Source organism: Larimichthys crocea, chromosome VI (genome assembly GCF_000972845.2).
Source record: "Larimichthys crocea isolate SSNF chromosome VI, L_crocea_2.0, whole genome shotgun sequence".
Classification (NCBI taxonomy): Eukaryota; Metazoa; Chordata; class Actinopteri; family Sciaenidae; genus Larimichthys; species Larimichthys crocea.
In genome coordinates, this window is record NC_040016.1 from 4,035,252 (window position 1) to 4,179,430 (window position 144,179).

The window sequence follows — 144,179 nt, forward strand, 5'->3', positions numbered from 1 at the left end:
GCCATTCCACTCCACAGTAGTCCCAAGAGTGCAAGTATCCATCTAATTACCTCTCCTTCAAATGACCTTGATATTTATGACTTTAAATATTACTTGAGCTACAGTCGCATTCTTAAAATGCGCTGAATGGGCTTATCAAATTTGTGTTTTGATAATTTCATCAAAGCAAGTAGCAAATGTATAAAAATTGGATTAGTGGCGCCATGGTAGCTTTTATAAAAACAGCCTAAAAGGCCATTTGGTGTCCTGCTGAGTGCACTTCCAATGTACAAACTAAAATATTGAAGATAATTGTTTCCAAATGCCACATTGTTTCTTTTCTGCTACTTAGGTCTGAGTCACAAACAAAAGGTCCAGTCACAAACAAAGGATAAGACTGATTTTGACTCCTGAGAAGGAAGAGCGCTCTCTCGGCATGGTTCCACCTTCTCCACTTTGACGGTTGGCTTATACAAACCAAGGCTGCTGCAGTATTGTAGCTTTGGGCAAATGTGCTGTGTTTGTGAGATAAAAGGCAACATGTGGAAGCCACAACACTCCACAACACTCCACCTCCTTTGTTACCTAGTCAAACTCTCGGGCTGCTCTGGATCAGCTTTCTGGCTGAGGTGAATGGAGACACAAGGGGTGGGACAACTGTTGAGAACTGTTCCCAGCAGCCCTCGGCCACTGCGGCTTATCACAGCCTCAAGTGTGTAATATCTCTGCTGCTCTCATCACGCCCAAGGATCTACTGAGAAGTACAAAGAAAAACCTTCCGCACAGTGATTACCTCAGAGTTCAACCGAGATGTGTCACATGGTTGTCTCTTAAGAAAATGCATGAGCTAGGTTTCAGTTATGGCAACATTGTCAGGGGTGGCTAATGAAAAGAGACACGTTAAACTGCTTAAAATGCAAATGTCCTTTGCATTTTCTCAAATGCTTTTAAATGGCTTTTCCCAGTGCTTATAAGTGCTTTGAGATGTTACATGTGGACAGTTTGAATCCAATTTATAGACATATTGACCCATGAAAATCACATGCAAATGGGTTAACTCATGCCCAGGTTAAGTGAGCGATCTTGGCAGTTGGTAAGAACTTTACAGCTCACAAATAGCAAATGGATGGCTGGACGAGGTCCTCTTGCTTCCCTCTTTCTCTCTCTCACTTACTCTTCTTCCTCAGTAACTCAGCCCCAGCATGAATATAAATGGAGATCAGTGAAGAGCAGGGACCGGGTGCCAGTGAATGGCTTTCTGCTCGGCCTCCGACAGCAGTGCTCCCCTAATGGGTTCAGCCTGACTGGATTCAATCATGTCCCCTGATACCCTCTGGAGAGGATGCAAATTGTCAATCAGACCTCTCTACCCACCCCTCATGCTTCCCCATCTCTTGCCGCTGTCTTCACTGCGTTCTCCGTGATCATCTTGCCATCATTCACCTTGCTCTTACTTCCCATTTTCTCTTCTTACAGCCTTTTAGAGACTAGCCCCACCTTCAGCTTTCATATTAGGTCTGTCTCGATCTGCCCTGAAGATATTGACATGAATTGCATCCAGGTGGAATAAAATAATGAGTGCAGAGAAGGTCATGTACATGCAAAATTCAAGGAAAATATTGCTTGACTTGGATGCATTTTTTGGGTGTTAATGCTGCATGTAAGTGTCAGTGGCATTTTAAATTGAAGAAATACCCTTCCTCTCTTGGGGATGGGGAGATAAACAGAAGAGTTTACACATTTCTATTCAACAGAGAGGAGTAACAGGTCCACTGACTCAATAAACACTGGACAGCCCAGTAAAAATGAAAAAAAGATAATTATGTTTTTGTTTAATTCAACCAGTTTTAGGCAAACAACAACAGCAAGGAGGAGATGACATATTTTGATTAGCAAAGGTTAATGCATTTTTTGCATTGCCTCATAATGCAATCGTATTTCATTAGCTTCATGTAAAAGCAATCCGACTGTGAAAGCTCTTGCTGGGGGGCAGGCATAACGAGGAGACAAATAAACATATTTCCACAATGACAACCTAATCCGCCCTGTGGGCTACAGGTGCGCAAGCTTCCCTTTGAAAAAGAGGGGCCTCTTCATGAGTCTCATTAATTTGCGCCACACAATAATCGAGCCACAAAACACAACGTAAAAGCATGCTGTGGTGTCTTTGTGGCCTAAAGGAATACCACCATTCCAGCTAGGACCAACAAGCTGTCATGCCTAAAGAACAAAACAAGTAATTTTCCACCCCAAAACATGCATCCCGAAAGGTGTGTTAAGGAAAAAAAGCAAAACAGATTTTAGATGTGGCAAAACTGCAAAGTCGATGGGAAAAGATGAGTGGGTGCGAACATATGCAAATCTGCTTGTGGTGTAGCAAAGTGAGACAAAACATATCCATGCTGGTTGAAAATGTTCCAACTAAGGAGTGAAAAAAAATTGGCTTTCTGCATTTCTACTTCATTAACAAACAGATGTAGAGGGAAAGGAGAAAGACCGGACAAAACATATCAAAACTACAGCTCCTGGTAAGTTCTGAGACAAGTAAAAAAGAGTTGTTACACAAACACACATCTCTTGTGTACATTACTTGCTAGCTACAGCAAAGTCTAACAACAGTCATTTCACATACTGGATGAATAAACACAAACCGTCAAAATTCAACTTAGTGGTACTAAAAAAAATGTCCCACTTCTCTCACCTCTAGCAGTACCATACCATTGTTCTGATGGCCCATTATTTCAAAACCCCAATAGTCAGAAAAATGTCCCATTGGACCGAAAGCACATTTGTCCGACAGCCTGTTATCCCCAAAACAAAGGCCCATTGCTTTCGAAGGCCCATTCCTCTGAAAATACACATCTTACTGCAGTTGTTAGTTCAGTGACTGCTGGCCCTATACGCAGTGCTAAATCTGCAGGGGGTTTGCCCTTAATAAGCCATCTTTCTGGCCTTACACTAAGCTTCCATCCAACTACCTTAAAGTCAACATTGACTGTTCTATGGAAGTAGTTATTTTAAACCAAACCGTGATCTTTTCCGAAAAACCAAACAAGTAGTTGTGATGTCTAAACCTAAACAAACTGCAACCATCAGATGAAATGTTTCTCAGCAAGCTTTATTTTGAATGTCTAACCAGAGGTGATATTGTTATTGCTAAGTTGACCACACTAGAGGATACTGTGTTAGTGATTTCTACTATCTATAAAATAAAATAATTGTTTGATATGCTGAGTCATTACTCCTGTGATTGGTTTAGTTTGATATGATTTAGTTTGACTTTGTCAGTTTAAAAACCAACCGTTGTATTTGTCAGATTTTTATGTTTCATAGCTAATGGGGTTCAGGCTGACGAAAGCTAACCTGCTCAACTCACTTTCTGCCATTTCACAGCTCACACTGTCAAAAACATTCACTACCTTTCCTGTGGCATTTAAAACAATGCTGAAATAGAACAAGATGGTGCTGACATGATTGATGACAGGGGTGATACGCTGCAATTAGCTGTGATGAATTGCAAGACTCCTTAAGATACTCTGTAAATAATTAATTTTAAAAAGAAACATCAGATGTAGGCATTCCAAAACTACAAGCATCAGTGTCAGTAGGTGATGTATGGAAACCCAGTTAAGAGCCCATTTCCCTCACATTCCACTGGGAGACGAGAGGCCGCAGTAAATAACCACTACATTGCCAGAGGGGGAAAGGGAGAGAATGGAGAGAAGAAAATCCCCTGGACTCTCACTACCTTTCTTTCTCTCTCTGCTTCCTGCTTATACTTGTCCATGCATTCATTTTCGTCTGCTCTCCCCCCCATCCCCAACCCTCCTCGCATCTCTCCTCTGTACGTCTCAATCTCCTTTGCTTTCTTGCCCTCTCAATCCTGCTTCTTTCATTCCTGTGTGCCTGGCGGACGACTGCTGAAAGGAAGGTGGAATTGGATGCCTCCCTCGCAGAGCTTTCCTTTGAGACTTGTACAAGATTTTGTTTTGCTGGAGTGAGGTGTTACAGCTCGGTGGCTCATCGTCATCCAAAACATCAACTGTCTGTCTGTGACGGTCAGCTATGGCCCTTAAGAGAGTTCAAAAGCATTCAGGACAACAAACATTCTTCTATCACTACACATAGCACATACACTCGAGATATAACACATGGTGATTTATCTATGACTATAGACATTTTCCTTGATGTTTTTTAACTCCTGTTCTGACTGAAAAATTGCGGTCATTATAATCTAGATTTGGTGAGTCACTCTAACAGATGTGTGCTCTATAATGTTGTTTCAAGTATGGCTGAGTCATCCCTCGCACCTCTCAATAAAGAGTTGGAGTTGGAAGTCCCTCTTCAACTCCAATGAATCGTATTGGAAAATGCAATCTTTCGTGGGTGGAACTCTAAGTGTTTGGCATTCAGCAGCAGCTGAATTTTTCCTCAGGGCCTCACTGCCACTTTTGACAGATCATAATTGTCAGCAGAGGGAAAATGTTGAACACCCTTGTCTCATGGCTGATGAAAAAGGTCACTTCAGTTCCTCCATATTACACTGACCTGCTGAGTCACTGGTAGACGTGGCAGTAGTGGCTACGGCAGCTGACAATTTAGTTGCCACCCGCCTGTTCCTTTTCCTCTCCGTCTCTCCACAGCAAAGAAACAGAGGGTTTAATCCCTTCCCACAGGTTGAAACCGTCTCCTCTCTTATCTCCTTCTCTTTGAGTGATGGACAGGCAGCTTGAGCCGTTATGGAAGGCAGGCAGACAGGTCAAAGGTGACTGAGCGGAATAATCCCTTTATGAAACCCTCCTTCCCCGCTGAAGTAAAGCTGGCGTGAGGAAGGTCAGCATGTAGCTCTGTCCCTCCTCAGCATCAGCCAAAGATTGTACCGCTCTATTCACTCTCTTACCTTGAGAAGCACACAGCTGGCTTATCTTTTTGGAATTGGGTGTGCAGCATGAATGCAGCAGAAGAGAGAAGCCAGATGAATGTTTGAATGGGACTCGAGTGTGAATGCCTTACCTCTTTCACTCTATCTAACACCAGCTTCTGTCTACCCTCTTTCTCTTGTTTCTCTCTCTTACTTGTATCTCAATCTATTTTACCGTACATTCTCTGAGTCTATGTGCAGGGAATTGTATCCATCTCCTGTCTGTGATCTGTGTTTTTAGGATGACACAACTGAAGAGTGAGTCTTGCTGAAAGGGATCAGGCCCATGTCAGTTTAGGATCAGGCTGTTCTATAAAAATTAGTTGGGAAAATTTCTAAATGCAGGTCCTAATAAAGTGTCAGATAGAAATAAAGACATAATGACACACAACTCTGCAGCTCTACAGAGAGTTTCAGCATCTTTCAACTCAATGTTTTAGTTGTAGGGACCTCAAATTGTACTGTTTTGCTTCACTCTCACTGCTCTCATTAACTATTTTTTCTAGTAGCAGGCAGCAATTTTCAATCAAAAAGAAAAACCCTCTGATAAATCCACAGTACAATACAACACAAAATGAAATACAGACAAGTTAGGGAGTAGGTGGTGGATATAGTAGAATATTTACCGGCTAAAGAGGTCGTGGTGTCAGGATTGTCAGTACTAACATGTTATATTGCTTGTTATTTGACAATGCTGACCAAAGGTTGAGTTCAGTTTATTAAAAACAACATTGGTTAAGAGTGTAGTCCATAGCTTTTTCAGTGAAGGTTAGGTCACTGAAAAGTAAAGTTTTTCTCATGGCTAAATAAGAAAACTTGAGGATTAAAATCTACACTTGAAAATGTGTTGTGCTGTGTTGAACGGTGCTCGGATACTGTCAAGTCAAATCTAGTCATATCTCTTTCATGAAACCTTTTGTGGTGAGATACATTTCTTCTACTTTTCACAACTTTTCACCACAACTTTGCTGCTTTGGTCCCTCTCACTTCACTCGTCAGCGTCACTTCCAGACACAGCAGGCAACTTATTTTTTAGTAGAAACGCTCTGATAAACCCACTATACCGGTACCCAGAACCAAACATCACACAAAGAGACTGACTATCTGCTAAGGAGCCAGATATTTCCTACAGGAGACAAAAACACATCTAAACAGGGAGTCTTCAAATGAAGGTAATGCTGGTTCATGTCTGGCTCTTTGCTAACATATCAACTTTATGAGGCGGTAATATGCTGATGTCTGTGTTTACAGCTTGTTGTAATCCCCCCTCAAAATATTCATTCATTCACAAAATATTTTTCAATGCAAATATTAAGACTTGTAAAAATGTAAAATGCATTTTTTGCTGGGTGACAGCTGAGAGAAATCTCTGTTTATCATTTCATTCTTAAGGTTTGAATTCAAGTGCTCATGGTAGATTTAAATCACAGTGTTGTCACCACACAGTCCCAACCTCTATTATCAAGCAGTCAAATAAATCACTCACACTGACTCCCTGATTCATTTCTAATATCACTTAAGTAGTGTTGAAAGACATTGACAGCTGTCATTCTGAGGAAGCCTTGAGCAATTCCGTATCTGCTCCTTTTCCAATTCGCAAAGTGAAAAGCAGTAGTTGTGGGTTTTGTGTGTGTGTGTGTGTGTGTGTGTGTGTGTGTGTCTCCTTGTTCTCATCAGCATCACTCTCTTTATCACACTTTTTCTCTTAGCTAGTCCCCTGTCTCATCAGTTTAATAGTGGTGTATTGAGCAAAGCATTTCCACAGGTGGTCTCCTCGGGCCAGAACCCAACCCCACTGTCCCTGGTCCAATTACAGCAAGAAGGAGAGGACATTTTTATTGGTCTGTGAGGGGACATTTCCATGGCTGCCACCGTCTCCAGGAGTAGAGTCATCTAGTGCTCAATTACTCCTCCATTCTGAACCGGCAAGGGAAAGAAAACGTCCCCTGCTGAGACCTAGTGAGTCCCAGCGCATTACCAGCACAGAATTTCTGACCTACTTCAAACACAAAAACTCCACAACTTATTTTCACTGCTACCTACAGTATATGATTGAATATGTGGTGAGTAATATTCCCTTGGCGTTTAGTAGAGAAGCGGCAGCACACAGACTCTTTAATAACATACTTTCCCATACAACGCATAACAAAAGCATTTAAAGCAATTTCAATACGCTTGAGTGCAAAGTTGCCATAAGTAATAAATGATCTGAAAGGTATACATTAATAAATCAGTGGAAGGCAATTTAATAACAATAATAACTACAATTTGTATAGCACAAAACAAAGTAGCCTACAAATGTGATTTATATTCAAGGAAAGAAAGAAATCCATGCTAGACTGCATTTGTTGTATGCAGATGATTTAAGTGTATGTCCTCCCTGCAGTGCTATTTCTCAACAATAGTATTTTAGTGGTAAAGGGAAATTTGACAATGGCCTATTTCTGCCAAATAGTAGCATAGAAACCCCAAATTATAGACCTAGGTCAAGACCAAGAGGAGCTCCACAACGGGTATGTTGATTATACAGCGCATTCAAGTGCCCCTTCGAGGGATACAGAATCAACCACTTGAGAGTGGTGTCTGAGACCCCAAGACCAAAATGCTGTTATTAACCATAAAAGCAGAACTTGGGTCAAGTAGAAATAAAACAGCATCAGTAGAAAGGATGAGATCATTTGTGAAAAACACAAGGCAAATGAGGTCATTTTGACTCATCTAATCATAGAGAGACAGACATTATTTAGTCCAGGAGGAGACGTGAGCAGGTATGAGACATCAGGCACCACTGGTGTAGTAGGCATACGGAAGCAGGGAGCATGGACTAGGTGGGAAAGAGCGCTAGTGCTCTTATGGTTTATTATACAGCAGCCACAACTTCAGCAAGGCCAGGAGTGAGGCACCGATGTGTCCTCAATCAAGAAACCTTGGAGCATTTCCTGAGCAGCTGCCCAAAGGCCTTCATAGAGGACCACTGACGCTGGCACCTTGACCCATTGCCCTGCCAGGCCCAAATATCGAAGATGACCAAATACAAATAGTTGTTAGAGCAATGTCAAAGAAATTTCTGGATAATGGTTAAAGAGATGCAGCAACATTTCTCACCAGATTTTTATGAAAATGGTTGAATGAGTAAGGTACATACTGCAACCAGGGGGCAATTATAACAACCAGTAGATGGAAACAAAAAGCAGATTCAAGAAACAGAGTAGGTGTAGAAAAAACAATCCTTAGCTTGTCGAGAGGCAGGCTTACAGTTGGCAGTGTGAAGGCAGTCAGGACAGGCAAACAAATCAAAAAGGGCTAAAGCAGGCAAGCAGGTCATAACAACAGGGACAGGCAAGTAAGACTTGAATGCCAAGACAAAATACAGGATTTGGCAGAGAATGACCATTGATATATATGCTCTACACTACTACAGTGATAAGGATAAGCTGTACAGACAGATGACAATTTACCAGAAAGATACACAGATACACATTTCCTCCTTCCTAACACTTTATACTGTAGTATCATGTCACACTACTTCCACCAACACAAACAAATTAAAAATAGTCCAATTATAGAGAAGCATGTCAATGACTAACTGACTTGAATTTACCTTGTGATGAAAATGAGAAAGCAATTAGGGAGATGGCAGCAGAAATTATTTGTTTATGGCTGTGAAATAACAATTAGCTTTGCTGTGTCACCTCTTTTGAGTTGATACAAACATGTTAGCATTTATTCACCTGAGATCTGCTTATTGAAGAAAAAACCCGTAGGTTTATTTGTGATGTATATCCACTAACCTTGCCTTTTACATTACAAATTCCACTGTCACTAATCCACAGTATCCTCAAAACCAGGTTCCCTCAGTAATGAACACCTGTGAGCCAAAGCTGAAAAAGGACAGTCTGATAGACGTGAAATAAATTATTTCTACAGATCAGGCTCCTTCTTTTCATTAATCATCTTCTTCCCTTCGCCAAGTGAGCAACAGTCGTTGCATGAATGTTCTCTCCCTGCCTTAATCTTTACTTCTTTCTTGCTATTTTCTTTCTCTCCTCCTGTCTCTGCGTCCCAGTGTCACTCTACCTTTCCCTTTGATAGAATGTTTTATGGAGCGGGAGTCTATAGAGAGTAGATTTACTAACACAACAACTCCCCTCATCAGATGAAGAAATGCTTGGTTTGCTCAGGTGAGAACTCTTGAGAAATATGTAGAAATAATAGTGGACAAGGGCTTATTTTCTAAAGCAAAGCAGAAATCTACCAGGGGGAGGGGGGTTAAAATAGTATTTTAGTATTGCCGGTGGGTGCATATTAAAGCTTGTTGGCGGCACTGGAAGGAAGAATCTTATTAGCTAGAGGGAGAAACAGAAAAAAGGGAAATGACAGAATGAGAAAGAAAGACAGAGAGCAAGAGAGTGATATTGGCAAACGCTGCTGTTTAACAGGGCTGCCCAGATCCAAACACAGAGTTGGCCAGTGATTGGTCGGTTGTGGTTAGGTCCTTGGCACAGGCTACAGCGACAGCTGTTTGGAAATGATGGAAGCCCCTGAGAAGGGAGACAGGAAAGAGCGGGACCGCGACAACAATCCAGAATTACTGTGAAATTCTGTTTTCCCAGTCCATTCTCCCAGCACAGCTCAGACTGACGCAGAATGAAAAATAGGAGGCCGCAACAAATCAACAAAAGGAAACAAATTAAGATACAAATGGGAGACCTGCGTTGGTGCTGCACATTGCTGAAAGGAACATGTAGTAATTGGATGCCTTCAATCTTAAGTTCTCCTCTGAGGCTTGTTTGTGGGCCTGTTTCATTTCACGCCTTCATCTCAGTCCAATGGGACAGATCATAAAAACATGAAGCGCTGAAGACAAAATTAAATTTAAGCATGCATGCTATTAATGCCCCACACAAAAGAAAACATCAACAACTATGCACAAATACAAATAAGCCTGTTTACTGGTAATCAAGCCTTTTTGTACAAATATAGCTTGACAGTGCACAAGCACTAGTCAATGCGGTAATTACTCTCCAGTTCCCACTTAATGTGAATCTGGTCACTTAACATGTGGTGTGCTTTACCCAACAGAGATTCAGATGGCAGCTTCCCTCTTCAAAAGTGCTTCGCAATTCGATTATTACAGTGTGTATACAATGTACACTATGTGAATGAAAAGGACAGAGTCATAGCATAGCATCCAGGAATAACCACCACACCACTCTTATGTATGTATTTGGCCAGTTTTCAGCCAGAGAGGAGTTGTCTGTTAACAGCTATTTTACTCACTCGAGTACCCACATCACATTTTGAGTAACCCAACAGAGGGAATAATAAATCCCAACCCCCCCACATTGCTTCCTCCTTTTTATCACAGTGTTTTTCTACATTCAGCCCCTCGCTCCCCTGCAGATTGTATCTCTGTTGGGCTGTGCACATCTGGCTGTCAAATCACACTATGGCTTGTAAAGACCAAGCAGAGGTGAAGGCAGCAAGAGAGATAGTGCAGGATGCTCTGTGGTAAGGCACAGTGACCAGCGAATTAAGGGCTCGTTAGCCATCTCCAGAATCCCACTTAACTGGACGACAGCAGCCAATCAGGAAGCTGATCATTTGCACCATGAGCTCTTTGAGACAAATGAACTGTATTCATGCAAATCAAAAGAGGTGCAGCTACAGTTCTGAGACAAAGTTTATCCGAATATTCATCATCAAGTTCATCTGTCTGCACTCCCCCACAGTACCAACAGCATCCTCATTGTCTGCCAGCTTATTTAGCCCCTCAGCTGTGTATTGTTGTGAGTAGCACAGGGTTCATTTTCTGTGAAATGTCAGACTGTGAGTGAGTCAGCCGTGGCAGGTGCGTGGGATTGGCATATACTGTAAATCTCTGGTTAACAGTATAATGAGTTAAAGGGGAGCTCTTCCATAAGGAAATGTGTTGGAGGAAAACATACTCCACACAAACAAGACCGGTTGCTTTCACCTGGCTGCATGGCTCAGGCGCAGTGGAAACACACACCCACATAAACACACACACAAATATACAAAAGAAATGGATGTCTTTCCTTCAGCGCCAGCACAGATTCAGTTTGCGAGAAAGTGACAGGATGCTCACAGGCTCTTTCAGGCTGGTGCAGGTTTATGTCAGTGGTGGGAAACATCCAAAAGGGGCAGGCAGTAACAACAAATCCTCGCTTATCAACCCAAAAAAACAGGTAGAGAGAGCACAGCCAGCTCATAATAGACAATATGGTGATTGCAGAGCTCTGATGAGGCACTCTGTCTTCTATTAAAAGTGCCGCACTTGGAGAATATTTCACTTTCACCTCTCAAACGCTGGAAGGCGATGACTAAAAGAGGCACATTCAGTCATCCCTCTCTCCACACCCTCTCCAACTCACACAAACGTGCACATGGATACACTCAGACGCATTCAAAGTAAGCTGAGGGCTATTCTCACGCATGTCTCCTAACGTTGTGGATGGGAGGTTGGGATGTATAGAGGGGTGGGTTAATAAAAAATGCTTCATTTGCTGATGAAGTCTTGATGCAGAAGTGGGCAGTCTTGCTTTAAGACATGTGATCTGACTCTCTCTCAGCTCTATCTCTCTCTCTTTCCAGCTGGGCTACATTGTAATACACACACACACACACACACACACACTCACGCACGTTCACTCACACACTCGCTCTGCCTCTCTGACACAGACTCTCTACTTAGTGCGTTGGAGAGAGGACTGAGGCTCACACTATCAGCACAGCTTCTCAATGGGGGGACGCAGCCAAGAGCAGACAGAGCAGTCATTCCACTGGAGCCTTCCGCTGCATGCGTGAGAAGGAGACGACAAGTAAGGGGGGCTAAATTAGCTCCCTGTCATCACAACACAGGAGTTCTACTGACGGGAGAAGAGACACAGACTGAAGAAAGGAGAGAACAAGAGATCTGCTCGTATGTGGCTGATACAGCAGTGACATGATCAGCCTCTCATCCCTCAAATCCTGGCCAGTTTGTGACTTAGACCCCATGGTGTTTTGCTTTTCGTGACTGTTTATGTTGCCACGGATTTCAAAAAAAGAACTGAGCAGCAAGGGGGGAGTCCTGAGGAGAGAATACTGAGGCAGAAGAACTGCATTTTAGTCCCTTTTGCGCTGTGTTTCGTCTTTTCTGATACTGGAATTTCAGGCGGGAATCCTTGGCTTCAAAGTATGGATGGATTTAAGACAGAGGAGTGAGTCTGCTGGGCAGGCAGAGGCAGTGATTCTGACTGAGCTCCTTTCCTCCTGAACACACTGCTCAGGTAAGGGTGTGGGACTTTCGAGGAATACCTCTGGTGTTTGGGGTGGGGTGGAAAGGGGGTTTATTTAGTAGGGCAACTGCGTCTCAGGATAAAAATGCAGATTGTTGAAAAATGTTGAGTAAAGATGGCATATCTGGACTACAAGTAGTGAAATATGAGAAACAGCTTCCATTAAAAACATAATAAATATTCTTTTTGATCAGTGTGTTATATAAGTTTGTTTAAATGGGGCACATATGTTGCATTCAGCATGTAAAAGAAAATACCAAGTGTGCACTGGAACACTTTATGCATGATATTTAAAAAAAATCATTCGAGTTGAGATGCGTTCTGTGTCATCTCGACCATCCTGAGTTGTTTTACTCTTCTTCCACTCTGTGACAGTCAGACACGAATGTTTTGGGGAGTCGTCAGTGAAGTTGCAAGAAACAAAATGTGCACAATTATTTTAAATCAACGTTGCACGCAGGTGCATCAGTAGGTTAGCGCCTGCAGGTGTGTCTGCTGTTTCTGTTCCTCGACCGCATTTACTATCTTACGCTGGACTTTACAATTACGCATAAAGGAGCTGTCGGATGTCGTTTTATTTAAACTGAGAGTAAACTGATTTTTTTTGTGGCGTGGAAAACAAGATGGATATTGATATACGAGAGATCTCATGTGCTGAGAAAACGAAGCTACAGCGGCGATTATAAGAGTTTGCTTTATTTCCCTCTGAAGTTCCTTTAAAACGATGCCATGCTTGTTCGATATACTTACAAGTCTGCCATGCGTCCTCACCTTTGGTAAAACGCTGCTGGTAAGAACTACCCTTTTTTCATTATTATTATTATTATTTTTAATTTTCAGCAAGAATGACTCCCGATAACCGGGAGGAGCTCAGAGTCTCTGTGCAATATGCAGTTAACCATGCGAGCGCAACGATGCTTTGGAATATGCAGCCAGTTTGGCGAACAGAAATACTGTGTAGTTTAAAAAAAATAATAATAATAGGAGGAAGAGGAACACATAACCATGGGACCAGTTCACATTTCCACAAAACCGCGGATTATGTCGGATTTAGTGCAGGGGAGGGGATTTACAATGTGCTGTTCATAATTATATGCTTAATTTTCGCTGAATATTAAGTAGTCTCAATGTCACCGAGGGCGCACAACACACTGGGAAAATTTAGTAGCCTAATGGCTTTAATCTCAAATGCACATCAGAACACAAAGTGGTCTCATTGGAGCAAACAAGCAAACAGTGACTTTGGTGCTTTTTTGGGAAAAGATCTTGCTTGGATCAGGCCTGCTTTAATGGCACTTTCTCCAGACATTTAAATCTATGCACACTTCTTTTTTAGATGTAGAATTTCCTTGGTTTGAAGTGTATTTTGAAGAGACTTCCTGAGGCTCTTGTCTGCATTATATTCTCTTGTGTATTAAGATTTGGCAGAGGCAAACATTAAAGGACTATTAGATTCACACTGTTACATTAGAACATCAAATTCACTCAGAGAGTCCTCACCTCAGTGGAAAAATGACAAATGTAAAACAAATGCAGTCAGTGCCTGAGATACAGGGTGTGATTTGTGTGAAATATGTTTTCCAGTCTGAGAATTATTCATTTTTACAAATAGTCTTGCTAAATAGAAGTCAGCAGGGAGCCTAAACACACCAAGCCACAGTTTGGTTTAGGGGAGGTGGGATGATGCTTTTAAATTTCCCACTGTGGGGTCCTGAATGGAGAAAATGGCTATAATAACACCTGGAAAGGAGGAGAGCCTCATTATTCAAAGAGGGGCTAAGGCGTGTCTCCATATGCTGGCCCTCAGCAGACATTAGGCAGTCGTTGAACAAATCTGCAAGAAGCCTGTTCGTGCTCAGAAACGCAGTCTTTTCTCAACTTTTAAATATTCAAAGCTTCAGTGTTGCTGCTGTAACAAGGTGATATGGCTCATTATACAATTAGTACAATCTGACAAAGAGTTTGCAGCAGGTTCTTTTTTCTGCATTTTATTTTTAATTTTTGTGCGAATCCATTCAGACTAGACTGGTACTGACAATATTAAGATTTATGCATGATCATTTCTTTGAGTCTTTTGTCTGCTGATTTTTTTTCTTCTGTGAAACCTTGATCTCCTCATTTTCTTCTCACTCCTGATATTATTATGGAAAAAAAACCCTCTTACACGTACCTTTTTGAATGAATCATTCGAGTGGACATCTGAGTTGATATCTGAGTATATCAGGAGATATCAAAATACTTTTTTGTTTCTCTTGTTTGGCATGTTACAATAAAATAAACACAATGTGTGTGTTGCAAATATGTATGGAGACATGCTGTAATAAAACTGTTTCTGTTTTCCTGTTGTTTCTCCCCCGCTGTGTGCCATCCTGCAGACTCGGCCTTACCATGTCCTGGTTGTTGGCCATGTGGATTAGCCTCGGTTTCCTGCTGTTGTGCCAGGCCACACTCTACCAGACCATCCAGCAGCACCATGTGGCTCGGCCCGGTCGCACTGACATTCTCACCCTGGGTACGTGTACCTTTTTGTTAGCCTTCAGCTTCACAGCACAGCGCTACAGTGCGAGATGTGCGAGGAGCTTTGGCTGTTTTAAAAGCGACACCAAGTGACTGCTGCAGTATGTCAGAATGATTTGCCACGGCACTGTACTGTAACATGATGATTCACCATGCTCCTAGTCATACAGGATGAGCAAAGGAGAAGACTACTAATTGTGCTTCTAATTGCAGGTTACGCATTTATATTTAGTCATACTCAAATCTATCTCCCTTTTAATGGAAAAAAATAGACTTTATGTATTGTTAGACTGGCTGAGCTGCACGCTTCTGTTTAAATCCGAACATGGTAACCCTGTTACACAAAGAGCATCTTCAAAAACAGAGAGTTTTTCTGGTAGGGATGTGTGATGTGTGTGTGCGGCGATGAATTCTTGACTACTACACCCTGAATCTTGCTGGCAGAATATTACGAGCAGGACAAGCTGTAGGCAGAAATCCCTACTACTGTGCTGGTAGCCAAGGGAGCTTTGATCACTGTGGCTTAGATGGAAATGACAATTATGTTTTCTTCTTTTGCACTGGAAATGTTTGGCAATTAAATCCGTCGCCTTCTGCACCGCAGGGGCAAAAGGGGAGGTTAGACGACGAGGCGGATCTAATTCTCTGATTATGAAAAAACTTGCACTTGCAAACTAGCATCGCCTATGGTGTATGTGGGAGTGTTACAGGGGAGGCAAAGGTTTTCTAGAGCAAAGAAGAGGCTCTCTTTAAGCTTCTAACAATGAGTGCGACTCCCATGCTGAACCCTCATACAGAGTGTGGCTCTTTCCAGAAGCCAAGCGGCTGTTAAACATTGATGCTATCTTCAGCTTGGTTCCCTTTGTGTGTGTTGCATTGCCAGGCAAAAAGGCAGTAACTGTGGCACAGCAAGAGCAAAAAAAAAATTCAAGCATTGAATTCTCCATGCTTGTGTTGAACATCGGTGACTTTAAGCAGCATGATGGAGAACAAGCTTACTTTTAGTGCTGACACATAAAAATCCCAGTTATGTTAGATAGAAAGTTCTCAAAGTATTCGGGTCCCATTAATTGGAACAAGAGGGTGAGGGATGAGCGACAGAGAGCTCTGAATGAATTTTTAAAGGCTGGCTTCCAGTTTTTCTGTTGTTGTTTTTTTTTTTTTCTTTTCTTTTCTTTTTGACTGGTTGGCAAGTCGAGCTTGGTGCCAAAGATGTACAAGGAAGTGCAAGGCTCAGTAAGTGTCTCTTGAATAATGCAGTGGTCCCAAAGGGGGGGAAAAAATAAGAGTATACCCCCTCCCCTCGAACCACAACCCCTGGCGTAGATCTAGTAGCATCATCCAGGCAAAGGATAGTTATGGCTGAGAGTTCTCTGGAAGGCTTCCTGTCAGACAGATCAGCTCACACACTTACTACACTTAGGGAACGGACATGTACATGCTTGCACATTTACACATAATTTTCTCACCAAGGGCATTGTGGTGTGGCATTCATGGGTCCTCTAGGGATACTGAAGCTGTATTCAGGACACGTCAGAGAGTGTGTAAGTTTACATTGTAGAGATGGGATGATAAACGCACACATTTTGTTGATTTGATCTTTGTACATCTCAGTATTTCTTTTAAGCTGATTTAGGCTGAGACACCCAATTTTGAAAAACGTCACAGAAAGGTAATCAAACAAATGATATTTTACTGTATATACCAGCGTTGAAACTGCAGCCTGTTACAATGCTATTTTAACACTCCAGAAAACTTTTAAAATCAAACAAACTGTGATGGATGACAGCCATAATTGGTGCTGACAGTACTTAATCTAAGGGTATGTTATGATATTTTACTCTCCTAATCAGCAGGCTTCCCAGGGATAATGGTCTATCACAACTGCGTGCTCAGAGAAGACACATCTATTTTTTTTTCTTTTCCTTTTTTTCCCTGCTGCTCGGCAACTGTACAATTTACTGTATATCATGTTTTTTTAAGAGGATTAAGCTGACATCAATCTTACTCAGCCGTGGAGTGGCGTTAACCGATCTAACCAGAACTGCTCTCTCGGAATTGAAATGCTATGATGAATATTTGAATTAGAATTGATTTTATAATTTGAGAAGCTCTCTGGTTTCATTGAGGCCAGAACCCTCAGATATAAATAGATATGGCTATGTAGGACGTAGCAAACAGAGATGTTTCGCCTTGAAGAATCCATTGGCTTTTGTGCTATGCTGTTTTCTGTAATCAAATGATGTTTCTGTGTTTCTCATGGATGATGGAAAGATGTGTAATATACTGTCTGCCAAACGGAAAATTAAGTTGTGAATGGTCTTGTTAAACAAGCATGAGAATTAGAGGATCTGAAATCTTTGTGCTGATATATAGGTTAATAGAATTTTTATTTATAAATTATCTTTAAAATTGCTCAATGATGAGATAGACTTTGCAGTGTGGCATGCTTTTCTACTGCATTGTCTGCTGGACAGTCACAAACCAAGTGATGTGAAATAGTGGGTTGGTTTTTTGTAAGAAACCATATCCTGAAATAAATTTCTGTGGATCTTGGCATGCAGCCTGGCCGACTGTCTGAGAGGCTGAGTGGTACAAAAACTTACAAACCATCCCACATAGACAAAGATACACAGACAAGGGGGCTGTGTGGGTATCTAAGGAGGAGAAGTGAAGGTCATGTTGAGCTAGGTACAGATGTAATCCTTCAGTCTGTTGAAGCATCTTACAATGTTTGAGAAATCAGCTTACATGCCATCTGCAACAGCTGACAGTGCACCCGAAAAAAAGTGAGTACCGAGAGAAAGTTTCAAGATTCCATTTATTTATTTTTCACGAATGCTTCTGTGACAAATCGGCGTAGTCACCACTGAGGTGGAGATTGAGTAACGAGTTGCCTGACTGCTTCGTCACCTGCTCAGGAAGCGTTGCCGCTCTCTTTCCCATGAGCCTCTGCTCCACCCAGCCTCCCTTGCGTCCTGCTAGTGTACCTGAAGATTGATGGCGGCCTGATTCTGGGCAGCCAATTCTGGTCTCTCAAGAAATAATCCACTACATTGACAGATGAGCTGAATGTGACATGACACACACAAGCCCAGCTCTGCACTCTCCCCACCTGCCAACACAGCGAGCACGAGTGCTCACTGCCAAGACTGCTGCTGCACAAACCAGGCCACTCTTGACAGCGCATAGTATTGGGCTCCATCACAAGTCAGTAAAAGTAAAACCAATTTACATTGTTGAGGCATTGCTGGCAGAAGTTACCATAGATGTGGTGGTTAAAATGGAATTGTCCTCTAATGTGGGTCATCAAGTTACGCTAAGTAGGAACTGTATTTATTTACCCTTATTCAGCTGAAGTATGCATACAGCAGCCATGTGCATGTAATGTATCAATACCCAGAGGGGCAGTCTGAATATAACAACACTTAAGCTTCTGCTTTGTTTCACTATGACTCTGACAGGGCAGTTTAAGAGAGTCTCAGATCTAATAGAACAACATGATTCTTGTTCCAGGTGCAGCTGTAAAACTTACACTAGCCCGTTACGCTCTGAAAGCAGCCTGCTGCTGATGTTTTGTTCGACCATTTTGTTGTCAGTCACGATGACAAGGTAGTATGGTGTATATTGCACTGTTAAAGAATTGTACTTCACATGTTATCAAACCCCTTATTATGCAAGTTCTCTGCTGTTTATTTGAAAGAATTTATTGAAAGGCTAAAATGAAAAGTGATTCAACTATGCAAGAGGCAGCTGCATGCATGCTGCTTTTACATGCATGAGTCCATTTTGTATAGATGGCTGCACAATATAGCTAAGGCTAAAGGCCGATAACTAGTGGAGTGGTGCTGATATTATGTTTTCATCCACTGATTTGAAATGTCTTGTAAAGTCTAATCACAGATGATTGGAAAGCGGTTTAATGAGCTCATTGTTTAATGTGCCATTATGCTCCCACTGTGTAGAAAACTCTTTGAGGTGGAAGAAAACAGGCAATTACTTTGATAAGCCAAGATGCATCATGTGGTCCAACAGGAGAAACAACGTGTAGAAGAAAGGATGTGTTTCATAAAAAATGCATCTATGGCTGGAAGAACGCAACCTGTCAAAATACTGGAATTCGCTACTTTAGCTTTATGTATCTATTGAAGCCCGAGTTAAAAACTGAAGATCTAAGGATTGGGGTTTTCTGGGGAGAGGAAAATCTGACAAGATACAGGGTGTTGAAATAAACCTTGAACTTGATTTAGGATACCTGTCTTTTGGTAAATGAGGATGGGGTAGAAGTCTCGAAGCTGTACATACACAGTATGAATTGAATTTTTTTCCCCCTTTCTTTCCATTGCTGAATGGATGGCTGATTCAGAAGATTGATCATTTTTCAAGCAGTGTTAAGAAATTAGCTTGAGTGACTCACAAACTGACTGCGCACACCGTTTTTTCAAGTTAGAACTCATTTCCATAGTTGTCAGACTCTTCAGTGCAATAGCTCAGCGTTAGCAGCGGAAACACAGAAGTAAACATGCGTTTTTTTTTTTTTGTTTTTTTTTTTACACAGTCATCTTCAAAGTGGTGATCTTGCTGCTTCGCTTCTCCTGTGGAGGTGTCAAGGATTTTATGAATGGCAGATCCCTCCATACAGGAACAGCTTTCCATATGGGCTCTCGGTGCTTTTGTTTTTCCATTAAATCAGCTTTATTTACATCCCCATTAAACTGTGGAGACTAATTAGAGTGAGAAGTGATGGTGAAAGAAAATTCAATTAAATTACAGTCACTTGAATGGATGACGCCTGACTCATATAAGTGGATGAAAAGGAATTGTTTGATCTTGCAGTGTTGACTCATATGCAACATATATATACAGTACATAATTATGTACACACACACATACATACACCTACACACACATATCCGAGTCATAACTGTCCTTACTGTTGTGGAATAGCCTTTATGTGGCCTCAATATTGCATTTTAGTTTGACTAAATATTCACGTGTGTGTGTGCACGCATCATGTCAAACCACCTATTTAAAAGCCAAATGAAACTGCAGGGGCGATGAAAGTCCTAAATTATTTATGCCACAAATTTAATTACAAAGGTTTTTTTTTTTTTAACATAGCATCTAGAAATCCTCCCTTTTGCCAACAGACGAACTAAAACCCTATAATGTACCTCCACATGGGATTATAATTGCTTTGAAAACTGTGGGCTTAGGTAGAGAGCTCATCAGCGCTATGTGATCCCACTTTCTATCACACAGCATGCCCTTCGAGGTAATGAAAGCAACCTTTCTAAAAACTAGGCAATAACTGCCTGATCATTCAGGTGCCGAGCAGCACTCTCTCCGTGCCTGGCCCTCCATCCTCTTGTCTCCCACACCCTCCTCCACCTCCCTCCCTCCTCTCCATCTCCTCGTCTCTATCGGCCCCTCAGACGATTTGTCATGGATCAGATGAGACAATTTGTCATGGATTAGTGCACTTAAATGTCTGTGTGATAGTGGAAGCAGTCACTGGAAAAGCTTAGGAATCCTATTACACTGCGTTTTATGGCCGGTGAGAGGGGAGGGAGGAGCGGTGGTTGAACAGGCACTTTCTATGGTCTGTGTGCCATTTCTTGACTTTTTCCTACACACATATCAGATATTCACTTAAAGGTGAAAAGCTCCACTGATGTATCTAAACTCGGAAAGAAAAGCAGAATTATCTGTATATCTGTCTTGGTTCGCCACTTGCCATTTAAGAGCGTTCATCCTTGCAGAGCTCATAAGCAGTTTACAATGATAACACTGAACCTGTACCACTCAAGATTCCTCGTAATTTTTGACAGAATAAAATTGAAAGCATTATTCATATTTATAGCCGACTATCTTGCATTTTGCATTTTGGCCTAAAAAGCCAAATTTGGTTAAAATTCAAAATTATTTGTTTTAAAACAAGAACCATATCAAGTGTTCCTAAATATGCCAAGGGTTCTTAAATATTCTGTTGTTACACTAAATACGTTACTGTAATCCTGCAATATTCAACTACTGACATGCCACTTGCCTTTGAATATAAAGCAACCTGGCTACTGTTAGTTGGCATGTTAACGCTTGCTGTTTATGTTTGAGCAGACTAACACACAGTTCAATCCATTCCTTATACTTTTTTTTTTCTTTTTGGTTTTGTTAAGGCTTAAAAAACACACCAGTGTCCAGACTCTTTAGACATGGAGTACAGCTTTTATTAGAGCCTGCTTCTTTGAATCTTATCTTATGTAGAGAAACTTAAATTTCGACAGGCCTGTCCTGCCTAGTTAAAGTTACTCAGCTGTGATTGAGGGCGGGTTTTAGCACACAGTCAATTAGGATGTAATTTGCCATTTCAAGATCACAACAGTACAAACTTCCCCCCTACTGTACCTACTCACTTCACCACAATACTGATACATTGTAGCTAAATGTGAAGAGTCTGTACTTGGAGAAGCACTTACAGCTGTGAATGAATCAGTGCGAGGTAATCTATGTCTCTCTCACTGTTTCATATTCTGAATCTCTAAACAGATTCTGATTCACCTGTGGCAATATTGCTGTGTCATTAGTATTTATTTGCTCAGCGGTCTTTCTCATTTCCAGCCTTTAACTGCTTGTACTCTGGTGCATTCTCTCCCGCCTTGAGTGAGATTAGATGAGAGTAGACTGGATCCTATTCTTCTCTGATGTCAAATGATTGTCTCAAGACAGAGTGTACAGGTGCTGGTAAACACAGGTGGCTCATTCCCCCAATTATTTCCAATAAATGGAAGAATATGAAGATAGACAAACCACACACGCAGCGTAAAATGTGTTCAAGCAACCAATCTGTCTAGCAACACCTTGGGATGTGTGTCTGAGTCTCAGAGTAAGTCTATTTTCAGCTGTCTATTTTAAATAGTCCTCTATGTGTACTTTTTTTTTTCTGTCAGGTTGTATTCATTCCAGGCCCTTTAAGCACATCTATTTTATTTATACTAAAGAGACCAACAGAAAGTTTCTGTATCATAGATCATTACCATCTTTATTCATTCAATATCTTATGCAGCTTCTCTATCACCTCTAGGCCCCTCAAGCCCTTTAGTAGCATCTCGCTGAAGTGAAATGACTTGCTTATGTTAATGGAGCAGAGACACACTGCCAGGTAATTGTGATGCAGCAGAGCTACTTCGTGGCATCATTTAGAACCACTGCGGGGGACAAATGTTACTCATTGAGTGTTTTGTTTGCAGAGGACTCACTTTGCCCCAGCAACTCATTTACCCAGTGGCAGTCAAATTAGATTTTCTTAACCATACTACTAATTTACTTTACAAATCGTTTCACCTTTAACGCTGCCGTTTACAACCGACACACTTTGGTGACATATTAAGATATTTAAGATGTGACAGACTGCAGAATCCAAAGATATCTTGCATGATGACACACATTTTCTCTGCCTTATAGCTGTTAATGAGTGCCAGAAACAAGTGAATATTTTTTTTTCTACTTTGGCGTCACCTCTGTTGTGTATAAACACAGATTGAATCAATGATTTCTGAATTTCAGCTTTTCCTCTGAACAGATCAATTTTTTTCACTGACATTTTAGGCTCTAAAATACAGTTACAAATATGTATTTCAACTTAAAAGTGGCTTTAATAAATATTTCTATATGAATGTATATAATGGATCATATTGCTACTTGAAGCCAGTGATGGAAATGCCCTATACACCCTCTTATCATGTGTCTCATGTTCATGGTGTGTGTTGTGTCTTCTCACGTTGCTCAACTGAATAGCATGTAAACAACTGTGAGATTAGCGTAATGAGAAAGCTGTGAGTGCTTGAACTAGTGCAAGTTAAATTTGTAGCTGCTGTAATGAAGAGTAGAACAAAATGATACAACGCGACAGTTTACTGCAGCATGTCAGAGTCACATCTTTTGCTCGGATTGACATTGCATTAATTACACTAAATATGTTTTTAAAAAAAAAGCCACCAATGTTTGAGGTAATGAGAAAAAATATCAACACAATCAGTTTCTTGAGAGCTTGCCAACTTTTGGTACCTGGCTGGAGTGAGATTTTGATGCTCTTGGGTTAATCAGGTGTACACACCTCCATATGAATATAATTGGACCCATTTGCTTTTTAAGCATAAAGCCTGGCTGATGGAAAAGGAAAAATCAAAAGCAATAGGGAAAAGACTGGCATTTATCTGAGGAATCGGGCAGCGTGACAGCGTTATACTGAAGGTGATTTGTGGTGGGCAAGAACGATAAATCATAATTTTTTTTATGAATGAGGTTCAGGAACAGTGTTGTATATAAGCCATTTCCCCCTATAAAACATATTGAATAGATTTTCAAAATCTATGCAGAGACGTTGTTCCCTTCTGACTTTTACTCCCCGAACAGAATTCCTGTGCATTTCCTCCCATTTCCGCCGCTGTTAGTCCATATGAAAAGGCATCGCTCATCGTAGCAGACCCACAGACAATTATCATCCCACTTATTACATTTTTCAGCAGTTACTGTTTTGGTTTAGTGTCAGGTCTCTCATGCCTTAGTCTTTCAGGCAGCTTCTTTCAGCAAAAGGTTCTGATGAACCCACTGTACACTGCCAGCACTAAACAGTTAGTGTCTAGCTAATGAACATTGTGGAGTAGAGAGTGGCTAATGAGCCATATATTTCCTTCAGGAGTTGGAGAAAACAAAGAGCTACGAGGAGAGAATATTTAACTTACATTCATCAGGTGGACACAGAATGCTAATGTTGCCCCACCCAGCTACCTGCTGGATGTAAATAGGAAACTTGCTGACCTCAGAGGTCATGATGAAGTTCATGTCTTTTTTTTTTCTCCCATCATGTTACCCCACTAAATGTACACAAAACTTCACTTACAGTCAGTCATATAATGCATGGAAACCACTTCGTCTTTGCACCGTCTGTATTTTAGAATTGTTTTCACACTCCTAATAACATGAAATTTGAGATGCATATATTCAATTTGTTGCCAAGGTGACTTGCTTTCTCAGTTCGGTCCAGTGAATCATTCATTTGAGCCCTGACAGGGGACAAAAATTGATTATGGGGTTTGGAATTATGGAAACACAAATCCTCTTGCTTGAATATGTTCCCAGTTGTCAAACGAATGATTGAAAGTCTGTCTAAATTTTCCACCCCGAGTGCTCTGTCAGCATTAGCTGAGGTCTATTTGTCTTGTCTGATGTGTCTGGGTGAATCTATGCGGCTGCTGTGCCAAGGCAGCAACGTATTGTCTTATCACGGCTTTATCTGACAGCAGGCGTCTAATAATGGAACTTAGGTTGAGATGTCACAGTAAACTGTTCATCACAGCTATACAGAATACAGAATACACGAGATGGACACAGCCAAATACCTGAATAAATAGACAGAATATCTTGCTTTTTTCACACTATTGTGTATCTTGTATTAAATGTGCCAGTCACTTGAACTGTACACAGCGAAAATGGTGACAGACTGTTGGAAATGTAGGGGGACAATTAGTATCCCTTGGCCCTGCAATGTATCTTCATTTGCCACAGTATCTTCAGCACATGTCAGGTTCACTGAACATGGCTCAATGCCCTCATACCTTCCTGCTCGGCGCCTGTTGGCCAGGAGAGTGAGAGAATGAAGGATGAGGTGGCACCTGCATGTGTCTGTCTGTAGCCTAATGACCCAGAGGAGCTTTCTCTCTCACACACTGTCTCTTGCCTCACTTTTATGCTCTTTATCTTTGTCATTCTCCGGACATCTCGTCTGCCTATTAGCTTCACAGCTCATCTGCCTTGGGTCTTATTCCAATCTTATTCTTGTACTCACAATTTCCTGTATACGTCGCTTTCCTCTGTAGAATTGGCAAAAAAGACACGTTTAACTTCAATTATCTTGGGAAACTGAGCTAAGCTGGGAGTGTGTATTTGCAACAAAATATTATTTAAAACCTCAGGCAGCCAGGCAGCCTGTGTAGGATTTTCTCTTCCTCATCTCACGTCCCAGGGGTTTAAGTGGTAGGAACTGAGCTTTTCCAACAAAAAAGACCTTTTGACCTGGTTTCTATACGTTATGTGAGTTGAGTTTAAATGAGGATTAATGCCTGCTCTAAGGAACTTGTTCAACCTGTTTCCTGAAGGTATCAACTTAAATATGAGGATGGCATACATGTATACACAATAAGAGTGTTATTGGAACTGAGCTGATAAAGCTGAATACCTTTCCACATGCTGTGTTTGATCATAACATCGTTTCCTTGTCCTTGTGGATTTTAGTCGTCTCCTCCTAGGCATAAACTGCGAGGCCCACATGCATGCTAAATAAAGAGGAACTCACCTCATCTTTTATCATAATATTGTTTTTTCTGTCCTTGTGGAGTTGAATCTGCATCAACGCCTGTGAGCTTAAGCTCCTCCATGAAAGACAAGTAAAAATATCAATTTTTATAATCTTGCCGCTGAGCTTTTACATTTGCAGGACATTCAGGCTAAGTCGCTGTGCCAAGTTATTTCATCCCTGGCATCCACAAAGAGGAAATATGAGGAGCTGCAATAGCACGTACCAAACATTAGGCCTAAAAGGAAGCTGCAGATTAATGTATACCACAGCAAATGTATAAACTGGAAAATCAATACACTGGACATTCATATTTAATCTCCAGATGCTGTTTAATATTTTACCCACTGCATGCTGTAAAAAAAATAATTTCCTTAAACAAGCTAAATGCTGCTTTTTCCCATTTTCTTGAAAGCCATTTTTCCTCATTGATGGCCTCTGTTCCTGTAAATGTGTGTGACTTGGTGTAAGCGTGTAATGAAAAGTCTCCATCGAGCCGAGCCAATGTTCTCTGCTCTCGTCAGGATCAAGGGCTTTAGTTTCGCTCTCAGCATATGCGAAGAAGCACAGTAACGGTGTGATGTTCTGCTTAAGAGAGAAGTACCACCTCTGGCTCACTTACTGTATATTAGCTTTCAGTATTACATTCCACCTTTTCCCCTGTTTTGCTGAGTACAAGCCTAGCATCGAGCTACGCTCACATCTCGACACAACTCCCGCTCTTCTCTTGCAAGGTGCAATCAAAGCGGAAGTCTTTGATTTAACTATGAATAAAGTACAGAAAGGTTTTGTGATACGTGCAGTCTTGCCTGTGTGCTACACTTCTACTCTTTTTCAGAATGCACGTCAGGCAGAGATCTGGCAGAGAGAGAGAGAGAGACAGACAGAGACAGAGAGAGAGAAGATGGCTCTGTCTTTGCATTCCTACATTATCAGTCTCAGTCAACAGTATTATTCATTCACTATTTCAGTCACCTATATCATACTGTACTTCCACACCTTTATCTTCTGTCTGATTGCAGGATGGATATGCGTACATGGCGTTAGCGTGCTCATGATTCCTGATATATGATGAAGCATCACCTGAACATGAAATATGACTTTAGTAGGAGTTGTTTGGATACAGAGGAGCTGTGCGTATCCTGTCAGGGCAGTCACACCATACCGGGTCTCTGTGCAGCAGCATGTTGCTGTAGTGATGTTATTACAGTTTTGGATGATTCACATGAGAGGGCAGGCAGGCAGACAGCATCACAGTTTGTTTTTTTTTCCTTGGCTCTTCAGCAAATGAGAAATGTCACCCACAGCTGCAGCTGAGGAAGGCTTGAGGGGGTACATATTCAAAGAGCTTTCACTATTTGTTCCATTGGTGTAATGCGGTTGGAGATATATACTAGGGGGGGGGGTACACACTAAGAAGGGTGGTGTTAAAGGCAATACTTAACTAGTGGAGAGGAAGAGGGAAGGCAGGAGTGATGAAGAAGATGGTATCTCCTGAAAAGGGCTCATTAGAGGCTGGAAATATGAGTTTTCTGTTTCTGACAGGTTGCTCTGACATTGTGACATCCACCCCGCCAAAATTTAGAAAGCTGTGTGTGTCGTGTATATGTACGTAACATTTTGTGAATGACAACACTGTGTCTTAGGTTGAGATGTGCAAATAGAAATAGTCATCATTTACACTGAAGTACCTACTGCGGCGCAATAGTGTTATCACATTGTACCTCAGCCTTTTGATAATTTGGTGTTAGATGGTTGTCCTACAACTCAACAAAATTCGGTCAGACATTCTTCCTTTCGTTGACTTTTCTGTTCAAGTGTAATTTTCACTAACATCCACTTTTTCCTCCATTTGTGTCCAGTTTATATTACAGTACACATCACATTTTTACCTAATGCTGTGTGCCATTATTTTTTTATTTACTTATCTTAAATTGCTTTTACAGGACAAACTTTACAATGTCAAATCAATCTTGAAATTAACTGCTGTTCTGGCTCACAACGACGCTTCAAATAAAGATGAAGGGATGTGGGAATAAAGTTTATGGCAGCATGTTTGAGAAGGGTTATTGCTTGTGGAGGCCATGTTCTCCTATGAGAGACTGAAAGGACAGTCTCAGTTACCAAACATGTCAACAGTCAGTGTATAGTTTGGCCTGATCTAATTTATCTGAATTCTGGTCAAATTGTATTTTGTCTTATTTGGGTTTTTGGGGGTTTTTTTTATTTGACTTGTACCAATTAATCAGAGCAGTGCAGCGACTAAATTACAGTTTTAACTTTGTTATTCAAGTATAACTTATTTCTAATCAAGTTTTAAGTCATTAACATGCTGCAGTGGTTGAAGTCCAGGTCTGGTGAAAACTAAATCAAAATTGGCTTTGATCAAAATTCTACCTGAAATTATGTCTGGTGCAGAACCTTTTGACAAATTAAGGGTTTCACATTTTTTAACCAGACTGCAAACCTCACCAGGAATATGATGTTAATGTAGATGATGTCAAGAGTGGGGCAAAAGTTTGGCTGAAACCATTTGTCAGTGGTTATTTTATATTATTTAATTATTCATCAGCAAATATTTGATATTCAATCAATTGTTTTGATAATTAAAATTTAAAATTTAAAAGAAATGAGATACATGTGGTGTGTTCTTGCTGCTACTAATGATCATTAGTTAATAATCATTAGTTGCAATTGGCTTACACACAGAAGTAACTGTTTTAACAGTTAACATTAAATGTTCAACTCAATTTCATCTTCTTTTTGCGCTGAGTGAGTAAAGAATCTCAAACAAAACGTCAATGTCCAAATGGTGATCAATGAACCTAAATGGTGGGAACCATCCTCTCGCCATCAAAGTCAAGAGTTTTTGTGATAAATGTTTCACGTACCACTGCGAGAACAGGAGGAAGACACCTGGAATTAACATGAGTGCTGAATCAGTGAGGGTAGATTTTCAGCAGCCTGAGGAGATGAAAGCCCCACAGTTGTGCCTGGCAGATGTTATCCAACACCAGCGCTGGATACAAGGGACTATGTTTCTCACTCTCTGGCCAGAGGTGTGGTGTGCTAATGTTAGTCGTATTGGTGATATTGGAAGGTGAATACGAGCCCCTCGTAAGGTCTTACAGGCTCTCGTGAACATGCCATCTCATCCTGAGGTGAATTGGATGAGGAGAGAGTACAGATCTCGTAATTCCCCTCTAGGAATCACAGCTCTCTCTGCAAGGGCACTCGTAATAGGTGTCTTACACATGGGACAGCAGCGATAAAACTCCTCATATTACTTTTCATGAGGAAAAGGGGATTATGTAGTCTTAAAGGAGGAATGTGACTCTCGTGCTGTGCGTGTGAAAAATACAAACAGGTTTGTAATTGTGGGTTTAACATTAGTGTAATGAGAACCATAAGGTAATGGCTAATCTTGCCAGTCTCATATTGTTAGCCAAACAGGATGCTTGTGATATGTGGCTGAATATGAGAGTGAAGACAATTAGATTCATGTTTTTTTTTGTGGATGTGTGGATCCTGTTCAGACCTCACTGCCAGCTGGAGGAACAGAGAGAAAATTTGGCTGATCAATCTCATGTCCCCTGTCCAGCGACTAGGCTACCATCGATCATCGTTTACCCGTTACATCTCATTCCCAGCAAGATGCTAGTTGCCATCTTGTAACAGTTTCTTCCAGACGTTTGCATGTCTGGCTGGATGCACATGTTTGTGTGCGCCTGTGTGTTTGTGAGAACGAGGGGGGAAGAGTGAGCGAGCTTATGTGTATGCAAAAGAACAAGATAGGATGTATCTGTCTGAGCAAGCCAACCAGCTTGCTGCGGTGCTGTCGCTGAAACCCGGCCAGACAGATGGCATCCATTTGAGCAGGGAGATGTTGTACTGGTGGGCCAGGAGCTGTTATTGCGTCTTCATGAGCAGGTCATACTTCAGTATGCTAAAACTTTTTAAATATTACCTTCTTTTCCCCCCATTGCTCCAGTGATGTGTAGGCTGATGTGTCAGATTCTTTATCACGGCATGAATTTAAACTAATTTGTAGCCACAACCAGATGTGGGTTGTGGTTCCGTGCCAGGACGTGTTCCAAATGTAGTCTAAAAGTCTACAGCCATGCAAGCAGCTCTCCCTTACATACTCACAATAAGATTTGCACATGCAGATGTATTTACCAAGTCTTTGTGTGGCATGTTAACAAAATAATAAGCTGATGTTTTCTAAAAAGTCGCAGGACACAAGGTAGAGCTGAGGCTGATGGGAATGTCATTGGTTTTTCAGGTCATAAAGTACTGTAAAAATACGGATCTGATGATGGAGCTAGAATAAACTTTTAACAAGCTCACTAAGAACATAAAATGTTCAAATCAAAATTTGATGTAAACCATTTATTAGTTCAGGAGATATTTCACCTAAAACCAAAAATGTCAAGCTTGTGCTAGAAAAGTCAGAATATCACCAAAGCTATTAATAGTCATCGTCTGGCAATGTTGGATATCTGTACCAAAGGAGTCCATTGAATAATACTGTATACTGAGAAACTTTAAACTAAAATTTCTACATCATGGTTGGTGCTTCATCCTCTGGAGACCACGATTTATTCAGTATTGTTTAAGATTAACTGATATAGCAATTCTGAGAACTACAGCACTAGTATGGCTAAAAAATATTAAAAGAATAACCATACTTTTAGACTGGATGAAGTCCCTGTGATTGTGATTTCTGGAGACTTTCTCCGCCATCATTAAGTACGCTGAAAACGTAGTTTTGTGTTTATACTGCTAAACAAGAATAAATTATGTGTACTCATTGTAATAAAGAAATAGTTATTCAACATTATGGCTTTTGTTGTCCTAATAGGTCCTTACCATGTCAAACGATAATGTTGTTTGGCATGGTAACATGGGCTTAATTAGACTGTATCAGAGTGGTACAAACAATGCATATTAGTGGGTGTATTTGTTTATATTTGTTTTGGTCTTTTTCTGAAATCTGTCGACAATAGTAAGAAGATAAGATAACTCTAGGCTTAACCTTTAAATGTGGGAATAGTAGACTGTATGTGGTAGAACAGGGAGCTCATGGTAATCAGATCTATTTCTATGATTTAACAAGAACAATATTTTTTTCTGTAAAAGTGAGATAACAGCTATGATGCTGTGTGATAACATCACCCAAACAAGCTGCTTTTCACTGTTTTTCAGTACCACCATTTATTGCTTTTAATGCGAACAGCTTTGTTCTGCATTGTCAAAATAGTTTGCTTTACTTCAGCCCAACATAGAACATAATGTGCTAGGACACAGAGTGCTAATTTTCCTTTCCTTCTTTACACACATTTGATATGAGATGAAAGGCAACATCTTAAACTCACATTAGGGTTAATTTTACTATGAACACTGTGATTGTCTCCCCATCCTTTCCCCTTGGTTACTTGTCACGGATCGGAGGCATTTTCAGGATCACATTCAACCCTTATCTCGTCACACTTGCAAATCCATTTTTTAAAAGGTTAGACATTAATGGCAAGAATCCCCTCCTCCTTTTTGGTCCTCACCCTCCCACTCCTTAGATACGAGATTACACATTTCACCCTGAGCAACAGACAGAAACTAATCCGTGGTCTATGTGAGATATTAGGCCTATGCTCGCTGTGCGGCTGACAGCTCTGCAGGGCCAAGTTTTGATATTGAGCATTTAACAGGCCGCTGTAAAAATCCAACTTCAGTTAGACACTTAACCACACACACAGAAGCACACCACCACGCTTGTTTTGCACCATCTATGTGTTGAAATGAAGACAGAAAAATACAAAAATTTGCAAACACATGCTTGAGCACCCACAGCAGATGTTTCATCCTAGTGTTGATTAAAATCTGTGCAGCGTGATTTCGAGTATAGCAAATGTTAAATAGCAAGATAAGCATTGGGCCTATCAGAGTAAGTGTGATAAGTATCCCATTAAGTGCCCCATGCCTTCCACTTTCTCTCTGAATCAGTGGATCCTAAGTGGAGAAATTAATATTTAATGTCTCGGGTAGAGTGCTACAGACACTTCCTGGGTGATTGCATCAAACTTGCAGTAGGATTGACAGTATCAAAGCCACTTTTTGATTCAACTGACTTATCTACAACTTTAGACCATTTATAACTAACATTCCCTTGGTGCTGCACCGATTTTGGAGCACATTTATATTCATTCAGTCTATGACTGCAAAAGTTTACCTACAATGCACTTTATACATTATTCACACTTGCGTGTCTGTCAGTCATCATTTATATGAGAGCCATGCTCCTAAACGTGCACACTTTTGTGACGTGCATTGTTGTCCAAATTTGTCCAGAAAACAAACACTGAAGTGCTTGCTTTCAATAGCACTACGTTCAGCAGTACTCACAGTTTCAGATGTAATGACTAAAAGAAAGGTCATGCTGATAGGAAATGTTCCCACTGAACCAGAGCAGAAAGATTTATGAAAACTGCTTAAAACAAGAATTAATTTCAGTTAATTGTAATATGTATTCATGAAACTGTGTAGAAAACCGCATACAATGTTTTTTCAATTCTTCCATTGTCTTCTCTTCTTAAAACACTAATAGTGACAGCAGGATCAAACACACCCTCTGTGTTTAAATGTGAGTAACTACTGTTCACTCGGTTTAAATGAAAGACGGGCTGGACTGCAGTTCTAAGAGCTAGGGAGGAATTTACTCAGCATTCATCATGCATATCCAATTCATCCAATTCATTAGCATCGAGCAGTTTATAAGGGTATCATACATATCAGATCTGAATTTTAACATCAGTAACTTAGCCTTATTAATAAATTACCACCACATGATTTGGATTAGTCTGAACCAAAGTTTGTTTGGTTTGAATAAATCAATGCAGAGTTCTGAAACATAGCACGTCATTATGTTGGCTCAGAACATGAACACTATTATGACATACATGTGGGTGTGTGGTGTTTGTGGTAAACCACCAGACAGGCTCTGATGTTCAGTTATTCATTCATTTATACATTTTCTGTCGTTATTTTAGTTTGACTTGGGAGTAAACGAGGCCTTGGACTATTAAACAGGAACAGCAAAAAAGTGAAATTTAAGCATGTTTATTTTTTTTTTCCTCTCACCATCTTTTTCCCTGATCCCTTGCCATACTAAAATTTAGAGCAGCATGTGCAACTTGCACATCAAAAGCAGCAAAGTGCCAAACTCTTCTTCACTCCTGAGCTTGGATTAAAAGCTAAATGTACAAGATCATATTAGCAACATGACGCGTGTTTTGACATTTGAGGACATGTTTCTTTGAGACCCCGTCATACAGTACCACGTTGATGAGATTAAAGTGTCTTTTGTCACTGAAAGGACAGCACGCTCCCTGCAGAGCCAAATGTACAGCACAGCATAGATGCCAGTTGATCAGCAGACCTGTTTTCTATTGTGTTTCTATTGTGAATACAGCTGTGAGCTCTGGACCACGTTTACTGTACAGTATGTGTGTTTGAGACATGTGCAGACAGACTTAGACCCTCCATTCACACCAATCCACGGGTTTAAATCCAATTTATCAGCCCTTAATGGACTGCACAAATTGTCTGTCTAGGATCTTAACTCGAGGAGTGGATGGACTAAGCAGGAATAGACTGGAAGCATATGGTGCGTAGTGTTGAGCACAGTATAAAGGGTTAGGACTGCAGAATTAGTCATTAACATGTAAAGACATCAAAGTATTTGGATCCATAATTCAATTTAATTTGATTTTTTTTTTCCAGAAAGAAAGGAGGCAGCTCAGAAGAATTATTGGCTTAAAAATCCAACATTCACTCTGTCGCTCTTTAAATTCACACTGAGCTAAATGCACAAAATCAGTTGGCATCAGTTAATTTTCCAAATTGACATTTTTGTAAAGTGCTAAAAGTCTCAAGATAGGTGTGTCTGCGTTGTGCAAATATCCCACGTTTCATTGCAATCACAGTTCAGGAGAGCTAAACATGCAATGTGGTTGAGTAGCTGAGTGTCACTGCACGCATTTCCAGTGTACATGCACCTGCAACTAAAATTACAGATGGCATGTTTCAACGGCGATGAGCATCTGTCACAGGGCGATGTTCATTGGCCGGTGGATTCAGCTGTGAGCGGTGTGGTGGAGATGTGAGAGCTATCCTCTCCCTCCATTTTCCTGCATTTGAACATGATCACACAGCTCACAGGGCTCAACAGCAACAACAACAACACTAGTAAATTGTCAGTCATTTACTCAGGAGCAGCAACACTTACTGGGCACTCTGTTCAATTCCATCATGTCTTTGATCCCATTTGTGAATAGTGTGTATTTATGTTTGTGAGTATCATACACATCAGGAAAAAAAGTATTGTAAGAGTCCAGGATTGTCCTAAAAATGTGCAGGGCTTTTAGGCAGGAGCATCTACTGTAGAATTTTTATTGCAAACACACCTTTAACTCTTCGCCCCCTCAGTTTCTCTTTTTTGTTCCTCAGCTTAGCTTGTCTACAATCTCTCCAGCTGTTGAATTGCCACCTCACTGACTTGTTTCACTATACTTGATTACTCAGTACAATCTGGAAAGCGGAGTAACGGGTGATCTCTTTTACTTCCCTTTCTGTGTTTCAAAAAAAAGAGATTGCACTCATCTGCAACAAAATGATTCATCAGACTGTAGTTTATAACACCCCTAACAATCTAGCAGTGCAGACTGCAGCTATAGTACTCATGCTGTTTTACTCCTGTTGGAGTAAAATCTAGACTGGACCCCCTGTCAACATATAGGCCTAGTATGGAAGCTTTTTCCTCCCTTGAGAAAATGACTCCGCTAAATTGGAAAATGTGAAGCTGAACTCTTGACTCCTTAGAACAATCTATTATTTTGACCTTGTCATTAGGTGTAATCATTATTTTTTTTTATTGTTCTGAACTTCCATCTACTGTATTATGAGAATCAGTCTAGGATCAGTGAATTTTTATATTGAATAAGATAGAGCTTCCCCTTCTATCCTCCTCTCCGCTCTTCCTTCTCCCCTTTCTGCACTCTTGCATGCAGTTCTTCTGACCTTACTTCACGCTCCACTTGGCAGGAACACTTCAAGATTTCCCTAAGTTCTTTCTCCCTTTCTCACATTCTCATTCTCCCCAGCCTTGACATAACCAAGGGGATTGACTCTTCATGATTTTTTAAACATTTCCCACATCTTGTGACTCTCTTGCCGAGGTAAGAGTATTTTGTGTGATCAGTGTTTTCCAGATTCTAAATCTTGTTTTAATCAGGATATCATCTCACTGCTCGGGACTGTTGAGACAGGTTCATCCTCTCCTTTTTGGTTTTTCTCTGTCACCTTTTGTCTTGCACTTTTCCAACCACCTCTTTCTTTCCCTGAGGTGTGAGTATGTTGTTTAGGTCGTCCCTGTGAGGGGACTTGCGAAAAGAAGGAGAGCTTTGACAAAGCGGTCAGTTACATGATGCAGAGTGGAGGGTAAGACCAGTGCAATAGACTAAGCCAAGCAAATTCTTTCTGGAAAAATAAATCATTGCCATATCACAACTTTTTAACCCGGTGAATTTGTCATTCCAATTCCCTAAAGGAGACTTTGACACCTGTGACAAAAGGCTTGCGGTTTAGGATACTAAAATAAAAGACACGTGTGTGAGGTTTTAGTTTATGTTCACACCACGCTACTTTAACACCTCACTTAGAGGTGCAAGGCTGTCATATTAGCTTTGTGCCAACAATTCAGAGCTGTAGAAAACAAACAAACATTCGTTCCAAGTCATATTCCAAAGCATGGTGTTGCAGTGACAGCTCAAGCTAAAACTCTTTTATAGATTTTCGTTTCTTCCTTTTTCCTGCAATTATAGCTCAGATTTTTGCTTTTTGTGGATTCACTTTGACGTAAATATTGTCATGTTAGGGATCAGAGTGGCAAACCGTGTACTGTATAGTCTATCAGAGTCTTTTTACTTCCCCGGTCTCTTAGCGCTTTTGTGTGGGTTGGATCAAAAGCGCTCATCAGATCAGACGGATGCCAGAGCAGGCCTGAACCCACACTGCAAAGGTCACGGTTCACTCCATTATTCATCAGGTTCCCATGCTAAAGCCCGGGGAGTGTTAAGAAAGTAAAAAAAAAAAGAGAGATAGAAAGAGATGGAGAGACTGATTTAGAGAGGCGTCTCCCTTTCTATACCTGTCCTCCCACAGAGACCCCTGCCAATATTCTTCCTTTGCTATTCCAAAAGCCCCAGCTCTCCTGTGGAACAAAGGAACAAAGGGTGGAGGCAAAACAAATGAAGGGGCAGCAGAAAGGCAGAAGAGGGAGGGAGCTATCTCAAAGACCCCTGCACTTGATTTAACCATCTCACCTTTCTCCCACCACTACCACCCCTTTGAGGTAGGATACCACAACAGAAAGATGCCCTCTCCTCAAATATGACACCTACATTGGGCAGCTTGATGTAAGCAGCTCCCAGCACCATTTCACTCCAAGACCCTTGACCACTGGCCAAGATGAGTAGAGTTGCCAAAAACAGATAGAATTTTCATTTGGTAGGTTTTCCTGAAATGCTCCAGCTTTCCCCCATCACCAGCAGCAGCAGCAGCAGCAGCTCGGCATCCAACAATCATCATGTCATCTCACCCCTTTCAGCAAAATGCATACCTGTTATTCTCCCTAAGGATAAAAAAAGAGCTGAAAACACAAAGCCGGAGATGGGGTCACAAAAAAAAAAACACAAACACACACACTTTCCCTGTAAAATCTAAATACATCTGGGACCCTTGTTGTACATTCTGTTCAACTACTGTATTCCCCACGGAGCATATGCTGTAACTGTTCCGGGTTTGTTTTATTTATTTATTTATTTACACGTGGTGGCACAGGTTTAGTCATGTCCATCAGCAAAGCTCTCTGTAAACAGTGACCACCCACAATACAGCCCCTCTAGAAATCCTGACATCCTCGCTACCCAGGGGAATGTTTCAGGAAAGGAGCATGAGAGGTGAGATCTATAACTGAACACATATCGCTTTCTTCTCCCCATCCGCCCCCGCAATCTCACCTATCCCGACAACACACACGCGCGCACCACCTCCGCAGAACAATGAGAGAATTCTGTGATCCCCTGTTGTGCAAAAAAAAAAAAAAACCTTACTCCCCCACTCAACTCCTTTTTTTTTTTTTAATAGCAGCATACAGTATCAGCAGAATTACTGCGGCTCGGCTTCGACGCTGCAGCAGCCTTGCTAGAGTGTGTCAAGCCCAGAGGGGTTTATGGCTTTGATCTAACGCACAATACCCAGTGTGTGAGGTAGAAAAGTGTGCATACGTGCACACACACACATACCCGTACGCAAATGCTCGCATAAGCGCATACACCTCTACAGATACACACAACACGCACACATCCCCCTTTGATATAGTTCCAGGCTTTTAGTGGGTGATTAGGAGAGGCGACCCAGCTAAGGTCTGGAGTGATAGGAGGAAGCAGGAGCCTGCTGCTCTTTAGTTAGAGGAAACCAATACTCTGTCTGTAGATAGAGGAGTAATTATGCTCAAGGGTTGAGAGGAGAGAGCATTTTAGAGTAGAAGCCAATGAGGGGAGGAGGATTAGGGTGAGGGTGAGAGTGAGCAAGACTGTGCTCGGAGGTTGATTTTAGATTCCCCACTGTGTCAACCCCACAGACAGCAATTAGAATTCCTCCAGTGGGATTTCTGTATGTGTTTATTCCGTGTGTGTGTGTGTGTGTGTGTGTGTGTGTGTGTGTGTGTGTGAGGCTAAGAATATGTGTATTTACAATATGGTGCAGGGTGCGTTTGCAGCACTGAATCCATCCAATGCTGCATGAATGCAGTCGAGGCTACCACTGCGGTGCATGCCCACATGTGTGAGAGCGTACTCACATCTGTTTACTAAAATCCACTCCAACACTTGTTGGTGGTCTGAGGGCTATGAAATATTAATGCCCTTCTCTCTCTTAATGATTCATAAATTGTATTCCGATACTTGCCACTCTGCTGCTCCTCGCAACTTTCCACTCCCTATAATTGGACCGTTGGCTTGGTTAAAAAAAGAAAGAGATGAGTGCGGAGCATGAGATGAAAATCAAGTTTTCCTCCATCCTCATACATTTCAGCAAGCCACATGGCATGCAAGTGCTGAGGGATCATAATGTCAGTAAATAGTATTCATGAACAAATGCTCTCCCAGGAAATGTGTTTTTTAGCATTCACACCAACACTGAACCATGTTGCTGCCAGTGACACCTTACAAAATATCAGCTTTAGCAGATAGGAAACGAGGGAATGCCTTATTTATTGTAATAAACCTTCCATTATCAGGAGAATGTTCAGAGATCTCTCCCCCTCCACACACACACCCTCTCCCCTCACATTAAGATATGGCAAGGCTTCAGTCTAATGTGTGCTAATCTAAAAGAAGCAGATTCACATTATGTTTGTTTTATTTATTTATTACTCACCATCGATCGGCGCAGCGAAATCACCACTCAGAACTAAATGAAAAGAAAATAAGCTTCTCACTATATAGCTTCTTTATCTGCTGTTTTTCTTGGTACCATAGCCTTCATTTTTTCTCTTTTTGATTCAATAACACTTTGTAGGATGAGCAAGTTAACATTAGGACAGGAGAAAATCTCCATCGGGAAGAGGTTTGCTGTACCTTACTGTGTTTCTCATGCACACATCTAATCACGTATACAGGGGCATAACTGGCTCATCTGCAGGACCAGCTGGATGTCTGTACAATAATAACTGAAGTAATAAAGCGTAGAGCTCTACTCATTTGCCTGTCTCATTGTAACACAGAGAGGTGATTGGCTACCAATGCTGACATGTCTTACACTGTGAGAGCATACATTTGTACTTTAGATGAGCTTCAAAGTAATCTCCCTCATTACACACACACACACACACACACACACACACACACACACACACAAGTAATAAGGGATAAGCTGTTAAGGATTTTGTCGCAGGTGGGTTGTCATTGTAGAAGTAGAGGAATCAAACAAACATGGAGTCCGCATGTAGAAGACTGAAAGATGACTGACTTGCAAACCTTCTTGTAGATAAGATGCAAGGACACATACATATACACATATATGCTCAGTCACGTTCATCTGCATTAAAAGAATTATCAGTACAGCCGTAATTCCCTCTGATATGGCTCTCATGAATAGACAATGTGGTGAATATTACTGATCATCAATCATTTACACACAGAATGGAAGTGGGTCTTATCATCCATATCTCTAATATATAGAAGATACAGTTGCATCTAATTCTCTATTCATTCATTTATTTATTTATTTTTTACAAAAAGAGAGCAACTGAACAATCAGCCCGAACATTTAATAAGAAGCACTCAATAAACCAGGGCCTCGTGGCCCCTCAATCACCCCCCCAAACCCTACTGACTACAGCAAAGGTCAGTTCCTCTGAGGATCTATCGAAAAGACCAGTCCTAGATATCTTTGCTAGTGACAGGAGCCTCTTTTTTTCCTCTGCCTGAACCCACACTGACCAATGACTAATGAAGATTGATTCTGTAGATTATCAATATAACAACTTGCAGGAGCTAATAAATCCTGCCAGTGCTGTTGTGCAGACAGACAGATGGGCAGACAGACAGGTACGAACAAGTGTGTAGGAAAAGAGAGATAGGGTAGGGTTGCTGATGCTCCTTTTTTCCCCCTCAAGGTGCAGATGTTTTTCTTTGGGTTAGCATGGAGCTCTGTGGATCAGCCGCCAGGACTAGTGGTAGTGTGTGATGTAAACTCATGATAGTACTCCTTGCAAGGTTGGAAATGTAATACATTTCACAATGTAAAAATCTAACGCAAAGGAATATTGACATGGTCTGACATGCAGTTATGATATCCACACACATGATCGCTATAATGAGTGTATCAGTCCGTCATCACACTACACACGTCAGTGCAGAGTAGCCTCCCACTTGTTCAGTGTTTTCATGATAATATCACCCACGCACAACAGAGACAAGTTGCCGTGGCTGCCATGGGAGGAACATGGAATTACATCCTCTGTGCATAGGGGAGCTGAATAGGGTAGTTAAGACAGGACTGTGGACGCGTGCATGCGCTGGCAAATCCATCCTCTTCTTTTAATTTAAGTATTGTCTTCTTTTGTTTATTTCTTTAGAATTAGAATTCTTTTTAATGAGGCTAACAGATCAGAGTCTGGTGAGAATATATAGCTAGCAGGGAAAGCTTTTTATCATTGGGACAAAAGTAAAGGTTGGCTGGCCACCAGCATGATGCAACGTAGTGACATTTTTATCATTACATAGGCTGTTCCTGAATACTGTAGATACAGTGCTGGTTCTATTGAGATAACTCACCAAACATATGCTTTTTTTGCACTCTCATGGGTGCAACACAGATAACACATAGATCATTAACTGCCCCCACATTTCCCATTTTTTCCTCCCAAAATGACACACAATACACTCTAAGGCGTGCAACCATCTCCCTTCTTTTCCATCCAAGTGATGTATTCAAGCCAACAGTCCCACCCCCACTCTGGGGGCATGTTGTGATGGGTGGAGATATGCAGCGCACAAGGCCCCCAGGCCCTTCCACATCTGGAGTCTGCCACTATTGCTTTGTTCCAACACGCTTGTGCTCTGCTACGATGACCACCACAGGCCACCCCTCATCCCATATCCCTGTCACTGCCATCTCCTCTGAGTGGGTCAGGGTTCACTTCTGTCATCTGATATGGCTGCTGTGTCTGTTTATGTATGTGTTGATTGTAATAACTTCATTTATGTGCCACTGTAGAGAGTGGTAGACCACAATAATGTGACTTGCCTTGCACTCTGACTTGTCTGTCTGCTACATTTCTGTACTGCCAACACAGGCTTTGACTGAGCATTGTCTGAGCATTGTCTGTTTATTTACCCGCCTCAGGGTGTTCCAGCACAAGCTGCTGCATAGATTGTAAATGCCTTCCTTAATGCTCCTTGTCGCTGCCTCCCACCTCCACCCATGTCAATATGTCATATTTATAGTATGTACCGCAAAGCATAATATCAAGTGCTAGCTTTTGATTAGGCTGATGTCACGGTAATCCACTTTGATGCTATGTATAAAGGGCCAGTCGTCTACCAAGACGTCCTTCAGCACACACTTAGTCTGCACTACTGTTTAAGGTAGCAGAAGAGAGGGAAGGAGAAGGAAGCAGAGAGGAGTGGAAATCCTCCTATATAATAGTGAGGGATAGTTCTGTGACGCAGCCCTACAGAGAGAGATAGCCCTCCATCTCACTTATATCCTGTTTGCTCAATTTCCTCTGTGTACGACAGTGCACCTGGGGTCTGGCTGCAGCCTCCCAATGCTGCTCAGTGGAAGCCCCCATGAGATAATAGCCAATCCTGCTCTCCCCACTCCCAAATCAGACAGGACCAAAAGACCTTGTGCTTTGTTTAAGATTTCCAATGAACAGACCCATGTCCCGGTGGCAGAAAGCCATTACAAAACCAGACAGACTTATATCAGACTCCTTTTTTCTCAGCTAATAGCGCAAAGAAAAAGAAAAAAGAAAAAAGAAAGCTCTTTGCTCCCAGACTGAGGTCATGTCAACTAAAAGGGGCCATTTGGCTATTGTGGGCTACAGCATGATTACTGCATGGATGATAAAGAAAAGTATTCCACTATGATTACCTTCAAGTCAGTAATCCACAGAGTCACTTCAAATCAGAGCATTACTTACAGTATGATTGTCTGGTAATGGGAATGGATTGTGTGAGCGACACAATGTGCTGATAACAGCAGCAAAGCATTCAGTATACAAAGTTAGAGAACCGCCACTAATGCTTTGATGTCCTCTACCATTATCTCCCCACTAGACACCTTGTCGTCTTTGTGTTTTGTTGAAGGAGTCAGATGCAATTATCAGACGCTTGAGGCTGTGTCAATCAGTCCCCCGTCTCGCAGATACCTAATTCCACTTTTAACGTCATGTCTGTCATTATTAAAGCACAACAGTTGCCTTTTAATGAAAGGTAGTCATACTTCTCAGTTTAAGTCTTTCAAATTCACAAGAGTGCTGACGACCTCTACGTTTGCAAAAGGCTAAAGAAAATTGTTGGATATTTTTTGAAACATTTATATCTGGGACATTTTTGAACCACTGAAATGATTGCCACTGTGTGTTCTGAATGTTTTATTTTTTTTTTAATTCTAGGACTCTTCAGAAACCAGTTTCTTCATATTTTATCTGCATTTGCAACACTAGCGTGGATCTTTTTATTGGTGTAAAACGCTGATGACTGTTGTGCCTGTTGGCTTTCCTGTGGGGTACCAGGCTGATACTGTGCGTAGACAGATCTGTATTTGACAGTGTCTGGGAGTGTCTCAGTCTCACTGCAGTAGAGATAGGCCACACAGATATAGCATACAATAACATCCCAAGGGTACGCTCTTTCTGGTCAAAGAGGAAAAGAACCGCAGGTGAATCGTTAGGAAATCCAAACCCTCAAAAACCCAAGCACAAATCAATGAGCAGAGCTGCCTGTAAGGAGCGTGCAAACCAAACAGCCTTCGACTTCCCGATTGCCGCACTATCAACATTTCATGTTGATGTGACGGGATCAGCAGCACACTGGGAAAACCACTTGGGCCCCGTCCGTCATGGTTGAGACATTTGAGCTGCTAAGGCCCCTTAGAGATGAAAACACAGACCTCACCTACATGTACTCAAACTCCACGTTTATATATACAGTCATGCTCGCTCACACGTAATAGACGCAAGAGAATTATCAGAGCTTGTAAATTGCAAATCCATTCGATACGAGAAATCTGAACAGAACACCAGGATAGTCAGAACCCTGATACGCAGGTCCTCTTTCACTGCTCTACAGTACTTCCACATTTTCTTCCCTTGCTTCTTCGTTGTCTACAATAAACCTCACTCTAAAGGAATCCAATCTTAATATGTAGCACACTTGTGAGGGCTTTTAATGTCTCCTGTTTCTGCACTCTGAAATGCCAAATCATTGCTAACCTACTTAACCCAGAACCTCCGGAAAGGATGAGAGATTACAGCAGACTTTTATCCTTCTAGTGAAGACCATGCTTGCTAGGGAGAGGATCGGGAGGGGTGGTTCTTTCTTAATAGGCCCCTCTCTAACTAATGCTCTTAAATGATAGATTAAACAAGGAGACACTTGGTGGTACAGAGAGTAGTGGGGAGATCCAAGAGATCCGTGATTGAAATCAGAATTAGACACACATGATGTGAGGGAGTGGGTGAGAGATAAAGGCAGCAGTAGGAAATGCAGTCAGTTGGAGTTTAGTCTCAACCCAGCATGTCACTCAACACACACATTTTAAATCACGCAGGTCTAGACACACAAATCCTTTATGATAACTGAAATGCTTTACCACATGCCGCTGTCTTGCTAATCAATTACAGCTTATAGGATGAACCAACAAGCCAGGTTGGGTATAATGGGAGACAGTTTATGTTACAGGCGGTTCTTAAAGAGTTGGTTTCAGAGTTGTCTCTGGAGAGCTGCCATTAAGGAAGCGAACAGAGGTAGTAAGTTAGACACAATCAAACCCAGGATCATAAAGAAACAGATGGTGCTTGGCTGCCTGTTTACACTACTAGTCTTAACTGCTGGGACATTAAACACACCCACACTGGTATACTCACAATCACTCACATTAGCATGACTCAGACAAGAGAATTGGGCAATGTCAAGAGAAAGTCAAGAATGCTTGTTAGCATTAATGGAATGTCTGGCGCCATTGTAAAACACAGCAACATATCATTTAATGTTTTTTTTCCTGCCATTGTTCAGACACAGCTCAGAGATAGACGCTGCAGTCTCTGCTTTTGTCTCTTTACGACAGCCAGGAGGTGTAAGTTAACTTTCCCGTTGCAGAGAGGCACTTAACATTGATATGTGCATGCTGAGATATTTGTTGGTTCATTTACTTGCGAGTGGACATGCTGTGTTGTCTCTCGTGTGGTGCTGCACGTGTGCGTCTGTGTGTGCCTGTGCACACATTTTGTATTCATGTTAAATTCAAGTTTTTGCATGCTGATGCATGCATGCTTTGTAAGTTCAATGTTTCAGTGCAGGATGCTGGTTAGAAACACTTTCCTTCTCACCCCAATCTTCTAAAGCTTGTTGTCATTCAGTCTGCGATACTCTGTTTGTCTGCACCCCCCCAGCTTATTAAATGTGCTGGTCTACTGCTTCACAAGTACTGTTATCTAAGAGATGAGCAAACACACAAATAATGACTCATCTATCTGTAATTATGTCAGATTATTGTCATATTACAGTCATTGAATTTGATCGCCAGGCTCCTAGTTATCATATGTAATCTATGCAAAACCCCATTAGCTGTCCTCCTGCTTTTACTTCTAGGCTTGTGCTTTGACATAGTGCTATATAGATTTAGATATAATTAGTGAAGACCTTCTCCTCAGCCTGATGATTACTTATTAAGATATATTTCTCTTACAATGCCCGGCCACTGTGCCTGAATGTCAAAATGTATTAGTCAGTCTAGTAGTCACACTATCCTCATATTCAAAAACGCACAAGTAACTCTTGATTATTCAGAGAGGTTACCATAAATGTTCTGATTCCATTATGCTGAAAGGAATCCTGTCAAAGACGAGCAAGCTCATTTGATTTTTTAGAATGAGTGTCCAGGGCAAATTATAAGAGAGAAATATTATTGGATATCATGGTGATACAGAAATTTGCTGTTGTAGGGAAAGGCAGGAAAAATAAAGAGTGCAGAGACAAGACAGTGTAGTCTATAAATGTTTCCGAACAACTGATACTGATATTGATCAAATGTTTCCTTGCCTATGTCAGATAAAAGTCAGCAAAAGGATTTCAGTTTAAACATGAATCATCCTGTTTGTGCCACCTTTTCCCACCAACATTATGAATGATCAACAGCTGAAGTTAACTTGTATGATGGGTCAAGAGGTAACAATATGTCAGCTTTTATACTTCACAAAAAAGTATAAAAATACCTCAATTTTATTCAGCTTGTGCTTTAATGGGCTCAGTTAAAAATAATACTCTGGCAAACAAAAGTGTGATTAATACCTACTGTTGTTTTTAAAAGGACATATGTGCCTCAAAGGGCAGACTGCAGCTTTTGTGATAGTTAAATGCTAAAATCTATTAGACAGCCAGGCCTTGAAAGTGTAATTAGGCAGCTACCTGGCAAAATTCTCTCTGATGCCAAAGTTTTCAAAGCCCACCATGCTTCAAAGCAAAGGACCCCTGAAGAAAGGAATCAATTAATTCATTATTTATTATTTACTGACTATATACACCGGAATAAACAAAATCTTTTTTAAGCACCTAGTGCAACCTCTAAGCAAGGCTCCTCAGAGAGTAAACAATGGCTGACTTTAGCCATAGATTTCTGCACCCAGTCTCTGCATTTCCTTTCCATTGTGTTTGCTCCTCACTGCACTCTCTAAGCTCGAAATGTTCAAAACATACTGTGCATGTTGCAAAGCAAAGGACATTGTCTCCTCACTTGCAATAATAATATTCTTATTTATATGAATATGAGTGGAAGAAAGATATTGGAAGAAAATAGATGGAGCATAATAGAGACAAGTGACTGAGACTTGGCACCATTGTAACAAATGGCAGCTTTGTCTGGGCCTGGTGGACATTGGGTGATGCTGATGCTGAGTGACAAGGCAGCCCATTGGCTAATGCGAGCTAAACAAAGCGTCCCTTTCGCACGCCGGGTGACCAGACTGAAACCCAAATCTTCCCTTCTCACCATGCGCTCTTTATTTATAATTTCATAGAGAATCTCATTTTAGTGTATTGTAACACATCACAGCTTAGCAACAAATTAGTTTCTGTCTTAATGTTTTTAAACCTATCCGGCCATAAATGTGACTGTAGAGATGTTTGCTTCAGTATGTGCAAATAATGAGGTTGTTTAATGTGATTATTGTGATATCAACATGATAAATGTGTTTTTGTTTAAGTTTTGAAATATTAGATGTTCCACTGGCTATCTTAAGTGTTTGTGGTATTATATTAGAACACAGTGGACTATAACAATATGGTAAATAACAAGACAAAAACACAAAATGTAAAAATTAAACAGCAGCAAAGCCAATTAGTGTCTTTCGGGGTGAAACAAACTTTGGCTTCTGACTTTGCAATAAGTAAAAGCGAAGTGTTTTGACTCAATCAGCCCTCTCTCAGCACACATTTCGAAGTCTGTTTGAAGATTCAGCTGAATGAAGTCATATGCAACGAGCGGTAAGAAGATGTAAAAGGTACATACACAATACCCAGGCCTTCGCTTATCACTTTACATTCAGAAAGGATATGAATGCACGAGAGATTTGCACATTTGAGTGCATGTCTGAGGGGAACTCCTTTCATTTCACACTGTAATTTAATGATTCATTGCACATGGAAATGGCATGAGTGCTATAGAGAGTATGAACATGTCTTCTCAAATATGTGTGTTTGAAAGCCAGCAGGATTTGACATGATTGCTATCAGCACTCACTGTAGAGAAGCTGCAGCAGCAGACACTGAGGAGTAAATCACTTCACATAGATGATTCACAAATGATAGATTAAGTATTCAACATCTCAGGGAGAGTGCTGTTATTGTAAATAATGACCCTATCAACCTCCCGCATTATGCGCAAAACCTGTTCTTCAAACATTACAGCGCATCCAATGTTGTTATTCACCGTCAGCAGTGCTGTCACACTGCGTTGAAGTAAAGCCTCCTCTGACAGCCGTGCCCTTATCGCCTAACACTTAATTAGCTGGAATCTTTTGTCTGCCATCTAATTTCAGCATCTATTGAGCAATGTTTTTTTTCACGAGGGCATCCTTGGGCTTATGCAAACATAATGTCTCCAAGGGGTCTTCATCTAGGAATTGCCAAGACAGAAATGAAGCAAGGTCCAGTGACACACAAGTTCAAATGTTAACAATGGAAATAACTCTATATAGGTTTGATCCTGAATATCAATCAAAATCTCATTTGTACATAATCAGTTGTTATGGAAGTGGGTTATAATTGTTGCCCTTCGATGCAGAGAACCATGCAATGTTATGCAGTGCCTCCGATTCTATGCACAAGGGTTGAGGGTTGCCATGGAGACAGATATCTGGACTACCTAAGTTATGTATTATCAAAACACCCTCAGGTATGTAGCCTAGATACTTAAGGCTCTCAGAGGAAGATACTCAGCTACACAAAGCGTCTGGTCAGTCAGGAATGCATTGTGTGTCTGTCACCAACACAATGGCAGTTTAAGGGAATCAAAATGACGTCTACATCCTGTGGACTGTGCAACTTGCCATGTTCTTGACGTGTATATTCTGCTAAACTGGCTGTTATGCCAACGGTGTGAAGTCAGAGCAATAATAGGAGCAAAATCAGTCACGACTTTAGGAGTTTGAGTTGGCTCAGGAGGTGTAACCCAAGTGAACTGGAATCATTATGACCTCTTGGACCTGGCTCTGCAGAAATAAAGCTACATTCTCAGACCTGAGGGAAAGGAGGTCAGGGGCCAAATGGTGGCTGGGGAACGGGTCAGTGATTACAGTAAGAGGCCCGGTCGCTCATCGATCCCTCGGCTCAGGCTAAAGCGGGTGAATGACTGGAGCTCTCACAGACACTCTGAGACAAAAATGGAGCTGATGCAAGGAAACAGGAAGAGATGGGGGCCAAGGAGAGGCCAGGGACACTGAGACGCAGAGGCATGCACTATGACGACTTTCCAAATGAGAGTAGGAAGGGCCATGTCGGCTGGTGTTGTGTAGAGACAACAAGAAATGTGTGAAGTGAACCTGAACTGAGCACCCCTGGAGAAATGCTCTGGTCTAGTGGTAAACTAAAAAAATAACTTAAATTCAGTGAATTCACTTTGCTTCTTGGAGTATTTATGTACAGACACACAATCTATAAATATGAGCTCTACCTTGACATGAAAAATACTTGTGGCTGCACCAAAACTTATTACTTTTAAACATGGCCATGATTATCTAGCTTGCAACTATTTCTTACTGAGAATCACAGACTAATGTAGTCCAGTAATCACAGTGAGTAGGGCTTATTGAAAAGCTAATTGCCTATTAGGCTCAACTTGTTGCCTTGGATTTTTCTAGCCCGGTTATGAGGCTGAGAACTAAAAGGGCTTGAGAAAAATGCGACGATGTTTTCAAACTTCAGAGAGAAGCTGTCAAGCTGTAATGGAAAATGCCATGTTCTGCAAAGATGGTTTTACACAGCCAGAGCAACAGAAAATATTTATAAAGTTCGAGTCATTCCATCATCTGTGCCTGTGTGAAAAAACTGTTCACAAAAGAACAAAAGCACTTTTCTCTAAAATGCGTGCACTAAAATAAACCTGAATTCACAGATGTGTGAAAAAATGAGCAATCTGAAATATGCTGCTTGAAAACAATTTGTTGTATTTAAGATATTTTTTGTTTTCAAGTGACTCTTTTTGGCTCTTTCTGCAAGACAACCAAGGCTTATACCATCGACACACACTAAAACAAAGAGTATAGTTCAACTCACCCACGTATACACACAAAATGGACAATCTGATCAAATTGTCCACCCACCCCCCTAGCCAGTCCCACTTCTTCTCTGCAGTTTTTTTTTTTCCTTTCTGAGCCCTGTTCAACCCAGACACCATGCAGTCTCACAGTCATTTTACCCCCACGGAGTTAATCAGAGGTGGAGGCTAGAGCAGTATGCCTGCAAGTATACACTATAATCTGCCTAAAGGAACACATGCCACACAAACACACACACACACACACACACACACACACACACACACACAGCACCGGTACTTGTATAGGTCATAATCAGACTGCTTGGGTCTCTCTCCTGGTGTGAGTAGAAGAGAGGGCTGGACCTGTGAGCTTTGATGATGGCCTTAGTGGTAATCACTACCTGATGGTACTATAGGGGTCTCTTCAGGCCTCAGCTGATGCCCACTACACCCCAGTGTCATATTAGTGATACTCAGTGATACATATTACACCCTCAACCACATCTATTATAAAAATGCGAATTATATTTGGTGCTTTATATACCTCCTTTTTTTTATTGTACACCATGATATATTTTTGCTTTTTGTTTTGGTGTCACTTAAGGACAAGAAAGCAAATTGTAGATTACCATACCTGTCGAATGTGTTTAAAAACAGCAAATACCAATGTTTCATCCCAGTGCTCACAGAAAGCACCACAAGTTTGAGCCAGAGCCACCCCCCCCCAAACTAATGCTCGTGGGGACGCTAAATATAGAAGCCATTTTCCATATTTTTTTTCCATCAACACCAGGGCCATTGCCCAGCCTATCATTTTCTCATCATGCAAATTGGCAGAAACTTGTACCATTTGCGTTGTTCATCTATTTGGCAGAGACAGCCTGTTCACTTGATGCGACAGCATCACAAAGCTAACTCCAGATTTTTGCTTGTTTATTTGACTTCGATGCATTGTAGTGGAAAGTGAAATATGTAAAAGTGAGAGACACGACTGAAAGAAGTTTGGAAGTGCGATTTGATCTGCTGATGCATATTTATGAACCTAATGGTGCAATGACATGTGAAGAGTGGAAGGAAATACAACTTCTTGAGTCTAAATTAAAATGGTAATAACATGTCCTACCGGTTTAAAAACTGCCTTTGTGATGAGAATATGAACAAAAACGGCAAAAGATCATACTTGTAAGCCAAATAAGTCTGCTGCCACTCATTTCTTCTGGGTGAGGGATACTCTAACTAAGCTGTAAATAATTTATCTTTCAGCTTCAACAATATCCAAAATACTCATTTTCGGGAAAGAAGACAAACTACAGCCAAACTGCCAGAGGCAGTGAAAAGTGTTTTTATAGTCTGGTTGGTGTTGAGAAAATATAAATAAAGAAGTAGCTGATGAAAATAGTGTCATAGGGATGAAAATTCAACTGGAGGAGGAGTGTGTGATATTGGCAGGATCTGGCATAGTGCAGTAGGGTAGAAAAAGGGGGTGAGGTGGTAGAAATAAAGAGGTATAGGAACCCTTTAGATTTGTAATGGATCAGACCTACTACCACTGGCTTCATCTGTGCTGGCACCATCACTTGTCTTTAAACCCATAAGGAGGGAATATGTAGCCAAGAAATCTGACTGATAAGCCCTACAGAAGTTTAGCTGCTTATTTAAAGCTTTGAAGTTGTATTTATTGAGCACTCTGTAGGTAGCAAATTAACTATAAAGAAATGTGCAATATGTATTAAGAGAAAAGGCAAAGGTATCATTAAAATGTGTCCTTTTTCTGGCCTTTTTCTGCTGCTGCAGCAGTGCTCTCACAATAATTCAGTCAGTTCAAACCTGGGTCATGTACTATAGTGCATATACTGTAGGGAACAGCACGATTACCTGCTGAACATTCAGAATTTGTGGTTTTAATGAAGGCTTTGCTGCATTTCTCATTTTCATGCATGCATTTCGACTAGATGTGTTGATATTGGCCAAGCAGTGGTGTTTGAGAATGTTTTCTTCAAACAAAAGTAGCAATAACACAGTTAAAAATACTTGTTACAAATACAACTCACATTTAAAATATAACAAAAGTAAAAGTAATTAAGTAAGGACACCCTCTTCCCTTGGTGCTACAGTGTGTCAGCTGTAGTATTATGCTGCAGATCGGCAAAGTAAAGCTGTGAGAATATGCTCACTATAGTGTACGCTGAAACAGATTTTTTTATGTAGGCTTTTTTCCTAACAATTTTCTGCTGACCCTGTCCACAGCAGTATTTTGCTCTACTTCTGTGCTGGGACTTCTTCTCCAAACTGAGAGTGCGCTACATATGCTGTCTACTGTAGGTAACAGACTATATGATTATGCAGAAATAGCTCCACTTCAAAAAACCCAAACTGTCCCTTAAAGCTTCATGATGATCAATTCTGAATCAGATTGTGTTCTCCATGTGTCCATTGATTGAAATGCTAACGGTCTTTCAACTTGCTGCTAGTTAATTTGTAGGATTAACAAGATACACGCTTAATCGTGTCTTTGTTTTGATAGGATGTACCAGAAGGATGTGGTGAACAGGTGAATATGTCTATATCAGGTGTGTTGTAAGTTGAAAGTACAGAAAAAGAGTAGATGTCTTGATTCCTTTTTATCAAAAATCCAGATATTTTGCATAATTAACACAAGCATTTGCAGTTTTCATTTGCAAGTTTTCTGTAACTTTTTCAGTAGGGTACCCTATGTAGCAGGGGGTTTTGATATCCAAAGATGTCAATAGCATACATAGTAAAAGCCCCAAGAACAAAATTTCATTCAGACTCACGTCTTGGACTATATTGCTATTCCCTACTGCAGAACATACTTTTTACAAATGCCAGAGTTTCAAAAAATGTTGGATCAAAATCTTAAGTGAGATTTTTTTTCTCCAGCAAGTACTTTCTTTTTCAGTCTCTCTTTTTTTTTTTTTTTTTTTTTTTTGGACACAGGTAGAGTTGCCAGAAACATCCAGACTTTCAGCACAGAACAGTACTTATGTGCGCTCAAGGGGGAGAAAAAATGTCTCCAGGCATGTTTTGTGAGGTGAACGATAAAATGATGCCCACGGGAAACAATATAGTTGCATAGTGAGCAGAAATTGCACTTAAATTCAACAAAACTTATGTTTTTCTTCCTGTGGTGCTTGTCTGACACTTAATCCACAGTGATGTGTGTGTGTTTGTGCGGGTTTGTGTGTCTCCTCTATGGCTCTGATCACCAACCGCTAAAAGACTTGTGGGCATTTTTTGATATACAAGGAGAACAGCACTTCCTTCTCCATGTCTCCACTCTTAATTACTTGTGATCACTCATCTCATTTCTGAAAGCATCTCTTCACAGCACCACAGCTTGACAGAGACAACAACAGAGATGATGCTCTTATTGCAGGGATGGAGGAGTGAGGGAGGAGTGTGAGCGTGTATGTGGTATGTCAAGTCAAATTGTTTTTACATTTCATCTTGTTGGCTCCTTATCTATTCAACTGTTTATCTGCATCTCTGCTGGGGTATGCGCAAGCTCCTGGCGTGTGTCTCTGTGTATGTTTGTGTGCAGCAACTGCCAAAGTAAGGAGGCAGACGGCTTGCTGTGTCAAGGGCTGTAGGGGGAATGTTCAAACCCCCAGTCAGCGGGGGATTGTGTGTGAAATACAGATGTTAGAAATGGCTCGACTGTTTGCCTATTGTTATCACTGCTCTTTGGCTAAGAGAAGAACAGTCTTGGGTTTTGACTTGACAAGGGAGAAACAGAATGATAAATTGTCCCACCAGCTTTCATCCAACCCACCGCCTCCCCTGCACTTCCCCCTCTCACCGCCGCCCCACCCTGCTGTAGATATCATGAAAAGAACAACAGATTACAAAGTAATACACAGACAGCGACACAATGAGGAGACAAGATAGGAGAGGAGTCCCCACCCTCTTGTCTCACCAGCTGCCACAGGGAAAACAGGCCATGTGTTAATAAGGCTAAGGCTTTTTTTTTTTTTTTTTAAATGAGAAATTTCTAAGGGCTGGATGGGAGACAGTAGAGAGACTGACAGTTATAAACAAAGAAACCTCAGCACAGTCATGTGTGCATAGAAGTCTGTGTGTGTCATGATGAAATTAAGACGTTAGAGTCTGTTTAAAATAATCATGAATTCCGAGATCTTCGTGATAATGATTTTTCTTGTTTTTCACTAGCGTTACATATACATACTAATTAGCCAGAAGAAAAAAAGAAGTCAACTCTCTGATCTTTCCCGCTGAATGCTGACGATGGGCAGTTTGGCTAATGCAGTAATTAAGTCTGGTTGCTCAGCAAAGTAACATGTGATGTTCCACTGTAAAATAAAGTCTGTTTGAGACACAAACAACACACATTATGGTTTCAGACAGATATTTAGAATACGCATCGCCGTTTGAACCGTTTGTATGGCCTCTTTGCAGGCTGACACTGCGTAAAAGAGGAGATGGCAAAACAAAACAAAAATGTTCCATGCAGTAAAAATAGCATTGAACAGAAAGCCTCTTGGCTAATTAAAGGACTGGCACATAACAAGAACAAAGTTAGGTGGTAGTCTGAAGGTGGGGGTGTCTATGCACTAATTAATCTGCAGAGACCAGGACAGTGTTGCTAATAAGTCCATGCATTTTCAGGCAAACCTATATTAACATAAGCACAATGCTCTTATAGTCTGCCAAAATTTAAGAACAAAGTAGGTATTAATACATTTGTGTGAAAATAGATATATAATATTGAGATATTCCAGGCTCATAATATACCATATAACCATATGATTCTCAATCTAGGGGGTGGGCCCCACGGGGGGTAATGGAGTCACTGCAGGGGGTTGTGGCTGGCTAGAAGAAGATGAAGAGAAACAAAGTTGAATGAATATGATTTAAAGAAAGAAACATGCTGACCCTTATTTCACTAAAATTCAACTTTTTTAGTAGCTGCATTAACCATGATTAATGAAATGATGGCGTGCCTTGTTAAGGAGGGCATGCCAAAAAAGGTTTGAAAACGACACAGAGAACAATCCTGGCCATTACCATCCTACACACACACACACACACACACACACACACACACACACACACACACACACACACAAACAAACACATACCTCTCAACCTACCATCCACCTACCCAAAGGAAAAGTAAAGGATCTAAATTTCTCCACCCTGAGCTGTAGGAGCACTCTGGCTGATTTGTAACATTAATTTCTCATGATGTCAGTCAGATTTTATCAGCATTAAAGTTTAGCCTCCCCATGAGATGACCGTCCAGGACAGATGTGGGAAGACACCAGAGGGGCTATACAAGAAGATGATTGTCCCCTCCGCTCCGGTGGTGGAACACCCACCCCACGCTGAACTGCTGTCACACACATACACAAAAAAGGTGAAACGTATACATTTTAATATCTTCTACCTGGATGCCTTTCCATAGCTGTGTGGTCATGTTTCCTAGAATGCTTTCACTGCCTTTCCAATTACAGTAGAGAACAAAACAGGAGATGGGAACAAAAGTATGTAATGGAAACACACACACACACACACACACACACACACACACACACACACACACATATATAGACACACACTGCCATGGTGTGTGTGGTTGAATGAGTTGGTGTAGGTGTGTGTCTTGGCTGCAGGATTTGTGCTATATCTAGACTTCTTTCACTGATATTCAGGTGCAGAATTGAGATACATTGTTATATAAAACAGTGATATAAAGCCTTATGTAAATCCTACCAGTGAGAGTTGATTGTGATCTTTATTTTAAACTAAAACTCTGTGTCTTTACACTATGTGTAGATTGGATTAACAGTTGTAAACATGTATATTCTGTCTCAGAGTTTTAAGTTAATCAGTGTTATGTTAGCACATTGAGGCTTTGGCACACTGCTTTTCGCGATGAGCAAGACTGTGAAAAAGGTATATGTCTGAATATTCAACAGATGTTCTGTGTGTGCGTGATGAAGTCTGACTCTCATTATGCAGTGAGAACACTCTCTTCTGGGTTCAAACATCACAGGTTTTATTCCTGTGAAAAAGAGTTGAAGCAACAGTGACAGAGAATTTGACCTCGTGCTGTAGGTAGCCGATAGCTCCCGCAGGAACGGAGCAAAGAATCGTTCGCCAATAGATGGGACTTAAGATGCTGTCTGCAGAGCTTAGCAGCATCCTCTCCTCACAGTGTTCAGCCTTTGTGAGCAGAGCAGCATTTCCATCCATCATGCATCACCTTTCCATGATAGCATAGCTTCCACAGCCAGCTGGTTTTACATAATGTTTTGTGAGCCAAGTTGTCTTATGCAGGCCTAATGCCACTAAAGGAACAGCCAGCGCCTCTCTTACTAAAAGGATTTTTTCCCCTGTCTGTCTCACTTGTTTGCCTTTTTGCATTTCTATAAAGAGGAAGAAGCTTTTAATGTAGCACAGGCTCTCACTACACAGAAAAAGACCTTCACTTTTCTAGTTTATCATTGGTTCAACTAATCCAATTGGCTATGGCTAGACAGGAGGAGAAACATGATTCTGTGTTATCTAACTCTGAACTTCAATGATATTTCTTTTAGGGTTGTGTGGGTGAGTGCTTTCATGTAACCCAGTGATAGTATTGGTAGACCTTTGGTAAAAGCCTTAAATAATCCTTGAAATCAGTCCCTAAAGCTCTGTCTCCAAAAACTGTGAGGAATGTTTTTTGTTTTTTTAAATCTAAAAACAATTTCAGATGGTGGATTTTGTGATTTTGTGAAAACAACCATTGAGCAATACATGGTGGGGAAAAACTTTGTTTGTTTCAGGCTGCTATCAAAGAAGTCTTTGCTGTGGCACAGAGGAAAAGAATATCACCGCACAATGTTTGAATGGATGACTCAGTAAGACGTAGTTTAACACGTATAAATATTCAGTCAGCGTGCACTCTCCATAGGGATCTATGTGGACTATCAATATGATGGATTAGTCTTTGCCTACTGGAGAAAAAAAATAATTACTCAAAGCAATAATTACACCAGGCCCATGCTGAATTGCACAACACTCAGGCCAGTAGATAAGATTTTGTTGTCAAAGTGCTGAAGTGGATAACATGCAACTTGAAGGACAAGTCGAGATCAACAAACTTCACAGGTCATGTGTATGGATCATCTGCCTCTTTGATTTCTTAAATATATGGCTGCTTAATGGAGTTAATATGGCCCACAGTTCTTACCTGATTGTGGAAACTTACTAATTCCAGAGCTATTCCGAGCCACATGTTCACCCTAGCCTCCAGTTTTCCCATCTCCCTGTTGAAGTGGATGTTTCCCTGGCTGGGCAGGGCCAAATATTACAAGTACAAATCATATATCTAGTTTTAAAAGCTGGATCTTGTATGGCAACTGTTAATTTGGTCAAAGATGTTAAGAGGCGGTAATGCCTGTTAGATAATTGAGTAAAAATGTGAGTGATTTCTGATTGCCGTGCCACATCATTACAGGCTCTAACAGTAAATTCCTCTGGTGAGTTGTTGGACTTCTGTGCTTATTAATAGTCACCTCACTTGTTTTGTGCAGTACACACACAAACACACACAGGGTTCTGTTGTTGATATGTTCATTATTAAACCACTGAAGTCAACACCACTAGCAGTTTAATAAGTCCTTTAAAGGGAGAGAAAACAATTTGATTATGAATTTCCAGTGGGGGTTGTGGTGCTCACATATGCATGCATGCAGGTTTAGAGACTTGAGTTGATTTATCTAGAAGTCCAGGGCATGTGCACTTATCTGTGTGTGTTTCTCTGTCTTCTTGTTTCATTTTGGCTGACATGCATGTGTGTGTGTTTATACATAATGCAGTCACTACAGTTTCTGCCTGCTGTGTGTTTATTTATATTCGTAGACTTTGGAGTCTTCCTAAAGTTGTTTCAGCGTGAGTGAGAAGATCCATCAAGCCAGTGCAGAAAAAACCCCGCAGAGGAGCAGAGGTCAATTGAGAGCACAGTGCATATCAGAGGAAACAATGGTTGCTGAATTATTGAGTCCTTCCTGTCCCATCAGCCATTTGTCCCAGGCCTAATGGGTTGTTTTTTTCTCTAAAAGGCAGTGTGAGACAAAGGAACGACTTTACTTTCTTTGAGGTAAAAAAACAAAACAAGGCTTTCCTCCTTAAGACTCAGTTTGTTAAAAACAAGCTGCATTAAAAATTAACATTTTCATTTTCACTTTAGGTTATCACATTGCTTCAAATTAATTACATTTACATTTTGGCAATGCCTGACCTGGTCTGAAACACTGAGATTACACCCCCACGGTGCGGAGAGGAAGGAGAAGGTGTTCTCAATACACACTCACCTACACACAGATATGTATTGAAAAAGAGGCATTGACTGACCAGCTGTCTGACTGCTGCTGTCTGCAGCCGTAGTGGAACCTGTCTGTCAGCTTCTTCGATTAATCCACACTTCCCCAGGCTGCTTAGATTTAACTCCTTATAAGTCGATATGAACTCAGCGCACACAAACATACACACGTTTGCACACACACATCAGAAATGTGTCCAGTGGCACACACAGTTGGTGGATACACAGTCACACGCACACACACACACAGCTTTCACACCTTTCCAGAGGATGTGTGCGCTCCTGTGGGTTTTATTGGGTGCGCCGCCATCCAGCCATGAGTTCAGGAATCTGGTCTGTCAGCTGGCAGTCAGTACTCGGCAGGTGTCTCCTCAGCACAAAAGCGAAGTCAAGGGCCAATAAACAGCCACAGCAGGAGAACTGTGGGCCGAATCAATAGCAAGACCATGTATTTCTCTCTGCTCTAGCAGCAAGATCTTCCTAATCACATGAAAACTTGTCTGCTTCTCGCTCATGGCGGGACATTCACACGCACCTCCGCCTCTGCGACATGGAAGTGACATGCCGTGGGCTGCAAGTGTCTTCTCTGGAAGCTGCGCCGTCAGTCGGTACGCTCACCCAAAACTACAGCTGTTGTCTCCCAGTGTCTGTTTTGGCATGATTTGCTGTCAGGTCATTCAAATCAACACATGAAAAAAAAAAAGCAGCCCATTTTTATCCTGCACTTCATTTCTCACAGTATTAGCTGTTCATCTAGCTCACTGAACCGGTAATATTTTATCTGGTAGCATACAGTGTTCTCAAATGGAAAGGAAGTGTTGACGTCTTGTGGGTTGAATGCCAACTTGTGAAATCTGCATCTAAATATGTTGGGGAGTCAGTTTGCTGGATGAAGTTTGACTGAGTTTTGAGTGACTCACAGTGAACTCAAATGCACTCAGGCATGTGTTTACTATGCTGATGTTGTTGGAAACAACTCTTTTAGCTCTCTGCATGTTCATGTGGAATATAAAGTGTGGCTAGTAGCAATGGATTTAGCACCTAAGAGGACAAGATATCAAATAAATCATACAGTACAATGGCTTTTAAATAAGCCATGGGAATAGTTATATAACTCTCTCTCATAGTACTATCTCATAGTCATCCAGCAATTAGAGGATTAACTAGGTTTTACACCACAGTATAGTTCAGAAATATAAAATTAAAATCAGGGTGTACAGTGTGCATCCAGTGTGTACTGTGTGTGTAGTGTAGATCTGCTGATGGACTCCATTTTCAGTGGTTTATTTCTACACAACAAGACTGATTTTGTTTCATACAGTAGCATAAACATTACACAAATTCATTAAAGCTGTTCTTAACTTAATAGCCAGGATATAACAGCACATCTCCCTTTTCCCCAGGTTGCACCCTGGAAAAATGATTTTACAGCCTTTTATTAAGATTATTTCCCTTCAACAGAGTTTTTAAATCTCACGCATTAGTTGGTTTTACCACAGCTTTCCTTTTTTTTTTTTTTTTTTTTACTTTTCCTGCTTGTTTCTTTATTTACTCAAGGGGTACGCGCATTCAAATATTGATACCTATGCATGTTACACATACACCATCAGACTTCAAAGATGCATTCTGTCAGCAGCAATCAGCTGACCAGAAGAAGTCAACCAAGTATAGGGCTCCCCTTAGAGAAAAAGCTGCTTGGGGTTGTAGCACTGCAGAGGCTTTAATTTTTAGTGTGTAAGGTTTATGGGGCTCTATTAACAGAATATGTCAGAAATGGAATAGATTATTCATAAGAAGGGCTGTTATGATAGCCGCGTGACTGCAATGCCGCAGTCATGTGATGCCTACCACAGGGTTGAGCTTATCATCACAACAGATGTCTTTGTGAGATCAATCTCATGTTATTCATGTTATATATGTGTTCCATTTCAATGTGCTTAAGATCTGTCACACACCCATTATTTTTCCCCCATGGATGTAATGTGAAGACCCTGCCCTATTCTGCCTCTGAATGGGCAACAAGGTGGAAACAGAGCCTCTGATTGGTTTCGGACTCAAGAAAAGGCATCATACAATTGACAGTGGCTGGCTAACAACATGCTACAAACACAATTACCCTTTTCAACACAGAAAATTGAGAAATGATCAGAGAAGACATCCAGTGTTGGATTTATCATTATAGATTTATTTACCTAAAGAGAAACTGCAGTTAAAGGCTGGATTACAAAGCTTCTGATACAGGATACAGTTGCACCAGAGTCGGAATGGCACAACAGTAACGTTAGCCTTTCCTGCACAGCTTCCAGACAGCAATGGGTCTCACTGGTACAATAGCCTTGATGCTCATATGCCAAATTTGGCTCTCCAACACAAATATTTGGCCTCCACATGAGAAGAGGCTTGCAAACTGCAACTAGAGTTCCAGGCATTTTCAAAAGTGCATAGCACTAAATGATGTGTAATAAATACACTAGAAGTATAACAGTAACAATAACAAATTTATTTCAGTGAAAAAAGGTACTCCTCGAATTAAATCACAGTCTTCATTCTGCAGCTTTAACCCCTTTAACAAAAACAGTTCTTTTAATCAATCAATGATATGAATTTGTCATATGTGGAGAATATCAATTACATCTGCAGAGCAATGCAGAAAATACGTACTGTCATGTTTTTTTTTATGAACAAGCTGATGTAACTCTGTTAGTCCAAATGTATTAATAGATGAAATGACATCTGTCTCCACTGTGACTCTCGGCCTCCTAATGAGAAATGCTGGAAAAAAATGACCCTGGGTTTGACCTTATTACTGACCCCTGATGTTATATCCAGTGTTGATAGTCAGTTAATTACACTTTAATTCATCACTCTCATACAAGCAGGGGACTGCAATACACATTTTCAAATCACTGCCATTTAAGTTTCATATAGAACTTTTGGTAGACTAAAAACATTAGTGTAGGACACAGTAAGGACTAGATAATAGTGCCCCCTTTTTCTATCAGTCAAGTGAAGAATCAATTTTGAGCCGAGAATCAACTGTAAATCAAATCGTGACACCAAGAAAGAGTAACGAATCAACTCTGAGATTGTCAAAGATTTCTACCTTTACTGATTATCCAACTTGCTACTTGCCTGAACTATCAAAGCCTTATAGGAATATAAGGCTTCATTGTGTCATTTACATTATTAGAGACATTATTAGATTATTAAATTAGAGAAATTGCTGAAGTCAAAGGTCAATGGTGAGGTCAGGAGGGAAGAAAATGTTCAGGAGCCTTTGATATCTTATGCTGTAAAATTGATTGATGCTTGATCAAGGAGAATTAGAGACACTCTCAAAGTTCATCAGAAGTGCCTGAGTCGGTCTCACATTCTGGTGAACTCATGCTGGTGGATAAACTTTAAACCCAAAGATAACACCACAAATACTATACGCCCAGAATTAGTCAAAAAGAATGTCTTTACCCACTGAGGTGTTATTGTCAACACATTCTAGTCTGGAGACACAGATGTCTGTTTATGCAGATTGGAACGTCAACGGCAAGCTATCTATTATGTCTAGAAAGGCAGCAATAGGTCTCTTCGACTCTGGCCACCACAGTGTAAACTGGCAGCCAGTCAAAGCCAAACAATTAATACTGCCGAGGACCTCAAGGCCCACATGTGATATTTCATATACAGTATTTATAGGTGAGAATGCGTTGTGGATCTGATCCAAGAACTTGTAAGGTGGCTCTTGCTGGAACATAGAGGGATAAAAACCAGGCGATCCCTGTGTGGGGTTTGTTTAACACATCATTTAACTGAGAAATTGTGTTTTCAACGTATCTCAGCAGCCATTAGTGAGGATTTGCCAGCGCTTGCAAGAAGTTTTGGTATGCCGGCATTACAGCCTCATAGCTAAGTGCTGTTATCAGGACTTGGGATCCACCAGAGCCCGAACAATTACAAGAGCCCGTGTTCTTGTGAATATGTGTCACATTAAATTTGCTCTGACAGGAAGGAAGGAGGAAAGTGAGGACAGAAATGCTGTAGGGATTAATGTTGAGCTCGGAAGCCCATTTCTTCAAGGCATTAGCTGCCTGGTGGAGCGCTGAGGGCCTGACAGGGAACTATGACACAGTGCGTTGAGCCATTTGGGACTGTTACAGCTGAACACACACACATTTTCTTGGGCCCCAAGTGTGTGAGTGTAAGCTACCGCACAGATCACACACCTAACCCTTGTACCTCAGAGAGAACAGGTAGCACGGAAGTACTCCGAGGACTGCTGTGGCGACACACATGACCGGTTTCAGTAGCACTAGCATGTAGGACACACCTTCAAAAGTTGAATTTTCGATCTCAAAAATATGCAACAAGTTAATTATCATAAGAGAGTATGAATTTTTTATAAATGAGACATATTGTCAACGGGACCCCGGGCCACCAAACAGAGGAAAAATAGAGGTTGATAAATGATGCAGAAATGCTCCTACCATCTACCCACACCAGTCTGAGTTGTATGTAAATAAGTTTGGCCTAAAGGTTTGCTCTATTTGAAGGGACAGAGCTCTAAAAACAGGCCAGAGGATTTGAGATTGGTGTTTTAACGGTGTGACCTTTGAGTGAGTTGAATACATGCAGACAGCAGTGTGGAGCCTGATGAATAGCTTGGGTCTTTTCCCAGCTGGGAGAGCAGATGCTGAGAGGAGAAACAGAACATGTTTCTCTATCCTCCTGCACTCTCTTTTTCTTCGTGCTTCTAATCTCATACAGTATAAGAGATGTGGGGAAGGGATGGGTGGTTAGTTGAAAGGGGGGTGGGGGGTTGGGGGGGGGGCTCAGGAGATGACACACTATTAACTCTCCTGGCGTTAATCTTAATGCCTCATGCTAGAGGACTATACACAATCCATTTTAATGCAATTAGCTCTTGCCAGGAAGGATGAGTTATTCAATGGGGGCATAATTGCATCCTCAAGTTTTTACACTGGTTCATTCCAGGGATGTAATTACTTTCATACATGGTTTAACACATTACGCCACTGACACGTGGAGTATGTACACACTGAGGCACTCATGCGGACACATACACAGACATATGAAATTAAGTTGACATGCAATATATCAAACAATTTTACCTGATTATTCAAAGTAGAACAGTAGAATCGGCCAGCATCAGGTTTCATCAGTGTTGCCGTTCACATAGAATTCCCAAGTAGCAGACCCAGACACACTGTGTGTGGAGATTGATTGGCTGGCGTTGGATGTGTCACCCTGAGGGGGACAACTGAGTCTTCCTGCTGTCCTACAAAGCCATCTAGCTTCTTTGTATTAAAATCAGGATGACAAAAGCTCCAAACATTACCTTTCTGTATTTCAGAGGAAGATAAAGTAGGATGCACAATACACATGCTGGCATTTTTCTTCCTCAGTCTGTTTACTCCTTCCTCTCTCTTGCCATCATCACTCTTTTTGGCTTTAAAAGTCTGCTTTCTTTAAAGTATTTTCATGGGAGTTGGCAACACCATCTTCAACACATCCCCCCACCCCACCCAGCTGATCTACCAATGAGTCTTCTGTAACACACACACACACACACACACACACACACACCTGCCAACCCACCCAAAAAGTTTGTTATAGTTAATGATTAGGTTTTTGAAAGTGTTTCAAATGAAACTGTAGCACAATTAGTTCAGGTCTGGAGTTGCTTTTTCAGTTGATTTCGCTCTGCCTTAAGGATGATAGACTTTGAAAACATAAGGCCATTGCAAGATGATGACATCTAGTTGAGAGCTATTGCATGGATACAAAGCACAACGAGTGGTTTCTCAAAACGTAATCAATTCTCTTGCTACTCACGGTGAATAGTATAAACACTAAGTTCCAGTCCCCTTTCCCTCATGTTGTATTGTATTACACAAAAGGCAAAGATGGAAGGCTTATAGCATTGTCCCTGCAAGACCAGTGCTTAACCAGTGATGTCTGTGTAAATAAAGGGGGGAGGGTTGCAGCAGAAGCAGAGACATATGCCCAATGAGCTGCCACAAGGGAGATCATTCCTTTGCTCTAAGTCTATAAATAATGGAGATGAAGGAAACCAGGCCTTGAAATGATGTCGAGTGGCCGTAGGCAGCCCACGGGCCCCTGTCAAAGCCAGGGGGAAGCAGGCCCTCTATCCACCCACAACTCCAGTCCCAAGGCTCCAGTTAAATTTGGCAAGACAGCAATCCTCAGCCATTTACAATGAGGGGGTTGATCAATTGTTATGCAACTGTTTCACTTCTCCTACAATTGCATTTTATTGAGCTAATACATGACTGGAAAGAGACCAGAAAATTATACTTACAGTGCTAGTGGTTTTAGAGCTAGTGGCATTTTTTTTGGCATCCAGAATCCACGTTTAGCCTGAAATGTTAACAATTATGTATGCTAATTAAGTAAATCTTAATTATACTACCACTAAAAAAAAAAACGCCTTCTTCAGACAGCCTTGAAATAGTCAGTTCCTTCCAGCTCCTGGAAAGGCTGTTTGCACTCAAATTGTCTGACATTGCTGTTGAAGGTTGAGCCCACAGTGCTCATGTGATGAACCATGTGCCCTTCATGATGGCCCCCTCCCATGTCCTCCGGCATTCAGCCGCAGCAGCAGGAGTAACATGACCAGATGCACTGACCCCTCCTCTGTTTTGCAAAGCGCTGACAAGACGCTTAGTTTTTGGCAAACTCAACATATTTCCCAGTGTTGCCTGAGACCCTCAGAGGTCCATGCCGATCCCCCATCCCCTGCAGCACACATGACCTTGACTGCAGAAACTGGAAGCTCTCCGGTATACAGACAGATGTCAGAGCTGTCATGGCAGAACTGTGGGCAGAGGTCACTCATGATGGGGGATGCACAGCAAAACCCCTAAGCATGTGAGGCACAGACTGACACCTGCACACCTTCAACCTTCAGGTGGCTGGATCTGCCATCCCACACATAGACATGCCCTTTCCTGCTGTGCACCATACACATTTCATCCAGGTAGGCAATTATGTTTTGGCAATGGAGCATCAGACTGTTGGGTTCCTACAACCTACAGTGGACCACACATACAATACTGTATATCAATGTGTACTTGCATACACACACAGTAAGCCTCAGCTATCCAACATTGCCTCAATGCCTTTATCCTAGTCTCGAATAAGCCATTATACTGTCTTTCTTACTGACCTGCTCTTACATCCATGTTGCCTTTTTCACCATTTCTCCTCTCCAGTAACTGCCAGGATTATTCAAATATGTTTTACTTCTAAGCGTGAGTACATGCACATGCAGTAAGTGTGTGCTAATATGTGCATGTGAGCATAGCCAATTATTTCTCCAGCTGCTGTTGCATCTCACGCTGAAAATTGGCACTGACGCCCAACTCGAGGAGAAAAATTTACATGGCTGCTAGTGTGATTCTACATAATAACCCTCACCGTAACCCAGTTCACTGGAGAAAACTGACGCCCAGCCAGAACTAGTGCGTCTATTATCATGCACACGCCGTGCTCAGGAACGTTCCGTGATGCAGACGTCCCGCCAACTCATTTATAAATGATCTGAGAGTATGATACAGCCCTAGGAAAAAAAAATAGAAAAACGTGTAGCTGTCCAAGTGAATTTCACTGACATGGTGCTTTATATAGAGGAGACTGGACTTCAGAGTGGCGAGAACGAGAGAGTGAATTCCGTTTGGTGTTGAACTCCACTGTTGTACCTTCAGGCTACAGCTGTGGACACAGAAGGTCCCACTGTGACATCCATTTCATTGACTTGGTGCTGCAGTATTTGCCTTTCTTTTCCAGCACATTATATAAAACACATGTTTCTCCAGTCATTTTCTCCATTACCGATCCTGCAACATATGGAGCATTTTCCGAAGATGACGAAAGCGCATTTTTGGGTGTTAACTTTTATTTTCTTATAAATCTTTCATTGTAGTTGCTGCGTTCAGTTATAGCAACACATGTCTGGATAATGATAATGCTGTTAGCACCAGCCATCTCTAGAGAAACTATCTGGAAGTGGAATGCTCTACTTGTGTTTTTCTCTTCATGTCCCAGAGTGGCATGCTGGGAATGTGATAGTGGCATCGCTTGTAAAACTGCTAACCCACAGCTCCAGCTTCTGTATTAACAAACAAGCTGATACACGCATTAGCAGATTAACAGTACCAGAATAAAACAGAATGACAAAGAGATGAGCATGCAAGTGGAAACAAGGAAAGCAACACTGATGAAAATATCTTGGTTAGGCATGACAAAACTCTAGAACCACATACTTTTCTATCATCATTGAAATAAACTAGCATTGTTTCTTCACGTCTCCAAATCTCCTGAAAACCTCATCTGCTCTCTTGAGATAATCCCTGGTGAACTAATGTGTCAATGATACAAGTAGTCCCAGCATTCTCTTAATTAAGAGCTAATAACTGGTCCCTTTCATGTATTCTGTAAACATACAGTTGTAAAGATGCACATTGTCCCTGACAAAAACAGCAGAAACCACAACCAGCCAATATTATCTGTTGTCTGAACCACAGTGACAGGGGATAAGACCTAAAGTTTTCGACATACCGATCAAGTTCTGTTGGCCATCTAGCACCAGCAGCAACAGCAAGTTGCAGAGTTTCGAGCTGCTGTTGCAGGCATGCTGACCTGTGCCATCTACAGACAAGCAAAGTTATGCCTGCTGCAAATTTGATACCACCTTGAGGTACAGTGTTACGATTGTCTTCTTTTAATCGCGGTTTGTCTTGTCATTCTGCATGCATGCTGTGTGAATAAGACTTATTACTTATTCATAGTAAATTTTGAAAAAAAAACATCCCTTTTGTCTGTCAGCTTGTGCTCTGCAATGCTATCTCATCTAAACCTACTCTAAAGTCTGAAAGAGATAAGTGACATTGCAAAAAATTTAATTTTGTCTGAAAGTCTGATTATCATGGAGCTGCCATCTGGAGCGAAGGTCTTCCCATAGTAGAGCTGACATGACTGGTCGATAAAAGCTGTATTGAAATTGAAAAAGGCAATTGAGAGAATTTGCTAAATTTAAAAAGGTGCTGTTATAAATTTGCAAGTTTTATCATTGATAGGTCTGTGATATATAGATCTCTAATTGAATCAAACCAGTTTCACTGTTAAATTAAACACACAGAAAGTGTCTTTTTATGGTGCCTACAGTCTTTCTACCTGCATGTCAGAGTGGAGACTGTCCTCCGATAGTAACAGATTTGGAAAGCACTGACAAATGATGCACTGCCAATAGGGGCTTCAGATCAGAAAATGCTTCTATGTGTGTCAATCTAAAGGCATGGACAGCTGAGGTATTTTGTAGTTTAATTTGGAGGACTAGTTGCAGTGTGTCATTCGGAGTAAAACGACTCTACCATGAAATTAACTACAATGAAATTGTGCAGAATGAGAAAGTTTCAGTGGCTTTGTGATGATGCATGCATGTCAGCAGAGAGGAGGGAACCTACACTGGCACCAAAGCATATTTGAGCCATTTACAATTAGGGTCATTCTAAATTTGTACACCTCTCTATAACCTGCTTGCTTTGCAGTTCAATCAAGCTGTCCTCTGTTCATTTTTGACAAGGCGATGTACCCTATGGTAAAGCCAGGCACATTAACCTTGCCCATCCACCTGGAGCATCTGCTGCAGGGTACCTTCCGTGAATGCTACACTTCCACCAGAGGTACGACAGGTCCTCTGTCACAGCTTTGTGCTGAAGATGGATGTGTGTGAGTCCCAGTGCCCAGGCGAACTACAGTGGGCCCTCTTTGCCATGGTGCTGCTAGCTGCCAGCCCACCAGCTGACCTCACTGGAGCTGACAGCTACCTGGCCCAAGCACAAAGCTGGATTAGGCAGCTGAGAGATGCCAGCACCCTTATGTTAGTAGGACCACAAGCCTTGCAATAATTACTCAGCATGTCTGGCCCAGAGTAAAATTAAGTCCACCTACAGTATCTATTCACAATGTAAACTTGAGCAGACTGGCATACTATATGTTTGTGTAAACAGATACTTTAAATATCCAAGGTGACCTCAAGGTGGTGCCCCACTGACTACTGTTGTCTGAGTGGAAATGCTGGATAATGAGCGAGCATGATTGATCAGACGTTGTCAAAGCACATCGGCTGGAGTCTTTCCAGTAATTCACACCAATCAGCATGGGACTAACATCAGAGGGCAGTTGTGTTCGGACACAAGCTGCAGGGATGTCTACATCAGACCTCCAGAGCAAGATGAGCAAATCAAACTGTTACTGTTTCTCTTTGTTTTTCTTGGTTTGTTTTCAAAGGCCAGTCTATGTTCCATTGTCGCAATATGTTTAGATACCTTACTGGTGGTGTCTATGTTGTGGCAGTGTATTGTGGTGTGGTGTTTACCTTTTTGCTGAATAACTTTATGAAGTGGTAATTGGATAGAGCCACAGATAATAACAGCTGTGGAGATGTTAGAGTGGAGACACATTTTTCTTTGTTTTCTTTGTCAGCTCTTTGCTGCCTTCTTTTTGCGACATTTTGTTTTTCCCCCTGATGTTTTCACACTTTTCTTGTGTGCGTCTCTCAGGAGTCTGTGTTCATAGGCACAGTAAGATTGCCTCTAAACGGACCGCTGGTCTCTCTTGGTAGGAGATAGAGTAGCCATTATTCAGGCCTTGGCCTGCTCCCAACTTGCCTGGTCACCCATCCCCAGCTGGGTGACAATGAGGCTGGGCAGCAGAGAAGGCTCAGGGAGACGAATATGACAGGGAGCAGGCGGCTGTGAATATGGATGGAGAGGCTGCTGGGGAGGTGTAGATGGTGTTTGGTATGAGAGGAGGAGGAGTGGAGCCATGGAAGCCTGGATCCAGGGACCATTGCTTGCCTGTCAGTGAGGTGGCAGAGCGAACAGACTGCCTCTGTGCTGAGCTCTCCCCAGTCAAGAGCACAGTAACGCTTGAACACTGTGGAACATCCAAAAGCGTTACCGCTCAGTGACTGCTCAGCACAGGACTATACATCTGAGACGCGACTTGGCTCACAGGCTCAGCAGAGTGAAGTGTGACTAATATCGGAGATAATAAATATATGCGGCCAGTCCACCAGCAAAGTTTTTAAAATTCAAGCTACTGTTAAAATGGATGCCTTTGTTAAAAAATAATCACCCTTGCTTTCACATTGAATATTTAGTTTTTTTTTCTCATAAAAATGACTGACCTGCAGGTTACAGTTAGTGCTGTCACACAGCTTGCTAATGATTCATTTCTCTTTTTGAAAACTGATAATACACTGCATCCAGTCATATGGATGAAAAGGCTTCATGGTTGATGATGTGGGTTTTAACAACAGCAGACTTACAATTCATGTCTCACTCTCCTGGCTTTTGTTACAGTCGTTGTGGATATTGTGGGGAAATTCGGCTGTTATTAGAGCTTTATTCTGTGTTGGGCAAATTGAGGATATATAGTATCTGCGATCTGTAGTTGATCTGAGCTCCCAAGAATCCACTGGAAAATCAGCAATTATTGCCACAAGTGAGGAGTCCTTGCTCTGAGGAAAACACAGTGAGTGAGCTCAATTCACAGGGAGCTGATACTGTATACCAGGTGTGTGAGTGCATCCATGGGTTCACTGAGGGGTTTCTATGCTTCTTTTTTCTGTATGATTCTTTTCTTCTTAAAGGTTAATTGAATCTGTTGACCGTAGAAATACTTCTTTTTTACATTCAGGAAAAAAAACATATTAGTCTTACTTCCAGCAAAGAGCAAAACAGACAAACTCAAAGCAATATACCAACATTTTCTTCTAGCGTGGCATTTAGCATTGCATTGTTTGTAAAACCCGGCATTTATATTTTTATTTATAAGACACCAAGGTATTAAGTTTTAATTAATCCCATCCCAAAATAAATGCACAAAGTCTTCTGCATGTAACTCTGAACAGCAGGTAGAAAGATTTCTATGGGAACGTTGGGTTTCCCTGAATTACGCTCCACTCATCCCTACCATCGATCAGCACCTCTGTGTGACGGCAGGAAATCACATCATATTACTAGCCCTTCGCTAATGTCGTTAGCGGATATTGTTCTGAGACAAAGTGTGGACTTTCCCAATGTGATTAGGCCCTATGATGAATTTGCCCTGTTGTTTGGAGACCGTTAACTGACTAGAATGATTGACCTGAACCAAGAGCCTTCTGGGCATTTATTGATGTTCCCCGAGTGTTATTCCTTTAATGACTGCACTCTGATCATTGCCAGTTTTATGGCTTGAGGGGAGCCAAGTTGAGTTAGCAAAGTTAGACTAAATAGAGTTTTAGAGGTTCATGGTGGCAAAGCTGGGTTACTGTGCATGCATGTGGTAGTGTGTACTATAGCTGTGAGTGTTTATCCCCTGGATTGCTGTTTTTAGTAAATGTTTGTGATAACTGTAGGGGCTTTCAGAGAAGTAAAGGAGAGCCAAATGCCTGGAGGGCTCGGTTTTTGTACATCTGAGTATGTTAGGTGTCTCCTGAGGAGAGGCCTGGCAGTTTTAGCTAAGACAGAGTGGTCATGGTACACCATATGTCCTCTAGGTTTATTTTCAGCAGCCTCAAGAGGTACAAGAAAGGGGAGATGTCAGAGGGTTGAGAATTACCCAGAGTTTCTGAGATTTGTCAGTGAAAAGGATCATTTTTGCCAGCAACTGTCCTTTCTCCTTACCTTTTTCCACAGAAAATCTTCCAGTATATGACGTTATGTTTATGTGTGTGTGTGTGCACACGCATGTAACGGGGTGTATACACTCTTGGAATAGCCTATGCCCTGCGTAGGTTGGAGTGTAGTCTGTCAATCAGTGAGTTATCTGTGCACTCAAGCAGTCCCAAGAGTCAGACCCTTACCTGTTAAATTGACTCCCCCAGGCCATTTTGGCAGAGAGTTAGGGAATGTGAAGAAACATACAGCAGAACTGTAACAACACTTCCCAAACAGAAGATGGGTAGCGTATCACCTGCTCACTTTGCCCAGCCAAGGGTGGTTCAACAAAAGGGTGCATGGCAAAATTACATCAGGTTTTAGTTGGAAAAAAGCAGATAATAATAACTTTTCTTTTTTTTCAGCAATTGCTCTGGTTTCTTGCTGGTCATTCTACGAGTCTGGCCAGGGAAATTTGTTTTATGTCTTCATGTATTTGTATTTGTCTCTTTCCCCCTTAATCTATCTAATATGCTTTAAAAATGTGCTATCATCTGTAATCTATTTTTTTTCTGTTAGAAATAATGTCATCTGATAAGTTTTTTTGTTTGTTTTTTGCCAACAGTGATAACTAATTGCTGGAGTAATTTACACCTACAAGGCACTGTTTGATTTCTCTCCTTTACACATACAACGGATATTGTTCCTTTTCAGTGAGCGCAACACTTCCACTGCTTTCTGCCATAGACAGCACATCACATGTTTCTCATACCTCGTTTATTTCAGTGCTAAAACACTTGCTTGTTCACAGGATAGATGAAGAGGGAAAGGAAATGGCCTGAGGGGGGGAAAAGGAGAGGGTGGGGGAGGTGGGTTAAGTCATTGTTAGCTGAAATTTTAGCTTAACTCATTCAGAAGGACACTACAGTACAATATTTTGGCAATCATCTCTTGTGCTGCAAGTAGCAACAGACCCTGTGCCCCGGTCTTTCTGTACCTACGCAACAGGGAAAAAAAAATACACTCATAGCACAGAGCATCAAACAGTGTTTTTGTTCTGTCAATATTAGGCCGTATACTTTTGAAGCCATCCTCATTTTCTATGATCTGCAGCCCTGCAACAAAGACCTATAACCCTCCTCATTAGAGTTATTGTGGAGCTCATGCTTAACAATGGTCATATCCTGTCATTAGCTCACTCTATTGAAAGGTTTACTGCATGTACAACCATATATTTTCTTTCAAATTATGTGGTGTATTTCAATGTTAATATCACACATACATAGGAAATATGATAGAGGGTGTTATATCAGATAATGTTTAATGTTACCCACAGTATAGATTATATTCCTGTCTAAAAACTGATGTTAGAGATTATTTATTGAAAAACCCTTTTACTGCCATACATATTCACAGTTTACACAAACTCCATACAACAGTGAGTGTGGTGGGTAACAGCCCTCATGTATCAAGCTGTTGCAGTCCATATGCTTGTAAATTTCTCACGTAGCCAACTCCTTTGTGTGAGAACACTGCCCACGTGCCTACAAGAGTGTGCCTGGTCCACTGGTTCCATGTAAACCAGCTATCATGTCCATGTGGTCATGGTGACCTCAAATCCCTTCCTCCCCTCCAGCCCTTCACACACATACCCTGATCACAACCAGCACACAACATCCCAGATGTGAGGTTGCCCACCAGCGGGAAACAGAAGGTTGATCGTGCTGCATGTTGATTTGAAAACAGCCACTCGCCATGTGCTGACTGCCCACACTGTGCAGTAAGCTCCTGCCTGCAGGTATACACACGTTTAAGCGCTCAGGGGCCTCTTTCATGCCATCAGGCTTCACAACACCACAGCAACCAGTACCTCCTACCTCAACTGATCAAAACTCAAAACACACACAGTTAAATAGTCATAACCACAGATAGTGCACATGTACTTTATATAATTTGTTTTATTATTATTCCTACTTTTCCGATTGTATGTTATCGTTCGATTGTAATTTATCTTTATTTTTGTACAATTCCTTTTGCACTTTACTCCCTTCAGCTGCTGTATCTAATTGAACTTCCCATACGGGGGATCAATAAAGATACATCTTATTTATCTTATTTGCACTGTCTTAGGACAGAACATTGTTACACTACAGTGGGAAAAGGAAACAAGCATAGTGTACATGGGTCTGTATATTATATTCATTATACTGTATATTATAGCACTTTTGTACAGAAAACACCATGTGAGTTTAGTGAATAAGCTTAAACAGTTAAACTGTGTTGGCAGCCAGCAGCATAAAATGAGAAAACTGAATACAAGTCATCACAGTGCAACAAATTATTATTTATTACTTGTATCCTCAGTGTTTAAATGTGCATTAGTAAACACTGTCCAGCTCGAGACTATTGTTGCAAAAATCATTGAATAGGACATTTGTTCAATATTCATGAATATATTACACGAATGATGAATGTATGTGTGCGTAATGATGTTGTTTAATTACACTGTATCATAGATGCTGTCATTTTGCTTCTATCCCATGTTCCATAAAATCTGAATCTTTAGACTTACATGCAGAGTGTTTTTGCATTTTGCTCTTTTCAATTGTTGCACACACAGCAGGAAGATTATGGCTACTTTAACAATGTAGGGATTGGAGAATCCATGAATACTAAAGTGTCTGGTAAAATGATGTAATGGTGATGTAAGCCACTGAAAGCCATTAGTCAGAACAGTTAAACCTGAACCATTTCTTCTGCTCCATTTCACCTTTTGGTAGTATCTTTATGGTCTCCTTTGTGCTTCTATGATGCCTGTACACGCAATATAGTGACTGTGTGTCTGAACGTGTGCTTGTCTGTGTTTGTGTCAGGAATACCTAAGTGCTTTAGCATTGTAATTAATGCAAACTGGCTCATTCTATGTGATGGACCAGGACAAGGGCCTTTGGTATTCACTTTGAATGTCTGGTCAACAGTGATGTCAGCCTTTCAACTGTACGAATAAAATACTATAGATCCTTCTCACAGTAGCCCTGAGCACCACCATATGTTTGCATACAAGGATCTGAGCCTTAGTGATGCTGACAATATCGCTTCATGACTCACTGTACACACAGTGGCAATCCTTTGATCCAGATCACAGTTGGACGTTGGAGCTGGATGTGAGACATATATACACATTGGGAGGCATTTGGCCCCACCACTAAGTACATTTACTCAAGTATTGTACTTACGTACAGTTTTGAGGTACTTGTACATAACTTCAGTATTTAAATGTTCTACTACTTTATACTTATACTGTTGGTGGTTACAGAAGCAAGCATTGTATATTTTAAGTAATATGAAAAAAAGAAAAAGGAGATGACTGGTTGCTCCAAAATATTGTCAATGCAACAGGATAGACAGGAAGAGAATCAAGACACTTCAAAATATGTAAAAATAACAATGATGAGGAGATATAAAGAATGACTAAACCATTTAAAAAAGAGGGCTGTCTATCCTGTTAGTTTCTTTGCACATTTGAATTCATACACAATATAATCACCAAATAAATTCTGATTTAGAAATAAGGTTTAAGACAAAACTTAAATGATCCAAGGGGAGAAATTCACATGCTACCCGGCAATATATCAAATAATAAAAAATTAACCCCACCAGCTGATCTGATAATTTATATTTTTCTGAACTGGGCCATTCTGCATAATGAGTACTTCTACCATGGTAGTTTAAGTATATTTTGATCCTAATATTTTTGTATTTTACTTAAGTAGTGTTTTTAAATACAGGACTTTTAGTATATACTACACTGTGGTTACTTTTACTTATTTAATAGATTTGACTACTTCTTCCAGGACCGCTCAATAGAGCCAATTAGAACAGGAAGCATTTAGTGATTCATGCAACATTTGACACATCCCAGGGGATCCCCCTCCTTCCCATCCTCTCTCTCTTCTCTTCTCTCTCTCTCTCTCTCTCTCTCTCTCTCTGTTCTTTCAATCAGTCCCTCTGTGTATGTGAATGTCTCTTACAGGCAGACAAGATTGAGACTCCTCCATCCTGTTCAACTCCATTAAGCAGCTAGTGTGCCTCAGTTCACCACAAATCATAATCTGTTCATGGTGGGAGGAACTATTCAGCATGTATGGGACTTGACACCAGAGTCACATTGAGTTTAAGTGAGGGAATGTGTGTGTATTGTGAATTATTTGCATGTCACACACACATCATGCCTACAATAACATATCACTCTCACCATCTCGCTCCAGATGTGACATTTCTTGGCACATGATGGCTACTTTTTTCAATCTTTACCACTTCTAATATCCAACGTGGTGTGTGTTGGGGATTTCTTGTCACCTCAGCAGGGGATGGGCAGTCATATCATGACCTACCCTTGTGCAGACTTCACAGTGGGAGAGAGTAAGACTTGTCAGACACCACTGCAGTATGTATATTGATGAATTCTGATATAGCAGACCACTGTGTCACTGCAGCAAAATTGCTATTCCCTACATCTCCCAAAACAAGAAGATGGATCTATTGTTTTAGTCAAAAGTGTTCATGTATTTTGTCTGTTTTCGGAAGCTTATCACATAATAATTGAGAGTGATTAAAAGAGAGGGTAAAATGTACAGAAAAAAATGGGTTGAAGGAAAAACAGAAGCCGAATAAGTGATGTTATGGATGCTGCCTGTTTTCTGTTTAGCTTTTTTCCATCTTTCACCCTCTCTAAGGCCATTATTAGCATGCATGAGTCTTCAGTTACTCAGTGCTCTTGGGGAGGCTCTCACCCGGCCAGTTCATATTTAGTCTCCTGAATGAAACATTCATAACTCAGGTATGTGGTCTTAAAAACAATGAGTGCTGCTGCTTCCAAAAAGGCCTGCATCAATCACAAGCCCGGAGAAGCCAAGCATGAGATAAAAACAAGCGCCCTTGTCAAAGCAATTTGGGCTCACCTCGGGGGTGGCGTATGGGTCACGGGCACAGGGGTTCCACAGTGGGATTCTCAGGAACTAACAACATCATTTGCATTTTCAGGGACCACCCATGTCTCAGTGGGATTGTGATTTTTGCCTTTCAACTCCTCATATCTTCTACAGCCATACTGTAGTGCAGCTTCATGTTAGCTCTGCCTGGTTTATTTTCAGACTTCAGCCTCCTTTGGTTGTATAACCTACCTCTCATCCCCCGCTATTTTTCTAAACACATTAGTGCTGAATTATGGGTATGCTTCATGTAATTATTGAAGAAATGCCCACAGAAAGGGCTTTCCCAAGAGACACAACTATTGTTATTGTTATTATTATGATCATTAGTGCTATCAGCTTGACTGCAGAATAAATATTCCGGCTTTCAATTGTAGGACAATTGCTGATTAATCCAATACAAACAAGGCCTCGCAATTTGTGCCTCAAGAACAAGCACAACAAGTTCCTTTTCTCAGAATCTATCGGCCATTCTCCCACTTTGCTGTTGAATCTCTAATTAAACCACTAACAGGAGAGAAAGGGAACACCCTGAGATGCTCTGACCCATCCAGCACGAAACCACCATGGGAAACTAACAAGAACACCCCCCCACACACACCTACCTCCTCCCTTTGCTCACATTTGCAGTTGGACTCCAACTATTTGCTTTGATTATATTAAATAGTGCAATTCCAATTTGCAGTCCAATTGAGACCCTGTCAGACCCCCTACCTCTTTAAATTTCACACCCCTGCAGCTTTTCTTGCATGAGTAGGAAGAAGCTACACACAGGAAACATTCAGAGTGGATACATGCTGATACTGATGCTTTCAGTAAGTAGTGCGCAGTAGCCTACATCTCACTCACTGTATGCCTTTTCTCTATTCCTTACACTCTCTGGTTCACTTTTGAAACATCACAGACAGCTGCCACATATTTTAGCATGTGGTCCAGGTGCTGTTTGCTTGTCTAAAGGCTCCCCAGTGCCACAAAGACGGCAGAGCCTCAAGGTCTCCTCTGCCAATAAAGACAGGGAACAGGTGAAAACAGAAAAGAGGAAATTAGTAACAGTCTGCTCAGTCATACACATGTGTTGGCAATTTCCATGTCTCAGAAGAATACACACACTCTTCATACTGTTTGGCCTAAAAACACATTGTTGAGCAAAGTGATGCAAAACAGGGGCTATATTGTATGTTCTTGAAATTATTTGGTAAAGGGCCAGCTCGTGGATGTGGCAGAGCTCTTCTTCCTCTGTGTTCCAAATGAGAGCTGCTGCACAGCTTCAATCAGAACTCATTGGAAGGACTTTGTAAAAATAGTGTTAGCAGTCAGCGAAATTCACTCAAATGTGGATATCAGGTTTGGGTTCAAGTCTTAATATAACCGCATGTCCTGTAAATTGAAGGAGTAATTGGATGCTGTAATTATTCCACTTCTCCATACGGGACATGCAATGATCCCTCCCTATTGCCACCAGTTATCTTTCAAAAGCACTTCCAAACAGCCTTATATTAGCTCTAGCTAAACCTTAGAAAGCATTTTTATGGTCAGTGTTGGATTTTGTCCCTTATTTCTTATTCTGGAGGTCATGTCTGCCTTTACTTGATAGTGGTAGTAGAGATCGTACAGGAAATGTGGGGAGTGCGAGTGGCTGACATGCAACAAAGGTTTCCCACCTGAGAGTCGAACTGTGGACGTTACATATGAGCCTACACATCCAGCAGACATGGAGCAGCATTGGCATTCATTGAGAGTCGTGTTTCTGGCCACCTGGTGAATGTAGTACATCAGAAATTCCCTTTCTTTTTAGCTCAGTTTTTGGTCTCCATTAAATCCTGAGGGAAATATCTGACTCTTGAATGCCTGATGAATGCTTCACTCACTAGCTACGTAGAGTACTTTGTCTGCCTTCCATTTGGTGCTGGACAGGTATTTTTCACAAAAAAACAGCTGCCTGCTGAGATAGAAAAAAAGAGCAGAATTATATGCCTGAAAGAGTAAAGAATTCTTTAAAACATGGTTTGGGCCATCATGTAGGAATATAAAATTTACAGAAAATATTAATGAAATAGTTAAATGAATCAATATAATAAAAATAAAATATTTTTCTGGTATAAAGTCAGACAGTCTTTGAGGGATGTTTGACACACTTCTAAAATCCCAGCTACAGAAATGTTTATAGTGTAGTTTGTAGGAGAAATCATTGCATCATTTTATATAGTACATTTGAGATGAGAGAATTAAGATGAAAATATTTGAAGCTTTTGTTTAAGGCAGATGAATTATGTATTATTTTTACCAAAGAAAATCATAAATATGCATGTTTTCATACATTATGTCGTAAATAAATGCACCCACCTTGTGTCGGTTGTTATTTTCGGAGCCTGAAAATACTAAATCTTAGTCAACATCATTGACCATTGTTATTTTCCTGTCTCTGTGCGGGTTGCATTTATGATGCAGGCAGATGTCACCTTAGAACGAGTGTAGGTGTTTGAGTGTGGGAGTTATTGAAAGAGCAAAGAGAGAGAAACAGATTGTGTCCAGTTGTGACAAAAGTGAGTCAGGCAATGAAATGGGTCTTTCTTTCTTTCTTTCTTTCTTTCTTTCTTTCTTTCTTTCTTTCTTTCTTTCTCCCTCCCTCCTCCTCTTCTTCCACCCTCTGTATCTCTGTGGGGATTTAGTTATTGTATTTTTTCTCCTGTTTGGCAGGTAGTTTTGCCTGATAAATGAGGAGCAATTGAATCGAACAAAGAGGAGAGGAAATTGCAATCAACAGTAAAAAAGTTTCCATATCCTTTTTCCCAGCCTCACTCTCTTATTTTTCTTCTTTTTTTTTTGCTTCTTCTTTGGCAGTAACAGTCGATCAGGATAGGCAACAGTTTTTGGTGGTGCTGCAAGAGAAAAAAGAATGTAGGGGGGCATCTTTATGTCTGGCAAAATGGAAATGTTGAGAACTGGCACTCACATACTGTACCTGCTCTCAATAGAAGAAAGCTGTAAAATCCTTGTTGCTACTAACGCCAGCAGCGGGCTCATTTTCTCAGTGAGATGAAGAAAAAAGAAATGTCTTTCAACCTGCATCCGCTCATCTATACCGAGAACAAGGGAAGCTTTCAGTTTAAGTGGAGTGTTTAAGAGAGAGCAAGTGAGAGAGGAACAGACAAGAAGGAAGAGGGAAAGTGAACGAGGCAGTGAGCTTGGTTTTGGGAGCCATTTCATCACTCATTGTGTTGTGAGACTGTCCCCCTGCTTGGACTCAGCGATGCCAACTGCTTGGAGGAAAGCATCCTGCCGAGTGCTGTCTATTGGCTGCCACTCTGAGAAGATTTCAGGCAACATAAAATGGGCAATTTTGCATAATGCTAGCCTCATTTTTTCTGGAGAAATTTTCTAAACATCACAGCTCTATATTGAAGTCAAAACCTCAAGACAGAGTGCCACTTTTCAGCCTTTTGGACGTTAATGTTTCTGCTAATGGTGGTTCGTAGCCCCTGGACTGAGGTGAAATTAAAGATGCATTGTCAAACCTGCCACTTGGTAGTTTTTTCAATTCCTTTGATTTCAATTAAATCATGAAACATTATAATTGAATATCAGTTTCACCACTACAGGTGACCTCCTATGGTGAAAATTATGTTTTGAATAATGACTCAAACAAAAGTCACTCCCACTGTGTCGTGACCCTGTTTCTTTTATGCTGTGTGTCAGCACTTCTTGCTCCAAAATCTTTATTTTTTCTGTTCACCACTCAGTTTTCTGCATGGAGTAGTCACATATGACGTGGTCTTACTAAAAACAAGCATTTTTGTCTCTCTAACAAACATGTTTGTGTCAAGGAAGCACCTGTGTGTAACTGTGTGTGCTAATTGCCCCGGTGCACAGACCGATTTCTTTGCAGCTAGAGCTTATCCCTGCAACATGACCCCTAAGTCAGAACTAAAAAGGGTCACCAGCACAAGACCTTTATTATGCCACAGTGCAATGCAAATCAACCACACAGACAAACTCCCAGTGTTTCAAAAAAAATGAAAACCATCTCTGAAAAGGTTAGAAGGCGGCCTCATCCGCCTGTCTCTGAGTCGTCCTTTTTCAAGGTTAGCTCCCCAGCGCCATCATAATTGAAAATTAAGTGTTTGCTGCGGTATAATTAAATGGTGACTTTTGAACTCAAATGAGACCTCAGACGCATATTAAGAGATTAAGGGGCTTGGATCCATTCGCACACACATGCTCACACATGCAGACATGCACAGTCAAACACGCACACATACAATGACAAGGTAACAAACGGTGACAGCTTCTTAATTATCACCCTGCCTAAGTCGTTAAAGCACAGCCTTCTACATCACCTTTCGATTTCTACAGCCCATAAGTTCAGAGAATATCTCATTTATTTTTAATTAATTATCAGATAGCACCATTAAGATGGTGATAATGACGAGGTGGAGGGCTAGACGCCTCTTCGGGGGCTAATTTGGGGGCACTTATGTGGTCGTGAGTGAGTATTTTCTATGTGAACTTTGAGTTCTGGGTAAGGAGGAATCAAAAAAGTTGTTACTTTTATGAAAGAGATGTCTATTTAAAACAGTATTTTTAGCAACATGCAGACAAGACTGCAGCATGGGTTGTTTGGTATGCTTTCATCTGATAGACGTGCACAAAGGATCCTTGTATAACAGCTTAACTGAAATAGATTTGTCAGGGTTAGGTTTCCAGACCATCTTTTCAAAGTGCCACTCACTGTGTAATCTTATTTTCATTTACTGACTGCGTGTTACCAAATGTCTCAATTCCAATTATCACACTCTGCAGAAAAGTGTGAAAAAATGACTTTTGCTATTATAGATTCCACAGAACAATGCCAAGAGCCTTTTCCTATTTCAACAAATGGAAACATCAATAGAGTTTGGTTAATAGAAATCTTTTAGCAGTGTTAATGTAAATATAATGGATGATTATGGATATAGGCATTTTTATCCTTTCAGAATTATCCATTAGTTGGTAGACTCACTTTAATTCTCGTCATTTCAATTCCCTTATTTGAATTTGATTTTATTTTTTTTATTTGCAAATATCACTTCAATGTATAGAAAATGAATTCTCTAGTTTAAAAAAAGTAAGAAACATAAAGTAAAACTGATGCTCACTTATTTGCTCTGCTGTTGATGGATTTAAAGTTGTGTGGGTCAATTGACAGGTGGACATCACTCTAGTAATAGCATCACTTAAGAGGGATCAGCACAAAACCATAACACCCACATCAATTCCTCTACACAAACTGGGAGGGGATTGTTATGTGTGATGCTTTGAGCTCAGAAGTGGTTTAAATTGATTAGCACGCAGCGTCTCCTGCTTAGCCAGAGAGGAGGGCTGCATTTAAAAAAAAAAAATCACAACAGCTCTTAATCTTGGCCCTGAACAAGGGCAGAGCATAGGCAATCAATAGCATTAGAATGTAGTTCTTACTCCCACTTATCCTGGTCTTATTCTGTAATATAAGGAGTAGAGAGAACAGGAGCCTTGAAAAGGCTCAGTGCATAATTCAAGCCAAATGTCAGAGAGCGATATGGTGTTGTCCGGAAATGTGGTTCAGCCCACAGCAGCTCAAAGAAACCTTCGTGCAACATAAGACCAACTGGCTTCAACCACAGTTTGGGTGAAACCTTTTTGGTATCGACTGGATTTTGGACTTAAGCTTTTCTCCTGCGGCTCAGCCTTATTCACTGACTGCATGGGAAATATTTCAATGACATATTACGCTTCATTTTGTATCTCTCGCTTCTGTCCACTGCTGTATATATCCGCCTGCGCACCAGGGATAAATCACTTCCCAGCCAGCTTATTACATGAAATGAAGGAATTCATCATGGTGACAGTAGGCCGTTGTGAGGCGTTCACTGTGATTTATCTAGGAGAAATTGATTGATTCATTAACACTGAATGAACAGTGCTTTGCTGTGGGGGCAGCAGCGTGGCACACCTCATACCGCATGCTGCTGCGCGTGTTGAAGGAACTCGTCTCCAGTATGGAGGTCTTTGCTGGGTGTCCCCGGTAGCAGCATACAGGGGCTCCTATGTCACTAGCTCGGCTCATTACCTGGCTTTTGTAGTCAGTGGCCCAGAGCAGAGAGCCAGCCCTTTGTGGCAAAGAACAGAGCATTCCTAATTAGCTCATCCATATGCCTTCCAACATAATGGAGAATGCCTTATAATATGACAAGGCATTCTGATTTAACAGAGCTCTTGCTCAGAGACACTGCAAAGTAAATTGCACGGGACTGCATAACTTCGAGAGGCATAGCTGATGCAAGACCTACACTGAGCACTGAGTCATATATGACTGTTACGAATGCACAGTACAATACATTACAGTATATGCACTCATCAATAGTTTCAAGCCTTGGTTGGCTGAGTTGAGAAATTTCTGTGTGGTTAACTTTCCAAGTGTCCTTCAAGAGCTGTGTATCCACTTCGATGAGGAAACTTTGTCATTTCCAAGGCTGCAGTGTTCCTAAAGTGCATGACAAGACTGATGTGTTTAAAGGTGTTTAAGGAGAGAGCTGACAGGTGACTTTATGAATCTCTGGGTTTTTCATGCCTCCCTGTTGTCTCTCCTCATTATGTCAGTGTTGCGGGAAGCACAAGTCCTGCCTTCTGTTTAATTGCACTTGTATGAAAAATCTAATGGTTTCCCTAAAGTTTTGATCTGGGGTAGTGATAATGATTAAAGAGATTTTCAAGGGGCCTCTTTGCAGCCAGATTGTGCATCAATAGTTGTGCAATTGAAAGTCTTCAGGTGTTGCAGCAGGGCTGACCCATATTCCTGTTTATTCTCTGAAAAGAGGAGCAAATAAATACCGTGGAAAAGTTTTGTTAAACTGTGTCCTCTAAGAAAAGTTTTAGTTAAATCTTGTGACAAGGTCAGTGAGAGACCTAGTCTTGATGAAGAAAGGAGAAAAAAGGGGATGTGGCTTGTGATGAGTTATACGAGGAGACAACAGTACGGTGAGCTTGCTGGCTGGCAACCTGTTCCATCTGTCTTTTTATCTGACTTCCTGTTCCTCCATGTCTTTTCATCCTTTTCATCTGCTGCTCTCATAGGGCTGCATTTGAGGATTATTTCCATCAAAGATTAATCTCTTGATTACTTTTAGGACTAATGAATCACTTAACCGATTAAATGTTTATACAATAGTCAATAATTATGACAAATTGATCCAGACACCAAATTCAGACACCAAATTCCAGTTCAAAGTTGTATCCTTATTTAAGGATTCCGTATTTGTCTAACTTAACTGAAAAACAGAAAACCAGCATCTTCACATGCAAACTGCTGCAACCTGCAAATGCTTCAGCCATGCTAACAGTGCTGTCAGTTGGTTCACCACTTTTGGTTCAACTTTATCTATTGGTTGTATTTCCTACTTCCATGAACATCACTTTGGTGAATCCAAAGTCATTTCATGTGGCACCATGATCAGGCCAATATTTAAATTTGTCCAGCCCTTTAGCTTATGACCACATGAAAGCAAAATGGGTGGATTTGCCCTCAGCTGTACTTTGTTTATCATGCTACAGTGCTAATTAGAAAACTCTCAGCCAGTCACATCACTGGTTTCTGAAACAGCTGTGCCAATCACAGGAAAGCATGACAACAATAACAATCAACAATCAAAAAATGAAGAGACAATTCTTTGGGAAATCATATTGTTTTCTGGATGTGAACACACAGGATTACAAATCTGCAGCCAGAAGCAGATGGTGTATTGTGTTTTTTTGTTTTTTTACAATGATTATAGAAGTAAGTAAGAAAAATGTTGATGAAGCTGATGTCCTTGAACACACTCATTGTTTATTTTTTCGTACTGATTTAAAGGCATCTATTTGTTGTTTGTTTGCTGTTTGGAGAGGGATTCATTTATATACATTTTAAACATTTTGGCCATCTTTGCTGCCCATTTGGTAAGCAGGAGAAAAGCCAAAGGTCAACAAGCTGGCCTGCTGAAAAAATAGGGCACTTCTGCCTTTTTTAATAGACAATCATGTTTATTACAACTTGAGTTGTATTATTTTTTACTTATTTTTATCGATTTGGCCTTGACAACTTTGTATCCTGTTACATCATTACAACAAATTAAGACAGAAGGAAATTATGTCCATAAAAAATGACAAATAAGACCCACTTCTTATGAAACCAGTTAAATATCAAAATGTGTCTGCCTTTTTCTCCCTCCCATAGGCTTTGTCTGTAAGAGAAGAGCTTCTGTGCTGCAATGCGCTGAGGCTAGGCACTGTGCATTCAGAATGCGACCCTCAAGGGTTCCCAGGTTAGAAACTAGACTTGAGAATACATCACAGTCTGTGTCTTACCGTGTTCCTCCGCCTTATCAGAGCCCTCCAGCTGATGATGCCAGCAGAGGTGTGTAGGCCAGAGAGGGCGTGCCAGACTTTACATGTGACATAAACAGAAATCAGCACTATTTGCAGAAGGGCACATGCCAAATCTGAAGGTGATTAATTAAATTCTAAAGAGAGCAGGCGGGTCTGAAGACATTTCTATCTTGAATAGAGTTGGCATCTGCCTCAGCAACAGCAACTCTGACAATGAAAGATAGGAGACCTTTAAAACACATTTAAACAAGCTGCCATTGTATGCCGCTGAATGAGTCTGTCTGGTTTAAATCATACAGCGGTTTACCGTTACAAAGTTGTCAGTTGTGAAAATGGATAAATAATAGAGCTCTTCCAGATAAGTCTGTAAAGATAAACATAGAAGTGTCATAGTACAGTAACTACTGGGGATTTACTCGCCTCTCGATCAGCCATCTGTTGCTGAGCCTTGAGAGCTGCGCTCTAATTTAATTTGTGTGCGAGAAACAGCTGGCAAATACAGTTATTGCATTTTCTTCCGTTTAGAGTGCATAGGTGTTGACAGTTCAGTGCAATAATATGAAAATGAATGTACAAATTATCCCATGATGAAATTAATCAAAACCCAGTTCTTTGCACCAGTGTCAAGCAAAATTCAACCACTACAACTCCATTAGTTCCCACTTAGGAGCATTTACTTATGCTGTGCTGAGTACTTTCTTTGTATGACAGAACTAATTGCAATGATTAACAGAACTTGTAAGGACAATTTTGAGAGTTTAATGTGTGTGTGTAGGTATGTTATGTGTGTGTGTGTACACCCAAGACACTTTTCTTTTCTTTTTTTAGGGTAAAGGTATATTTTTATTGAAACAGCTGCCAGCCAGTGGGACCACTGAGCCTCGATGACCTCTGGTCAATGACCTGGGGTAATGAGAGCCCACGCATGGTGCAACCTGCCTGCTTTGAACACATCACAGTTCAGTCCGGTCAGATGCTATACGTCCCTCATACACTTCATTGTTAGAGATGTCTTTAATGAGAGAAAGAGACACACACACACACAAGAAGGTAAGGAAGGCAGGCAGCAAGAAAAGTGAAATGGAGACATTCTACGACAAGTATTAGACTGAAAGATAGCGCTGTGGCATGCGTGTGCGTGTGAGACACAGAGAGGAGTTGATGAGTCTCTAACAAGCGGCTTCATCAGAGTGAGGAATGAGCTGCCAAGCAGGATCTTTCTTTTGACCTACCTTGGAGAGCGATGGATGGATGGAGGGTGACGGAACAGAGAGAAATAAGGAGAGCCTCTACTGAAGTGCTTTGCACAGGCTCCTTTCTTCATTGCCTGTCGAGGCAGCTCGTCCATCTGCCAAGAGACAATCACTTATCTCCTAGCTCTGATCCCACAGTCACGACTTGGAGCACCACTAGTACACAGGCAATGACCAGGGAAATGATGCAGCGCATATGATGGATAAAGAGAATACACGTGGTGACTGCTGCTTTTGGCACCACACCAGCCATATCTCTCCCCGAGTCGATGGGTTTGGGGTGCTTGTACTTTTTTAAAAGTACAATCTGTGGATGAAAGGTAGATATCAGCATGGAAAAGTAGTTAAGATGTACCTGAAAATTGTGTTTAACCTTATTTTTCTCCTGGATAAAATATTCACTAAATGTCAACACAATTCAGTTTTTCCAATATATTTATTTTTTCTTTGAAGGGAGATTTTCTCTGGTTGTTTTCTTGCTCTCTCCAGCTCCCTCTTCGCTCACTCTCTCTCCATCACAGAGCTCAGTGCATGCATTGCTCTTGCATTAGTATGCACACTGAGTTCAGTCACACTTTGATGTGCAGCCACATGATTTCACAGTCCACCCTGGTGGCACAGATCAAATTTACAGGTATGTAGAGGCAAGACTGATGAGGAGATTCAGGTTTTCATTTCATTTCTACTTAAGGCTTTCACAGTTACGAGACAATATAATACCCAAGGTACACGCACTGTATGTGAATATTGGGTGCTAATGTTGATACAAGACTCTAAAATTTCAATCATTTGGTTGCCTTGTCACCGTAACTTTTCATAAGTGAGTTTGAAGGCAAGAGAAGAGTGCCTGGAAAACTATTTTTAAACATTTAATTCAGTCTATCTCTGTAAGTAGGTCTGCTTATAAGAGAGAATGACCTTGAGAATCAGAGTGGGCACGAGTTCAAAACAAAGTCATGATTCTAATCTTTATAATTAATGACTACAAGAGTCTGTGTCATTCATTACGACTGATATTTAATCTCTTAGATGGGGGATATTTTCTGTGACTGAATCGTGGCATATTTCAATTCATGATTGATTCCTTTTCTCGTGGAGGATCTCTATGGAAGATGAAGTAATCACTCTCAGTCAAAAGAGAAGAGTGAAAGTTGGGAAAGTTTCTTTCACAGAGTTCCAACATTGCAGCAAGCCAGCAAGCCAATTCAGTTTGGTCCCAATGTTACTTAGTTTGGTAAGAAGTCACAGGATGCTTAAAAATCTTTGATTGCAATATTGTCTCTGCACACAGAGAAAGTATGATTCGTGTAATACAATATACTTAACAAGCACTTAAGTAATGATTCAAAGAGATGTCAAAAGTGGGGAAAGTTTGTTGTTCTCATCTCCGCAGGGATGTGAGCAGTGGCTTGTTAATAACAAACTCGTCAATCATTTTTTTTGTAATGAATCATCTCACATCTCATTGCTTTGGTACGTGGTTCATTTTTCTCTGTTGTGGCCTCAACAATAGAAACAGATGAGACTGAGACTCTTCTCCCACTTGTGTTACCACATCAAGATGTTATCTCCAGCTTAAAAGCTTATCAGGCTGACAGTAATGATATTGAGTGACTGAATCGTGTGTTTTGATGGATATCGCTGTGAGTAATCTGATGCCAAATTGTGTTCCAGTTCTCATATTGTTCCGATTTTAGAGTCTGCAAATAACTACGCTCCCCTTCTCCTCTCACTCTTACCCCCACCGATCCGCCCCCCAACCATCCCTCATCTCGCTTATAGTCATTTGTCATAGCTATGATTCCTTCCCACAGGTAGAGAAATAGGTTGAAAACCCATTTTAGTGCTCCGTGACACAAAAATAGATTATCATTGTCCGATGTCTATTTGGCCCATAGTTAATCTGTTGCGCATTGTGTACTGTGCTGTATTTTCAATAGCTTCCATTATGGTGTCTGATAGGACTGGGGACCTGTCTCTAAAGGTATCTGTGATGCTTTATAAGGAGGATAATTAGTCTCTTCAGTAAAGAAATACCATTGAGGACGTGGAGAAATAACGCCGAAGACTCCTTTCATTGAATCATTTTCTACACAATTGTTTGCTACAATTACATTTAATCATGTGTTGGGAATGTATGTGAAGAGTCCCCTTTTTGTCATGCTTCTTTTGCTGGAAACTTGTGTTGAACTTGTTTGTACTAGTCTGTGCCGATCACGTTGGAAGGCCACACTCGAAGGCCTTTGGGTGATGAAGAAGAAGCCGGCTGTCATAAAAAGGAACGAGATGCAAGAACTCTTTAAATACAGGCTCCCACATTTTCTGACCATCTGGCCTTAAATGCATTCATAGTGTCACACTCATTTGTACACACATAATGTTAATACATATAGAAGAATGCAGTAAATTGTAATTTTGCATTTCAAAGTATGTACTCTATATGAAATGGCAAAAGTGAGAGCTACAGATTTTTATTCAGAAAAATACCCACCAATGAAATTAGGGTAACCTAATGACACATTTTATCTCAGTTAAATAACTCTTGTGCCCTTCTTTTGATGAAAAATGTGATTCTTTTTTTTTATTTTTAGTGCATGACCTATCATATGATAAGCAGGTATGAAAAATTGACTGTGACCTGATCAATTTAAATAAAACGTCTTTAGTCATGATGAATTATAGCTTTTTATGACAGCTTCATGCCGCTGTCTTCTTCATAGTCCTCAAAACATTCTTGTCCTTGCCGCTACCGAGAACAAGGTCAGCTGCTAAATGCCACATCTGACATCGTTACTCTGCATTGTCAACCTGGAGCTAAGTGTTTAGCACATTGATTTTTCTTGGGAAAGTGATCAATGCTCTGCCATACAATTATCATCTCACGAATGTGTCATTTAAAAGCAAATATCCATTTTAATAAGGCACCTATTGGAAAAAATGTCATGTATATGTCAGGAAATGATATTGGACCTAAATAGATAATACAGACAGTGAGTTGCAGAACACCTGAAAGAGCTGCAAGCTTTCATTAATAGATCTTAGACTTTCGACACATCTGTAGAATATGTATTAGTGAGGCAAAGCACATTGTACATGCTGGGGACCAGTCTGCTTTGGCTCAATCAGATGCATGACAAAACAGGTTGACTTTTCACAGCTTTCTAGTCAAATTTCCACTAACAGCCTGGAGTTATGTGTTTGTACAACACATGTGCGTATAAAATGCTCTTTGTGCATGCAAGTGTTTACAATAAAATAAATAAATAAATGAATAAAGAGAGAACATTAGACACAGTGAGATGTAACCAACTGCCTTAATGCTAAAAGGCAGCATTAAAACATGTAAACATTCTAATGAGAGGGATTTGAGCCTATTAACATTTATTGCATATGAGGCCCAGTATTGCAAAACTATGCAACTCCCTGATGCTCAGCTTTACAGAAAGTGGGCAGATTATTTTCACAGCAAAGTGCCCTTTCTTTTCATACAGTACTCTGGAATTTTTGCATGCATCCATAATTTGATGTTAAGTGCCTGCTGATGCATTATGTATATTAGATAATGCATTGTGTGTAATCCAGGCAGCCCTCGCCTGAACCTAGAGCGACATGTCGTTCCAGACCCCACACGCAGAAGCCCCGGCATGACGTGATCGCTGGTTGAGACAGCCACCGCGTTCTCTCCATCACTCCTCCTCCACTGTGTCAGTGTATGTCAGACAATATTCAAAACAGACCTTCGACCAGGCAGAAGCTCTAATGTGGTGCACTAGACAAGCCTATATAGAATTTTATAACTTTATTTTTAGCCATTTTCAGGACATGGGGGGAAATGTCCTGAAAATGGCTATTTTTAAATTTTTTTTCTTTTTTTCTCAGAATAGGTGAACTGAAATGCATGGTCGGTATTCAGGCCATTTTCCAGGGCTCTCAATTGTTTTCTACCAAGGAACCACTTTTTTGAACACTGCTCTATGGTGCCGTTCAAAAAGGCAGTTTTGTGATTTTGAATGGACAATTTAGTTTCTCATTTCACCATCCAACTCTCATTTAGAGTGAGCAGTGACCTGTGTCATATGGACATTGGATAGAGGTCAGGTACTGCCAACCGTACTGCGGTGTGCAGTAAAACACAGAGAGGTGCGGCCACACCTGCATGCTTGAATCCGATGGTTGTGTTGGTTTGTAATGACACGCAGAGACACGCAGCAGAAGAGAGGAGTAAAGTAAGAAACAAGAAGTCATAAATAGAAGTTTGCTGACTTTATCTAATGTGCCTCTTTATATGACCATGACAGCACATAGTAAATTCTGTATAATAGTGTTTCTGGCACTGCACTACACTATTTTTGGCTTCACCCTCCTGTCGTGGAAATAAGATAAGCAGGATGTAAGTGAAGGGACACGAGCCATCTCTCCCCTTTACTGCAGCTTTTTATTTTGATACCACATTTACAATGCAATGAAGTCCTTCTCCATACAAAATATAACTGCCATGCGCATAAAAGAGTATCCAACAAAGTTATCCTTACACCTGAAAGACTACAGAAGTAGGTTACATCCTGCATATATTTACCATAATCACCCCCCTTTTTCCATTCGTCTCTGAGGTAACTTCTGAGAACTTTTAATGTGTTTTCTCCAAAGCTGTGTTTGTATTTTTGCTTTTTTACCTGCCAGCCATTAGCTTTCATCACTTTTCTGAACAGCCATGTGGGTAATAAAAGCTTGAATTGACATTTAAGCTATAATGGTTGTCAGCAGCCCCTGTAGTAGCCCTCCCTTCACTGGGCTCGAGCTTGGCAGTGGGTCTTCTTGCAGCGGGCTGAGTCCATGACACGGAGAGTTATATATGCCAGGGCATTACAGAACCCATCTTAATCCGGTTTGTCACGCTGCTCCCTCTGGACTGAGGTAATTTCATGGTACTGAACTGGTATTGATAGAGCCTTGGTAAATGAGGCACGCAGCAATCGTTAACTTTAATAACCATAAAGATGTGAGCATTGGAGTCATACAGGCCCACGAGAGGAAACCCATACAGGTGATTAAGAATCGACCAGGGCCGTGGCCAGCAGAACCTTGCATCTCTTAGTCGTACTAATGGAATTACCTATTAAAGATGTCAAGACTATTACCACCAATGGTGCTATTGCTGCACTACATACTTCTCCTATTCGGTAAACTGGAAGCTATTTCCATGTACCTGTGCACGAAGAAAATCTGTTTTACTGCAAGGTGCATACTAAGATTTTTCTTTTTATGTCTGTTTTTTTCCTGGCTTACCCCTCATTTATCAAACCCATTCATAGTAGGTTTCTGTTGGACTCACTGTCAAGTAGTATTCAGTATTCTGTGAGACGATAGCTCGATTCAGAAGTAAGCCATTCCAGCAGAGAGGGGAAAAAAACAACATTGATTTGTGTGACTCCAGTATAGCTGGGTCAGTGGTTCCTGTCAGTCAGCTTGAGCTCTGTCTTTCCCTCCCCCTCCCCCACTTCCCTCCCCTCCCCTCCTCCCTCCCTTCCTCAGGTTTATGGTAGCTCCAGGCACTACTATAGCTCCTGTGTCCACTTGTTTGTGTACTCCCATTACTGTGGGGTGATGCTGCCTCAGGAGGAAAGAGAAATCCAGGCCACAGAAGGGTCAGTGAGAAACCAGCCTGAAGCCTTCACTCTGGCTGAGGTCAGACAAACCATACGGATCACTGCAGCAGGGATGGTGCTGATGGGCACTTGATCAACAGGGGATCCACTGTAGCACCGCTGCATCCGTGACATGTGGGTCAGAAGGTTTTTAGATTGGATAAACAATGGTTAACAATGCCTGAGATTAATTTGTTTGTTATTCTTGGAGACAAAACATCCCAGAGCTTGCGTTCCTCCCACTTCTTCTTTAGATGCGTTTAGTGGTGAATGCTGCAGCTTCTGTGGTAGCCCTCCTCCTTGAGGCTACCTTCTTTTTATTATTCATTGGCGAGCGTCAGCTCTCTTGGAAAGGGCTTCAGAGTGAGAAGTGGCTGGGGCTCAAGTCGATTTACTCTCAAAGACCTGAAGAACTCCAGCGCTGCAAAGAAGTACTCCATGTCCAAACCATAACAGGAATGGTGTCTTTTTTTATGCTTTTACCAACAAAGGACTCTTCCTTATGTGTATTACACAGTCAGTGTCCATGTTAACACCACCAGTCACTGACATGCATAACAGCATAGCTCTAATGTGGCACATACGCATAAATATGCACTGTGCACAGAGTCACTGTCTCTCTCTCTCGCGACTTCACACATCTCCTTCATACTCCATGAGGTGTGATTCAGGGAGCCTTAGCAGAGCTTCGTCATGAAAATATAGCAGTAAGTTCTAATTCCACTCCTCCCAGGGATTTCTCTTCACACGCTATTCATTTTAACTGGGACAGTTACAGAAGTAGAGGAGTTTGAGCAGTAAATGAGGGTTGTGTAATTTCTGATAAAAAAATATAAACCATATCAGTTGCCAAGAGGAAGGACATAAAAAGTTGTTCTCTGGCTGTGCCTCTAAGGCCTCCATTTAGAATCCACTTGACAGTGCTTTGTAGCGTGTTTAAACATTATCCTGAGTAATCAGGATGTGTGTTCATGGAGTTCCAACTTGATGTTTAAGTAATGAAAAGTTAAATTCTAATGAGCGTCATTAAACATATATGCAGTGGGATAGCTGGCCCACAGACACTTTGATGCCTTTACTTCTTGAAACATATCATTAATATCCTCCTTTTTCTTCCCCTCAAATCTAAAGAACATAAAACTAATTGTGACAGACAGAATAAAGCATTTTTAAATTTTCAACATATCTGGCAACTTTTCAATCAGATTCATTTTTTATGTCTAAAACTGTGCATCACAAGTCATACAAAAAGGGTCATTATCCATTATGCATGATTTCAGAGAGAAGAAAAGTTGACAGAAAAAAACAACTCTATAAATTTTCTATTGCTTAATAAAATTTTGTTGGGGTTTGAATTGACTTCTCTGGCACACAGTACAAAGTAACTTTGTTCACTTGTAAAAAGGCATTTGGCTACTGCGAGAGTCTCAGTTTGTCTTCCAAATATGCATCACTTTCAGAAATAATTTGAAATTCAGCTCTCACTCTGCTTCTTGACTAAGAACCAAGTGTCACATTTACATTTCTAGCTCAACACATCTACATTTATTTACTGACAATGGGAACCATAATTCCTGTTGCCACCTGAGATGTAAATTGACAATTATAAGTACTAAGACAGTGTATAGCTGTCAGTTAGACTAAAACACTGGGGAACAGCAACAACCTCACAGAAAGGGAGGACTTGTGAAGAAAGATGGACTGTGGTTGATGCAGCAGCTGCCTGTCTGGCAAAACAAAACAGGCACTTCAGTACGCTGGCGGAAACGGCTCATTTTCACCCGAGTCCGCACTGATTAAGTTGTCATGACGAGTCCTTGAGAAGCTTAGGTTTTCCCGGCTGCTGTGTTCCTTCCCTCGGCCATATGTCATTACTTAATAACTGTAGCCGTGTGAGGAGAGAGAGAGGGGAGGTGACAGAAATGTTTGCTGATGGTGAGCCAGTGATTACTACTCTTGGCCACTCTACATAGATTATAGTTGTTGATGCTGAAGCTGAGACAGGGTATAGTATTTTTGTTTGTTTGTTTGTTTGTTTGTGGTGACATTTCACCAGCACTTGCATTTATTTTTGTGTCAAAAAAATATATACAGCAGATGTGAAGAAAATCAGTTGCCAGTAGAGTACATTCTTTGTCAGTCACATAAAAAAAAAGAAACTGACACTCACTTTCATTCCTGTGAGTCTGGAGTGTTTGGTTGGATAACTTGTCATGGGTTTGTAACTGTGACCTTGAGTTTATACACACAAATAATGCAGCCCATCATCGGTTGTGTGTTGTCGCTCTTAGTGATCGATCATTGGCAGCAAAGTGCAAGCCTTCAGAATTCCTGTAGACTAAAGTGGTCTAATGAAACACTTATTTTAGGGCTGACGAACTCAAAAAGCATGCTATAAACTGACTTAAAAATGTTAGACTTGCAACATTCATGTTACAAACAACCCACAATATAACACTATTGCTACCAACATGGTATTGTCCTTGAATATAAGACTTTTTCCAGTGTAATTACCAGAAAATGCATGTACAGTATATCATCTTATATTCAAGGCAATGTAAGTGTAAAAGGTTATATCTGTAAATTACCCCAGTCTACAAATCACAAACTCTCAGTTCCCTGCAGAAAACAATCTTATGAAGTATAGCTTTTTGTCTTGAGCTCCCATTTCTTCTTCTCCATTTATCTTCACATTTTACAACCTTACCTCATTAACAGCTCCTAATTAGCCGTTGGGCTAAGCTGAAAACAATGAAGCATTGATTTCCTTAAACATAATCACCTCGTCCAGTCATTTAATGGCTGCTGTCACTGTGGGCCGCCAGGAGAAAAATGACCAGTCAGTGGTCCCATCGATGCCCTTCACCTCCCCTCACCAAAGGCTAGAGTGCAAAGCCACCCACTCCATCTTAGCAGGTTGGTTTAACCCCTTTAGTTGCTTGACAGGCTGCAAGCACTACATCCATCACAACCTGCAGTCATGTCTCAAATTGTTGTAATACTATATTGCACCATAATGCGGTTACTGTTCTGTACTGGAGCATTTCAGCTGAAGATATGGAATAGTAAGAAATATCATCTGCAGCAATACACAAACAAACTGATGTGGGCACAGATATGCACACACAAACTCAGACACAGATAACGGACGGTCATTTACTCCACCAACTACCTGAATGAGATTATGTCTGGTCCAAGTGGCCATTTGTCGTCTAAGTGGCTCTCATGACTGGCCCAGTAGAGTCATCGTGAAGTCATTTACACTGCTCTCTCCTCCACATACCAGATGGTTCATAGTGATCATGCCTAATGTCCACCTGGCTGATGGCTGGACCTTGCCCTGTGGCTGATATAGACACACACACACACACACACACACACACACACACTGTGTGTTATGATGATGATATTGTATTCTGATGGCAAAAATACGAATAATCATGTTACTGTTCATAATAATTAAAATATGTTCTGTTCAGGTGAATTGTATTCATTCAGAAAACAAACAGAACAAACACTACAGTGTTCCACTGAAAGATCATTGTTTCCTCCAAATCAGCATTTTTACAAGATTAAGTCCCACAAACCAAGTACTACTGATGATCATGTAGCAAATCATGCCATATTTTTGTACAGTAAATCATTGAATGTACCTGAAGGCCAGCAATAGGTTTTCATTTCTCTCAGTCCAGACTGAAAATCACCTGGCAGACATTCAATACTTGCTTGATCTAGATTATCATTGTTCTGCTTTTGTTTTGAAACATTATAATTTCAGAAGTGATCTTGCTTTACTATATAAATATAATGTGATTTAATGTTTTGATAGTTCTGTTTGGGCAAATTCTCACGTCGTGTTGTCTTCGTGTTGAAAGTAAGTCATATCATGCAGCCTTTTCTATGTTGCAGGCTTCCTCCTATTGTCAGACTTATGATTCATATAATCATGTCTCCAGAAGGTTCCTTCAACAGATGAAGTTGCACTTGAATCAGCTTTGACATAGCATTTTTTATACTGTATATTCTGTTTTGTATTGCACATGAATCATTGGCTCATTGATTTCTCTGTATGGCTACAAGCTAACTAGTAACATCAACTCTGCTGATGCCCTAATGCCAAGACTGACACAGGTTCTCTGTACCCCCAACCTCATTTATGACTGATGTATGTTGTGTTGCTAGCCCTGAATGTGTACTATTATGTGTTACAGTAGAACCAATGTTGCTGCTCATGTTTTTTGAGAGCTTGCTCATTACCTTGTTCTCCAAGTCTAACAGTATTGCAATGATAATCAGTTTGTGGACACAAACTTTCTTGTGTAATTTAAATCCAAGTAAGCAAATTAATTTAAAAGTCAGAGAACAGAATCGGATGAAGGAATTGTTCCTTTTGTTTTTGTCCCTTGTTTGCTGGTTACAACTCTGTAGTGCGATCCTGCAAATAAGGCACTGAAGCTAGCTGATGGGATTCAACCCAATTCAGTATTCTGTGATGCAACATAAAGTCCTCACTTATTCAGAGATCTGCTTTGACTTGAAAGCAAGTCTGCAGGTCAGGAAGCTGTCGGTAAAATATTCAACAAGCCAACACATTGTGAGGTTTGGGGTTTTAGCACACTCAAGGGAATTTTCTCCTCACTTTTATAGTCTGTGTTCTGCCTCCTCCTGCCCAGAAATATCTAACAACAAGCGCTGAGAGAGTGACATTAATACTGCACGACAGCACGGTCCAGTAGGACTGCAAATGTTTGCCTTTTAATCCAGGACTCGGCGGCCTTTGGTCTGGCCACGGCAGACATTGATGGGAATGGGAGAAGAAAACTGTTGCCAAACTTGTCGAGGCTGCTGGGAGCTCAGTTCCGTAATTCATGACCCGAGCCATTTCAAACATTTGCACAGCCAACCCAGCTAGAGAAACACACACCGGTTGTTGTCATGCCAGTGGAAGCAAATGCATCTTCTCACCGCAGCAGGATGTCCTCTTTAAAACTCGGCACGGTCGAGAGAAATAAGGCGCAAACAAGATGGCATTTGGTTGTCTCCTCTTCTTTCTGCACTCTCTCCATTCTGTAGATTAGAGAGGGTAGGTTTAACTCCTCTACTCCCCTCTCCATTCCTCTCCTCTCTCCTCTCCTCTCCACTCCACTCCTCTCCACTCCTCTCCTCTCCTCTCCTCTCCGTCCGGGGATGAGCTCCAGTTTAATTGTTGGACGCTGGTGTCTGTTGCGGTGGCTGTCAAGGGAAGATAAAGAGTTTTTCCTGGGGCGTAAGGAAAGGGGAGAGTGGTGATGGAGGGCCTCTCTCCTGCAGCTCCGCTGGCTGCATTAGCCCCACGCTTTATAATTGTGTGAAGGGGGCACTTCCAGTGGCTCCCTCATTACTCACTGGCATGGCCAGTCCCTGGCAGCCAGACACACCTTGTCCTCTAGCTCTCTCTCTCTCTGTCTGTCTTACTCATTTCAGGATGTCCCTCAGCTCCATCACCCCCTCTCCATCCCCTGGGCATTCCTCCCTATTGTTATTTTGACCCAGTACCGCCATCGGCGCATATCGCCTTCTCTTTCCACAGAATTTGCTTGACATCCTCCTTTGTCAGAATGAGACCTATTGTACAGCATTTGCTCTGACTGGTGTCACCTATGCTTTGGAGTTAATGCTTTATTGTAGTGTAGACTAAGACTGTATTGGTGCAGTCATGGACTCAAAGATGTCAGCCATCCCAGTCTGCCAGGTCTACACTAGAGAAGCGTAGACAAAAGATTAATCTTTTTTTAATCATATTGACAACATATGAGAGATATCAAGGATGCAAAGGCAGGCACATTAATATAAAACGAGTGCATGATGTGATCTTTATCATGGGCTGATTGGTATGGAGTGAGGACAGCTATCACTGAATGAGAGGCAATTAGATGACATAATTGAGATGCCTCTAGGGCCAATTTGTTACACATACTTACAGTGGAAGTGCCCAATGATTGTATTGCAGCATGCTTCACATTGTACAATGTGAGATACAGTTTCATCATCAGTTTACATTATTGTGGCTTGTTTGGATTTCTAATGTAAACACCTGTATAGTCAGTTCATGTTACAGGAATGGTTGCTTCAGTTAATTTTCAGTGACATGTTTCCCATTAATCTGTCCCATGTGCTGACTGTGTACCTCTGTGTCTGTATCTGTCTCCAGAGGGAGGTACATGTGAGGTCATTGCCGCCCACCGATGCTGTAACAAGAATCGTATCGAGGAGCGCTCTCAGACAGTCAAGTGCTCCTGTTTACCGGGGAAAGTGGCTGGGACGACACGCAACAAACCCTCATGTGTGGATGGTGAGCAAGTCTTATGTGTTTTTAAAATTGTGAATTTCTTACCAAATGCCTTTTTAAAAGGAAAAAAGTCCATGTCTGTTTTTAATTCCTGTTGTCCCAGCCCAATGCCACCACAAGAAGTAATGTGCCCTATGTAAGGACGCACAAACAGTACTGAGGTCTGTGTGGTTGATGTTCATGTAGTGTGTTTCATGCAGAAGGCCAGCGCTTGCCTCCTTGACGTACAATTCACATTTTTATTGATTGTAATCATGTCCTTTTCCTAACCTACGTATTTTTTTCTTTTGCCAGCAACTTGCATTTGCCATAATTACAATCTTTCTTTATTCCTAACCATACTGTAGTTACCACGCAACAGATATTAGTGAAAGCAAGAATTTGAAAGAGATTGGATGTAAAAAGAAAACCGGAGTTTAACATAATCCAGGGTTTTGCATAATCATCCAATTGAGTATCCAATCATTGTATTGAAGTTCTTTTCTGCCAGCAAGGTTTGTTTTTTTCCAATGTATAGTAATTCTACAGTGCTTAAGTTTCTAGTCATGTCAGATGAATAATAAATATAACACATATGAGACAATAGTACAATATTACTTCTATTTGGCAACATTTAAATAATCATGCAGTGTGTATTTGAATTGAAATAAATAAATACTCTCACTGACATGAGACGAAGACGATTTCTGAGAAGAGGTTTTGCATGTAAGCACACTAAAAGTCACCGGCTATTACTGATGAATTTAGTATGACTATTGTCAAACAATGCATGTATTTGTAGAATTATTATATAAGAGATTTATCAGTAACTCACCGTGCATAACTGCAGCTATGTGACATGTGAAGTATAGATTAATGTTACATACAGAGGCAGAGGAGGGATATGAATAAGGTTAGTTATAGATAATATATATATATATAATATATATATATATATATATATATATAGATATAAATTATTATATTGTTATTATAATGCATATTATTGTTGATGCATTATTGTGTATATCACTTTAATGTTGCAGCTGACAAATGTGGAGCTAATTTCAATTACTCTGTATACTCCTGTGTTGCTCAAACTAGAATAATAGTCAGATTATAAATATATGTTGTATTAAATTTGCAACATAACTAAATCTATCCTAATCCCTATCTAATTACTCTCGTGAAAGTAGGACAAAATGGAAATGCTCAAGTAAAGTGCAAGTACCTCAAAATTGTACTGTGTGTAGTAGTAAGTGTAGTACTTGCATTAATGTACTTCATTACATTGAACCACAGCTCCAGGGTCGGATTATCATCAAGTTTGAATGCAATATTTCAAAAGTACTTGCTTTAACTTTCTATGATATCTCTCAGTGACTATTCTAATAATAAAAATACATTGAACCATTAAGAACACAGTAGTGCAGTACTGCTGGGCATCATGGGAGATAGAGGATGATCCAGTTGGGCTGTTGAACACCTGAGTAGGGCGCACGTTGCAGATCACATCGCCTAAGGCAGCTCAGGCTGATGAAAATGAATAACTAATAAACACAAGCCAGGGAAGCTCCAGGCTAGTGCACCTGAATTACCTCAGCTGAGAAAAACAATCAGGCAGAGGCAGCTCGGTGGAAAGAGAAAAAAATCTGACAGGAAGTCACAAGTCTAGTGAGACAGAACTGCAATGCCCCCTTCACTGCATGGAGCTCATTTATGGCTCCTCAGTCTCGATCCTTCCACCTCCACCTTCAGCAGAGATCAAAGTCATCTCTCTGACTGGCCTTGTAAAGAAATGACACCAAAATATCTTCATTATGAAGGATGTTACATGAAGGGCCAGACAGGCTCGCTCAGTAGGTTTCACAAGGTTGGTTAGCCACAGCTGACACTCAAGAAGGTCTTAGAACATGGATTAGATATGAGCCAAGCATCAGCCATAGAACTTGGTCCTGGTTTGATAAAAAATTACCTCAAACCGTATAAAACTTTTCAGTGAACCGCTGAATTTTTAGTCCTTGAGACATTTTATTCAAGAAACAAACATTTGCCCTGTGGTTGGAGGCATCACCTGAATGAAACATTTACAGAGCTGTCCTTGAGATGCAGTTCTTTTAGCAGAGTGTTTTGTCCTTGTACAGAGAGAGACACAACCAGACAGTGTCTCCTCCGCAGCACCCAGCAGAGAAGAGTCTTTTTCTCCAAACATGGCCTAGACAGACCTAATAAAATCTCTGAAAACTTTAACAGTCTGTCTGAGACATTTTCTTACCCATAGGTAAAAAGTACACCTCAGTTCTTAAGATGAAAAGCATTTAATAATAAAAGAAGACATAAGGAAATCCAAAGAAGTTGCCAGTAGAACCTGTTTATAAGATGTACAAATCAGCATATCAAAAACTAAATTACACATAGCGTGGAATGGAGTTGGAGAAGTGGGAGATGTTAACACTTCATGCCTCTGTGCTTCGAGCTCCCACAGTGAGAGAATCCTTGCTGTTAATGTATTGATTAACACGCACCTCTAGAGGGAGTGGTGATAAAAATGGAAATGACAAGTCAGTGAGCAGCAACTACAGTATTGAGCACCATTGCACCACACTGCAAGAGTTAACCTGAAAGCGGTGACCTCGCCTCTTAATAATTTTATTTCTTTTATTTGGGATTCATTTGCCTCCTGTTGGATAATTTTCACCTGCTTGAAAGTGAGTCAGGCTGTTTGTTATTTCTTTAACACTGAAACCACCACGGGATAAGGGCTGAAGGGCAGACAAAATAATTATGTGATTATTCATAAGACCTCATTTGTAGTCGGAAGTGTCAGGCATTGCAAACACGCAGTTTAATTAAAGCATCTTTTTCTTTTGTAAGTGTGGAAATAAATGGGCACAGGTGGGGGAGGTGAGGCCACTCTGTTCAAGGGTTTGGATTATCTCGAAAAGCTATACCTGAAAGTGTTTGTCAACTGGACCCTGCAGGCTGCCGTTGCACTATGTGAGGGATTATAGACTTGTGGAGTCAGTGGTCTGTCCCCTCAGCAGCACACCGGCCTGGCCCAGATGGAGCTTTCTCCCCAGGTCCCGGCGTTATTAATGTTCCGTCCAGATGAGGAACGATGCTGCAGCCCAGCTCATCTCACCACCCCCTGGGGGACACCTGCCGCCACTGTACCATACACAGGTTATGTTCCCACAAAAAATAAATATATATTTATATATATATATATAAAGAATAGCCAGTGCTCTGATAGAACAAATCAAAAGTATATCTTCAGAGGTCGCTTGGTTTGGACACACATACAGAGCCTGCAGGAATGAACGCTCCTTTATCTTTGGCCAAATTTGCAGAAACAGGCAGTCTCACTGATGTTGCCGTATTATCGGTCATTAGCATCAAACTCCGACATCAAAGCACCCTGCAAAGATCAGTCCCATTGTCGGGTGTTTACCACCTCCTGAATACGGACCACATGGAGTTATTTCAGTTGCTATTGGTAAGTGTTTGGGGTTATTATTAATATATGCGGATGATGTGACGACAGCTTGCATTGGGAGGTGTCATGCTCAGTTGGGGGTCTGCTGTCAGATTATCCCTGTAGTGGGAATTGATTATTAGCTTTGACAAGGAGAACTATGTCCCAGTTATGTCAGGGCCAACGAGGCTCTTAGTGAAGAACATTCCTTTTAACAAGTCAAACGTTCATATCTCTCCAGCCTCGCCGGGACGATCACATGCACTCAGATTAGGCGCTCATCACTGCACCACTGCCTTTATCTCAGTGCATGACACATGTAAGCCCTCAGCCACAGTATGGACATACACAGACACACACATACACCCATACACTCATTTACTCAACACATGCATGCAGATGCCCTATTATGCACACATGCTACCACTTTGTGTTGTCATGTAGCTGCTGTAGCAGTAAATGCTCTCAACAAGAGATGCACGCAGATGCCTGCTCACTGCTGATCACTGATGGGGAATGAACCCTTCTGTTTGGCTGCAGGCACGTATAGCTGAGCATGACAGGTTGTCATGGTACATTTGAGATACATCCAGGGGGGAGACACATGGACGCTACTTGAGGGACGGGACAAGAAGCATTGCAGTTCTTCCACACACATTACTGGTTTTTAAAACATACAGTAATTATAAAATCTCATTACAAGGAGTCCCACTAATGTTATCAGCAGTTTATAAAAGTGTTTCTTCTTTGGGAAACACTGTCCTTGAATGTGTTTTGTAAGAGTATACTAATTACATTATTTCCTTGCAATGATAGCAAAGTTCAAACCCCAGGAACACCTCATTCTCCCATTATAAAACCTCTGCCCCCCCACCGTCCTCTCTCGACTCTCATATCGTTCCACAGCCCTCTGCTACTGTATGTGGTTGGCAAGACGCAAACCTGCTGCTGATACTGCCTGAGGGGCTGGACAGAAGGAGCGCATTATACTGTACAATAGAAAACTAACTGCTTTCTCTTCCTGACAAACACACACACAAAGGCAGACATAAGGAGAGAATAACAAACAATGAAATCCTCCTGGGCCTGAAAAAGATGTTTGTCTTTGGGGAAGTTGAAGATAATGATTGTGAAGCAGGTCTTCTCCTCCATCTCTGTCACATCCCACTGAGCTCTCGCAGCGTTGACGATGTGATTAGACTCTCAAACTTTAACCTGCCAGGAGAGGATCTGACCCTCAGCTGGAGTTGAAAGGTCTCCTTAGTTTTGTTTTTTTTCTCCCTCTCGTTCTCTCTCTTCTCTCTATTTTAGAGTGACATGATATTTCCTTTCTGCCATCACATGTCTGTGGTTGTGCTGAGAGAGAAGTAGAAGGCATAAGGCACATCTGCAGTATGTCAGCTGTGTGGGAGATACACTTTAGTAAATCGTTTTTGAAGGAAGGAAGTAACCACACAACTAAAAAAAGACGTTCTTCCATTAATAGACACAGCACGCACATATACACCTACTCACAGAGGAATAATGTTATACTCAAGAGTGAATCATAGCATTAAATGAAACATTTAGAAACATTTCTAATGGTATAATAAAAGCAAACACTACTATACCACATACATATACTACACAGGCCAGTATTTTCGATTATGTTTGTATGTGCAACTGTACATTCCACTTTTACCTGAATGCATCTGGTCATGCAAATTAGGAAACCCTTTGTGTTGAATTTCAAATAATTAATTTGAATTCAAAAACCATACTGTAATCAAAGTAATCAAATGAAAACACAGGAATTATTCTTACCTTGCCAGGGAATCTGTTAAAAATTCAGAGATTCAAACTGTGTGATTAGAAAGCCAAACGATATTTTCTGAATGGCTAATCAAACCTCAGCTCTCTCATTTCTGAGAGGGGCAAAGATTAATGCCGAATAATGACTCTCTGAAGCTGACCTGCGGTTCAGGGGTCCAAGTCACAGCCCCGCTGTAATTATACACTTGCTTCATTTGCTTCATGGTCCCATGACCCTTTCAATTCTTTTCTGCTGTTGCACAATGCTTGCACTCATACCTCTGTCTCATTCAGATGGAAATCTGTTTTTTTTTAAGTTCACTGTAACTCTTTTTGCCTGATTTGCGTTACCATGTGAATGGATGAGTGATTGATTGGCCGTTTTGTTTGCTTAATAACTGAGTAGTCAGTGCACTTGCAGAGTGATCAGGTAAAGAGGACGAGATGAAAGACTGGGTAGTAGATATAGATGACCTGAATGAGTCAGTGAAAGAAAAAGCACGTTGTTTACCACTATCGCATTGATCCTGCACCCAAAATTGTAAATTTAACCCAACAAAAAAGCATGTGAATGCAAAGCCTAATTGCTTTCTGCTCCAGATCTTAACTGAAGGCGACTAATTTAAGTGACTCACCGAAAAACAGACACTATGGCTGGCATCATTGTAAAGCCATCGTTTTGCTATGATTAATTTAAGTCCACAGAGCGCTGAGGCCACCTCAAGTTAAGAAACATTAACTATTCATTGAGCCCACAGACACGTATTCACATTTTGACACAGACAGAAATCAATTCTCTTCCTCATCCGTCAAGGTGTTCAAACATTCTGCTACCTGGCAGGGACGTGTCAGCGAGTTCAATCCATCACACAGCCCGCTCTACAGTGATCTGACAGATGCACTTGTAAAAGGTCCATCGCTTCATGTTTTTCAATCAATTCAAGTCCCAATCTCGGTTGTTTGTCCATCAAAGCTAAAGACTCCAGCCTGCTACATGGCCAACATCTTGAATCAAACACTCGTTCAGTCCTTGTTTGCTGATTATTCCAAGCCCATCTGTCATATTTGACAGTGTACAGCAGCTATTTTATGGCAACATGCGAGGATCGTGTTAATTGGTGTTGGTGCTTTAAATCAGATTGAAGGCTTTCAGCTTGTCAACAGATGGATCTGGAAATTAATAGTCAGCCTAAAAGGGGGTAGCTGGAATAGTGGTCACTGTCACCCCTACCCTCACCCCTACCCCCACTCCACCCCACCCCACTCTTCCTTCTCCTCCTCCTCCTCTCGCACTCCCCAGCAGACACAGAGGAGGAGTAAAGTTTGCTGATGTTAGAACAAAGGTCATACCCTCCATGCTGACGGCTGCACTGGGAGTAGTTAAAGTAAAACGACTGTTGGAGGTCAGTGGTCACTAGAGAGTGATGCATGGATCCCGGCCCAGAGATGGCTCTTCTCCAGTGGTCAAGGTCAGAGCCAGATGTCCTGGCCCGGGTAGAACCACAGACATGAAGTGGGTGCTCACACTAGACTTTTTTTTTTATCCTTGTGGTCATCAGACTAGACGTGTCCTTAATGGTGTATTTTCTTAAGTGTACCTGTTGTTTTCAACATGTGCTGACGGAAATAGATTTTTAAGGCAAAGATCAAATTTGAACATGAATATTTATAAGACGTACTTCATAGTCACTGCTCATTATTCTCCTTTTAGTACAAGACGGGAAGCTGTCAAGATATTAATTAGGGTTGTGCAAAAGTGCATTTTGATGATGGTGGATTATCCACATAACCTGGACTGTGCTGTTGTTGTTGTTTTCTTCTTCTTCTTCTTCTTCTTCTTTTTGAAAGCAGCCCTGCTCTAGTTTACAATTTATGGATGGTGACACATTTTTTGGCGGGGCGCTGCAAGAGTCACGAAGGCTACTTTGAAAATGTTGTAATTAGGCAACTGTATTGATTTCACATTCATTATGAGGTGATGCATGCTGCCATTCTACTATGCTTTGAATCATAACGTGACACTTTTTTTTCACAAATAACTTCAATTACCTTCTTAAGAATTATTATTAAAATATTTCTTAAAAACGATGAATATGCAAATATCTTTTGTTTCAGATGTTGAGCTACAAGACACAAGATGTCTCCTACTTCACCGATAAGTGCATTCTCATTGTGCTGGAGGTTTCAAGTTTTTCAAGTTTTACAATTTGTCTAAGTTACATATTGGATGGACCATGATTGGCTTCCAAACAAGTCCAACAAAACAAGTTCAAAATCACAACCACAAAACCATCCTAGGAGTCAAAACAAGAAATAAACTCAATAACCAGGTCAAGGAGTGAACTAATGAACAAGCAAATTCCACTGTGATTTTTCCCTAATTCAAAAACATTGTACAGTACAATCTAATATAGGACATCACAGACGTAAATTATAGAGGCAAGAACGAATACTGTGAAAAACTTCAACCAGCCATTTTCTAGGCTCTCCTTGTATAAATTATTTGTGTGCACACATTTCAGGGCAGAGGCTGAGGTGAATTCTGTTCTGTGAAGTACAGTAAATATCATTCAACTTTCATGCAAAGCGGCTTTTGTGATTTAGTTGCTCGTGTGAGGCAGCGTTTTAATCTCCTGCTCGCTTTTTTGCTTCCCTTTTCTCTCTGTTTTTCTGCCTTCTCTCTGGTGCCATTTGAAGGAATTTGGCTTTTGCTTTGCAGGTATTATTACCATTTTCAATTGCAAGTGGATTCTGAATTCACATTGTTAAATATAAATCCTCATCGGTTGGTGGTATAATGAAAAACAACTCCATTCCCTCTGTACCAAAAAGAAGAAGATAAACAGAGTGGCAGCACATCATCATCACTTGGTAAAACTGATTAAACACATTTCTTCAAGCCGGGTCATAATTTGCCACATAATGAAGACTTTCTGCATAGTGTGTTGCATTTAAAAAGTAGCGGAATGTAAACATGATTAATGATATGAAATTCATATTTAGCCAATGGATGAAGACAGAGGAAGAAAAGGGAAGATTGGGGGGCAGCACAGTGGATGGTGGACCAACATGTGGTAATTAGTGGATAAGGTAAACAGCCAAGGGGGGAGCCAAAGGGCGGCTTCACAGCCTGTTAGTGGATGCTCTCATTCTGGCATTGAGTATCCTCAGGGCTCATGGAGAGAAAAGTGCAGGAGGAAGTCAGGAAATGCATGAAGCTGGCTGACCGGGAGTAGGCCGTTACTGGGTCCATTCTTTTTCTGGTATATATAGTGTGTGTGTGTGTATGTGTATGTGTATGTGTATGTGTGTGTGTGTGTGTGTGTGTGTGTGTGTGTGTGTGTCCGTTCACACAGATCGGTAGCTGTGAGAGACTGCACTTTAACAGTCGCGTTCCGTCAGTTGGAAACAGCATGTTGCTCATACTCACAATTGATTGGCGGTTGGCCTGTAACCTTGGTAACACAGGCTGGAGGGGAAAAAACATTTTTCCGAATGGATCAGAAAATAGCTTTAAAAAATGAAATGATACTGGTTTAACTCATTGCTTTCAAGAACTCTTTTGACCTTCACATTTCACTTTATGTCAACATGATAAAAGGAAAAATGTTGTTTCAGGCACAATTTTTAAGAAAACATGATACATGCTGAAATTTGTAGTGAGGGAAAAAAAAGGTTATCATCTAAAAGAATGCTTAGAAATCTTGTCACGTTTGCTGTCAGAGACCTCATACAGAGGTTTGAGAAAAACAAAAGTTATTCACAGATCATGATTAATAAATGAATCAGAAAAATGACTTTGAAAGAATGGTTCAGATCTCTGAGCTATGATAGCTTTCAAAGAGAGCTTCCCACTGCAAGACACCTGGGGAAAAAAAGTGCTACTAAACTATATGAAATGCTATTTTTTTTCAACAGTGATTTCTAGCTTGTTTGATATAAATACTGTTACAAGTAATGCAGGTGTTCATCTCAAATACAGTACCACTATATGGATGTGGTAGGGCAGGGGAGCTAATTTCCTCCTGTGATTAATTGGATTTAGGTAACCAACATTTATTTATTTATTTTCCTTCTACATGGTGTATATAAGGTTGGGGTGTTTTTTTTGCTATCATTGAACACCTGAGACATACAGTGTGTATTTTCTGATTTTTTTATTTTTTTTTCAGATGCACGTACTTGGCGCGCGCACACACACACACACACACATACACACACACACACACACACACACACACGGCACACCCATAGACACGTGTAGAGGACGAGGGAAAGAGGGAGGGAGATCTTGATGAGAAGATGAGAACATATTTGTTTTTGTCAGATAGCTTGAGGAAGAATTCAGTCGATGTTAATGAGAGGCAATTAGTTTTGATTAAAAATTAGATTGCTCCCCTACATGCAATGTAGATGTATCAAAACAAAATAATGATTAATTTCTGTTGGTATAAGACATTACTGTCAACAGTAAAAGTACCCATGTAGCAATGTTACAATTGCTCTAAGGCTGGAGAGGAGAGGAAAAACATCATACAGGGACTGGGCTGGATGTTACTCTGGAATAGCTCATAATAAAGTGTGTGGGTGCTTTTGTATATGTGCCTTTGTAGAATGTGTACACAAAATATCCTTGCGTAGGAGGTTTGTGCATAATGTCCAACTTTTTGTGATCATTCTGCCTACCTTTCAAAGTCACTCCTTATTTGTAATTTTATTTTATTTATTCTAATGCTAGTCAAAGGTTAACTTTTAATTATGCCTCTTAACTTAGCTTTTTCCTGTTTTTATCTACTAATTATGTTCATGTTATGTTATGTTCATCTTCCTCTACTTTTGTCTTCTTTTGCAGACATCTGTTGTCTGTACATACAGTACCTAGGTAAAAGTATTTGTATACATGTGTCTGTGTGTTAAATTAACCTGTTTCATTATGTATCTGTGCTTACCTTTTCCAGCGTCCATTGTAATTGGGAAATGGTGGTGCGAGATGGAACCATGTCTGGAGGGAGAAGAGTGTAAGACTCTGCCTGATAACTCTGGATGGATGTGCTCCTCTGGAAACAAAATCAAGACCACAAGAGTGAGACCTCATACACATTCACACACACACTTAAGTATAAATATATGTATTGGCATGTGCAGACCTACATTTACAATGCATCGATTCACATGTACATGCATATGTCTGTTCTGTATATCACCAGGTATACACACATTTCCCACATGTGCATGTGCACACCATTTACAAACCATATGTGCCCAAATCTCAGACAGATTTCACTTTAGTATTCAACCTTTCTTCTTGAACTTGAAATGAGAAGAAGCTGTGTTTGACTACTTTGATTAAATGGTTTTAAGCTTCTCTGCCAACTGCCTGCTTCGTTGTTAATTAATTCCCTGTCATTTAACAATCAAACATGCACAGAGTCAAACCTGTGGGTAAAAGGGATGTGCACAAATCACAGTATATAGACAGTACTCAGAAAGCACAGGACATCTGTGCCCTCTGTATAACAAGGTGGGTTCTGTTCGGTGTAAGCAACCTATGTAAGGGCCTGTAGTAGTAAAGAACAAACATTAAGCAGGCAGTAAACAAACAGGTGGGCTCAGCCTCAGGCCACACTCCTCTCAGAGATAAAGTTAACGGCCACTCTGTTTCTCCACTGCCTTTCAGCTCTGTAAGCTGACTCCAAATGCGGCATGCAAAAATAATGAAGGGAGTTAAGTCCTCGAAGCCAGCAGTCCAGCACTGTCTGACAGGTTGATCACCCGATTTGTATTAATTTAATTGACTCGCCCCCCCCACCTGCTCACGATCAGCAAACTCTCGTCTCTTCTTAGTGCGTGGTGACAATGACTTTGAATAGAAGCAAAGACTAATGTGATGGTACGGAAAGAGGGGAACAGCCAGTGAAGGTTAGACCGCACAGGGCTTCCCAAGGTTGTTCTGCAGATTTATATGCCAGCAGATAGACATAAAGCTTTCACTGGGGCCCTTCACAGCCACCACAGACCCCAAATTTTCAGAAAAGACCATCCTGCCATCATGTCAAGGTAAGGTGTAGTGCTTGGTTCACTCTAAAGAATGCATCTCTAATTCTCAATTCAGTCCTTTGCACAATTTGAAATAAGTAAACTTGAAATCATGATTGTCTTTAATATCTTTATCAAGATTGTACATTTCTGCACACAGATGGAGAAAAAGCATTAATACATATCTATAAGTAAAATGGCTTTGGAATAATATTTAAAACCTTAAAAGAAGAGGGCCAAAAGTCAGGCCTGAAGCTGCTTTTCTATCCAATACACACATGTCCTTTTCTCTTGACCCTCTCTTTGCAGAACACCCAGCCATACTCCCCTTTTTAGCTTCCGGAAGCAAAATGCAGAGGATGCGTCAACAGAAATTGAGCTGCATTCTTGCTTCTGTAAAGGTTAGTCTTTTTCTCAAGCTGTTGTTTGTTTTTTCCCGTCTCTTTCACATCACTGTAATGCACTTGAGTGTCGGGTGGTATGAGAGTGGGTCCAACTTACGTTCAATGACTTCTCATTAACCCAAATATGCAGCGCGAAATAATCAAGTGTGTGTTTTACATGCTGTGCATGATTAGGCAGGCGTGACAAAAATACTGAACGCACCGCCACCCACTGTAAATATTTATCACCCAGCACGGCTGTGCTTGCATAAATAAAAAGTAAGTTGTTGCATTTTCATATAAACGGCTGCATGTGTGTCGCTAAAACATATCAGTCAGTATGTAGACGGATAAACGTGCTAAAATAGTACAGCAGCACAATCATGGAGTACTGTAGACACACACACACACAGAGCCAGGTCCACCCCTTTAGCAGAGCCCTGCTGTCTGTGAACAGTTTGTAATGGCAGGATCAGTCCCTCTTCCTTTCATTGCCTCCTTTGTTCCATGTCCTGTTTTTGCTATTGGGCCACTGTGTGGGTTTGATTACGGTGTCTTACACTCCTCTGCCAATCCCATTAGTCACTAATCTGTGACATGCTTCTTGCTCCTCTCTCCGTGTGTGTTCTTGGTTGTGTATGAATGCACATGTTTGATGTGTTTGATATGTCTGTGTTTGTGCGTGGACGCTCACATGTGTGCTCGAGACCCCCGGGCAAAATCTCTTCCCTTTTTTCGTTGTGTGGCTTCTTATCAGAGGCCACTTGATATCCTGATCCCCCTTTGAGGGTCTTGCTGAAGCAGCTATCAGCACACAGCATAGCCCACAGGCTACATGAAAGGCCTTTTATCCTGCTATCTTTTTTTAATCAACATTCCTCATTCACCCACCTCTCAGGCCAAATTGCCTCATTTGTATTTCTTCCGTAACAGACCAGCCTACAGACAGTGTTGTTTTTTTCTTTAGTTTTCTTTTTCTTTTTTTTTCTTTTTTTTGAATATTCAGCCATTTTATTCTACTTGCTGGGTTTCTTTTTGCTCTGAAAAGTGTCAGTAAAGCACGATGAGGCGGACACACACACACACACACACACACACACTGTTGTTCAGCCACACACACAGACTTCATTACCATGTTTAATCAAAATTGGCATGAAAATTAAGAAGCCAATCAAAGTCAGTTCCTGACATCCATGTTTCTTCTTTTCTTTCTTTATGTCTTTCAGAGAGGGAGCCCTTCATTGCCTGTTCTGTAGCAGCAGACAAGGCAGGCCCTTTTGTTTGTGGAAGTCACAGTGAGAGCGAGGCTGGGGAGCACCTTCCAAAACACTCGCCCACCATAGATCTGCATTACCCGCTCCACTCATTAAATAGATCAATCCATTTCTGCTCCCTCCAAACAATTATACACCTTTAAAAGAGACACGCAGAATGAGAGAGGCTGTCATGAAAACATTTTTTCTTCTCCCCTGCTTTTGATAGTGAAAAGAATCAAGTTTACTTGATAACCTCACTCTTAGTGTGTTAGATTGAACATTAATTTGTAATCAGCACCAAGGCAAGAATGTCACATACATTTTAATGGCTTTTCTTAGGTATTTAACACTATCACACAACCACTCACATATAGAAGTTGTTTTAACTGTATAAGACCACAGCATTTCCACTGTTATTTTTCAGATTAGTGAGTGATAAGTATTGAACTCAAGTGCTTCTTGAACTGAAGAACGTGCTTTTCAGATATCTTTTATTAAAAGGAGCGAAGAGCATCTTTTTCCAGCAAAATAACACACTGTGACAGGAGGTTGCCCATCTGTGAGACAGATTCAGAGCAAAAGTGACCTGCCAGCAGATACATCACCGTCTAATTTGTCAAATCGGGAGGTTGCACTCTGCAGTTGATCAAAATAAACTCCAAGCAGACGTGCCATGTACAGTTCAGCTTCACCGGAAAATTACCTTTTCCGCCTCTGTGCTTGACAACATTCCTCCTCCTCCTTCAGTCCTGTATAAAGTTGTCCTAAAAACAAGCATACAGTTATACACAATACTGTTTTATTTAATATAAAGGTTATAAGCTGACAGATGGAGTCCAGGCTGCAAAGAATGGCCAGATTGTCATCCTTTTGACATTTTTATACAAGTTTGGAGGGTGGAGGAGTTCATTCCAAGTGCTACTGATTAATTTATATCCATTTTCTTTGCTTTTTCCATTGTCAATGTCACATTAAATGGATCTTGATGTATTTTGTTGTCTGGAGTCTTCTGTTTTTAGAGGGTGCTCTTTAGTGCTGTTTGAAGAGGTTTCTCAGCTGGCATGATTGATTTGTTCAGCACTAAACGAGAAAGGGGGAAAGGGTAGGCTGTGTTTGCACTAAATTCTTTTGCTAAGGCAATTGTCCTTGGCTCTTCTTACTAACTGAAGTCTGAGTAAATTGCAATTTAATGCGGCCAGCAAATTAGAATGCAGACAGCTTAGTTGCCAGCAAAGATGGGATAGGCAGGAAATCCTTGAGCAATCCGCTGCTACCTGCTGCAGTGTTCATTTGAACAGTCAGAGGACAAAAAAGTACAGAGGACACTTTGTCACACACACACACATGCATGCATGTGGCTTGAAGTGACAGCATTTGCATACAACCCCTGTTCTCCCGCTAACAAACCTCTGGTGGATTGTGTCTGAGATGGAGAATGAACCGTAATGTGTAACCTGTTACTGCTCTTATTCTGGCAGAGGTCAGCCTCTGCTCCAACATTTTGATATGTCGTCTCACTGAAGATGATACAGATGCAAATGGTGAACAGATGAGCTCAGAGGATTACTGTGTTTAAGGATCATGGGGAAAAAGAACCAAAAGCTGTACAGAGAAAGATACTGTGACAAGACCTGCAGGAGAAATCAGCATGTTAAAATCGAGACTTTAAAGTTATTTAGAGCACACAGAGGAACAGCTGCAGAGCAACTATCTAAATAGGCATGATATAGTGAGCAATGAAGAGTACTGCTCAATGTTTCCTTAACATGGCCTTTTATCTTAACAAGTCATTTGGTCTTTAAAAAGTCTTTTTCTTTTGATAACTGGTGTTTCTATGGACTTTCTAGCATCCTTAAACAAGATGGACCTAGAAAATAGTTGATTTGCAAAGGCTGTGCAGTCCTGTAAAACTGTAACATGAAATGTTACTAAATTATTCATCTGCATCTGGATCTGCTTAAAAAAAAACAAATGATAACGGACAGTCAGAGGACACATGTCCAGGGTTTTAAAAATTCAAGTAAGTGCAGAAGATCATATGAAAAAGGTGAAAATTGTAAAATCCCTGGCTCTGCACCTGGACTCAGCTCTGCATAAAATAAAATAATACTTGCTTCTTGACCTGTGACCCAACTTAACTCCTTTATGCACTTTATTCTTTGAAATCATTCCCCAGTTGTTGTTTTTTTTTTACCAATGAATTCATTTATGTGACTCAGGATCACGATGATAGATGGTAGTGGAGTAGAAACAGAACATACAGTAATATGATGCATGTCATCACTACAACAAATGTTACTTAAATAAAGGAAGGACATTTAAAAGGCATTATTTTACAAATGGCTTATCTGACTGTAATGGCAAGATTAGTTTTAAACATAGATGGGTGGTTTAAATAATACATTTATAATTCATCATGCTGACATTCTTACATTCAAACAAAATATGATACTTGTCTCCCAAAAGATCCTCCGGTTTCTATCTAGCCCTTTATGTCTTACAATGACCTTAGGAATTCTGCAGTTGTTCACTCTAAAATTATAAATAGCCTGCCTGTACTTGGTTTTCATACAACACACACATTTCCAATTTAAGCTTGTGTTTACATTCTACATCAGTATCACATGACGTCCTACTTTTGAGCTCACTTGAACTGACCTATCAGCCTCAACAGTTAGTTTGAATCAGCTGATGTTGTTACACTTGGTTAAGTCAGGAAAGAGACAAACCAATCATCATGTATTTGTTTAATCTGCAGGATCTAACTAACTTACACTAACAAGACTGAAAACATATCCACCTCGATGAAGGAGAAAAGGCAGCAAATGACTGCAAATGACTCCTGATTCTAGATACTTGAAAATTTGAACAATGATTGCACCTCATTGGGTTAAATACCCCCAAATAACCTTAATAACTTGTTAAAATTAAGACATTTTGCAGTCTGCCAACACTATAACTGCATGCCGTTATGTTTTCAAGCATACGCAATACTGATGCTAAAATAAACCCAAATTATAATGCCTTAGAGCCTCCCCCTCTGACTGTTCTCTTAAGCGTAATCTCAAAATAACACACCATATGGTAGGTGAATACAAGTGCACACAATACCCTCAGAAAAAAATAGTTAATAAAATCAATTGTGTAGCATGTCCGACACATTGGAGCTCTGAGACTCTCCATGTGCTTCAGCTCACAGAGTCCCAAGCAGCACCCTCCACAATCAAATCCACACACCTGGCTACCACCCGCCAGGCCTGCTGGAAATGTCATGGCTGTATTTCTTAGTTGAAGAGGATTATGGGATTTCTAATTGGGCCCGTGGTGTGCAGGGGACAATTTCTTCACTGAACAATTTTCAAACAGTAAAATAACTAGAAAACTGCACTTTTATAACAGCCATTTCATTAATAAATGGAATATTCATGTTTAACTAACATTAGGTTTATCTATTTTGCAGTAACAATGTAATGACAATACTGTTTACTAATTGTTAGTAATGCTAATTTATGTTATTTTACTAACATCAAAAACAATCACATATGAGAGTTTCACTGGGTTTTAATTGGGCATGGTTTGCTCTGATATTTATTACACAATTCATTCTTCGAAACAAAAAAAACAAAAAATCCAGTGTCCCATTTAAAACAAAGCAAAAATAAATAAAAAATAGCCTAATAAATAAGCTCATGCACTTTAAAGAAAAGAAATATTCTTACACATATTTTCTTTATCAAGCAGAAAAAACACACAACCACACACCTGCTGAATTCTTATTTCTCTCTTTCACCAAACTAAGATGAGCTTGATTGCTTTGTAATTTACTTATCATAAAACACACTTCATTTTATGAGGAGCAACAAAATAAATTTCACCAAAAACATCTTAGTTGGTCTTTTCACTGTTACAAAAATCACCAACGCTGGTTTGGTCAAAATAAATCTTCACTTCACAGAGTTAGACACGAAAATGTTCCGGTGAAATTATTATAAATTATTGTTTTGTTTTTGTCAAAAGAGTTTCAAGAACAGCGAGTTTTTAAGCTTCAGTTCACCATCGGAAGTAAGGGGTAAATATATTCTAAACATAGTGTACATAGTTTTTTTTTTTTTTTTTTACATTTTCCTACTCCCTTGTCCACAGCGGTACCTTGCTTAACTTTTGTGCAGGAACTCTTGGGGAAGATGTCGATCTTCCTCAAGAGTAAAACAGGAAACTGGATTTAAATTTAGATTTATTGTTAAAACAGGACTGGATTTTCTTATACTGTTGCTATTAATGTTTATTTTTACTCAGTTTTTTGTTAATTCTCAATGAGATGGCTAATTTGATATCATACATGCATACATGCATTTTTACTACTTCAAGCCACATTTTCAGAGGCTTTAATAAGTTTGAGGTTTGATAAGTTTAGGTAACAAAAACTATATGGTTAGGTTTAGGAAAAGATTATGATTTGGGTTCAAATAAGCATGTTAGTTACATCAGTTAACTAGCATGACGTAACGGTGCATGGGCTAATTACGTAACATAATTAAGTAACTTAAAATAAGCCATGGTTTCACATGGGACATGAACAGCAGTCTCCTGAGTGAAAGTCCTGTATCTATCCACCCAATGTAATTATGAAGCGGCATTATGACCTGGAAATGAGAACTACATTTATAGATACACTACACAGTATTTATTAACCTTTTACAATGTTTATAGATGGATGATAATTGCTAATTATTAACAAAGGGTTACAAATATAACATATATCCAGCTGTCTATAAAATGTGTACAGATGTTTTACAAGCATAATCTCAAAGGTTTACAAGTTATTTAGTAATAATTAATGAATATTAAATATAGTGTATATTATGTTATGTGTGCAACAATAAAGTGTAACTATTGTACTCAGATGTAATTGTTATTGTCTCTTTAAGCTGTGATACAATATATACTTTATAAACTAATACAAACAGATTATAGCTAATGATTAGTAAAAAGTAAATAAATTATTAGTTAAGTTTAATTAACTATCACATTACTGTTTATTAAGATGGTTATTGTAAAGTGCTTAAAAATGTAATTTAAGTAAGGTAAAGAAATATTCTTGAAAACATACTTTTGCTGCACAGACAGTCATAAGAGGCCACTTTAGTTAGTAGTTTTTATTGAGCTTCTAGTTGAGCAGGATGCTGAAAAGCAGGACATTCAATAGCAGTCTCAAGGTTGCACAATGTACCATTGAAATGTGTCCAGGTCTGCAACTGAGGCTGAATAAGAGTCCCTGAACCAGAGTCACGGAGAGACCGCTCAGACTCCACAGCAGGTGCCCTGATCCCATTTAGCAATGCCAAAGTCATTTTATTGGGTTGGAGGAAAATCCTCAGCTCTGATTGGCTGGTTTGGTATGAAGGTGCAAACTAAGGGGAGGGGGTGGAGGGGATGTGGCTAAAACGGTCTGAGATAAAGTCAAAAATATGCCACAGTGTCAATTTGTGAAGCAGACGTACACAGCAAGGAAACACACCAGGGTTTTTTTATACAAAGAGCTTTCCCGATATATCCTGCTATACCTAAAAATGCCAAATACACCTCCATTTCCAGCATTGTCTCCACTCGTATAAGCTGTCTGTTTTTAGTAGCAGCAACAACCAGGAGGTGAGACAGGCCTATACAAAGCCTCCACAGTTCAAAAGAATCCCCTTGTTTTTGAAACACGCAAACGGAACAATTCCTTTGGGTCTAATCCTCGCACACGTGTATGCCTTTGTTCTGTCTAAGTGTATGTGTGTTTTCTCTCCTCTCCTCTTCCTCCTCTCTGTTGCAGATTCATCCCAGGACCTAACAGAGAGCTCCCATTGCAGGGCTGCGTGCCAGGCTCTTCCCCTCATCTACCCTTTCTCCTCCCACCGAACGGACTAAAACTATTACATCCACGGCTACTGACTGGATTACCTGGGACCACAGAAAGGATATCCACCCAGATAAAACAGCTTTGCTTGTGTGGTGCCAAGGATTTGAAACCAGACTAATCCCCTGTTTGATCAATGAGCCCCATGTTGGTGACTCTCCTCTTCCACACAGCTGTGGCCAGTTACCGACCTACTCTCCGTCTGTTTCCCTCACTTCTTCTCCCCCTTCAAAAACTGAAACAGCTTAGTAGGGGATATTTAGAGGTTGTTAAATCGTTATTTGATAGACATTCGCCCCCCACCTGAAGGTAAACCGTTGAGGAGCCTACATGGACCTGAACATAAACATGGAACTGAGGGCACAAGGAGGGAAATTACCTTGATATGCTTGTGTTTCTTTGTGGAAGGCATTTGTATTTGACTCACTACCCCTGCAGAACGGTCCTGCTGTGACTACACAGAGGAGATTTGATTGACAAACACTGGTCTTTCAGCGCCAGAGACTTGAGACTAGCAGTCGATAATAAGTTAAAGAAGATTCTTCGAGACACTTTAGTGTCCCTCATCTTGGCCTCACCTTTATCCTTTATGATGGACATTTTGACTTTTATTCGAGGGCATGCCCGATGTAAATTCATGAGCACTTCTTTTCTTTGTATGTAAGATCATTTGTGTATATAAACATATATAAATACATTACATAGAAGATGACTGATCCAAGAAGCTGAAAAATATATTTAAGACTCTATTAGGCGCTTGAGCCCCGTGGTGGAGTATTGATCAGCCACTGCATATAAGTACAGTTCATACTGTATGATGTGTGTGTGTGTGTGTGTGTGTATAGGACTGCTTTGCAGTATATGCTTGCATTGGAAAAAGCCAGGACAGAGTCATAAAAATAAGTATTGGTCACTTTCGTCATTCAGCAATGTCTTTGGTTAAGCCAGAAAAATGCTTGTAGTTTCTGTAAAGATGAGGAAAACACTGTATAGAACTGCCTCACAAAAGAAAGCAGCACTAACAACAACCCCTGAGCTTTCCACTCAGTACAGTTAGAACATGGAGCAGCATAACTCGGACCATAATCAGACAGTTAGTCATGGGGCGACTGCTTGACTGTGTTTCTTGTGTAGATCTCCCTCTCACACACCAGAGAGAGAGATGATTTATTCAAAATGACAGTGAGAAAGTATTAGTCACAGTGGAGAAACATACAGTTATCCCCCCAGTAGATAAAAGTACATTACAGGACAGCCTTATGAGAAATAAACGTGGTTTTCTATACTGATATGCTGTCTCTCATTCCTTCATATTTTGAAAAATGTTCCTTTTATGACAATTTGATATGTTGTAATATGTGAAGGGGAAGATCTTGTCAGAGTTTCATTTATATGATATGTTAACATTGTGAAGTCTTTGCTTGAGTAAACAAGCAATCAACAACAGCACAAGGCAATGTGTGCGAAAATGACTTACGGACAACACACACACGCACGCACACATGCAGGAAACACACAAACAAATCTGTGATGCTTCATTTATACAATTCCCTCGGTGGCAGAGAGGATTTATCAGAACAGCACATTCAATTCATTCATGCAATTAGAATAAAGATTTCCAATATTGTGCCAGGCAAAATTCCAGATGATTTTCAATATCAACCTCCTCTCTTGGCTGATATGAGATTCGTTTCTTCTCCCAGTGGACGCACTAGTGTACATTCATCATTTAGGAATTTGGCTAGTTTCATGGAGCCCGGCGCCTCGCTGAGCAGTCACAGAAGGTATGAAAAAGACAGACACATCAATCTCCCAGTGGTCCTGCCAGAATCATGAAGGAATATGCAAAAAGAGAGAAGAAGCAAGAGCGTGTTTTTCCTCCTCAATGAGCCGTTGCCTTCTTTGTTTTCTCATATCTAATAGGATTCACCGTCCTGCAGTCTTATTGAGCTTGTGCGAAAGAAAATGAGTCAGGAATGAGTTTGTGTACGAAAGTGTCTCTGGGTGCTTTTCCGTTGCTGTAAATGAATACATCTGAGTGTATGAGTGTATGTGTCTGTTTTGCTATGCTTCTGTGTGTATTTTTAGAGAGAGAGTACCAAGAGTCTGTGAGACAGACATCCCGCAACGACACATTGTGAAGATTATCCTCAAATTCGGTGCTTGTGTGGAAAATCAAGGGATTTTTTCCCTCCCTGCTTATGCTTAAGTTCTAAGTGCATTTTTGCTTAAAAGGTGCTTGGGGATCAGAAATGGAAGAGGTGCTTTTTATTCTTTTCTTTACTGCACCCTTAGCTGTATCCAGCAATGATGGAGTCGCGCTGTGGAGGGAGGTCCTGCTCCATTTTAGGCAGAGCAGAAAGGAACGCAGCATGACTAGATAACAGGGGCCAGGTCCTCCTCCCTCTCCTCAGTGCTGTGTAATCTCAAAAAAGAGACATCCATCAAGTCCTGCCAACCTCCCACAGAGACAAATAGACAGCCATGTCCGTATCACGCTGGATGGCTAATCAACACCTGACAGCAAGGACAACCTTTTTCATGCCGCTAAGACGTGTGCAGAAGATGCTGGACAGTGTTGTTTAGAAAAACTTGCATTTGTAACTTCCAAGGGTATCTCAAGTAAAGTACAAACTTTTGCCCTGTGTATAAGTTAAATGGTTGGTCTCTTATTAGGAGCTTTTAGTCGGAGCCTCCACTCATCTTTGACACTGCTTCCTGTCTTTGCACTTTTATCATATTCATATTCTTTAATAATATTGCATAGCAACCTATAATTTGTGGAAAGGGCACACTCCTTACCTGTGGGGGCTTCACGGCCTGTAATTATAGTTATTATGGGCTTGAGTCACCGTGAATGTGGTCTTTACAATTAACATTCACTGGAGCTGGACAACTAAGAGCATCTCAAACTCAGTAATGACACTAAACCTTAAAGTCTCAATGATAGATGTTGAGCGACTTCAGGCATTATTACCAGAGGCCCATTTGCCATGAAAAGTAATGATATCAGTCTTATGTTAGAGTAGATTGTTGAATAATCATATCCATTGCTGGTCATTATATACAGTTAATAATTTAGACGTGTGATCCTTTTCAAGACCACATATTTATGAAAATAGAAAAGTTAATACAAAGCAATAGCACTTTATCCTAAAGTCTGGAAAACTAAACCGCAAACAGCACATAGTGAAACACACCAGTGCCCTGCTGCAATGCCATTGTTTGTAACAAATGAACACACTCTCAGATGGGTACACAATACATCACTGTCATAGTCCCATGACACTGCGCCATGCCTGCCAACCACCAATACACTTGTCAGCGAAATGACTTGCTAGTGTATGATTGTCAGCAGCTGCCATAATGACAATTTATTTATCTGCTGCCTTACAGTTTTCCTCACATTATTCCCCTCCCCCATAGTTCAACTGAAAGCAAGCAATTTGACCCCCCACCAGGGGCAACAGTGTTGTCACAGACCAGCTTCCTTGGGAGATTTCAAAAGTCACACTTGCCCATTAAGCAGGGAGCATTTTTCATAGCAGTGTCTCCACACAGGTAGACAGACATCAACACACGGGCTCTCTCCTGTTTGCCACTTGAGACTGAATGACCGAGCACTGGGTTTGGAGAAGAGCGGTTACCAGGAAGAGAAAGGAGTTAATACATTGTTCCAAGCCTGAGGGGAGTATACAGTATAAGCATGCTGTGTATATTTTTAACAAGTCACATACATTTAACCTGAGTCTTATTCCACCCTCAAACTATACATCTCACCCATGACATAAATGTATTATATATTAATACAAGGGTGTGTGTAGAAACACACTCCCGAGTCTTCTCATGGTTGAACACAGGGATGCAGGAGCCTCACTTGTCTATGGTCAACAATCTGCTGCTGGATGTGGACGGTACACCTTGCAGGTTTAAAAAGCACTTACCTGTGAATCTCTTTTTTTCATATACAGCATATTTATCTGACCAATAAAAATCCCAGAGCAATGCAATCCAATGCAATAATAGAAAACACCTTTGTGCCTGAATGTTGCACTGCATTACATCATCAAGTTTGTTTGTTTTTTATTTTTTCTAGTCACGGTGTGTTTAATCTATCCTCTATCCTTTAGATTGTTATGTTGTTGTTTTTTTCACCTTTCTGCATAAATAAAAGATACTATATAGGAACTAAACAATTTGTATATGCAATGGTATTTATATATATATATATATATATATATATATATTATATATATTATATATATTATTATATATATATTTATTATATATATATATATATCTATATATATATATATCTATATATATTGTACTTTGGCTTGTTTCAGTGGTGGTCAGATAAAATTGTGGTGTCTGTCTGTCAAGTTTATACGAATAGTTCACAACAGCAGCTTGGCCTTCAGGCTGGGTCCACGGCACTGTGCTGCAGTGTACTTTAAGTTTGGATGATGGAAAGAAAAACTACATTGTTTGTTTGCCTACACACCAACTGAAAAGTTTTGCCATGTCATTGGGTTCGTTGAGTGTCTCTCTTCACTCTCTGTTGACTTGCTTGTTTGTAAATCAATACACTTTGCTCTAAGATGTGAGTACATTTTTAACCAGTAGTTCATAACAACTTCAACATGAATAATTCTACACAGGTAAAATTTAATTAATCTAACCTCTAATTTTTATCACACTGTAGCGCTGCAGTCTGAAACACATTGCTCCACACCTTCAAACACACCTCCATCCATGGGCGTCCTCCGTCATCCACCACCAGTCAGCGCCTACTCCAATGGAAGAAAACCACCGCATCCCGTGCAGTTTCAATCCGTCCTCCAGGAAGAGTATTTAGGATACTGTTACAATGAGACATCTTAATCATTTTTATGTTCACTCAATACACGTCTCTGTCTCATCTATGTTGTACCCCTCACTCTTCCACTTCTTTTGGAACTGGATCATTGTTCTTTGTCATTAAACGTTACAAAGCAGCAATCGTGCAGCCACACCTTTTAAATAATTCATGAAAAACCTTTACACCTTTGAACCTTCACATTTACATCATTAAAAACATCACATTCCCATAGAAAAATACAAAATAATAAAATATTGAACTGAAAATGGCCACTGTCTTGAGATGACCAAATTTTCAAAATTTAGCAGAATAATGTGACATTTGGCAAAAAGTCAGACACCACTTGAGAGTGTTCAGACATCAACATTTGTAATAATTAGCTGTTAAATTATGTTTATTAAACCCTGCTTTCATTTTGCTTTGCACCACCTTAAAATTATCTCTGTGTATAAAAACAGAATTTCTAAAACTACTTTGCTGATCCTTAAAAAAGAAATTGGTTTTAGATTTACTGAAGTTCAGTTGGTACATTTAATCTGTAAGATGTGAATTACACACTACCTGTGTGGGTTTTTTTTAATCTGTTTTATGTTTAAATATATTAACAGCACATTAACACTCTGATATAGTGCAGTACAGTTAGAAACTGCTCTCAGCAGAGTCTTTAGTCTGGGTTAATGGTAAAGGTGATTGTCTAATGGGCACAGGATGGAACCGTTTTTCCCAATTCCAGCCTCAGCCAATGAGCTGCTTCGTTCTCTGGTATGCAAATAAGAGGCACAAGGGCAAGCAGGGATTGTGAAGGACACAGTCTTTGGACCAAGAGGAGACAGAGCCACCCTGGAGGGGCAAGCATGCCTCATTTAGATTCAACACTATCATTTCACTTAGGCAGGTGAAATCTAAGTGCCATGCTTGCACTCTATACAGTGCCAAGAAGACAAGCAGGCGTTCTGTGCATACATTGTAGAGACAATTGTATGTGACCTGTAGTAATTTTGCAAGTCTTGTTGAGGCTATCAAACTAGAATTTAGTGTGAAAGAGCATAATGTGTTATTGTGCCCTAAATGCATTGAACTCACAGCAGCCTACACCGTTGAGCAAATCACCATAACCTAGCAACCAGCACATATACACAGGAATGCAAAAGGGCAGTAGACAGTCCTTTATCTAAGTAGCCAGTATAGCAAACCCTGCTGCTAGAATGGAATGTTAACATGAGCATGGTGCAGAAATCAATTTAGATGTTATTCCCATGACGGTGCCTGGGTATGACTGTCCAGGGTATTTCTATTTTGTATTACCTTCCCCATCTTGTTTTTCCCCAAGCTATCATCCCAAATAGAATGGTGTCGGTGTCTCAAGGCGATGGTCATTGATCCACATTGGAAGTGAGATACTTCTACAGGAGCCATCAGCACAAGGCATCTTATTTGTCAGGCCACAATGACGAGTGCAAATAGACAGATGGAACATACAAAAAGTCACGCTGTAATAAATAGCTGTGTTAAAGTATGCATGATGCTCACAAATTACCCATATCATTAAGTTGCGTTGCAGCAGCTCTATGCATAATCTGTTCATTCTGTATGTCTATATGAATGATGATGTAATAGGCGTTCACGTCTCATAAGCATGGTATTCTGTTTGGTGTAAATAGAATAGACCAACACCATAATGTGCTGTATGACAAGTGTTTATGGGGATAGATTTGAAATGATACATGGTGAGCGTAAAATCTGGCTAACACCAATTTAAAATGACATGCAGTGACATGAATAGTAGCACATGATGATTCTTTGTCCCTCATGGATCTATTAGGGAGAAATAGTCTTCAGCCTTCTGGATAGCTGCAGTCCACTAGGACGTATCAACATTATCTCATATAGTTTCATATTCCAAGTAAACTTGTACCACTTTTAAATCACAACTAGTTACACTCACCCTCATGCAAGAATATCCAGTGTCCCTACATTACATCAGACATGCAACAATTTCTTCAAATATTGGCTTCTGGTGTTAAGGTAGGAAAAATGGTTGGAAAATTGGTTTATTTGGAAACCGATTGACTTATGTAGCATTTGTTCTGTATTAACTTTTCTGTTAGCTGTCACAATGTTAAGATATTATGTTCAACATGATGCTCCAGATTTAATTTTGCAACACTGTAAAGTTAAATGGATGGTCAACAAAGTCTCACACACACATGATACAATGATATAAACTTTTAATTTGCATGTGCCACAAATAGTATCATAATTTCATATAATATCATCTATTCTATTGTGACCCAATAATGGTGATTGGGGTGGTGCCTTTAGACTCTAACTGGCTACCTATATATTACGCTGTTCTCTCAAATGACCCCTAGCATGAAAGCTACCAATTTCCTATTAGTGTGCATAATATAAAATGCACTTACAGCAGCAACAACTATGCTTCACTGAAGCAATCTAGTACATGTGAAAGCAGTTCTGTGTGTTTTACATGGAGCAATTTTCAGTATAGCAAAGCTTTAATGTGAAAGGTTCAACCAGAGTGAAACTGTGATCCCCAGATACAGCACACTCCAGGCCGATGCGGGGATGTCCCCTGCCACTGCTCTCATTTCATGTAACACTGCCGCTGCATTTTCCTGCACTGCTCAGAGCAAAACTATTTAAACTCGCTCCCCAAATGAACAACTTAGTAAATGAATGCCTGGACTGTGTCATCGATTAAACAGCACAGTCTTTCTCCTATGATTCATAGGCAGTGTGTGTGCACTCAGCCACATAATCTCTCTTTTTCATTTCAGCACCTCCAGAATTGCCTTCTAAACACAAATAATGACAGTGGCAGCAAAGCTCTGCGAGCCTATCCACGAGCGTGTGTGAAATGTGTTCATCATTTGGCTGATTCATAATTTTCTGCTACCCGGAAGCACAGTTCTCTGCTGCAGCAGTCAGAGATTTGTTTTACTGCATGCTAAATAGCAATATATTGATATTTCCCAGGCTACATATAACAGACAATTAAATTACTGCATTTAAGGATGCTCTGGCACAAAAAAAAAAAAAAAAAAAAAAAAAAACGGAGATGGTGGATTATTCAATTTACAAATATTCAGTTAGCTACTACACAATCCATTTATATTTCTTTTTCAAACATATGTCAGTCTTAGAATTACTTTGAGAGATGTAATGTCTACTAGTCTCAGTCCTGTTGAGATGAATTAAAGAAGTTATGTTTTAATTCAAAATGGAAAGCTCCACCTCCTGGGTGCAGGCTCAACACCGACAAAAACGGTTACAGATTACACTTCATCATTGTCGTGGACATTGTCGTGAATTGTGCCCGGAGAAGTGAGTGTAATTTATTTCTCAGGTTTTTTTAAAGCAACCTGTCCAGCATAGAATAGGCACCCTGTGTTAACAGTGTCATAAGACTACTCTTGCATATTTAGCTCACACCAAAATCAGCAGTGGTATTTGTACAGTGTCACTTGCTGCTGCTGAACTTCAGGGAGTAGGGATCGTCATGAAATCTACATTAGCCACAGAAGAAGTACAGATTCTGCAATAAATAGGTGGGGGAGGCAACTACATAATTGTGCATTTTGAGTGAAATATTTCTTATATCCACTCATGGAAATTGGACAGTTATGTCATGCTTTCACCATGCTGGGAAAGAAATTCAATTGCAGACCATTTCTGAATAATGAGCAGTTAGATGATACATCCAGGGCCACTTGAAAAATAAGTAGAAATACTCTGTATATCTGTGTATACCGTTCATTAAAACTTGTCAAATCACTCTCTGCCCCTCTCTCACTTTGACTCAACCAGTCGTGGCGGATGACCGTCCACCAATGTGCTTGGTTCTTACAAATTCCTATCTGCATGTGCGTCCCCCCCCAAAAAGCAAACCACTGAGAAAATTGGCTAGTGATGTGGGAATCAACCACTTCAGACCCCTACTGCTGCGATCAAAACCACTTCCCCTCATTGAAATGGCTGAATGTGGCAAGTTACCACCCGGGGTGTAAAAGCCAAACTAATGTGTTATTTTTAAATAAAAATGTCCTTTTTGAGTCTCACTATTTTGTCTCTCCACAAACATACATCTAAGTTTTTTCAAGTTAGGAAAAGTAGAGGCTCAGTCAGTCGCAGTCACTTGGAGATGTGTTTGATTTCTTGTGACAAAAAATAAAACATTTTCCAACATTTGAGTTTTTTAAATAAATAGATCTGTTGTTCTGACAATCAAAAGGCATTGATTGATCTCTGCTTTTCTTTGAGTAATGCTCCATAGTTATCAGGATAGTAGTACATATTATTGTATATTAATATTAAATCATTTTATATAACTTTTAACTGCATTTTAAGGTGGTTGAATATTAACTTGGATAGGCTATCCTAGATGTATGGTGGGAAATACCCTGAATACTCTAAAGCTTCACCAAGCAGTCGGGAAAACAGAAATAATTTAAAAAATAACATTTATTTTTGTTGTATAGATTGGTGTTCATTCAGCCATGGCCATTGATTAACTTTCTCTACACTGAGTGGTGCTCCAAAGGCTCTGTGGTCTCAGATTCACATAGGGGGGAAGCCCCATGATTTCTCTTCAGCTTCCTCAAAAAAAAATAAACATACAACTCTGATAAAAAATAACATTTTAAATTGTCATTGTATAGAAGATTGAAATAAGATTAAGTTAAATGGGATGTCGCAGCAGCAAAACAAATCATTCACAGGGGGAAATTATTTTTAAAACAAGCACAATAATAAAAAGAATCAAAGAAAGTATTTAAATAATTAAGACACAAGACAATCAGTTGTAAAATTATTTGTCTGTCATTTTACATGATTCACTAAATTGCTGCTGTGCAGATTTCTTATGTCTGCTATTGTCCGATAAATGCTGAATGTCTTTATTACCACCATCCCCTGTAGTCCAGATCTACAATCTGACAAGCTGCTGAAGATATTTATAAAGAAAGGACACAAGCAGGCGAAACACTGGAGAGCATTATGACAGCCATGGCTCAGAATGTGTTCTGAAAGCTCAGCTCTGTTTTTGCACACTGCTGCGAACATATCTAACCAAATAACGTTTTCCTAATGACAATGTGTACATATGGCTTATTACTCCCTGCTGAGCCTAATCTGTTCATTTGTTTGATATCGTGTTAAACTCTAAAAACTTCCCTAGTCATGGAAACATAGAACAAATCAGTTTTCTGTTCAAAAGTTACTATGGTGGTGATCTTGGATTAGAATACATGTTATCAAAGACCAGAATGTATAAACCAAGGGAAAGATGAAATTTTTTGATATATGAATTTATAGCTGCCATTTCCCTTCAACCCAAGTACACCTTTAAAAAAAACTAGAAGGTTGTCATGGAGCTAGAATGCAATGAACTCTTCAGGGTTAGTATGAAAGACTTTTTCTTACCTTTACCTTTGCTACCTTTGCTCTCCTGATATTGTCCCACTTGCCTTTGATAAAAAATAATAATTGCAGAATGTGTATTTTATTAAATTCTACTTGAACACCACTGGTATCGTGATGTTTTGTACTAAGGTTATGACTGAATTTTGTATTTTATTCTTTGAGAAAATACAAGATACAAGATTTGAATTTTTTTTTTAACTGTGAACTGGGAGTGTATTTTGTACTTAAAAGATTTAGTAAGATCATCATAAAATACATAAAGAAGCTGTGTTAGTTTAACTAATTAAATCAATATATTGAACATAGAGGACCTTTAAGTTGAAACTAAAAAGACATGTTAGTTTAACAATGTAATGGCAGTGTAGCCTAGGGTATAGTAATCAGTTATTCATGGTAATACTAACTCAAAGTTTACAAGATGATTTCATCTGTGCTGCGTAACATGGTATGCAACATTCAAGCCTATCCCTGACTCTCTGTTGTGTAGCAAATAAAAGGACAAAAAGTCTTCCACCCGAACCTCCCCCTGTCTTTATTACATTAATCACACTCACCTATATTAAATGAAATCCATTTAAATACCCCTGGTTGCACAAATAATTTGTGTAGCCAAGTTGAAAGAGTTGGGAGTCAAAGGCAGCATAATTAGACGGGACGATTCTGAAACCTAATACAAGATGTAATTAAGGAAATTAATAAGGTGCCAGCCCCCTTTCACTGGGTGCTCCGTCTGATGATTAATCACAGCCTGGGCTAATTTGATTTGTGACAAGGAAAGGGATGACTTGGTAAGTCAGTTAGGAGAGCCCAGTTCAACAGCATATGACATTAATAAAACATGAATAGTAGGGACTCAGAGAGGAACGAAAATCCACTTGTGATCTACATGAGGCGATCAGATTAAAGAAGGATAGATAGCCTCGCGACAAAGTAACTGACTGGGGAGGGACTGGAATTCAATGAATGCCTCTGATGCTCAACACCATTATAAATAAATGTTATGACTCAACACCTTTATGAAAAGTGTTGACCAGAATGAATATGCTGTCATGGAGGTGATAAAGAGGTAAAACCAAACTCTATTCTGGACATAATATGAACTTTTAAGAGGCCAAGAACAGAATGTGACAAATCCTAACGGTAAAAGAGGAAAAGATGAGGGCAAGGGATTAATCACTGCACCATCGGACTGGAGGATGAGTGGTGCAATACTTGTTCTTTTGTTCTTTCCATGGCTCAAAAGGTCACAAATCTTTGGGCATCCACAAGCATGAAGATTAAGGTTTATAAAAGATAGGTTGACCCTGTCTATTGCTATGCTATCTTTGCAATGTGGCACAATTCACCCTCTGAGCTCTGAGGGCTGAGTGGAGGCAAGCAAACAGAGGTGAGACAGAGTTAATTTGTTCTTTATTTGGTCAGGTAAGTGTGAGTGTGAGGGGAGTTTACAGATGGTAGACATAATAACTGAAACACCCGTATAATATGATGCAATCCTACAGCTTTGATTAAATTTCATCTTTAAAAGCATTATGATGATTGATTTTAAGCCTTAAACCGTCTGCTTTAAAGGCATTGAGTCAATATCTATTACAAATAGAGTGGGCTTGTATATATGCCACATACAAGCGATAACATATAGGCACACACAAGCACAAAGCATGGATGCTTTTGCAATAAAAACAATTATCCCTCCAGACATATGTATATGTGCACAACAAATGCATGAACACTGTCTCTCCCAAAAGCCTCCAGAGTACCATTGTTGCCAAACCTCTCGTCCCCGCTCTGTTTAATCTCCCAGGTTGACAGAGTCATGGCCTGACCCGGGGAGTGCGTACATGGGGAGCCAACCCTCCTAGGACCGCAGTGAGACCAGCCACAGAATGAGAAATAGACAACAGCCATTAGAACCAAGTCCCTGAAGACTCTGGTGACTTGGGGAGTTTGTTATACACACTTGCAGCTGTGATCCAGTGCAGATGCTGCTAATTAAGCTGTCATAAGCAGAGAACGTTATGCACAGCGACGCAAGCTCTTTATCCCTTGCCTATATAGGATGTCATGTATGTGCTGAGACATGACTACAGTGTGTTGTGATTGCATATTCATAGGTATTTATAGAAGGGACATTTATCAAGGTTGAATCAAAGCCTTATGTGATCCAGAGAGGAAATGCGTTCACTGAATTATAGAAAATAGGACTCCTTCACAAAAAATCTACATAGTTATTGAATGTTATAAAAAGAAAAAATCATGTTATTGGTTACTTTAAGATAAATCTGCATTTTGCACCATTTCTCACTTGTCTGAAACATGTTTAAGTGTTTTGATTCATGTCATCAATAAAACTCTCAGGCACTTAGGTCAAGTTGTAAAACACCTAGGATCATTAAATTTATTTGGTTCTCATTTTTACTGTTTTTGCCATAATTTCCTTCAGCAATGGGATCATTTTAGTCACCTGGTTAAATGTATGATATGTGGGCACAGCTTCACTATAGACACACAGAGCAACAACACAAGAATATGAATTTTAGATACATACAGTAGCTACGATTCATGGTGCATTGTTCACTGACAAAAGCTGTGTCCACAAGTGTCTTTACATATTTTAACTGTTGTGCTGTCTGTCTCCTGTCTTCCTTTCCCTGTGCAGGGAAATGTAGTTGTGAGGCTGAATGTTGTGGTTTCCCAAACAAGATTAATTTAGCCTAGTCAGAATCTTCTGAACCAGTTTTTAGGTAGTGATGTACCTCATTGCCTTTTGGAATTTTACATCTATGGACATTTTTATAGATGTAAAATTTAACATTATTCTGCAACTGCATAGCAAATGTCCTGTCTCTATTTATTCATGAACTGATTTGGTGGACATGTAAGAAGTAATTTGATTAAGAGCGCCAAATGCATTTCCAGTGTTAGCATTGAATCTGAGGACTAATGAAAATCTATTTCATCCAAACACACAACTTGTGTTGATGTGTGAAATACATTGACCTGTTAGACATCCCATTTGAAATTATATCCATCTTGAGCTAATTTATCCAAGGCCTTGCCAGTCCTCGGTGAAAGAGGCAAAAAAGTGTAGGCTGGCTTTGACAGGCTAGAAATGATGGCAAGAACTGTGAAAAATAAGAGTGAGGTTATAAAAAAAAATGCTAGATATAATTAACTGTATTGACTAGACATGATGATACATATTGTAAGTCTGTCCACATATTTTCCTTTAGAAATGGTTGAAGCTGGAGGTGGAACAGGCCAAGCTGTCAGAAATACAGCACATGGGATGTGAGTAGGTGTAAATAGCAGTCAGGCTATCTGGCTGAATTGTGTCGTGTCCTGCCAGTTGTAATAGAGATGTGAATGTCCTGCTGACAGCCAGTAGCTACCTGGCCAGATTTGCTCATGAGGGGAATATTTACTTTAGTTTGAGGGAGATCTACAGCATCAGTCAAGCATAGTTATAGCTCTAACATTTACCCTGAGCAAACCGTGAGATATGTCCTATGAATGAAAGTCAATATACCAGTCTGCTAGACAGACGGACTGGCAGACACAGTCTGATCTAGCCATGACTCAGTCCACTGCCTTCAACAGCTTCCTGCGATGATGCACAAGGTGTGATGGCAGACACTAAAAAGTCGATATAAGTAATGACTTCTACTCATTTCAGTGCACTGATGAGCACTGATGCTTCAAATAAGGATGTAAGGAAGTGAAAATAAATAAGTATTCGGCTATATCTGTTTCACCTCAGACTGTCTGCAGTGTGTGAGCATGTACAGGGCAGAATGTGTCTGCCTGTGTCGTCTATTTTTCCTCTCTCCCAGATGTCGGACACGAGGGCTTCTGCTTGGCAGTGAATGCAGATGCTGCCATTGACTCTTTGGTCACCGCCGCCAGCTGAAGCCCTTCACCAGCACAGCGCTCTTCCTGGCAGCGGTTGCAGGTGCTGCCCTTACTGACGTGTACAAAAGTTCTTTCTCCTGCCAGACTGTGCATCATTACACTGGTGATGTTCTGGAGGATGTTGTGTTGTGACCTTGTCAGATACTCTACTATTTATGTTTGTTCTTCTCTGTTACTGATCTGCTGCTCCGTCATATTATATATTTCTTTTGCTATTTTGTTATACTCTTCAATCCACCTTCTTTTTTAATGTAGAATGGTTTCCTCTATTTCACTCTCATACCCAAGGTGTCTTCAGGTTATTTCGGATGTTTTTCTTGCCCTAGTGAAAGGGGTTCTGTTTTGTTTGCATGTCTGATGCCAGCTGGTGAAAACCTTCGAGACAGTAACTGTGGTGGAAATAAACTTGACAACTGAAGTGTCCTTGATTGAAATATTGAATTCAACAATGTGCACAGCCCAGACCGAAGGAGTGGGAAAGGCCACTGGGGAAAAGCCCTCCTAGCAATACCTAGCCCAATATTCTTCAGCCAGAAATTGTTTATTGTGCATGTCACAACAATTTGTACCGCAACCTGCTGATTCTACAGGTGTTTCAGTAAATCCATGTTCAGTAATTTATTTTGAATAATAATTTTAATGTATATCTTTAATAAAAAAAGATTTTTTTTTCTTCTGACAGATTTTAATATGAAGCCTAGGCATGTTGTAACTCTTTCTGTCAACTCTGTAAAAACATCACACGCGAGAATGTTATCCATTTAGGGCGGCGTTTAGCTCAGTTGGTAGAGCAGCCACCCCATGTGCGAAGGCTCAGTCCTTGCGGTGGAGGCCCAGGGTTCAAGTCCTGTGGTTCTTTCCCACATGTCATTCCCTGTCTCTGTCACTCTTCAGATGTCTCTATCAAAATAAAGCTTGAAAAAGGCCAACAAAAAAAGAGAATGTTTTCATACATGCTTTCTCAGCTTAGTTATATAAATAGTCTTAGATAGAGTGCATATAGAAAATGACCTGCTTAGCCTCAACTCAAACAATGGTGTAACATGTATATGCGGCAAACATCATCTCTTGACAGCGCAATTACAATTACAGTACAGTCGGTAAATGTGATGTAATAATATTTACTTACTCACAAATACTCTTATCCTCTTTATCCTTAGTGTTGTGAACATTGATGTTATTGTAATTTTCATATTTTTTTGGCATTTTTATTCTTTTTAAAAATGCTGGTGGGCAAACACATGAGTGTCTAAAAAGACATTGATGCATTTGCCTCTTGAATATTTAAAACTACTCTGGAGCACTGGTGATCACAAGCAAACATGACAAGTTTTTCAAATAAAGCCTCAAACTCTCTCAAGGACTCATCGTTTCCTACAGCTTACATCATATATAGCCACATATCCCCCAACCCACTGGAGGTTTACCCAAGGACAATCGTTCACATGTTGACATCTGTCAAGGCAGCTGAGAACAGGGTAGACTATCTGATCTCAGGGGCTTTTCCTACATTTACACTGCTGTGGACAACGTCAGTTCACACAAGCAAAGGTGTGCAGGAGTAATAATGAGGAGATAGTTTACGACTTTCCCTGTGGACATCTTATGCTATTACACTATAATGAGCACTTATAGTTCCCTTGATCATGGCCCAGGGTTTACTGTGCACTACCTGCCAGGCACACAACAATCAATTAAAAGGGGCCCTCCTCTCGTGGGTTTAAATTACCAGCAAGATGGATACTGCAGAGTAAAATGGTAGAATTCATAAAGAAATGCCAAAAAGATAATTAGTGGTATCTACTGTAGGATCTGTTATTGTCATTGTTGCCCCTTCATATGGAGACTTCAAGAAGGCTTTCTGTCATGCTCTTATGTGGGATTAAAAGCTTGTCTGGGATAGCTTGTTAATTAGATTGTGATTGCTGCTGGGCATCAGCAAAAAGCACATAGACTTAGCTTTGTGGTGTGTTTTTATGTTTTTTTATGTGAAGCACTTTGTGTTACATGTTTTGTATGAAATTAATTGATTGAATGATATTCTTATGTATAAGAACAGGGCATGTGTATTTGTTATGATTGCATTACTTATTATCAAAAATAAGTGAGTCGACCACTTTGCTAACAGCTAAACATCAAGCAAGTTCAACAACGCAATACATAGCATCCATCTAATATTATTTACTATTCCAACAACAAGAGGCCCAGGCATCTGTCTTTCAGCCTTTTGTTTCACAAAGCTCTCACCAACGTGTAAAGTCAGTTCCAGATTTACTCTTGCCGGGGGGCTTCTTGTTCGGTCACTTCATTTTCCATCTCTTCACCCACCATTATGTCCATAGAGGCTGCTGAGCCAGGTTACATTTTCAATTTCCCCAGCTCCAGTTCTGGCACAACACTCCTGTGGTACAAACATTACCACTCCCGCAGTGTTCTGATCTCATCAAGAAACTCTGTAAATGACTGAGAATTGAAGCAGAGTAACCAGAGGACATCAGAGGGAAAAAAAAAGAAAATATTTTCTCCATAAAATAAGATCCAGTTTCACCGAAACAAGTGAACGTTGGTGGTGTGTGACTTAGTGCCGTAAAGTGTTATATACTTCTCACAGTAGATTGTAGATTGTACAGTGACTCACTTGATTAATAGTCAGTGTAGCATTAAATTATTTAAAATGTAATGTTTTAGTAGACGGTTAGACAATGTTGCTTTAACTTTAAACTATAGCAAAACTGGAACTAACCTTGGCTGCATGCACGCTATTCAGATGTTGTTCCCTAACTAGCTAATTAAGTTGAGCAGAGGGACACTAGCCAGTATACTATTCACAACACATATTGTATAGCTCTTTACAAAATCCTTTACACAAATGAACTGTTTGCCTATTCAGTATGGGGTCACATACATAATATTCTATATGTGTAATATTTAAATATAAGGTTATAAGGTTTAACAAATAACCAATTTACTTTTTGTATTTATTTTATCTTATGTCAGAGCATACAAAAAGTAAACCTGTGATCCAAATGTGAATAAAGCCCCACCACTAATTCTTGTTCGCTCTTTATTGTGCCCCAGACCACTGAAATTAGCATGTACTTGTTTGGCCAATCAAAACAAATCCACAAAATCCCCACCTAGTACCAGCTGTAGAAACATCTGTTACACCAGCAGATGAGATCAACTTCTTTTTTTCAGCTGAACGAGCAACACAACAATTAAGTTGACTTACCTGCAGTCAAGGATGACCTTGTCTCCTGCCTTAATCTTGTATGACATCCACTTGGGATCTAATGTCGGCATAGAGGCGCCTCAAGGGTCTCGTACTGATGAACACTTCCTTTAGTTCAGCTGGGACCTCAGTGACAATTCTTCCTGTACGCGTGTATACGATCACTGAAATATTTTAAATATATATATATTTTTATATTCTGCTCTCTTACCAGACTTACTGTCATCCCCACCGTCCCCATCAAGTCCTCTGGGAATATAAACATGAAGGTATCTCAACAGGTTCACCCATCTTGGTTGTCTAAATGCAAGGCAAACTAATGTTAGACTTAAGTTGGTTGTCATAAAATACATCTAGCTTATGAACTTCTTTACCAGCATTTACACTCTTGGGAATAAATTCTTATGTCAGAAATGTGTAACAACAGATCCTATCCTTCCCGACACTGGGCCCAAGTTTTGTAGCTCTGTCATCTCTCATTACAGAATTGCTGATTGTATCAACTCTGTAATAAGCTATTAGCTGATGATTGTGTTCTCAACGCTCCTTTTGTTACAATAAGTGTATTAATTATTTCAAATGTAATTATCATCTCATTGTTTCTCTGTAATTAGGCTGTCACTAATGAATTTTAAGAACTTCACCCTATCCAAAGCTAATTGATTCCTCTGACTCTAACTAACCTCTTTAACTGAAAACGTTGCCATTGCCATGGCTGTAAACATTCTCTGTACTCCATCTGTTCAGCGGCTCCACAATGACAGCAACCTCCATTTTGTTATGAGCTCTGCCGTTACATTCAGTGACCCAGAAATGTTTCCATACAGCTCAACAGCCAGATAGGCAGCTTTGTTTAAGCCTACCTTGCAGCTCACACATCATCACTGCAGAGGTTAATGAAGGATGTTTGTACTCAGTGAAAACACTTGTCAGTAGCAGTCATTGTCATTGGTTGGCCACCATAGTGTGATTTCCCCATGAGATTCTTATTCTGATCATCTTGACTCTGCAAAACGGAGGAGAGCTGTAATGCAGACTTTATCGTCTGCTACATGCTTTACTATCTTAACTGGGTGTCTGCATGTTTCTATGAGGACCTTAGCCTCAATGGAGCCTCTCTGTATGAGCATAGTTCTTGTTAATGAGTCTGGATACGGCCAGTTAGGGAAATGAAACAGATGCTTAATTTTCTCTTTCTCCTCTCCTCAGTGGATTGGCTGACTTTGGGATATTACACCCAAATTAGCACTGTGAAGTGACAGTTTTTTTCTCTCATTAGCACAGTGTCAAGTGTGAATCAAAGCCTCTACATAATACCCTCTCCGTTTTATCCAGAAATACCAATCCACACACACACACACACATAGACTCCTGAATCCAACAGTCATTTGACCTTTGTCTAGAAGTGTAATTCATTCTGGAGCCACTTGCACACACATGCACAATCCTACTACCGAGCTAACCTCTGTGTATACTGAGTCTGCAGGACTTGCAGCCCGGAAGGGCCGTGGCTCAGATATCCTTGTCATGTAACACCTAAAGACAGTCAAAGGTCAGGTAGTGAAGGAACAGAAGGGCCACAGATGGAGCTGCACCAACTGGCCCTGCTCTGCCCCAGCGCTGTCATATCAACACGCACCTAGCTCCGACCGTCCCACCATCTTATCCCCTGGGGTGTCTTCATCACACACACACACACACACACACACACACAGGCACACCCAAGGACACACAGCGGGACCATACATGCACTGCTGTCTATGCACACACATGTAATTTCACACATTTGACGCATACACTCACTGAGTGGGTTAATAAGGGGAACGTGCAATTCAGTCAGATTCCAAGGAGTTTAAGTGGAGGTCTGCTGAGTGTGACCCCGAGGCAGGATACAAGCAAGGAGGGGGAGCAGGTGGTCAGAGCTGTGGAAAGCATGGTCTCTCTCTCTCTCTCTCTCTCTCTCTCTCTCTCTCTCTCTCTAATAATGTCAAGCCTCTGGCTCTCTGCCAGTGTTAAATGCATAGTCCATTACTTCACTTGTTGCCAGGACATGTCTGTGTGACTAAGACAACAGTTTTGTTTATTACCATTTATACTAACAGCTTAGAGGAGAGGTGGAGAAGAGGAAGAGGAGAGGTTCAACACTGGAAATGTACACATAGAAACAACAAATATAGAATATATATTTATATATATATATATATCTAATAATATTAATATATATATATAGATATATATATATATATAATAGAAAATATAAAACCATAAAATTTAGAAAAGACCCATTAAGTTTTAGGAGCTGCAGTTTGCATCATTTCAGAGTGATTAGTCAGCTGTCAAAATGGTGGTCAGTTCAAAACATCTCCGAGGAGTTTCAGGATGTAAATGAATGATACATTACTGCTGGCTAACTAACTGACATGGAGTTTGTCCCACACACTCTTTCTGAAGTGTAGTCTGGACTACATATGTCAAGTGCATTTATCATTAGCAGAGGGCTTAAGCTGTAAACAGGCCACATCATTACCAAGTCTAATTACATTTGGGTCCAAGGTCTCACTGCAGACAGACAGAGGCAATCATACAAGGACACGCTTACACATACACACAGTTGTCCAGTGTAAAGGAATAGAGTGAGGAGAGTTACTGACTACATTGAAGAAAGCTTAAAATGTGTAAACCTTTAAACTGATTGTTGGTGAATGTGAAACTGTACAGTGAAGCTGCTGCTGAAAATTTTCTTCCTAATTTTATAGTAAGTACTGGTAAGCAGAAATCTTATTTTCTGGCTTTATTTTGAGTCCACTGTTGCAACTAGGAGCCAATATGCGTATGAAGCTAGAGATTGGAGTGCAGTAGTATAAACTCAGTCAGTGTAACACCTCAGTGTGATGCTCTCACATCCCAGTGGCAGCGCTGACTCACTTGGCAAGAGCTCTGATCTACAGTTCAAGCAGGTGACGCCAACAGAACCGACGGCAGGTTTGACAGGACCACGCTGTATTACACCTCGGACCTCATCAGAATGGAAGGCCTGGATAATGATCTGATGCACAATGATCAGCAGCACCATGATTAACGTTGACAGCCTGATGACAAGAGTGCTGTGACAGCAAAAGCTGTGTTGCGAGACAGGAGGAAGAGTTAGGTAGACACAGAGAGAGTGATGAGAAATAGAGAGGGAGTAGTGGAAGAGGCCTGTAACAAGTAACAAGAAGAGGTCCTAAAACAAAGTCTGACATAGAAGCATCTTAATCAATGAGAAAAGGTGAGAGAAAGGGTGATTGGAAGAGATGTTTATGTGGTAAATACAAATGTCCATTACAGCAGAAAACATAATCAATATGCCCTTTTATAGAGCCAGCTTTTGAACAGTGAGAATGGTGCTTGATAATGCCACCAAAATTATTTTCTCCCTCCATTTCCCTCTATTTTTTTTTCAGCCCCTCTTCTCCTTTCCCCATCTCATACACCCTCGCCTCGACAATATGTCATGCAATGGATATAATTGCAATAATGCAATTTGGTTTGGAGGCGGATTGAGAGAATAATTGGACTCAACCCCAACGAAGTGACAGGCTAATGATTTAGCATGGCCACTGGCTATTGTGAGAAGCGAGCGCTTTCAACGCTACTGAGCTAATTTCCTCTGATGATGGTCTTAGCGCGTTGTCTTTGTGTCGGCACAGAGGAGCGTATGGCCATGAGGCGGACAGCTAGATGATGTAACCCACCCACCCAATGCCAAACAAACACATGTCTCTTGTCTGGGAGAAGCCACCCACTGTTCTCAGTTACTTCATGCTCAAAATGGGCTTCATTTGAAGTAAAGATAAAGAAAATCCTGAAGCTAGACAAAGTCCAAAAAAAGGCCTCATCTTTATTCACTTTCCCCAGACACATGAGCTCTGTAGGAAACCAAAGAGCGATGCCAAGAGGAGGGAAAGCATTAGCATAGCCATCATAGTTAATTGCAAAGTGTTGTGGTAAGGCAAGACCAGGACTTTAAATTACTGCACCAGTTGTAGTCATTTGGAGGAAATGAATATGTATGGCTTTGAAGTGGAATTCATTCTGACGTTGTCCTGTACAATGTGCAAGTGCAATGTTTGTGATGTATTCTGATAAAAACAGACAATATACATCGAAAGCACCTGATGGTACAGCTATAAAACATCGTTCAAAGCGAGATTTGCATTTGAATAGAGCGAGTGCCCATCACTTCCACAACAATAACAAGGCAGCAGCGCTTTTTCCAGTGACCAGTGAAGAGAAATGTCACATCTTGATACCTTTTTTTGTTAGATGAAACAAGAATGAGACTTCAAGACATTTTCTCCTACTTCTGCAAAGTACGGCTCAAGTGAAACAACCACAGATAAGCTTGTTTCTCAGGCTGCGGACATGACGTGAATGTGAAGTGTGCAAAGTCAAAAGAGGCTGTGAAACAGTGTGTGCTTGTGTCTGTGTTTGTGTGTGTGTATCTGCACGCTTGCGTAGTGCATGTGTGTGTGTGTTGGCAGACTAAGGCTTGAAACCAGGCTGGTGAATTTATTTATATCAGCGCATTTATGAGCCCTGCAGCTGGTGAGATGAAAGGGTTACCACAGCGTAGATGGTGTGTGTGTGTGTGTGTTTGTGAGTGTGTGTGCATGTATGTGTGAGAGCAGATTATTAATGACTTTCATCCAGGTAAAGTGGGGAAATTTCACACACTTATGTTAGTTGTTTTCTGACATTTGGTGCCAGAGGCAGACAGAATGAAATGTTTTGCTATGACAGTGTTCCTCTCTCGACCCAATATCATTTTTTTCCTCTCTATCTCTCTTCCCTGTTTGTTTAGTTTGTTTCCCTCTTCTTTTTGCTGGGTAGTTCGTCCTGCATCTTCCTTATTCCATCATTTCTTTCTATTTCCCTTTATTGGTCTTTGCCGCCATCTGCTCTTTTGTTTCTCTCTGGCTATGTTGTTGTCATGCACTGGCATGATGGCTTACCCACCATTTCACACAGAGAAGCATTACAAAAGGAGAACACAGAGAGAGGCTGAAAAGGAATGGAGGCAGACAGGAAAGAACTATAGCTGGCAAGCATCGAATCACCAGGGCCGGGCGAGGTGAGAGAAAAAAGCAGGAAAGCCTTTCTCTCTCCCTCCTGCTCACTCCATCTCAGCCAGAATCAATGCTCCAAAATCCCCCAAAGCCAGATCCTCTTACATCCTATCAATTATTCAACCGGCCTCTTTTGTACAACCACTCCTGTTTACAAGGACTTCCTGGCCAATTGTAAATGTTTGTGTGCCCGCTAAGCCTCCATCACCTCCCAACCACACACGTTGATTACACAGTGATTTAGCTCTATTCTGCCATCCCCCGCCGCACCCGCACCACTCACATCTGTGCTGACGGGGCATCTGTCAGGCTGGCACAGAGGCAGCAGTAGAGGTGGTTAGCCCTGAGCTCTGAGGGCGAACAGGGTAGAGCGGGTTGAGAGACGCCAGTCACCGCCTGTGGAGCTTGTCGTCTGGGCTGAGGTCTGGATGAGGGCATGGCATCTGGCTGCCAGTTCCGGCAGATGTGCAGTTACGCTCAGGAGGCTCTGAAAATATAATGTCTGAATGCATGCTCTACAACACCAGCAGTATGGTGGACAGAAAATATGATATTCTCAAGAGATTCCTTTAAACGTATAAAGTGACAAAGTAACACCCCTTCTACTAGCAAGCTTCCACATACTGTAGTCCACATAGCTCTTGTATCTCAATGAATTTCCTGACAGTGGAATCTTAGTCTTTCTGAAAGTCTTACACACATTCTTCAGGTTTTCTATCTATTACTATAATAGATAGAAAACGTTGAGCTCCCATTATTTTTAAAGCTCACCTATCTTTTGTTTGCAACATATTCCATAACCACAGTCGCGCAGTGCAAAATCCCATGAGATGTCCTGATGTCATATCCAGAGTAGTTGTAGTTCATCTTCTGTGTACAAGCTGTAAATTGCAGTATTACTGAGGCTTTCTTTCATTGGTTTTCCTACTAGATGTGTTCCTAATATTCATTTTCTGATTAGTTACTGTACAAGGTTTGCTATTAGAATTAGAACCCTTTTGTAATTTTAACAAAAACAATAATTAATTTGATAGCATATGAAAAATTACTGAATACATTTCCAGCATGGTAGTGAGGATTTTTTCTACAACCACTGTGTCATTTTTCCAGCTTCTTCACAGTAATTTAAAAAACCGCCATCGGCCCTGTTCATGGCCGAATTAAACTGTAGATGGCAGCTTCATTATATTCTGCACGGAGACCCAGAAACCGACCAGTGTTCCTATACTGAAATACTGCTTAGCCTCAGGTTTTCTGTATGCTGGTTAGTTTGTGTTTTTTAATGAAACTCAATGTTATTTAGGAAAAGGCACCATGTGGCCACAATATAAACAGGATTATCTACAGGGCAGGGCCACAACATCAGCTAATAATACAAGACCCCAGTGATTTTTTACTAAAGTGATGCAAATTCTGAAACAAATTCACAGTTAATTAAATTACTAACACAAACTGACACACAGTGAACCTGGCAGTTTTAGGGCAGTTGCTCGCTTTGCTTTGATCCAGCCTCGTCCCTGTCCATTCTTGCAGCTCATCACTCGACTGGCCTCAGTCTGTTTGTTAAGCGCAACTAAAAACTGAAATATTAAATAAACAATGACATAACATTGTTGTTATTTCAAAAACACTGTATAGACAAATGAAGTGAAAATGGATGGATTTTTTGATTTGCATTATTTGCAATGTCCTTTTTTAAATTAGGTTTCATATTCCTGGAAGAGAAACCAGAAGTTCCCTTCTCATGTCAAAGTCTGATTTCCCCTTGGTGTTTCCTGTAGCATGGGGTTACGCTATGGTCAAGGTCAGCCTATGCATTACAAGTTGCGTTTAGGGATAAAGTTGGGCTCAAGTTTAAATTATTCATGTATAGATAAGGAAACAGACTTCAACACAAGGTCTCTGCAAGAAGAGGAAAAGCATTAGCATAGCCATTGTTGCACAATGTTTTATAATATGAAGAGATTCAAGTTTCATCTGTTTCTGCACTTATCAGTAGCAGATGTCTATTTAGTTGAGAATGTTTTAGAAAACCACAGAAATTTCTTTCAGCTTTGCAGAAAGTTGAATGAAAGAAAAACTTGTTGAGTTACAAATGCTGGTGGGAACACAGGCTACCGAGCGGAGGGGGAGGAGTTTGGCTCTCGATTATGACACAACATTGTAGAACTTGTGAGGTCTCTGTAATGATTTTAAAGTTGTAGCAGCGGAACTAATGGTTTCTGTGTGTTTGATCCTCCCTTGTTCTGTCTCATCACTCTCTCCATACCTCACCTGCCAGGGAAATTTATGAGGACGCTGTTTCTCCACCCAACCTACCCGACAGGAGACATTTCTCAGGCAAACAAACCATTAATTTGGTAAATAAGGAAGGAGTAGCACATTTGTAAAATTAATTATGAATATCCATGCAAACTTTAGCAGCTAGCTGTTACTGTCGTTGATGTAAACACTGAAACACTAACTAGTAGGCCATTTCTCTACTTAAATAAATAAATGTGGACTGTTTGTCTGACAGTTAAATTCATATTTATGTCTCATCCTAATATTTCTCTTGTTGTGTTCTCACATGTCAAGGAGCTTGCTCCATGGTTGGCAGTAATACAGTGTGACAGTAAAGTAAATGTAATTTCTTCAAATTAGAAACAGGCTTTAAATAGCACTGTTTCTGTACCACATACGCCAACTGAATGCCACAGGCCACACACCACACTATGTTCTATATGCATATGCTTATGCATATAGTCATACGCTCAGCAGTGACAGCAAGCAATGCTTTTCTCCTGCAAGCATTGCAACTCATCATATTGTCATGTGTGTAATCTTATAGCTTCAGTAGGCAAAATTAAATCTGTCACTTCTGCCGCATGTGTGCACCACACACCACATAGCACAATGGAGATATTGTGTATTGAAATGTATATTGCTGGTGTATGGTAGTTGCTCTGCATATTATAAGTGTGGGTGTACATTCAGCTCTTGTTCTTTTTTTTTGCATGTGGTGGCATAAAGGCAGACAAAATTAAATTTACACACAGATATGAATTGCTTACATTGACCATTTAGTTATTCACACACCCCTGGTGCAAACTGGACACACAAACACACACACACATAGCATTGTACACAAATAAATAGTAGTATAAATAAAGTTAATTGAGTATAGAGGTGCTCAATAAAGATGGCACAATGGTAGCGGTCAGTTAATATGCATGTATGTATCTCGTGTATTCTCCCAAACACACGTACACAAGCACACCGCAGGGCTCCTCTTTATCAGTGCTGCTCACATTGGCACCGACACATGCATTGCCAAGACTGCCAGGCTATGGCCATGCTAATGTAGCCCGTTAGTCTAACAAAGGCTCAGGTCAATGGAGCCTCCAGTGGCTAATTGCTTCAGAGAGATAAGTGAGTTTGACGACGCAGCAAGGAACGGCTCAGCGAAAGGAAGCAGCGAGGGAGAAGATGTTAATGAATCCCCTGTTCACTCCACCGTCAATATCAGCCTGTCGCAGGCCTGCCGCAAAATGAATATTAAAGACACTTTTGATTGTTTGCTGTTTTTGTTTTTTTGGTTTTTTGCTTGGTTTCATTGAATTTTAATGGGCTGTGTTGTTGTGTTTTTGTCACATATTCTATGCTGGGTAAGAGAGTGGAGCTAATGCAATTAATCCCCCACACCATCACCTGACGGCTAACCAGCTGTGGTAGCCAATAAATTCACATGACCATGTTGCACTAATCTCACTTTATGCACCAGAATATTGAATGAAGGCAACTGACTGCACTTGAGTGAGCTGAGTGATGATAAAAGGTCTGGAAACAATTAGATGGAGTGTGAATGGTGTACTTTGAGAGCGCTTGTGCACACATCTGAGCCAATTCGAGTAATTGTATGTCATATTTGTTAGAATAAAGATTTGATCTCTTGAAGGAAAAAATTTAGCATGAATTGATTTGTTCCCTCTGACGTGACAGTGACAAGACCAGCGACTACCACCTAGCACCGATCAGATCTTCCTCATCAGCTTATCTCCCTCTGACTTATATTAAATCAGTGTCAGTATCAGACAGCAGGACTTGGAGCCTGTTTCCTCTACAATGGCAGAGCTCTCTATTCCTAGAGCTGACTCAAGTTGTCACACATCTTTCTGCGTCTGACAGACTCACTTCATCTGAAGATTACCATTCTCACTGAACATGAATCCTGAACCCACATTTCCTGGATATGGCTGGAGGCTAATACAAATTGGACTTGACAAAAGATGATGCATAAACCAAGACAACAGTGTTTCATCCCTTTATTTCTCCCTCTCTAGGTACCGATTGTGTGAATTGCAGACGAGTGTGATGATGGACTATTGGAGGCGTTTGGTTTGACGATGAAAGTGGCCTCTCGGGAGCCACCCAGGCTTAGCGCATAAACAAAGACATACGTAAGATACTCTTCACACACTCTCAAACACTACAGCTACGCCTCTTTATCTCTGTTTTTTATATTAGGTGGCTCATGGTTCTTCTGTTTTCCACTCTCACTCAAGCTGCCTATCCTCTCTCATTAGCATGTTATTCTGCAGTCAGGTCCTCCATGCTGTTTGTTTGCTTTAGTGGGTCTTGCCCTCTGGGCCCCACCAGTTGCTAACCCATTGAGATCAAAGCAATCAGTCTCCATGGGATGTTTTGGAGGTTAGCCCCCTGTTGGCATGCTACAGACACATCCCCTTCCAGTTAAAAAAGATTCTTTTTCACACAAAAAAATATTTCTGTAAGCACAATTCACACAGTGAAAAGATTTCTCTTATTATTCTTGAAGTCAGCTGGTAAGAAGGATGTTGGAAGCGGATTTGAAGGTTTTTTCTACAAAGAATGGACAGTGTATTAACCTGTGGATAGGCACTAAATCTGCATGCTATGTAACATCTCATTAAAGGTGAATATGGTAATATGAAATCCCTCCAAGAAACCTTGAGGCCTTCCTCACATAAATTGGCAAAGGCAGGGGAGTGTGCGTCCACTGTGCTGCAGGGCTGGCTAGCCTGCACAACCATTGTAAATATACATATGGCCCACTTTGCAGATTTTCTTGTTAAATGGTGGTGACCCGAGACGAGCTGTGAATTTGTTCCTGGCAGGTCTAAGTGTGGTTGGAACTGAAGGTGGAGCTGCAGCGTCAAACCCCAGCCACCAGGGAGCAGCGCAGCGCAAATTGTCCTCAAATATTGATTCTGCAGCAGCCAGCGATGTAGGACGGCGGGAACAAGGCGCCAGGCTCATCTGCAGAACACCAAACCTCTGGGGCGGGAGAGGGAGAAAGAGAGATGAGAAGAGAAGAGAAGAGAGTGAAGGAAGTAGGGAAGAAGGAGGGGTAAGGAAAGGAAACAGAGCCCTCATATGGTTTGATGTTGCCCAGCTCTGGAGATATTTCGCCTTACATTGGCTGTAATTAAAGCTTTTCACTTTCTCTGCTAATTCCAGTACTCCCATGTCGACGTGTGGGTGGCTGGTGAAAGTTTAAAAATGTGCATTCGGGTGAATGTAGGTGTATTTGCTTGTGTGCGAATGCGGTGGCTCAATGTCATCGTATCCCCACTCTAAATGGACCATTGTTGCTGAGACGCTGCTCAAGGAAAGAGGGCATTGTGGTGTGACTGGCCTAACTGCAGTGCTGCACCGTAGGCCTAAAAATATTCCATGTCAGTGGTCCCAAGAGAAGCCCAGTGCTATCCAGGCCTCTCAGTAATGAGAGAGTGGAGCTGCCTGCCACTGGTAGCCCTGCTGTCCCCCAGCTCCCTCTGGCTCAGAGCTCAGCACTGGAGCTAGAGAGGCAGCGGCTCAGCTCCCACAGATTTATCATAGCTCACAAAGCAGCATGTCTGAAAGCAGAGGCTCTCATTCGCAGAGGAGCAGCCCCCAGCGGGCTAACCCCTGGGCACACTGACCCAACGCATTCACATCAGAGAAGCAGACAGATAGAGTTTGAGGAAGACTTGCGTCTGTGAGAGAAAAAATGGATTGGGAAAGCATGAGAGCCAAAAGCAGCAGTATAGTGTGTGGGAAAACTATTTTAACTGTGCCATCTTTTATACGATGTGCTGTGCAGCAGAAGACAGAGAGACTGTGTAAGAGAGGGATGGAAAGATTCAAAGTGAAGGCGGGTGAGAGACGGAGAATGGACAAACATAACTGAGTGATGTAAGGTGGTTGTTTGGGACACTACACTATTGTACTCAGTGCAGTAATGATCGAGCCCTGAAGGGAAAAAACATGTTTGCAAAGGGTTGAACTGCCATTATCAGTGGCAATTATTTCAGTATATCTCACTGAAGCGTTGACGTTGAGGGGGCTTGCGGAGGCAATCACTGGGTGATGTGTGCACAAACACATACTGTATCTCTTACTAAAGGTAGTTAAAAGATCCCCATTCTATTCAACTGTGTTGTATTGAAAGTGCTTTTAAAGATTAAGAACCTGAATATCTGAAGAGAGAAAGGTGAAAACAATCCCAATTAAGTGAAATAACAACATAAAGACAACTTGTCCTCGTTGTTTTAACATTTTATGGGCCTCCTTTTAACAGTTAACATAAGAGATGTCACAGACTGAATATAATAGATATAACTTTGAAGGCTGAGCTTGGAAATTCTGTGAAAAATGAGACATATGAATCACACTTTTCTAGCTCATATTGTACCAAGCTGTATGTAAGTGAGGTTCAATAGTATGAGTCATTTTTAACCAATAACTACTCAGGGATAATGTGGCATGATATATATATTTATCTACTTCAAGTGTCAGACATTTTACAAAATGCTCACCTTCAATTTCATGTGACATTCACAGCAAAAGATGGGAGATATCTAGAAAAACAAAACATTCCCAAACGGTTTCAACTAGTGCAAATATCTTACATGAATTTTTAATATGTTGTTATGATCCTACACTGCAGTTTCTAATTAGAACTGCAAAATGACTCCCGCAAAACAGTCTTCATGGTAGTGACTTGACCCACAAGAGCAATTTGATGCTAATTTGCTATTTTCTAGTTATGAGCTGCTATCTCGTTCATTTCTCCCAAATCATCTCCGACTGTCTCCAGTATAAGCTCTACATATTGACAACAGGTCTGGACTGTGTCCAGCAGCACTCTAAGCTCAGCTTTTTAGTTCACATCTCACACTCATCCACAAATGCTTTGTTGAAATATATACTTTGAAATGCTTAATCTGTGTTTGATCATTTTTTGATCAATCCACACTTTGTCCATTATTGGAAAATAAGAGTCCATTTGTGTCCAGATGTACCCTGGGTGTCCATGATTGTAGGCCATTGGTCTCAACAACCAGCATACTTTATATGCTTTATGTGTGGCTCCATGTAGACAAGTGTACATAGTTTTCTGATGAGTACATTATATCCCATTGTTTTGTGATGGATAGCTTGACAGCAGTCCTTTCCTTGATAATTTTCCCGTCATACAGTAAATATGTGTGAGTCATCCATCCTTT

At 40.6% G+C, this 144,179-nt stretch overlaps 2 protein-coding genes across 6 annotated transcripts in view; one reads left to right on the forward strand and one right to left on the reverse strand.

The window, feature by feature from the left end:
• The first annotated feature begins 11,438 nt into the window (after positions 1-11,438).
• Positions 11,439-114,419, forward strand: tafa1b (TAFA chemokine like family member 1b). Of its 5 annotated transcripts, XR_003462516.1 has the most exons (6): positions 11,444-12,192; positions 14,577-14,713; positions 95,157-95,297; positions 105,498-105,622; positions 106,885-106,976; positions 114,033-114,419. XR_003462516.1 is itself a non-coding variant. In XM_019255810.2 (5 exons), exons 2-5 carry the CDS (start codon positions 14,590-14,592, stop codon positions 108,212-108,214), a joined length of 420 nt encoding a protein of 139 aa, XP_019111355.1. In that variant the 5' UTR covers positions 11,439-12,192; positions 14,577-14,589; the 3' UTR covers positions 108,215-109,596. The 5 variants fall into 5 exon arrangements, 4 of the variants coding, with proteins under 4 accessions (XP_019111355.1, XP_019111356.1, XP_027135658.1 ...); XM_019255810.2 differs by lacking the exons at positions 106,885-106,976; positions 114,033-114,419 and adding an exon at positions 108,185-109,596 and having other exon boundaries at positions 11,439-12,192; XM_019255811.2 differs by lacking the exon at positions 106,885-106,976 and having other exon boundaries at positions 11,440-12,192.
• Positions 114,420-143,225: 28,806 nt separating this feature from the next.
• The window catches only part of tafa4b (TAFA chemokine like family member 4b), a 35,039-nt gene continuing 34,085 nt past the window's right edge, over positions 143,226-144,179 (reverse strand). The window contains exon 6 of the mRNA XM_010746507.3: positions 143,226-144,179. This exon is cut by the window's right edge and continues 50 nt beyond it. The gene's annotated coding sequence lies outside the window, so the exon portion shown is untranslated.

Coding starts and splice junctions, on each gene's coding strand:
- tafa1b (XM_019255810.2), top strand. CDS start 14,590: ATGTCCTGGTTGTTGGCCATGTGGATTAGCCTCGGTTTCCTGCTGTTG. Junction 14,714..95,156: donor CACTGACATTCTCACCCTGG/GTACGTGTACCT, acceptor ATCTGTCTCCAG/AGGGAGGTACATGTGAGGTC. Junction 95,298..105,497: donor CAAACCCTCATGTGTGGATG/GTGAGCAAGTCT, acceptor TACCTTTTCCAG/CGTCCATTGTAATTGGGAAA.